The 144,179-nt window shown below is 38.6% G+C and overlaps 1 protein-coding gene and 2 long non-coding RNA genes across 10 annotated transcripts; 2 read left to right on the top strand and 1 right to left on the bottom strand.

Moving 5' to 3' along the window:
* Positions 1-45,524: 45,524 nt before the first annotated feature.
* Positions 45,525-127,888, bottom strand: Ank (Ankyrin). Of its 5 annotated transcripts, none has more exons than XM_043213319.1 (11): positions 127,330-127,483; positions 109,209-109,316; positions 108,034-109,147; positions 80,012-80,115; positions 78,998-79,942; positions 71,014-71,332; positions 62,200-62,293; positions 61,904-62,128; positions 60,133-61,835; positions 46,345-46,412; positions 45,525-45,786 (listed from the first exon to the last, which is right to left on the bottom strand). In XM_043213319.1, exons 1-10 carry the CDS (start codon positions 127,465-127,467, stop codon positions 46,405-46,407), a joined length of 4,758 nt encoding a protein of 1,585 aa, XP_043069254.1. In that variant the 5' UTR covers positions 127,468-127,483; the 3' UTR covers positions 45,525-45,786; positions 46,345-46,404. The 5 variants fall into 5 exon arrangements, with proteins under 5 accessions (XP_043069254.1, XP_043069257.1, XP_070138546.1 ...); XM_070282445.1 differs by lacking the exons at positions 45,525-45,786; positions 46,345-46,412 and adding exons at positions 46,714-46,866; positions 127,760-127,888; XM_070282446.1 differs by lacking the exons at positions 45,525-45,786; positions 46,345-46,412 and adding exons at positions 46,714-46,866; positions 127,705-127,777.
* On the top strand, positions 71,709-72,413 carry LOC122322060 (uncharacterized). Of its 3 annotated transcripts, none has more exons than XR_006246410.2 (3): positions 71,709-71,786; positions 72,030-72,093; positions 72,247-72,413. It is a non-coding gene; the product is annotated as an uncharacterized lncRNA (long non-coding RNA). The 3 variants fall into 3 exon arrangements; XR_006246411.2 differs by lacking the exon at positions 71,709-71,786 and adding an exon at positions 71,797-71,931; XR_006246412.2 differs by lacking the exon at positions 71,709-71,786 and adding an exon at positions 71,797-71,970.
* LOC108133761 (uncharacterized) lies at positions 126,897-128,502 on the top strand. 2 transcript variants are annotated; one of them, XR_001773779.3, is made up of 3 exons: positions 126,897-126,925; positions 127,714-127,903; positions 127,974-128,502. It is a non-coding gene; the product is annotated as an uncharacterized lncRNA (long non-coding RNA). The 2 variants fall into 2 exon arrangements; XR_011443531.1 differs by lacking the exon at positions 126,897-126,925 and adding an exon at positions 127,087-127,145.
* Positions 128,503-144,179: the final 15,677 nt, after the last annotated feature.

Below are 144,179 nucleotides of genomic sequence, written 5' to 3'. Positions count from 1 at the left end.
TATAAAGCTAATCTGGGAAAAGCAAAATTTTTTTCCACAATTGACCTGGTTTCAGGTTTTAATTAAATATTAATGAGAGAATCCGACATTCAAAAAACGTCTTTTTCTATAAATAACGGTAAATACGTATTTTTATACCCTTGCAGAGGGTATTATAATTTTGTCCAAAAGCGTGCAACGCAGTGAAGAAGACAACTCCGATGCTATAAAGTATATATATTCTTGATCAGGATCACCTCCTGAGTTGATATGAGCATGTCCGTCTGTCTGTCTGTTTCTACGCGAACTGGTCTACCAGTTTTAAAGCTATCGTCTTGAAACTTTGCACACACCCTTCTTTCTTTTGCACGCAGTATATTAGTCGGAACGGCTCGGCTCGCCATATAACTGATTGATCCGAAATAGTTTTGGTTTTTAGAGTTAGAGAGTTTTAATTTGAAACGAGAGCTATTTTTGGCAAAACATTACGACATGCCAAATTTCATAAGGATCGGTCGACTATATCTTATAGCTGCCATAAGACTGAACGATCGAAAACGACCCAACTTTCGTGTTTTTGAAGATAGAAAGCTGGAACTTGGTACAGATTATATTTTTTGTCAATTAATCCGACCTACCAAATTTCATAACGATCGGCCGACTATATCTTACAGCTGCCATATAACTGAACGATTGGAAATGGATTCTGATAGAAATACCAACTTTGGTATTTTTGAAGAAAGAAGTTTGGGACTTGTTTTAAATTTTGTATTACTATAAATTAAGTAAATTATATATTCTCATAAGGATCGGCCAACTATATCCGATGTTTGCGATATATATCCGGTTTTAACTGCAAGGGTATATCAACTTCGGCTCCACCCGAAGTTAGCTTTGCTTTCTTGTTTTTATTTCTATTTTGTGAGTTCCGGTAGCGGCTGTGGAAGCTGGAAGTTCTAATTTCCCTTCAATGTATGGGTGTTCCAAATCCCAAGAGAGCTCTCCTAGGTAGGGAAAATTTGAAACCTAATTCCCCGCGTGGTGGGATAAAATTAGAGAAGGGAAAGCGCCTGAAAGCAAAGCAAAAGCTCCAGAACGGATTCCGAATGTTTAAATATTAGCTTAAAAAATAAAAAAAAAGTATTGAGAAAAAATGAATATTGAGAAGAGCTGTATGGCAGGAGGCATGAGGAAGGGATAATGGGAAAGTAGAGAGGGGATCGGGTGTTGGACTTACGGGCGGACGCGAGAAAAGGCCAGCGTTCCGCTAAGGATGGGAGGGAAGGCCACGAAACTCCAAGTCAACAGGAGTATTAAAAATCTGTGATTCGATAGGGTAAGCATAAATGTTACGCGTGTTAGTATTAGGAGTCTTGAATTTTAATGTTGTGGGAGTTTCAGTGTTGAGTAATGTCCGATAGACCTTTTGTGTTTTTAGGATTAATTTATTGTTAACGGTCGGAAGGGTCAGGGAAGGGTCAGGGAAGCCCCGGCCCTGGATGAGCTAGCCGGAGCCAGACCCATGCCTATTGGTAATAACAATATGGCGCCCAGTTGTAAATCAACGCTATAGCCTCCACAAGAGGAACATCTACTTTTATAGTCCACAGAAATAAATAGGTGACCGCTCGAGAGGCACCCAAATAGCATATCTCTGGACTACAAAGATAGATGAAGGAAAGAAAATTTAAGAATTCAACTTTATTCATGGCAGTAAGGATCGTGGTATATTATTGATTCCAAATGCGTCGTCAGAATTGGCAAGAAAACCAAAAACTGATTTCCACACTAGGAACCAAAAATTTAACTGTGATAATTACTGTGATAAATAGATAGGATTTAGCTTAAGGACAGATGTTAATATATAGGAATGGGGGAAAATCCGACGGTTGTGTTTAGATCAATAAAAAAATATAAACACATAGCGCTGGAAGGGGGAAAAAAACAAGTCACGATCCAAAAATAAACGAGATCGTTTGCGAGGTTTAAGGAATAGAAATAATAGATATAGTAATAAGGAATTGGAATAAATTAGTTTTTATAAAGAGTTCCGGATCCCGAAATGGAAGTCCCAAACGGCTAAATCCAAACAGCCCTTGCGTTGCTTCAAGAAGGACCAAAATGGAGCCCCAAAAAAAAAAAAAAAATAGAATAAAAATTAATATAATTCTAAACTGAAAGGCATCTTGACAATCAACCATCAATAAAATTGATGATTAGAATAGTCGACAATGCCAAGTATAACGCTTACACTAATACCAGGGAATCACAGATCTGACGAAAAAAACACTCAGTCCGAAACCAAGAAGTCCTTCCTTATAGCCCCCAGTTAGAAGATTGAATATAAGAAATCGTGATTGAGAATTTGTTTTGATAAGAGTATATGAGTCTCCAATTTATGTGAGTGGTCAGATATTTTTTTATTTGTTTATCGATTTATTTATTTATTTTTTTTATATATTTATTTATTTATTTTTTTTTAAGATATGTTTTTATTTTTGTTATTGATATATTTATTTATTGATATTGTTGATAGTGTTCCCTAAGGTTTATCCTTTATTTATTTATTCAGTTGAGTATAGATTTATTAGGCGATTTAAGACAGTTCTCCTGGTAGATAACAAAACTCCGAAATCCGAAAGAGAACCTCCGAATCACACTTCCATGGGCGGTCCAAGTCTTTCAATGCTCGAAGAAAGGGAAATAGATTTGGACATGGAAGGGGGCACACAGGGCGGTACAGATACTAGAGAGACCGGTCGGCTCAGCGCACAACAAAGGGGAGCGATTCCGAGAAACCTCAGCCTGGACCAAGCATCCACTCCATATGGGACCTATTCCCATGTTCAATTAGACCCCATACAGGAGCAATACAGCATGGAAAACGCAGAGGCCTACGCATCGTTTAATCGTCAGGAGATTCAAGCCCTCATACACACATCTCAAAAGCAGCTAAGGGTGGATCTCAGCCAGTTGGTAGATCGAAGGATCGACGCGTGCATGAGGACAGGATTCGAGCAGATTATCCGGAAGATAGAGCAAAGCAGGGAGAAGATCCCGTCCTCTAGCTCCTCCGAGTCCTCAATGACGACGCAGGTGGAGAATAATCAGCCGGCAGGGTCAGCAGACGGTTCTTCAAGTACAGGAATGTGTCAGGAGGACAAACGAAAGGCGGAAAAGCCGGCAATTTTACTAGCACCACCGAGCTCCGATGCGGGAAACAACAGGAGACAGGGTAACCGGGTAATGGCGGAAAGAAATCAAAGGGCGGAAGGGAATAGAAATTGGGAGTTCCCGGCACCGCAGACCGAATGGAGACCCCGCAGTTCTAGCCGTAATAGGAGTTTCCTTGGGTCGCAAAGAGACGGGCCTAGGAATGAAAATGCAAGAGGGGCGTATCGTTTTCCACCGGGACAGAAATCGCAGCATAGGAGCCGACAATATGTACCCGTATATAAGTGGAATTATCAGTTTTCCGGGCGTCCAGGAACGATGAGAGCGGAGGATTTCGTATTCCGAGTAGAACACCTACAAAAGCAGTATGCGATGCCATGGATTGAGTTGCTACGGGACTTCCACCGATTGCTGACCGAGGAGGCATCTGAATGGTACTGGCTACTAATAATGACAAAGCCGCCATACGACTGGAGAGAACTAAAAGAAGCCATCCAACGCAGATATTGCGACAACAGAAGCGATTATGATAGAATACAAGATATTGCGGAAAGAAAACAACGGCAGGGAGAGTCGCTGGAGGAGTATTTCATGGCCCTCAATAGACTGGTGGCATCCATAAAATCAGGAGTGGAGAATGATTGGATTATCAAGACGGCAAAACGAAATCTGCTGGAGCCGATGAGGCAGTGGGTCTATCCGATTAGGGTGTAAACACTGGAACACCTACACGACGAATGTGAGGAGGTAGAACGGGTCCTAATTCCGGAGAGAGGAACAAGGTATAGGCAACGCATGGCCACTGGATACAAGCCCCGGGATGATCCACGTGTAGGAAGACTGGACTGACATTTCTATTGGACAAACGAATCAGCCAAAGGAGGCGGAATGTAAAGGTCGGAGGAAACGGTGGCAGCAATGACCAACGGCGCACCCCGGAAAGTGATCAAGTGGTGGAACTGTCAGCAAGAGGGTCACGTTTACATGGACTGCGAAGCAGAGCAGCGACGGATCTTCTGCTACAAGTGCGGGTTGGCCAACACCGTAACGCCAAAATGTCCGAACTGCAGGCAGGGAAACGCCAACAGGAACGTTGGGGTAGCGGGCAACCAACGTTCAGCGAAAAAGCCCGAGGTCCAGAGGAGGCAGTGAGCCGGGTTAATATAGCTAAAAGAGAGTCCGTACCCGACAACCAAGATGGAGCCGGAAGTATAAAGCAAGCGAAACAAAAGGTGATTCAGAGCTTGGAGGAGAGGGTGCGACGGTACAAAGAGGCGAGAGAGAGAATCTTCCGGCAGAACCAGCTGGGATGACGATGGTCACGAGAAGGGTCAAAAAGATCCGAGAGCGCTTTAGAAGAAGGGACGCCAGGGAGTAAGCAGCTCGGTGATGTCAATGACGCGAGGGGCAACCAGGATTGACCCCCGACCCTACGCTATGGTCAAGGTGGCAGGGATGGAGATGAAAGGTCTGTTGGATTCTGGAGCTTTGGTCAGTTTGGTCGGAAGAGGCTGCAGAGAATGGGTGGAGCGTCTAGAAATTCCATGGAAGCAGTGGCACGCAAAGGGCCGGACAGCGAACGGAGCACCGCAGCAAATCTTGGGCAAGGTGGTGGTGGAGGCGGAGCAAAGAAATAAAAAAAGGGAAATCTTGTTCTACCTATGTCCATCGTTGGAGCAAGAGTTATACCTGGGAGTGAATTTCTGGCAGGAGTTCGAGATCGCCACAGAATTGCTTTAAGTAGATGAAGTGGAAATGGCCCAGAAGGAGACGAGCAGGACAACGGCGGAGCAAGGTAAACACGAACATCATAAATTAAGTGAAGCGGAGAGTAAACACCTGGAGGGAGTCCAAAAATCCGTCCTGAATTTTGAGGAAAGTGGATTAGGAAGGACCGCGATTATGAAACATACCATCGAGCTGACTGAAGGGGCCACTCCTATCAAGGATCGGCACTATCCCGTGTCTCCAGCAGTACAGACGCTGATCTATCAGGAAGTCGATGAGATGCTACGACTCGGAGTGATAGAAGAGAGTGACAGCGCGTGGAGCAACACCATTACATTAGTCCGGAAGCCAGGAAAGAATCGCCTCTGCCTCGACGCTCGGAAGTTGAATAAGATTACGATCAAGGACGCATATCCGCAGCAAAACTTTGAGGGAATCTTAAGTCGTATAGAGACAACAAGTTACATCTCCAGTATGGACTTGAAGCACGAGTTCTGGCAGATAGAGTTGGACGACGCCAGCAAAAGGTATACGGCTTTCACGGTACCGGGTCGTCCGTTGTACCATTTCGTGGTAATGCCATTCGGGTTAACGAATGCAGCCAGAGGTTGTGTCGACTCATGGACAAAGTGATCCGCAGGAACTCAGGGAAAGCGTCTTTATGTACCGGGACGACTTGTTGGTGGTATCCGAAAACTTTCAGGACCACATGAGGTCGCTGGAGGAGGTTTCCAGAAGTTTGAAGGCGGCAGGACTGACAATAGGCCTGAAGAAGTCATACTTTTGCTTCAAGGAGCTGCGCTATCTGGGCTATGTGATTGGCGGAGGAGTGGTGAGGACCGATCCAGAGAAAGTTAAAGCAATCAACAAGGTCACGGTGCCAAAGAGTGCCAAGGAAGTTCGGGAATTCTTCGGGATGGAAGGATGGTACCGAAGATTCATACGGAACTTCGCAGAACTGGCGGCGCCGCTGACGGATACTCTGAGAAAGGGCAAATTCGTAATGACGGAGGAGGCAGATAAGTCGGTGAAGATGCTGTAGGAGGCACTGACTACGGCGCCAGTCTTAAGACATCCTGATTTTAAAAGTATGTTTTATGTGCAGTGCGATGCTTCGGACACAGGGGTAGGAGCAGTGCTGTTCCAGAAAGCGAAAGATGAGGGCGAGCGTCCTATAGCCTTCTTTTCCCAGAAGCTAAACCCACCGCAGCGCAACTACAGCGTAACGGATAAGGAGTGTTTGGCAGCCGTGTTAGCAGTGGAACGTTTTCGGCCGTACATCGAACTGATGCCACGTAAGCTGCCATGTAAGCTCACGGATCATTCGAGCCTGCAATGAATCATGTCCGTAAAGAACCTGGCCGGAAGATTGGCTAGGTGGTCTTTTTAAGCTACAACCGTACCAGATGGCAATCGAGCACTGCAAAGAGACCGAAAAGGTGGTGCCAGACACGCTATCCAGGATGTTGGAAGCCGTCGAGGAGCCCGAAGAAGACTGGATGCTCGGATTCCATACAACCGAATTTGAATCACCAGAATACGTGGAGTTGGGGCAGGTGCTCGAGTCGGAAAAAGAGAGGTTCCCGGATATTAAGGACGGCTACGTGTTCAAGCGAACGGAGTGCAGAACCGCAGCGGAGTTGGAGGAGAACACTTGGAAGTTGTGGGTACCTGCCTCTCTGAGTGTAGCCATGATAGACCAGGCGCATTCCCCACATAATAAGGCCTACGAAGGAATGGGTAAAACTCTGCATCGTTTGAGGCAGCGTTTTTACTGGCCGGGAATTGTAGCTCAAGTCCGGGCTTTTGTAGGGGACTGTCGAACGTGTAAGGAGACGAAGCCTACGAATAGCGGCCCGCGGCCAGGCATAGGAGCAGAGACGGTAACCTATAGGTCATTTCAGAAACTTTATATAGACTTCCTAGGGAAGTATCCGAGGTCGCGTAAAGGGCACGCCTATATATTTGTGGTGGTAGACCACTTCTCAAAGTACGTCTTCCTGAAGGCGATGAAGGAAGCAACGACGGCAGAGGTGGTGAAAATCTTGGTGGGTAAGATATTTCACACTTTTGGATATTTCACACACAGGCGGCTCTAAGGACGTCGGTGCATACGACGGGAGTAACACCACATTTTGCCCTGTTTGGACAGCACATGTTCACGGATGGAACGGACTATCAGGTAGAAAGAAGGCTAAAAGCTCTAGAGGACAACGAGCTCCTAATAATAGCACCCAAATAATAAATTGGGTTATATTATCATATTCTCATAAGGATCGGCCAACTATATCCGATGTTTGTGCTATATATCCGGTTTTAACTGCAAGGGTATATCAACTTCGGCTCCGCCCGAAGTTAGGTTTTCTTTCTTATTATTTATATTGTTTGTACCTAATTATAAGTCCTGTTTAATTTTTATTTATTTTCTATCAAATTTGTGAGTTTCGGTAGTGGCTGTGGAAGCTGGAAGATCCAATTTCCCTCTAATATATGGTTTTCCCAAATCCCAAGAGAGCTCTCCTATGTAGGGAAAATTTGAAACCTTATTCCCCGCGTGGTGTGATAAAATTAGAGAAGGGAAAGCGCCTGAAAGCAAAGCAAAAGCTCCAGAACGGATTCCGAATGTTTAAATATTAGCTTAAAAAATAAAAAAAAAAGTATTGAGAAAAAATGAACATTGAGAAGAGCTGTATGGCAGGAGGCATGAGGAAGGGATAATGGGAAAGTAGAGAGGGGATCGGGTGTTGGACTTACGGGCGGACGCGAGAAAAGGCCAGCGTTCCGCTAAGGATGGGAGGGAAGGCCACGAAACTCCAAGTCAACAGGAGTATTAAAAATCTGTGATTCGATAGGGTAAGCATAAATGTTACGCGTGTTAGTATTAGGAGTCTTGAATTTTAATGTTGTGGGAGTTTCAGTGTTGAGTAATGTCCGATAGACCTTTGTGTTTTTAGGATTAATTTATTGTTAACGGTCGGAAGGGTCAGGGAAGGGTCAGGGAAGCCCCGGCCCTGGATGAGCTAGCCGGAGCCAGACCCATGCCTATTGGTAATAACAATATGGCGCCCAGTTGTAAATCAACGCTATAGCCTCCACAAGAGGAACATCTACTTTTATAGTCCACAGAAATAAATAGGTGACCGCTCGAGAGGCACCCAAATAGCATATCTCTGGACTACAAAGATAGATGGAGGAAAGAAAATTTAAGAATTCAACTTTATTCATGGCAGTAAGGATCGTGGTATATTATTGATTCCAAATGCGTCGTCAGAATTGGCAAGAAAACCAAAAACTGATTTCCACACTAGGAACCAAAAATTTAACTGTGATAATTACTGTGATAAATAGATAGGATTTAGCTTAAGGACAGATGTTAATATATAGGAATGGGGGGAAATCCGACGGTTGTGTTTAGATCAATAAAAAAATATAAACACATAGCGCTGGAAGGGGGAAAAAAAAAAGTCACGATCCAAAAATAAACGAGATCGTTTGCGAGGTTTAAGGAATAGAAATAATAGATATAGTAATAAGGAATTGGAATAAATTAGTTTTCATAAAGAGTTCCGGATCCCGAAATGGAAGTCCCAAACGGCTAAATCCAAACAGCCCTTGCGTTGCTTCAAGAAGGACCAAAATGGAGCCCAAAAAAAAAAACAAAATAGAATAAAAATTAATATAATTCTAAACTGAAAGGCATCTTGACAATCAACCATCAATAAAATTGATGATTAGAATAGTCGACAATGCCAAGTATAACGCTTACCCTAATACCAGGGAATCACAGATCTGACGAAAAAAACACTCAGTCCGAAACCAAGAAGTCCTTCCTTATAGCCCCCAGTTAGAAGATTGAATATAAGAAATCGTGATTGAGAATTTGTTTTGATAAGAGTATATGAGTCTCCAATTTATGTGAGTGGTCAGATATTTTTTTATTTGTTTATCGATTTATTTATTTATTTTTTTTATATATTTATTTATTTATTTTTTTTAAGATATGTTTTTATTTTTGTTATTGATATTGTCGGGTCAAGCAGCAAGCAACTAATTTAAACACAACAATTAATAAGTAACTGATGTTTTGCTGGTCGCAAGCCGACTCTCTTTCGGCCGCTCGGCTTTGCTACTTCGGCGCTTATGGTTAGCGAGCATCCGCTCAGCCTATTCTGCAAGGTTGGCGCCACTCTCGTTCGTCTTCTTACTGCGCTCGCATCCTAAATTGGATTTCAAATATTGTACATAAATCCTAATTTCATATGCGGCCTGAATAAAGTTTATAACGTTGAAATTAATTAAATTCTGATTTTTTATTTACGGCATCGAAAACTCTCGATGACCAAACATTGGTGACCCCGATGTGATCGTTAATATATTTATATACACATAAACAAATTACTTAAACAAAAACGAAACAATTTTGTAAACAGTGTTATGTGAAATTATCATTATCAAATTATCATACGTGTCTAATAAGTTTATTTACAATAATAAACAAATTATAATATATTATTATATTATACATACATACAGGCATAAACATAAACGTTAGTTCACAAGCACACATACATATTTACGATCCACAACGCAAGTGCATTCGCCCGCGCATAGACTTCATACAAACATACGATCCACAACGCAAGTGCATTCGCCCGCGCATAGACTTCATACAAACATACGATCCACAACGCAAGTGCATTCGCCCGCGCATAGACTTCTGGCTTCATATATATATACATTCCACAATTCCGCTACGGTTCTGAGCGCACAGTGGGACAGATCGAGTTCGCCGCGAGCAAATAAAATTTATTTCGGTTGTTCGGAACTCAATATAATAAATCATGAACTCCAGCGGCGCCGTCACAGGAGCACCCACTCCAACCCGGAGTGCAATTTTAAAGTGCAAGGCCCTGGGTGTTCTCCAGGACTTACAGAGGATCCAAGGAGCTCTTCAGCCTATTTCCAAGGTGGACGATGCCATGCTACACGTGCGACATGGTCAGATAGCCACCATGTTCAGCGACTTCAAGGCCATCCACGGGGAGCTTGAGGATTTGGACATTTTGCAGATCAGCAGTGACCTTCGATGGACTGTTTCGGAGCTCGTAGCGACGATGCAGGCGGAAATTGAGCACGAGACGACCCTTCGCTCATCTCGAATTGCTGCCCACTCCACCCTTGCCAACGGAATGTCCACCATGCAGGCTGACCCAGGGTTAGGTCAAAGTTTTCAAGTGCTGCCTCCTTTGCCGCTCCCTACGTTCAGCGGTGGATACTCGGAATGGGCTGAATTTTACTCGATCTTCTCTACCATAGTCGGCAGCAATCCTCGTATTAGTAAGGTGGAAAAGTTGCAAAGGTTGCGATCTTGCCTTCGGGAGTCCGCTTTCGAAGCAGTTCGTTCCTTGGAAGTCTCCGACGAGAACTATGATGTTGCGCTGAATTTATTGGAGAAACGATTTAATAACCGTCGCTTAATATTTCAGGCACACGTGAACGAGATTCTGGGCCTCAGTCTGTTGGAAAGTGGCTCAATAGCAGCACTTCGAAGTCTTTCGGACAAATTTAATGCCCATATGCGAGCCTTAAAGAATTTGGGTACTTCAGTTCAGATCGCCAGCTGCATCATCGTCCAAGTTCTGCTTCAAAGGTTGGACCCAGCTACCCAGGCCAAGTCGGAGGAGAGTCAAAACTCCTCAGGTTCAGACGCCATCCCTACTTGGGAGTCGATGGCCGAATTTTTGGAGCAGCGGTGTAGGACGCTGGAGGCTATGGACGTGGCCATGGCTGCATACGCCCCGGACGCTCATGTGGGAAGGCGTCGAGGTGCAAATAATGGTAGATCATCCTTTATTGTTACTAATTCGCTTCCCTCTACCTGTGCTCTATGCGGTGGATGGTCCCATATAATGTCTGCATGCCCCCGATTTCTATCAATGCCCCCTGAGATTCGCCTTGGTGAGGCCAGGCGACTCGGTCTTTGTCGGAAGTGTCTGCAAACGGGCCATCACATGCGTGAGTGCCTCGCTGCTAGTTGTCGCAGTTGTGGAAGGAGGCATCACAGCCTGCTGCATTTCCTGGAGCCGCCGGCATCTAGCGGCCAGCCTTTGGTTGGTCCTCCCACGTCAGCCATAGCCGAGGTCGCCGATCCTGCAGCCTCTTCGCCGTCCACTGCTAATGCACTAGTTGCTCAAGGTCACAGCGGCGATATATCGTTGCTTGCTACAGCGAACATTTTTGTTCGTAGTCGCGCTGGATCCCTTGTTCCATGCCGAGCTTTGTTGGATTCTGGATCTCAGGTGCACGTGATCACTTCCCGGCTGGCAAGTCAGCTGCAGCTCCGGAGGTACAAGTCATTCATGGCGGTGTCTGGTATTGGAGATACCGGCTTTGCGACAGATGGATTCTCTGTTGATGTTCCCCTACGTTCCCACTGTTCAGAGTACTCGGCCCTGGTTAACGCCGTCATCGCCGCCAATATCATGGACCTGCAGCCTAGCTTCAGTTTGGATGTCTCCAGCTGGAATATTCCTGGCAATCTTTCTTTGGCTGATCCTGAATTTTTCCGCCCACAGCGCATCGACCTTCTTATCGGAGCCAGTCTGTTTTATGAGCTGTTGTGTGTTGGGCAAATTAAGCTCTCAGCCGGCCTGCCATTGCTGCAGAAAACTCAACTTGGATGGGTCGTGTGTGGAGGCGGTTCACATGTCCAGAGAAGATCACTCGTTTCCACTGCCCACAAGGATGTTCCGGAGAGCGCGACAATGCTGGATGATCAGCTGGATTCTTTGCTCCGCCGGTTTTGGGAAATCGAAGACTGCTGCGAGCCTATTGTGAAGTGGACGAAGGAAGAGCTAGATTGCGATGCGCATTTCGTGCAACATGTTGCTCGGCTGGATTCCGGCGCTTACGCGGTGCGGCTTCCGTTAAAATGCGGCTCTAAGCTGCTGGGAGAGTCGTACCCCCAAGCCGTTCGACGATTTCTTTCCCTCGAAAGGAAGCTCTGTCGCCGTCCTCAATTAAAGGAGCAATATGCTGCCTTCATAAAGGAGTATCTGGAGTTGGGTCACATGTCTCCAGTCCCTTCTGATGCGAGCGTCACTGGCCAATACTTTCTTCCACACCATTGTGTTTTAAAGGAGGACAGTTCAACAACCAAGCTCAGGGTTGTCTTTGATGGATCTGCTGTCACAACTTCTGGATATTCATTGAATGACGTGTTGATGTCTGGCCCAGTTATTCAGCCAAAGTTACTGCATATTCTGTTAAGGTTCCGATGCCATCGGGTGGCCATTACTGGAGATATTTGTAAAATGTATCGTTGCGTCAGGGTTTTTCCTGAGGACAGCTATCTTCAGTGTATTCTTTGGCGGGATTCCACCCAGGATGAGTTACAGGTTTTTAAGCTGGACACGGTCACCTACGGAACGAAGCCTGCCTCATTTTTAGCAGTTCGGACAATGCATCAGTTGGCAGATGATGAGCAAATAATGTTTCCAAAGGGGGCCGAAATTCTGCGTCGCGGCTTTTATGTGGATGATGTGCTTTCCGGAGGCGACTCTATAGATGAAGCTATTATCATAATGCAGCAAACATCCGCGATCCTTGCCAAAGGCCATTTTCGGTTAAGGAAGTGGTGCTCCAATGTTGCTGACGTTCTGGATAAGGTGCCTGAAGAAGATCGGGAGTCTTTCCTAAAGTTTGATGATGGTAGCAACTTCACAAAGACACTGGGTCTTGCTTAGGATCCTGCAACTGACCGCTTGCTATTTTCTTTTGAAGGGATTCAGTCAATCTCAAAGCCCACTAGGCGCATTGTGCTTTCTTCAGTCGCTCGGCTTTATGACCCCTTAGGCCTTTTTGGTCCTGTTATTTCAAAGGCAAAGATCTTTCTTCAGAAGCTGTGCCGTGAGAAGTTGTCCTGGGATGAAAGTCTTCCTCAAGCTCTTCACTGCGACTGGAATATGATTTGTAGCAGCTTTGGTAGTACGCAGCGCGCCGAATTCCCTAGATGGGTGCTGACATCGAAATCCGAGGTGGAGGTCCATGGATTCTGTGATGCCAGCATTGAGGCGTATGGGGCATGCGTTTATGTCGTGTCCAAGGGCGCAGGATCTGCAAGCTATTTACTCTGTTCGAAGTCCCGAGTTGCGCCGTTAAAGACTGTTACGGTGCCTAAGCTGGAGTTATCGGGAGCCGAGTTGTTGGCTCGACTTTTGTCGGAAGTAGAGCAGCTGAAGGTCTACGTTGGAAAGTATTTTTGCTGGTGCGATTCTGCTGTGGCTCTGTCTTGGATTCGAGAAGAACCCTCTCGGTTTAATGTTTTCGTCGCCAATCGAGTTTCGACCATTCAGAAGCTAACTAGAGAAATGGAGTGGCGGTATGTTCCCACTTCTTTGAACCCAGCAGATATCCTGTCGCGTGGTGCTCTTCCCAATGAATTGGTTGAGAATAAGCTATGGTCTCATGGTCCTCCGTTTCTCGTTGGATCCCAAGAGACGTGACCAACCGCGGTCCCATCTGAGAGATCAACCCTGGAGTTACGTGCAAGGGTCCTGCTCATTCAGTCTCCGTACGTGGATATAACAGCGGTTTCTAAGTACGCTAATTCGTTTCCAGCACTGCAGAGGGTATTCGCTTACGTATACAAGTTTTCTCAACGAATTCACCACAACGGTGTTACGGCTAGCGATATAAAATCTGGAACACAGCTGTTATTGCGGCTAGTGCAACGTGTGCATTTTTGGGAGGAAATAAAGGCTCTTCAAAATGGAAAAGACATAGCGGTATCCAGTGCCCTTGCCTCATCCTCTCCCTTCTTGGACAAATTTGGACTGTTGCGCGTAGACGGTCGGCTAAAAAATTCGTCGTTGGATTTTGATAAACAGCATCCAATTATACTTCCAAGAAGCCATCTAGTTACGCGGGCTATAATTGTTGACTTCCATGAGCGAAATTTACATACGGGACCTCGCGCACTGTTGGCAATTATTCGGTCCCAATATTGGCCAATTGGGGGGAGAAAAACCGTGACGAAGGCATTACACAAATGCATCCGATGCTTCCGGACTAAGCCTCGGCTGTTGCAGCACATTATGGCTGATCTCCCGGAGGAAAGAGTTAGCGGCTCCCAGGTCTTCGGAGTCACTGGTGTGGATTTTTGTGGACCGTTCTATTATAAGCCGGAAGTGCGTAATAAGGCTCCAGTAAAATGTTACATTAGCATGTTCATTTGTTTTGCTACCAAAGCCGTCCATCTGGAGCTTGTAAGGGATCTGTCCACAATGTCTTTTTTGCAGGCTTTGAAGCGTTTTATATGCACCCGCCGAAGTCCTCAACATATTTGGTCTGACAACGCAACCAACTTTGTTGGAGCCAAAAACGAGCTAAAGGAGCTGCGCCGATTATTTCTAAGCGAAGAGCATCAACGGTCACTGCTGGAGTTTTGCTCTATGGAGTCCATCGAATGGCATTTTATTCCTCCTCGATCTCCGCATTTCGGTGGTCTGTGGGAAGCGGCTGTTAAAACCGCCAAGCACCATTTTTACCGAGCTGTCGGATCTGCAGTTCTGGGATTCGAGGAGCTGCGAACGCTGCTGTGCCATATTGGGTCTGTTATAAATTCACGACCCTTATTGTCTCTTTCAGAAAATCCTGCAGACCTTGATGTTCTGACCCCGGCTCATTTTTTAACTGGTGGTCCGTCAGTCAGCTTTATCGAGCCTGATGTCACAAAGCTGAACTTCAACCGGTTGGACAGCTGGCAGCGCTTGTCTTTCCTGCAGCAGTCTTTCTGGTCCCGATGGAAGGAGGAGTACCTAAGTCTTCTCCAGCAGCGCTCCAAATGGCGCGCCTCCGGTCCTGCCTTGGCCCCAAACGATGTGGTGCTAGTAAAGGACGAGAATCTACCTCCGATGAAATGGCCGCTTGCGAGAATAATGGAGTTAATCCCTGGTCGGGATGGTATCTTTCGAGTGGCGGTGATAAAAACCTCATCTGGAATTACCAAGCGAGCAGTGACTAAGCTGTGCCTTTTGCCCCTTAAGGATGAAGTTGGAGTAGAAGCCCCAACTGGGGGGAGAATGTCGGGTCAAGCAGCAAGCAACTAATTTAAACACAACAATTAATAAGTAACTGATGTTTTGCTGGTCGCAAGCCGACTCTCTTTCGGCCGCTCGGCTTTGCTACTTCGGCGCTTATGGTTAGCGAGCATCCGCTCAGCCTATTCTGCAAGGTTGGCGCCACTCTCGTTCGTCTTCTTACTGCGCTCGCATCCTAAATTGGATTTCAAATATTGTACATAAATCCTAATTTCATATGCAGCCTGAATAAAGTTTATAACGTTGAAATTAATTAAATTCTGATTTTTTATTTACGGCATCGAAAACTCTCGATGACCAAACAGATATATTTATTTATTGATATTGTTGATAGTGTTCCCTAAGGTTTATCCTTTATTTATTTATTCAGTTGAGTATAGATTTATTAGGCGATTTAAGACAGTTCTCCTGGTAGATAACAAAACTCCGAAATCCGAAAGAGAACCTCCGAATCACACTTCCATGGGCGGTCCAAGTCTTTCAATGCTCGAAGAAAGGGAAATAGATTTGGACATGGAAGGGAGCACACAGGGCGGTACAGATACTAGAGAGACCGGTCGGCTCAGCGCACAACAAAGGGGAGCGATTCCGAGAAACCTCAGCCTGGACCAAGCATCCACTCCATATGGGACCTATTCCCATGTTCAATTAGACCCCATACAGGAGCAATACAGCATGGAAAACGCAGAGGCCTACGCATCGTTTCATCGACAGGAGATTCAAGCCCTCATACACACATCTCAAAAGCAGCTAAGGGTGGATCTCAGCCAGTTGGTAGATCGAAGGATCGACGCGTGCATGAGGACAGGATTCGAGCAGATTATCCGGAAGATAGAGCAAAGCAGGGAGAAGATCCCGTCCTCTAGCTCCTCCGAGTCCTCAATGACGACGCAGGTGGAGAATAATCAGCCGGCAGGGTCAGCAGACGGTTCTTCAAGTACAGGAATGTGTCAGGAGGACAAACGAAAGGCGGAAAAGCCGGCAATTTTACTAGCACCACCGAGCTCCGATGCGGGAAACAACAGGAGACAGGGTAACCGGGTAATGGCGGAAAGAAATCAAAGGGCGGAAGGGAATAGAAATTGGGAGTTCCCGGCACCGCAGACCGAATGGAGACCCCGCAGTTCTAGCCGTAATAGGAGTTTCCTTGGGTCGCAAAGAGACGGGCCTAGGAATGAAAATGCAAGAGGGGCGTATCGTTTTCCACCGGGACAGAAATCGCAGCATAGGAGCCGACAATATGTACCCGTATATAAGTGGAATTATCAGTTTTCCGGGCGTCCAGGAACGATGAGAGCGGAGGATTTCGTATTCCGAGTAGAACACCTACAAAAGCAGTATGCGATGCCATGGATTGAGTTGCTACGGGACTTCCACCGATTGCTGACCGAGGAGGCATCTGAATGGTACTGGCTACTAATAATGACAAAGCCGCCATACGACTGGAGAGAACTAAAAGAAGCCATCCAACGCAGATATTGCGACAACAGAAGCGATTATGATAGAATACAAGATATCGCGGAAAGAAAACAACGGCAGGGAGAGTCGCTGGAGGAGTATTTCATGGCCCTCAATAGACTGGTGGCATCCATAAAATCAGGAGTGGAGAATGATTGGATTATCAAGACGGCAAAACGAAATCTGCTGGAGCCGATGAGGCAGTGGGTCTATCCGATTAGGGTGTAAACACTGGAACACCTACACGACGAATGTGAGGAGGTAGAACGGGTCCTAATTCCGGAGAGAGGAACAAGGTATAGGCAACGCATGGCCACTGGATACAAGCCCCGGGATGATCCACGTGTAGGAAGACTGGACTGACATTTCTATTGGACAAACGAATCAGCCAAAGGAGGCGGAATGTAAAGGTCGGAGGGAACGGTGGCAGCAATGACCAACGGCGCACCCCGGAAAGTGATCAAGTGGTGACACTGTCAGCAAGAGGGTCACGTTTACATGGACTGCGAAGCAGAGCAGCGACGGATCTTCTGCTACAAGTGCGGGTTGGCCAACACCGTAACGCCAAAATGTCCGAACTGCAGGCAGGGAAACGCCAACAGGAACGTTGGGGTAGCGGGCAACCAACGTTCAGCGAAAAAGCCCGAGGTCCAGAGGAGGCAGTGAGCCGGGTTAATATAGCTAAAAGAGAGTCCGTACCCGACAACCAAGATGGAGGCGGAAGTATAAAGCAAGCGAAACAAAAGGTGATTCAGAGCTTGGAGGAGAGGGTGCGACGGTACAAAGAGGCGAGAGAGAGAATCTTCCGGCAGAACCAGCTGGGATGACGATGGTCACGAGAAGGGTCAAAAAGATCCGAGAGCGCTTTAGAAGAAGGGACGCCAGGGAGTAAGCAGCTCGGTGATGTCAATGACGCGAGGGGCAACCAGGATTGACCCCCGACCCTACGCTATGGTCAAGGTGGCAGGGATGGAGATGAAAGGTCTGTTGGATTCTGGAGCTTTGGTCAGTTTGGTCGGAAGAGGCTGCAGAGAATGGGTGGAGCGTCTAGAAATTCCATGGAAGCAGTGGCACGCAAAAGGCCGGACAGCGAACGGAGCACCGCAGCAAATCTTGGGCAAGGTGGTGGTGGAGGCGGAGCAAAGAAATAAAAAAAGGGAAATCTTGTTCTACCTATGTCCATCGTTGGAGCAAGAGTTATACCTGGGAGTGAATTTCTGGCAGGAGTTCGAGATCGCCACAGAATTGCTTGAAGTAGATGAAGTGGAAATGGCCCAGAAGGAGACGAGCAGGACAACGGCGGAGCAAGGTAAACACGAACATCATAAATTAAGTGAAGCGGAGAGTAAACACCTGGAGAGAGTCCAAAAATCCGTCCTGAATTTTGAGGAAAGTGGATTAGGAAGGACCGCGATTATGAAACATACCATCGAGCTGACTGAAGGGGTCACTCCTATCAAGGATCGGCACTATCCCGTGTCTCCAGCAGTACAGACGCTGATCTATCAGGAAGTCGATGAGATGCTACGACTCGGAGTGATAGAAGAGAGTGACAGCGCGTGGAGCAACACCATTACATTAGTCCGGAAGCCAGGAAAGAATCGCCTCTGCCTCGACGCTCGGAAGTTGAATAAGATTACGATCAAGGACGCATATCCGCAGCAAAACTTTGAGGGAATCTTAAGTCGTATAGAGACAACAAGTTACATCTCCAGTATGGACTTGAAGCACGAGTTCTGGCAGATAGAGTTGGACGACGCCAGCAAAAGGTATACGGCTTTCACGGTACCGGGTCGTCCGTTGTACCATTTCGTGGTAATGCCATTCGGGTTAACGAATGCAGCCAGAGGTTGTGTCGACTCATGGACAAAGTGATCCGCAGGAACTCAGGGAAAGCGTCTTTGTGTACCGGGACGACTTGTTGGTGGTATCCGAAAACTTTCAGGACCACATGAGGTCGCTGGAGGAGGTTTCCAGAAGTCTGAAGGCGGCAGGACTGACAATAGGCCTGAAGAAGTCATACTTTTGCTTCAAGAAGCTACGCTATCTGGGCTATGTGATTGGCGGAGGAGTGGTGAGGACCGATCCAGAGAAAGTTAAAGCAATCAACAAGGTCACGGTGCCAAAGAGTGCCAAGGAAGTTCGGGAATTCTTCGGGATGGAAGGATGGTACCGAAGATTCATACGGAACTTCGCAGAACTGGCGGCGCCGCTGACGGATACTCTGAGAAAGGGCAAATTCGTAATGACGGAGGAGGCAGATAAGTCGGTGAAGATGCTGTAGGAGGCACTGACTACGGCGCCAGTCTTAAGACATCCTGATTTTAAAAGTATGTTTTATGTGCAGTGCGATGCTTCGGACACAGGGGTAGGAGCAGTGCTGTTCCAGAAAGCGAAAGATGAGGGCGAGCGTCCTATAGCCTTCTTTTCCCAGAAGCTAAACCCACCGCAGCGCAACTACAGCGTAACGGATAAGGAGTGTTTGGCAGCCGTGTTAGCAGTGGAACGTTTTCGGCCGTACATCGAACTGATGCCACGTAAGCTGCCATGTAAGCTCACGGATCATTCGAGCCTGCAATGGATCATGTCCGTAAAGAACCTGGCCGGAAGATTGGCTAGGTGGTCTTTTTAAGCTACAACCGTACCAGATGGCAATCGAGCACTGCAAAGAGACCGAAAACGTGGTGCCAGACACGCTATCCAGGATGTTGGAAGCCGTCGAGGAGCCTGAAGAAGACTGGATGCTCGGATTCCATACAACCGAATTTGAATCACCAGAATACGTGGAGTTGAGGCAGGTGCTCGAGTCGGAAAAAGAGAGGTTCCCGGATATTAAGGTTGTGGACGGCTACGTGTTCAAGCGAACGGAGTGCAGAACCGCAGCGGAGTTGGAGGAGAACACTTGGAAGTTGTGGGTACCTGCCTCTCTGAGTGTAGCCATGATAGACCAGGCGCATTCCCCACCTAATAAGGCCTACGGAGGAATGGGTAAAACTCTGCATCGTTTGAGGCAGCGTTTTTACTGGCCGGGAATGGTAGCTCAAGTCCGGGCTTTTGTAAGGGACTGTCGAACGTGTAAGGACACGAAGCCTACGAATAGCGTCCCGCGGCCAGGCATAGGAGCAGAGACGGTAACCTATAGGTCATTTCAGAAACTTTATATAGACTTCCTAGGGAAGTATCCGAGGTCGCGTAAAGGGCACGCCTACATATTTGTGGTGGTAGACCACTTCTCAAAGTACGTCTTCCTGAAGGCGATGAAGGAAGCAACGACGGCAGAGGTGGTGAAAATCTTGGTGGGTAAGATATTTCACACTTTTGGAGTTCCCGAGACCATCCATACGGACAATGGGAAACAATTTGTGGCAAAACGGTTAAAGGAGATGGCGGAAGAATCCCACATCCGCCATGTCAGAACAGCGGTGTATTCCCCTCAGTGGAACGCAGCGGAGAGAGTGAACCAGTCGGTGTGGAACGCAAAGGTGCATACGGCGACGGGAGTAACACTACATTTTGCCCTGTTTGGACAGCACATGTTCACGGATGGCACGGACTATCAGGTAGAAAGAAGGCTAAAAGCTCTAGAGGACAACGAGCACCTTTGTGTGCCCTCATTGGAAAGAATGGCATTGATCAGGAATGCTGTAAGAACGAACTTGCATGGGGCACATGAAACCAGTGCAAGAGTGTACAAAAATAGCTCTCACCTAAAATTTAATTTTCCTTATTTTAAAAACATTAAAGTTATACCATTTCCGATCAATCAGTTATATGGCAGCTATAGGATATAGTCGAAAGATCCGATCAAAGAAAGAAGGGTGTGTGCAAAGATTGAAGACGATAGCATTGAAACTGAGAGACTAGTTCGCGTAGAAACAGACAGACGGACTATACCAAACCTACCAAATTTCATAAGGATCGGCCGACTATATCCTATAGCTGCCATGCAACTGAATGATCGGAAATGGGTTTTTGGAAGAATTACCAATTAGGTGAAGCACCAGTTTCAACTAGTGAAGGTGTAAATCTACATATTGGTATATTTTACGCTTATAAAAAAATTTTTTAACATGTATTGACGTTTATTAAAAATTCTTAACAGTCAAAGAAATAGAAAATAAGTTAAATATTGAAAACAAAGTACTAGAAATTTTACAACATTATCCATTAGCAAAAAGCGTTATGACAGACAACGAACCAAGTTTCACATCTGCGCAATTTCGTTCATTTATAAGTAGAAGTGGACTCACAATACACTTTGCAGATCCAACACATAGCACTTCCAATGGTCAAATTGAAAGGGCACATTCAACACCCACAGAGATTGCTAGAAATATCAAAGATGAATACAATCTAACAGATTACTCTGAAATAATCATAAGAGCAGCTCAAAAATATAATCAAAGCATTCATTCAGTTACCAGCCATTGGACATACTATACAACAAAATAAACCATGAGAAAATACCAAACACTCTCCAACAAGCTCAAACAGTTATGCTAACAACACATAACAAAGACAAAAAACAAAAAAACTATAATGTAGGAGAAATAATTTATGAAAAAAAAATATGGGGAAACAGATAACTTACAGACAACAATGCATTCCGCAATACTTCTGTTTCTGATCATAGTTACAACAACATCCGAAATAATTAATTATTCGAATCATGATTTCTTTCTTTATAAAGACAATAAGGACGTTTTGATCTATGACTCTTATGCTGAGCTATTTCATGTTACCAACATTACTTTCTATAAAGAAATTATGAACACAGAGCTTAACCACATAAAGAATACTAATAATGATAAATTTTACTGGGAAATTTCATATAATTTAAGAACTCTAGATTTAATTCTATCACAATTATTGCCAACAAGATCTAAGAGAGGTATTAATGAATTAGGAACGGTTTTATAATGGTTAGCTGGTACCCCGGGCCATGATGATGTAGTAACAATTGAAAATAAAATGAATAAATTAATTGATAACAACAGCAAGCAACAAATAATAAATTCCAAATTGTTTGATTAAATAAAAATACTGTCCACAAATTTAGAATCGGTTTTTACAAGCCAAGAGTTATTTCTAAGAAAACATTTAATAACTTAAATTAAATTGATGAAATTACTTTGGCTAAAATGGACATTTATAACACAAATATATTAAATATAGATGATATTTAAGAAATATATAAGCACGAATTAAAACCTGTAGTAATCACGGATTTATTGGACACTTCTGAATTTAAAATTGCTTTGCACAAAGACTTATTTGTAATCTATTTAAAATATCCCATTATAAACAAGAAAGGAAACCTAACTTCGTTCGGAGCCGAAGTTTATAAAGCCTTGCAGTTAAAACCGGATAAATATCGCAAACATCGGATATAGTTGGCCGATCCTTATGAGAATATGATAATATAACCCAATTTATGGTAATACAAAATTTAAAACAAGTCCCAAACTTCTTTCTTCAAAAATACCGAAGTTGGTATTTCTATCAGAAACCATTTCCAATCGTTCAGTTATATGGCAGCTATAAGATATAATCGGCCGATCGTTATGAAATTTGGTAGGTCGGATTAATTGACAAAAAATATAATCTGTACCAAGTTCCAGCTTTCTATCTTCAAAAACACGAAAGTTGGGTAATTTCCGATCGTTCAGTTATATGGCAGCTATAGGATATAGTCGACCGATCCTTATGAAATTTGGCATGTCGTATTATTTTGCCAAAAATAGCTCTCACCTAAAATTTGAATTCCCTAATTTTAAAAATATTAAAGTTATACCATTTCCGATCAATCAGTTATATGGCAGCTATAGGATATAGTCGGCCGATCCGGGCCGTTCCGACTTATATACTGCGTGCAAAGGAAAGAAGGGTGTGTGCAAAGTTTCAAGACGATAGCTTTGAAACATAGCGTAGAAACAGACAGACGGACAGACAGACGGACTGACAGACGGACAAACGGACATGCTCATATCAACTCAGGAGGTGTTCCTGATCAAGATTATATGTACTTTAGAGGGTCGGAGATGTCTTCTTCACTGCGTTGCACACTTTTGACTAAAATACCCTATCATTTTGACCCTCTGCAAGGGTATAATGATACCATTTCTTGGAAATGTAGCCCATGCTGAATGCGAATGAGCCGACTCACCGTCACCAGTCCGAATCTGATCGATCTTCCGATCTTATCACTCTTCACCAATGACTCAACTACTGCATCAGCAAATTGTCCCTTTCTCTTAGAATCTCATAGAGCAATTGTTTATTCTCTCCAAGTACCCTTTTGGGCTATTTTTCTTAAGTCGAGGTTTGCTGGTTATCTGGCAATTACAAATTGGCGGTCTTATTCCGGGAGCGAGCCTTTCACCTAAAATCGGTCTAGCCTTAAGCGTTTAAACAAAGTTTGTAAAACAAATAAGAAATAATAAAAAAAATTTTTAAAATAAAAATTAAAAAATAAAAAATTATATTTTTAAAAAGTGAACTTAGGGATAAATTTAATTTGAACAAACAAATATTGACCACAAAGAAAAATTTTAAAACCCAACAACAAAAAACACGCGTATATTCCTCAACCCGGGTCCAAGGCCCCTGCAACTAACCATGCACGAACCACATACATAGGACGATACACCCCAAAAACATACCAACATAAAGATCCGAAATTTATAGTAGTAAAAAGAAAGGACATTGAATCATTTAGGTAAGTTTCCCCCTTCATAATCCAAAAATCCATAGACTATGCCATAGACTAAAAAATACGAGACGGAACCCTCTTAATAAAAACAAAAACTCACCTTCAAGCCACAAAAATGCTCAACCTAAACAAAATCGCAGACATGGAAATACTGGTTACGGAACATAAAACACTAAACTCTTCGAAAGGAGTGATCTACAGTAACAACCCAGATATATTGATGAAGAGACCATCCTTCAAGAGCTTAAACCCCAAAAAGTCATACAAGTAAAAAAAATAATGAAGAAACAAACTACAAGCAACAACACCAACATCAATATCACAGACTCACTAACAGAAACTGGCCTAATAATTCTAACATTTGAATCCCATAAACTTCCCGAAATACTTCGAATTGGATACGAAACTTTTCCCGTGTGTGACTACATATCACTCCCGCTACGCTGCAAAAAGTGCCTTCGATTTGGACACCCAACTCCCATATGCAAAAGCACATACAAATGCTCAAATTGCTCGGAAGAAAAACACACCACTGCACAGTGGTTGATTCCATAGGCCAAAAACAAAAAAAACTAAAGTCCGTAATTGGTCACTTTTTGTCTTTAAAATATTTCTTAACAGATCAATAAAAAGAACTGTATTTTCATTTTTGTCCTTTTTCTTTCCTTCGTTGTAAGAATAGTGAATGAAGAGAGACAATGAAAACAGGTGATCATTGCAGTGAACTTAGCTTGAAAATTAGATGTTACAAAAGAATTTAATTTAAATATTAAATGGAGTCCAATCACCATCAAATAAAATAAAATGCCAAATAATGGCATGTACTATAAAACTAAGTAATTTTTATGTCATTATGTGTTGTGTTTTTGTTTTAAAGTTCATCAGTGACCTGTCGACTGGCGAATTTTTGTGTATACATAAAATTAAAATAAAGAAAAAGTTGTGATACTAGTCTTTCCCAATGATACTTTTGTTAATACTAATTAATGTATTCTTGGACTATGTTTTAAATTTGAGCTGCAACTTTTGGCAACTTTCCGACTTATTCCTTGTTTTGTGTTCGAGCAAATTTTGTGTTGTGTTGTTTTCGTGCATATTTTGTGTTTTGTTCTGTTCCTCATATTAGTCCGTCAAAACCGGATATATATCGCAAACATCAGATTAAATTGCCCGATCCTTATGAGAATATCATAATATAACCAATTTATTACAATAAAAAATCTAAAACAAAGTACCAAGCTTCCATCTTCAAAAATACCCAAGTTGGTATTTCTACCAAAACCATTTCCGACCATTCAGTTATATGACAGCTCTAAGATATAGTCGGCCGATCCTTATGAAATTTGGTAGGTTGGATCAATTGACCAAAAATAGAATCTGTACGAAGTTCCAACTATCTATCTTAAAAAGCACAAAAGTTGGGTCATTTCCAATCAAACTTTTATATGGCAGCTATAGAATACAGTCGGCTGATCCTTATGAAATTCGGTAGCATTCGTATAGCATTCGTACAAAAACGGAACTCTCTTACTGTAAAAACACCAAAGTTATAGCATTTTCGATTAATCAGTTATATGGCAGCTATATGATATAGTTGCCCGATCTGGCTGATTTTAACATATTATTTTAGAACAAAAATATAAATATTTTGTGCCAAGTTTCCAGTCCCTACCTCAACTAGAAGTATTTTTGGCCGCTCTCTTCATACAAGCCGGACCACTGTGCACTGAAGGCTTACACTGCCAAAAAGATAAAAAATGCCTCAATTGCGAGAACAATCCGGAAATCGACTCCCAACACAGCCCGCTCGACCGTAAATGTCCAACATTCCTTAAGCAACAGGAGCTTACAGCTATAAAAACTACCGAGAAGGTCGACCACAAAACAGCTTTGAGGATATACTTCGAGCGACATGGATATCAAACTAAAGCCACGTATGTAACAACACTGACAAGCACCACAACATAGGACCAAACAAAACCCCAATCTTCAAATGCCACCACACCAATAGAAAAAACTACACACAAAAAATTACACACAAAACACCATAACCAAATCAACATCCCACGGAACCTTAACTAAAGCACCAAAATCACCCAAAGAACACCTCCAAAATCACACTCAACAGAAAGAGCAAGACGACATCGAGACCATGGATACCGACATTACAGACACCACACCAAAATCACCTTACGCATCACAAATTACATTAAAAATATTCTCCAAAGATAAGTCAAACAATCTCTCTACTAACTTTAAACAGTCCAAATCAAAAACTAAACCCTCAACCAAAACACACCAATAACAGCGACAGCGAATCCATCTAAAATCCACCAAGCACCAACCTATCCCGATCTTCACCGCAAAAATGTCCCTTAATATAATCCAATGGAATATAAAAGGTTACTCTAATAATTAAAACCAACTTCTAATATTGATAAAGAACCACTCCCTACACATCATAGCTCTCCAAGAATCACACATACAATACACCTATAACATACCCACCCCCATAAACTACATTCAACTAACTAACATAGCCACGAACAGATTTGGCGGCGTAGCACTACTAGTACATAAATCGATCGAACATTCAATAATCAATACCACAAACGATCTCGAAACACTAGAAATACTTGTAAAATCCCAGCAAAACCTACACATACAGACAGTATACATCTATCCGACCAAAACTATCACAAAACAAATACTAGAAAATACATTGCATAGACATCAAGTACCCTCATTAATAGTGGGGGACCTTAATGGTTGGCACCCAGCCGGGGGCTCCCCTACTTTTAACCCAAGAGGTAGGTTAGGTTAGAGGCGGCGATGTAGGGCCGGTGACTGACCCCCATCCACTTGAGCCGCTGGGGCTCCTTGTGATACAGCACAGGCAAGGGTCCTACAAGAGGACCTCTCCCTTCCTATTTACTTATGTGCCCAAGGGTATTCTATCCTTCCTGCGGTCCCATCCAGATTTACGTATGAAAGCTACGAGTCTGTGTGGAGCGACCTCCGCGAGGTCTGTTAGGTCCGTGAGTATTGCTGCGCACAAGAATTTAAGTCGGCTGCGCCCCAGCGCAGGGCATTGACACAGGAGGTGTGCGACTGTCTCTTCCTCTTCTACGTCCCCACAGCTCCTGCAGTAGTCATAATGTGGCACCGCTAGTCTAGCCGCGTGTGCTCCTATTAACCAATGTCCCGTAATGGCCTTGACCGCCAGTCTACAGTCCTGCCTATTAAGGGCGATAAGCATCATTGACCTCTTATCGGATGGGCCATATCATGCGGGAGTTCCTGCAGTTTTGGAGATTTCTCCATTTCCTCAGTGATGCGCGGTCAAAGTGATCCCTGCATTTTAGCCTACACGTTAGCCTACGGTTCCTTCTCCGGTAGGAGAGGATTGGTAGTACCTGCTCTTGCCAGTTCGTCGGCGGCGCAATTACCCTCGTGGTCCCTATGCCCGGGCATCCATATGAGGTGGATGTCATGCTGCTCTGCCATCTCGTTAAGAGATCTGCGACAGTCATTTACTGTCCTGGAGTTGGATGAAAATCCGTCAAGGGCTTTGAGTGCCGCTTGACTGTCTGAAAAGGTACAGATTGTGTCTTGATTGCCAGTAAGTGCTGGGGATCTGAGTGCTTCTTCGATAGCAACTACTTCTGAAAAGGATGGGTCTTATGACCGCTGTGTAAAGCCATCTTACTTTTTATGGGGACATTCCCCATTTAAGTCCAATGGCTTTTTTGCAAGTATAGGGCGCCTTGTTAGCTCTATCCATGGTATTTGACTTCCAGTCCAGTTTCCTGTCTAGCGTAATCCCTAGGTACTTGACGCTACCGCTAAGGGATAGTGTTTCTCCTGATAGTTTTGGAAGCATTAAGTTTGGTATTCCTGGTGAAGAGGACGAGCTCGGTTTTGAACGGGCTTACACCTAGTCCATTTCTAACTGCCCATGTTGAGAGGACCCTAAGTTTGTCCGTCATGCGGTCACATAGAGTCTGGGGAAATTTTCCAGAGAAGGCAATTGCGACATCATCCGCGAAAGCGATAACTTTGCAACCACCACCTTCTAGGGATCGCAGTAGGCTATTAACCGCCACGTTCCACAGTAGGGGTGAGAGTACGCCTCCTTGCGGAGTGCCTCTTCTGACGTATCTATGAATAGATTCTTTTCCTTGTGACGCGTTAACCGTCCTGTTTCTCAGGATCTGCTTTATAAGGCGTACGGATTGATTTTCTATTCCTAGTCCAGCGCATTGATTATCGAGCTTGGTAGGATGTTGTTGAAAGCAACTTCTATGTCTAGAAAACCAATGAGTGCGTATTCCTTGTCACTACGTGCGTTTTCGACGAAAGTAGTGATCTCGTGGAGTGCCGTTTCCGTGGATCGGCCCTTCCTATACGCATGCTGTGATCCCGAAATATCATCTGGGTTTATAGTAAGATTAATATGGAGGCTAATTAGTCTCTCCATTGTATTGAGAAGGAAGGACGACGGGCTTATTGGTCTGAAGCCATTAGGGGTGCAGTGCGATGGTTTTCCCTCCTTAGGTATAAATACGACTTTCGTCCGCAACCACATTGCGGGTACGATGCCTATCTTGAAAATTGCTGAAAAAGCTTTCTTGACCCAAGACCTCAGATTGGGACCGGCTTTAATTAGTTGAGCCGGGACAATGCCATCTGGGCCTGGGGATTTGAAAGGCTTGAAGCTATTTATCGGCCAGCTGAGATACCTGTCACTCAATAGGTATTCAAGTTGGTAAGGGAGGGAGGGGCTATCCCCCTGTCTCTGCATTTCCAGGGTTGTATCTACTCGAGAGCATCCCGGGAAATGTGCCTCTGTGAGAGCCTCTAGGGTTTCTTTGCTGGACGATGTCCTTCTGAGGTTTTAATATATCCTACATTTGGTGGAGTAGTTGCGAGGACCTTCCGGAGTCGGGAGGCCTCTGATGTTTGCTGAATGTTCGTGCAGAACTTGGCCCAGGCATTTATTTTTGCCTTGCGAAGTTCTTTGTTATATCGCCTAAGGTCCGTTTTATACGACTCCCAGGCTGTCTCCGAGTTTGCTTTGCTGGCAAAATTAAAGGCCTTGCGGGCCTTGGTTTTAAAGGGCGCAAGTGTTTGCGACCACCATGGTGGTTTCTTTGACTTGCTTTTGCCCGATCTGCTTTTGGGACAAGCTTTATTGAACGCGCACGCTGCCGTAAGCGTGTCCACCATGGCATCCAGGGCTTCCATACTGTCAACGTCCCCTATTTGAGGTTTCCCCAAGGAACTTTCTAGTTTTTTCCTGTATAACTCCCAGTTCGCTTTCCTCGGGTTGCGTACCGTTGGTCCTGTTACCCACCAGAAGATTGGAGCCTAGGATAAAATCGAAGTTTGACTCACCCCTCTCGTTCGTGTCAGTGCTTCCCCACTGATGATGATGGGCGTTAGCATCGCAACCTATGATCAGGTCGATCTTATGCTTCCTGCTGTCTTCCACCAGCTATTTGAGTAGCGGGTGCGGGGGGAGGGCCTCCTGGTCGTAACCTATATACCTTAGAAGGCCATTTGGGCTCTCTATGGCTGCGGCTACGTGGTCTTCATTACTGAAATTGGGTAGCAAAAAAAGGTTAAGGTTCTTTTTTGCGAGGATGCAGGCTCGCCTTTTACCTGTTGTATCGTCTTTGCAGAGCCTAAACTCCGACGCCCCCAACCCAAGAATCCTGTCTCCAAGAATCCAGGGTTCCTGGATGAGGGCCACATCAGCGAGGTGGAGTAGGAGGGCAGCTGACGCCGCTTTACTGTGATGGAGGTTTATTTGCAAGATCGTCAGGGACATCCTTACAAATCTCGAAGCTCAGCAGAGAGTCCTCCTCCATTCCGACTCCACTAAGTGCCCTTGCCAAGTCGCTTTCCTCCGAGGTGTACCCTTCCAGGATGTCCTCCAAGTCTGGCTCTTGCGTGTCTGCCTCCAGCCCGATACCACCTGGCTTGGCCTTCGCATCGGATTTGTAGATACGGACCGAAACGAGTTCGAATCCGTACGTCAGCCGGTGCTCCGTCCTCTCCAGGGTTGCACATTCTATGCATTGTTAGAATGGTTTTAGGGTCGGCTGGCTTTTCAGTGCGCCACACTCGCGCCCTCGGTTTGCTAGGGATCTCGTCCCAGTCGACCGCCACCAGCTTATCTCCATGGTAGACCTCTCCAAGCGATGAAACCATCCGCTTGTAGGTCTCTCAATCACGCTTCTTGGCAGGCAATTACTTTGTCGCTACCCTGATACCTGGGGGGCTTCTCCCTCTGTGGATCTCTGCCTTTTCGCTCTTTGCGCGGCCTCCTTCGCAGGGTCTGACCCAGTACGTTTATTCGGATCCAGCCTCACTCCCGCCTTTTCCGGATTAAAGTCGGGCAGGATTTCTCTTGCCCACTTAATGATCTCGGCCTGGTCTGGGTTGGCTTCGGCCGATGGGTCCGCCCTCATAAAAATGAAGGCTGCTCTTCTCCTGTCTTTGTAAGAGCCCTTGCGCTGCGTCGAGTGAGACGCTCTCGGACCAGGGTTAGCCTTAGGGGCCCCGCCGGTTGGTTTAGAGGTTGACCCTGGAGTCTTCCTCTCCACGCCGTTCGGTGGTCCCACAGCTAGCCCCGCTTTGGAAGGAGAAACATTCTCCTTCGCTTTGGAGGAGAAGGAGAAACGCGCCGCACCGGCGCGTCCCGCCTCCAGATGTTGCCCCTCTGTGGGGGGGTTCTCCATCTCAGCATCCATCCATCCATCCATCCAGCATCAAAGCCATCTCCTTGGCTTTTGAGGGCTTTGGAGCTTGACGGGTCATTGACCCCATTTCCGGACTTTTTTAGGGAGTTCCGTTCTCCACATAGGTTTTTGGTTTGATTGGTAGAATTCATATTTTGGTCCCACGCATCCTTCGATATATGCTGTGCCACCTTGGATTGGGGTGATTTATGGAAGGGAGTGATCTTCGCCCGCCCGACTACCATTAGCCAGCATCGTCGGCAGAGACATGACCTTACCGGGACCTGTTACCAGCCGCCCTCACGTGGAGAGTATAGTGGCACTACCAGCGGTGTACACAGTTACGGCACGCAATTGCTTGCGCGTAGTTCCCCCTGTTATACGCCTTGGCTGACGGCCAACCCAAGAGGTAAACTTATACAAAAATTTATCGACACATCCCAACTATCCTCTTAAATGACAAATCACCAACACATTTTTTAACATTTTGCTCGGGATCACTAGCCCCACTCACCAAGTGAAAAATTCTCAATGACCTTCATGGGAGCGACCACTTCCCAACAAACATCTCCCTTTTTCCATTAAACAAGGTAAATAAATTCAACAATCCCTTTTTCAAACTAAAAAACGCCAATTGGGACCAGTACTTTGCCCTCACACACAAATATGATACAGAATCATTTGCATAGTGCAAACAGCTCTATGCCGCAAACCTCACAATTCTAAACCATACAAGGTTCCCTGGTGAAATAAATACTTAGCTCACCTACAAAAAGAAAAACAATTAGCTTGGAACACTCTTAATCGCAACACAAACCTTCAAAACATAACAGATTACAGACGTAATAATGCCAAATATAGATTTGAAATAAAAATAAGGAAAAATGAAGCATCCAATTCTTTTACATCCGCCATAGATCCTTCAACACCCTCATCCAAAATATGGCACAATATAAGACGCTTTTGCGGACTTAACCCAGTCAAACAAATCCATGCAATACAAAACCCCGTTGTGTAGGGGGGCGCTGGTGCTGCAAAAGATTCCAGAAATAGGGGTTGAAAATAATAAGTCGGGGGCGTTTATTGGCTGCGTTTTAAAAAAAAACAAAAACACTATAATGTAGGAGAAATAATTTATAAAAAAAAAATAAGTGGAAAGAAATTAAATAAAACCAAGATATAAAAAACAGGTAGTTAAGGAAAACCAGGGTAATAAAGAAATAGCAAAGATTAAAAAGTACATAGATGGGACAAAACGGTCAACTTTTTTCGTCGAGCTCGTTGGTGAGGGGGGAACGCACATGCACACGATTCTATTTTTAGATCCGTCAACAAAAATGTGAACCTATGTTTATATGTCTGACTGCTCGCACGACGGAGTAAAAATGTTTTGGCTTCCAAATTTCAATTTCAATTTCTCGTTTCTGTTTTCGATGCGCCGATGTGGTAGTTGGTAGAACAAATAGTATTTTTAATCGGCACAGATCGAGACAGGATGGTAGCGTAATGCATAGAGTAGTTACTTTATGTGAAATTTTTCTGTGTTCAAATCCTCTTAAGGACTTTGAACTTTTTCGTTCTTCCATAACTATTTTTTTTTTATTTTTCTTTAATTATAATATTTTTCTTTAATTTTACAATTGTAAAACTGTTTTAATCTTCATTATGTCCCGCTAATAAAATGCTAATAAAATTTCAAGGAAGTCCTTCCGGCATTTTGTCATCCGACACGTCCGTCTTTTATTTTTAAGAGTAAACAAAAAAAATTTATAAAAAAACAAGAAAGGAAAGCTAACTTCGGGCGGAGCCGAATTTGATATACCCTTGCAGTTAAAACCGGAATATAGAATAGAATCTGTACCAAGTTCCAGCTTTCTATCTTCAAAAACACGAAAGTTGGGTCATTTCCGATCGTTCAGTTATATGGCAGCTATAAGATATAGTCGGTCGATCCTTATGAAATTTGGCATGTCGTAATGTTTTGCCAAAAATAGCACTCATGTCAAATTTGAACTGTCTAACTTTAAAAACACCAAAGTTATACCATTTCCGATCAATCAGTTATATGGCAGCTATAGGATATAGTCGGCCGATCTCGGTCGTTCCGACTTATATACTGCGTGCAAAGGAAAGAAGGGTGTGTGCAAAGTTTCAAGACGATAGCTTTAAAACTGAGAGACTAGTTCACGTAGAAACAGACAGACAGACGGACAGACGGACAGACAGACGGACAGACGGACATGCTCATATCAACTCAGGAGGTGATCCTGATCAAGAATATATATACTTTATAGGGTCGGAGATGTCTCCTTCACTGCGTTGCACACTTTTGGACAAAATTATAATACCCTCTGCAAGGGTATAATAAAAGTAAAGATAAAAAGAATCATTAAACTAAAATTTTATCAAAATCGAAACAACCGCCCGCTAATGAAATCGAACCCAGGACCCCATGAATAAGGACCGCGCACTGTCCATCTAGGCTACCCTCGAAATTGATATTATGATACTTAAAATTGGGTTTAAGGGAGGCGCTAGAAACTATACCAAAAAAAGAGCTGACGAGTAAGGATAGTAGAAGATATTTCTGATCTCTTTACTCTCACATTGGTTCGGTTACAACGTTTCAAACTTTCATCGTTCCAAAGATGTTACGATCTAAAAATAGAATTCTCTCTCTCCCTATTTCATCTGCCAGCCGTTTGTCGTGGAACCCGCTCTCAAATGTTTTCATTATTTCAGCGGGTTCCACGACGGAAAAAATGAAAACATTTGAGAGCGGGTTCCACGACGCGGCCTGCCAAAATGCCGTAGAACCCGCACTTATAGACATTTTTACAGCGGGTTCCACTACGAACTGAGGCGATGTTAAGGTGATTTTACAATTTTGTATTTTTTTTTATTGGATTATAAATTTAGGAAAACACATTAAAAGAATAAAAATATAATATAAATAGATTTAAAATAAAAAAGTAAGGATGTCCCGAGCCTGGTTTGAACTCGTTTTTTTCGTTTGCACACCAGCCAAGCACTCTACCACTCGGCTATTCCTCATTCGTTGTCGCGCGAAAAATTTCTCAAACTTATCTTGTCGCGAAATGGAACCCGCTCGTTCCAGCGGGTTCCACTGCTGGTACCCGTCATAGAAAATTTTTCATTGTATGAGATGTCCCATCTGTGTACTTTATATTCTTTGGTAATAGTAAACAATAGGAATAGAATAGTTCACAAAGATAATATAAAGTCATACAATTTTTTCCCTAACTAACAGATAACAATGCATTCCGCAATACTTCTATTTCTGATCATAGTTACAACAACATTCATTAATTATTCGAATCATGATTTCTTTCTTTATAAAGACAATAAGGACGTTGTTACCCATTACTCATATGCTCACCTATTTCATGTTACCAACATTTGTTTCTATACAGAAATAATGAACACAGAGTTTAACTACATAAAGAATACTAATAATTATACATTTTACTGGGAAATTTCATATAATTTAAGAACACTAGATTTAATTCTATCACAATTAATGCTAAGACAGGTATTAATGAATTGGGAACGGGTTTAAAATGGTTAGCTGGTACCCCGGACCATGATGATGTAGTAACAACTGAAAATAAAAGTGTGAAAAGTCAAAATCAATAATTAATAATATACCATACACAAACTTATATAATAAACAAGAAAGGAAAGCTAACTTCGGGCGGAGCCGAATTTGATATACCCTTGCAGTTAAAACCGGAATATAGAATAGAATCTGTACCAAGTTCCAGCTTTCTATCTTCAAAAACACGAAAGTTGTGTCATTTCCGATCGTTCAGTTATATGGCAGCTATAGGATATAGTCGGCCGATCCTTGGCACGTCGTATTATTTTGCCAAAAATAGCTCTCATGTCAAATTTGAACTCTCTAACTCTAAAAACACCAAAGTTATACCACAAAGTTGATATTTCTACCAAATACCATTTCCGATCAATCAGTTATATGGCAGCTATAGGATATAGTCGGCTGATCCGGGCCGTTCCGACTTATATACTGCGTGCAAAGGAAAGAAGGGTGTGTGCAAAGTTTCAAGACGATAGCTTTAAAACTGAGAGACTAGTTCGCGTAGAAACAGACAGACGGACAGACGGACAGACGGACAGACGGACATGCTCATATCAACTCAGGAGGTGATCCTGATCAAGAATATATATACTTTATAGGGTCGGAGATGTCTCCTTCACTGCGTTGCACACTTTTGACCAAAATTATAATACCCTCTGCAAGGGTATAAATATAAGAATACATTACCAATACCAATTATTAGAATTCCAATTATTATTATAATTTTGATATATCCCAATAAATAATATGCAATAATTCGGAACTATTATTTGATAACATAAATACCCTGTATCCTTTTATTCAAATTAACCAAACCAGAATACCACTAACATTAATTGTAATCACATTAATTTTAATATATCAAATTTGGCTACTGATTTCTAAATTAAGAAAAAATTGTAAAACTATTAATCCACGGCTTAAAAATATTTTAAAAAAAAATAATTTGTCCGATCAAGAAATCCCGCATGAAGAAATTATCGTAGCAGCTCAATTAAACTCCATGACTGCACCATCATTTGAATCGGGGCGCTTCAATTTAGAAAGCGGTGTGTTATCCAACTCATAAATTGCCTCACCAAATAGGCAATGTAAGCATTATTTGCAAAACGCAGTAGCCCCTGCAGAATGCTTCATGCCATTTCTTATCTTGTCTCCTAATTTCCCCTCACTCGTTTCTGATGATCCCCAAAAGATTATCCAGACTAAACATCAAGCTCTTCTTGTAAACATTCCGATACATTTTTCATGGTCCAAGCCAGACATAAACATTAGAGCCGACTCGCCGTCACCAGTCCGAATTTGATCGATCTTCCGATCTTATCACTCTTCACCAATGACTCAATTATTGCATCAGCCAATTGTCCCTTTCTCTTCGAATCTCTTAGGGCAATTGTTTATTCTCTCGAAGAACCCTTTTGGGTTATTTCTCTTAGGCCGAGGTTTGTTGGTTATCTGGCACTTAAAAATTGGCAGTCTTATTCCGGGAGCAAGCGTTTCACCTACAATCGGTCTAGCCGATAATAAAAATTAAAAAATAAAAAATTATTTTTTTAAAAAGTGAACTTCGGGATGTTAATTAATATGCATGTGTGCATGCATTGGTATGGGAGTTTACTCTCCCGTACGCAGAGCTTGGGCACCCCTGACTTATAAAAATATAAATGAAAAATATTATTTTAATTTTTCACGTCACTAATAAGATGACGAAACGTCACTGCCGCCGTCTTATGGTTTAAGACTTATAAAAATATATGTTTAACATTTTTAAGATCCATATATTTTTTTGGTATATAGGGACATGAAATCTCATGCATTGGATCATGCGCGTCACTAATAATACGACGAGGCATTTTGCTACCAACACGAAAGTAATTCAACTCCCGCCGTCGTAAGGTTTAAGACTTACAGTAGCGGACAATGAAATCCGGACAGGCAGAAAATACTACTTTTTTTGTACCGTTGAAGAGGGTATTATAATTTTGGTCAAAAATGTGCAACGCAGTGAAGGAGACATCTCCGACCCTATAAAGTATATATATATTTTGGATCAGAATCACCTCCTGAGTTGATGTTCGTCTGTCCGTCTGTCTCTTTCTACGCAAACTAGTCTCTCAGTTTTAAAGCTATCGTCTTGAAACTTTGCACACCTCCTTCTTTCCTATGCACGCAGTATATAAGTCGGAACGGTCCGGATCGGCCGACTATATCTTATAGCTGCCATATAACTGATTGGAAATGGTAAAACTTTGGGGTTTTTGAAGATAGAAAGCTGACTTAGTACAGATTCTATTTTTAGTCAGATAATGCCAAAATTTCATAACGATCGGTCGACAATATCTTATAGCTGCCATACAACTGAACGATCGGAAATGGTTTTTGGAAGAAATACAAACTTTGGTATTTTTAAATATAGAAGTTTGGGACTTGTTTTAAATTTTGTATTATTATAAATTAGGTCATATTATCATATTCTCATAAGGATCGGCCAACTTATCCGATGTTTGCGATATATATCCGGTTTTAACTGCAAGGGTATATCAACTTCGGCTACGCCCGAAGTTAGCTTTCCTTTCTTGTTTTTAATGTAAGTGTTGCTCACACTAAATTATTTATATAACTCAACAGCTGAATTAATTGAGTAAAAATGAGTATAAATGCAGAAATGTGGTTAACCTTCTATATCTTCTTCTTCTCGTATATATAAAAGAAAGTCGTGTTTCGTTGCACCACTTATATTATAAATCAAGAACGGCCGAACAGATTTGAGTGAAAATTGGTAGGGAGGTAGCTTAGAGCCAGGAGACGGACATATGATCATTTTTATCCCGTTCGAAGGCGGGAATTATACTATTTCGAATTGGCTGCACTTACAGTAATAAATAACAGTAAGTAGGCTGTGAGCGTAACCTTTCGTACATTATGTGTGTGTAATATGTCCCTGATGTAGGGCCCTACCGACCACTTATCTACGGTCAGCAATGTCAAGAAAACGCAATTGGGCCAATTCAAGTTGTCAAACGGTCAATTCTAGAGCAGCACGAGAAAGAAGAACACGAAGAGCAGGAGAACAAATCGAATAAGATAATAAAAATGCGCGTGTGAGCATGGCACAGTTACGTGAACCACAATCGCAAGAGGCACGAGATGACCGTAAACAACAAAGAAAACTGCAACAAAGAGAAGCGCATAGATTCATAGTTAGAAGTAGAATTGACCAACGACGCCAACAAGTTCATCATATCAGGGCCATTTCTTCGACTAGCATTTCAGTACGAGTCTAAATCTTCTTCTTATTCCAAGGTGATTATTGGTACTTTGGAAAAAGAAAGTATTTTCATGCAAGTTAAACTTGTTGTTTATCGGTAAAAAAAAAATTAATTTTTATTTTAAATTATAAAACTTGGTGTTAAACATTTATTTGTTAAACTAATTTAATACAAGACACTTTCACTACCATTAATTATTTTCCGTCGACCGCTCGCGGTCTCGGTCAAAATAGCACTGCCCTTTTAATTCTTAATCCAAAGTCCAAAGAACCTCGGCCATGAGCTTTTCTTTTTGAACTATAAAACTCTAATTTATGTTTAGATTAAAAGCTTAAGATGAAACTGTCGCATCTCATTGTGAAATTCAATTAAGCTGATCGATGCAATTTGGTGGGAACTTGAAACGCAAAAGGCGCGATTGATTGGGCTTCGAACGGAAGCTGATGTTTACTTTTAATTTCGATTTGTTTATGAAAAACCGAGATCGGACCTTAGAGCCAAAGACAAAGCCAACGGCAAATGCAGAGTTTGAAAATATTGTTTATAAAAGCCATAAGCGGCCTGGATTTACGGGTTAGAAAACTGAGCCAAAGACAAAGCCAAAGGCAAATGCGGATTTTGAAAATATTGTTTATAAAAGCCATAAGTGGCCTGGATTTACGGGTGGGATAACTCTCCCCCTTCTAAAATGGATCGTCCCGATTCAATATAAAATTCTTTTAATTGATCTCCTAATTCTGTTAACAAATTTGCTTGGTTAATATATTTTTCTGGTTCAGGCCGTTGTTTTTTGAGTGCAAATAATATAGCACATTTGTATTTTATAATAAGTGAAAAAATCAAATATATAATGATTTAAGTTAATAATATAAAGGTATGTGATATTTTAGTATTCGTAATTTTAACAAAAGGGTTTAAAATGTTTATTTATCTAAAGAATAATCAGAGTTATTTGAAAATATGTAATCGGATATTTCATAATTTTTGAAGTGGTTCGTAGTAATGTATTCAAGAATTTTATTTTCTAAATTGGTATATGAGATATTATTATATTTTTTGTACCTTTAAATGTTATTAAAAATGAACCGTTTAAATGGGAGTTGTTAACGATATTGTTCCCATTTATTAGAATGGCACCATCTTGTATGATGTATATTTTTTATTTTTTTCTCTTTTAATCTATTAATCGGGTAAAACAAGTTTTTTGTTTTGCAATAATTATTAAAAAGTTCGTTCTTAAAATTAGACATTTCGTAAAACATATTTTCGCACATATTTTGCGACTTGATTGCCTAATACTAGTTTCCCATCGATTTGGAAATCGCTCAAGCGTGATATATTTCACATCTGTTTTTAATTATTGGGTATTTTATATAAATTATTAAAAGTTCTTTATGCAATGCGATTTTAAAAACAGAGATGTCCATTAAGTCAGCGATAATTACTGGTTTTTGTTCATGTTTTAATATTTCCAAGATGTCATCATTGCTTAAAATTCTGGTATTAAAACGTCAATTTTTGCTAGTGTGATTGTGTCAATTAAATTTTGCAGATCAAATGTTAATAATCGTAAGCGATGTTTTCGAAGTGGTAGATCTTTATCAATAAATACGTTTATAAAATCATCGGAGAGATTATATTTCTTTGAATAATTGGGCATTGATAATAGACTGCTTATTATTGTTTTCAATTAATTCATTAATTTTATTCTGAACTGTAATAAAATCATCATGGTCCGGAGTTCCAGCTAATCATTTCCACACGGTGCCTAACTCATTTATCCCTCTTTTTGATCTAGTTGATATTAATTGTGATAAAATTAGTTCAATTACTTTTATGTCATATTTAATTTCCCATTGTGACCTTTTATTAGTATCCCTTTTAATATTATCTGATTCCAAATTTATTATTTCTTTATAAAAGCTTAAGTTAGTTACATGGAATAAATCTGCGTATGAATCGTACGTCAATACGTCTTTATTGTCCTTAAATAGAAGATATTCGTGACTTGTATAGTCAACTATTTCTGATTTTGTTAATAAAATAAGGTGTAGTATGAGCACCTGATAAAACATTTTCTGGGAAAGGAAAGAAAAAAAGGATAATAAATAAATACTTAGAATTTTATATTATCTTTGTGAATAATTCTATTTCTATTGTTGATTATTATTTTGTTGGGTAAATTTTCCTTAACTATTTGTTTTTTATATCTGGTTTTAAGTGTATTTCTTTCCCCGTGTTTCTTTTCATAGACTACCTGTCCTACATGATATTCTTTTTCTTTTCTGTTTTCATTATGTGTTTCCAACATTTTCTCTTGAGTATATTTCAAAAGTTCAGGAATGTTATCGTGCTCTATTTTATTATATAATACGTCAAAAGGTTTTTGGTGCGTTGTAGAATGAATGCTCTGTTTATATTCTTGATCGGCTCTTATTATTATTTCGGAAAAGTCAGTTAAATTAAATTCTTCTTTAATGCATCGAGCTAATTCTGTTAATGTAGAATGTGCCCTTTCAACCTGTCCGTTTGACGTGCTGTGCCTCGAGTCTGCGTAATGTAAAGTTAAATTGCACCTTTGTGCGAAAGATTTAAATTGGGCCGAGGTAAAGCTCGGTTCATTATCGGTCATTATTACTTTTGCTTGTGGAAAATGTTGAAGAAGTTCCATTACTTTATTTTCGATATTTAATTTATTTTGGATTTCTTTTACTACTAGAAATTTTGAGTAAGCGTCAATACAAGTTATGAAAGTAAGACCTTGCGCGTAATATATATCAATGTGTAAATTTTCTCCTTCTTTACTTGATATTGGGGCTTCCCCAATTGGAATTTTTATTGGGTGCCTGTTATATTTGTTTTCGTTACAAATCACGCAATTTTTAATATATTCTTTTAATTTTTTAAAACAGTTTGGCCAATAATATAATTTACTGATCTGTTTGTAATTCTCTTCTAGCCCCCTATGAGCACGGCTGTGTGTTTCTTCTATTATTATAGCTTTATCTTCCTCGTTTTCCACGTCTTGTAGAAAGATTCTTGTAAAAAGGAATGTGTTTGTGAAGTTATTTTTTATTGGTAATTGAATTTGAAATAAGTCCTCTAAGGTACAATGAATTCCTACCGTAATGTTAGGTGGAAGATACTCTCTTAATATAGTTATTAAATTTTCTGGTGTGTCAAATTCAATTAAATGTCGTGCCCTGTCAAAGATTTTCAGTGACTTATGTATTGTATACCTCCCCGTTGTTAATAACAGTTGTTGTTCAAATTGATTTAACGGTTTACGGGTCTCTTGTATTACATTTTCAAAACTACTTTCAGCTGAATGCTGTGTGTTCTGATCTGAGTCTGACTGGTCTGTTTGTTCTATGTCGCTGTTAGTAATATTATTTATCTGAATTCGAGATAATGCGTCTGCAACTACATTTGTTGTACCGGGCTTAAATGTTATTTTCGGTGTAAAACTTTGTATGAAAGAATACCATCCTTTCATATCTACATTGGGATTTTTATCCGAAATTGTGTAAGATAAAGTTTGATGGTCGGTTTGAATTTCAATTCCAATAACTCCGTATAAGTAATTTCTTAGATTTTTATGAGCCCATACTATCGCTAAAAGTTCCTTCTTATTAGTAGCATAAGCTTGTTCTTTTTTAGACAAGGTTTTTGAAACAAAAGTAATTGGTTTTCCTTTTTGAGATAAAACTGCACCAATTGCGACGTCTGAAGCGTCGGTGGTCAAGGTAAATTTTTTAGTATAGTCCGGTTGAACTAGTTCTGCTTGAGCAATGAGATTTTTTTTCAGCTCGTTAAAAGCTTTAATTGCTGGTTCATCCAGCTGAATTAACATTTTTGTTGACATTCTTTTTGAGATTTTGCCATTATGACCTCCAAGATATTTTGTTAGAGGTTTGGCTATGTAGGCGTAGTTTGAAACAAATTTTCTATAATAGCCCGTAAAACCTAGGAAACTTCTTAGTTCCCGAATATTTTCTGGAAGCGGATATTTTCTAATGGTTTCAATTTTCTCTGGGTCTGTCTTGATGACGTTATTGGATACCATGTATCCTAGAAAACGGGTTTCGCGTTTGAAAAACTTAGATTTTTCTAAAGAGATTTTCATGTTTCCCCTAATAATATATTTATAATTTAGATCTGTAGATTTTAGTTTAGATCTGTATAGTGTTGTTCAATTGAGTTTGAGAATATTATGTCGTCCATATAGACATGACATGTTTTCCCTAGTTGTTCTCTTAGAATATCGTCCATTGCTCTCTGAAAGATTCTTGGTGCATTTGTTAATCCGAATGGCATTCTTAAAAATTCGTATTTTCCATTATTTATTGAAAAGGCTGTTTTTTCGACATCAGATTCTTTCATTAGTATCTGATGAAATCCTGACTCTAAATCTATTGTTGTAAAATATCTTGCCTTTACCAAATTTGATAGAATTACTGATGGCTCTTGCATTGGGTACCTGTCAGGAATGGTACTTTCATTTAATTTTTTTATAATCAATGATGAGTCTTAATTTACGGCTTCCGTCTTCATTCTTTACTTTCTTTGGGACTACCAGAAGTGGTGAATTTTAAGGACTTCTGCTAGGCCTTAATATTTTTTCTAATAACATTCTTCTGCTTTCGCTATTTACAAAGTCGGTGACAGATAGAGCTAACGGATATTGTTTCCCGTATATTGGCCTATCCCGAATAAGATTTATTTCACCCTTTATGTCTTTTCTAAAAGAAATTTGCATATTTATCTTTGAATGCTCCTTTTCAATATAGTGAACTATCTTTTCCCTCAATCCGCCTAATTGGTCGGTACATATATTATTTATTTGATTTTTGACGGTATTTACTTCGTCGGCACTCTCAGCATTTTTAATTCCCAAGATATTTTTATTTATATTAATGGATATTTCTACGTCGGCGTTCTCAGGATTTTTAGTTCCCAAGATATTTGTATTTTTGTTGACGGATATTTCTACGTCGGCATTCTCGGGATTTTTAGTTCCCAAGATATTTGTATTTTTGTTGACGGATATTTCTACGTCGGCGTTCTTGGGATTTTTGGTTCCCAAGATATTTGTATTTTTGTTGACGGATATTTCTACGTCGGCGTTCTCGGGATTTTTAATTCCCAAGCTTTTCTCACTATTTTCAACAAATAATGAATCTGTGTTTTCGCTACCATTATCATCAAAATACTTTTTTATAATAAATTCTTTTAATGGAAGAATATTATTTTCTTTAATTAAACGTATTTAATTTTTCTCCTCATTATCATAATATTTTAACTTCTCCTGTTTCCCATTGTATTCCAAGATTCCCTTATCTATATTTATTATAGCTCCAATTTTTCTTAATAAATTGAATCCCATTAGAATATCAGATTCTAAACCTTCGATTTCATAAAATAATTGTTTTGTTTCAAATATATTTATAATATGGTAATACCTAATTTTTTTTATTTTGATAATAATTATTATATCTACCTTGGTTATCGTTTGCCTGCCAATTATTATATCTTCCCTGGTTACTATTTGACTGCCAATTTTGGCTCGGCTGCCGATTGTTATTAGATTTATTCTGGAGTTGAATCGGTGGATCAACATCCATTGGCTCGATAGCTTGTTGCTTATGATTATTATTTTGCCAAAAATTTCCCTTTTGTGGCCGATTGTAATTTTGGTTTTGATTAAAATTATTTCCCATTTTAGTGGTATTATTATTTTGTCGTATTTGATCAAATCGTAAGTTGTTTCCCCTGTGAAATTTGGTAAGGATTTTACCACTTCAAGTGTTGTATCGCATTTTATAGCTGGTTCAATTGTTTGTACTTTATAATCTTCCACAGTTTTTGCATCTGGGGCTAGCCTTCCTTCTAAACATTCTACTTTCCTGCTAACTTCATTCAATTGAGCGTTTATTAATCTGTTTATCACTTCTATTGTTAAACTGCGATCTGTGGCTACACTGCCTGCAGAAAAATTTGGTGCTGAACCTCCGGTTGCCATTGTTAAATTTAATTCACAAATCTATGTATTTATCAAATCTTCCAGATTTATTCTTTATATTATTTGTTAAATCGCGAATCTTACTTTTTGCAAAATATAAATCTTATATTATTTTTCTCAAATTCACAGATCTTAAATTATAGTCTTTAATTTTTTTATTATTTTAAATTAATTCCTCACGATATTGTCCCGTTGGGGTCTTCCTTCTGTGTGGTTGGTGGTTGATCGTCCTTAATCGTCATTAATTAATTTCCATTTACTTTGTTGTTAACGATCACTGTCACTTGGTAGTGTCGTTTGGTGGATGTTTAAATTTTTCCACTAAAAATGTTGAGTTTTTGACCGCGCGAGTTCTGTTTATGTTTAACTTATTTTTCATTAAACAATTTTTTTTGGTGCTTTATGTGACGCGGCCCCTTGAGTTGGGCGCCAGTTAAATTGTTTGTAGTTCGGTGAATTAAAAAAATGTAAATTTTATTTTTTTAATTACACAACTTGGTGTTAAACCTTTATTTATTAAACGTAACAATTACAAGACACTTTTGATTTCTCTTAAATATTTTTTGTCAACCGTTCGCGGTCTCGGTCAAAATAGGACTGACTTCTTAATTCTAAATCTGATCCAAAGAACCTCGGCCATCAGTTGTGTTTAGATTAAAGGCTTAAGATGAAACTGTCGCATCTTATTGTGAAATTCGATTAAGCTGATCGATGCAATTTGGTGCGTACTTGAAACGCAAAAGGCGTAAATGATTGGGTTTCGGAGGGAAGCTGATGTTTACTTTTGATTTTGATTTGTTTATGGGGAACCGAGATCGGACCTCAGAGCCAAAGACCAAGCCGAAGGCAAATGCAGAGTTTGAAAATATTGTTTATAAAATTCATAAGTGGAAAGCCATAAGTGGCCTGGATTTATGGGTTGGATAATTGAGCCAAAGATCCAGCCAAAGGCAAATGCAGAGATTGAAAATATTGTTTATAAAAGCCATAAGTGGCCTGTATTTAGGGGTTGGATAACTTATACGGCAAAAGTGACCCTGAAAAAGTTAAGATGGTGTTAGTATTTTTACGATATTAGGGACATAGGCATATTTTGGCAAAACATTTTTACACATTTGTTACCTTTGGAGACCGACAAACACATTGGTAAATAATCGAATTGTAGAATGTTGTGGGATCACCACTTAAACTTCAGCTAAACATGAAAAAGACGTTCAAAATATAGGCAAAAAACATGTATTAGTTCACAATAATATAATAATAACAATAATTATATCTCATTTTATAGAAAATACCTTCAACTTCAAAATCCATTACAAATAATTTGAATTTGAAAACGTAAGTAATGATCTTATCATTTCAAAGTTCGGTTTAGTTGTGAAATATTCGTGATGCGCGCAGCTGCGCTTTACAAATAAGCAGCTGTTCACATCATCAAATTTATTTTTAGAAAATCCCGTTAGATTTCTAGAAAAATCTGGTTTGCCATGAAGAAGCTTGGACATTTTAGAGGCGATTTGTTTACTTTTCGTACATTTTTGCCGTTATAAATTTTTTTATTTTCGGCCTATGGGAGCAACCCCTGTGCACCCCAGTCCGAAATGAAGAGCACCGCCTCGAACAAACTTCAATGTACAATGAACTCTAACAGACTTTGTTTTTCAATAATTTGGAAGAACCTTTATGCTTTATATATTATTTTTTCTTATATTGAGCTAAAATTATTTCTTTTGTTAACACTACCCATAACAGCACCGCTGTAAGTATATGTACCTATGTATGAATATTTTACATTTTTCTTCACTGCACTTCAAATTCACTAAATCATGCAGTAGTTATGGGTGCGACTGCGACTGGATTTGATGGTGGAATTAAATGTTGGTACGAATTGAATGTACATATAAGACCAATGCTTTTTAATTCTAAATCTGAATCTGAATTCTAATCTGAATTTTTTCTTTGGAAAGGTTTGACAAAGAAGCCAAAATTGCATAGCTTAACAATGGGGCGAATGCTTGTATCTGGGGCTGATCCACCTAGCCAGCATATGGCCGGACGCTTGTGGCCGTTAATCATTTTGGGTTTCATCGACGTGTAGCGGCGATGTGCCATGACAAAGGGTAACTCGTGACCCGAAAAAGAAGCATTTTTTAAATTCCAAAGTATCCAAGACCAAAACATTTTATTGATTCTATTAATGCAGGTAATACACAAAAAGAAAATTTCGGTTTTTGCTGAAATTTTTCCAAAATCTAATTTAAAAAAATAGTAATAAAATTTGAATAATAATATATTTTTGTAAATAAATTCCATTATACATTACCTGGGGAATATATGGGGAAGAAAATGGTTACAAGCTCCAAAAATATTTATCGAATTGAGTTCAAATTTTAAGAGATGTACATACCATATGTATAAATGTAGATTAGAATAACATAAAAACTAAAACCAAATATTTGGATTCTTTAGAAATCCTAACTGCGTATAACCCCTTAAAGGTTAAGGAAATATTTAAACGGACGTTCTTGTTTTAGTTACAGTGAAGGCGTATACGTAACATATGAGCATATACTTACATGTTAAAGTAAAATTTTCCTTTAACTTATATGTATAGGTTGACTTATAAGTTGGCTTATATGTATAAGTTGGCATATACTTACATATATGTATGTATATACTAAGTATGTGTCCCTTTATTTAATTTACACCTAAAGTAATTTTTTTTTACGACGGTAATATTTATTTCATTTTTAAAGTTTTGAAAATATTTGACATGAGTATGTATCATACCATTGGTCAAAAAAAATGTTACAAGGGATTGTGTTAAAAACTTTATTAAATTGAAATTTCAGCCGAATTCCTTGCCGTCAACGTTTTCTTGATGTTTAGCTTTACGTTTTTTTGCATATTCTTTTGAATAGCAAATATCATCTTTCATGGGCTGAAACGTTGCGTGTGGTTAATATTGTTATTTTGTCTCTGTAATTAAATAAAAATTAAATAAAACAAGAAAGAAAAGCTAACTTGGGACGGAGCTGAAGTTGATATACCCTTGCAGTTAAAAGCGAATATATATCGAAAAAATCGGATCCTTACGAGAATATTATAATATAAGCAATTTATTACAATAAAGCTACAAAAAAGAAAAGCAGCTATCGGGTATAGTCGTCCGATTTTGCCAAAAATATCATTCATACAAAATTCTCTAACTCTAAAAACACCGAGTTTATACCATTTCCGATCAATCAGTTATATGGCAGCTATAGGATATAGTTGGCTGATCCCGGCCGTTCCGACTTATATACAGCATGCAAAAGAAAGAAGGGTGGGTGCAAAGTTCCAAGTCGATAGCTTTGAAACTGCGAGACTAGTTCGCGTAGAAACAGACGGACAGAATACATATCCTGATCAAGAATATATATATACTTTATAGGGTCGGAGATGTCTCCTTCATTGCGTTGCACACTTTTGGTCAAAATTACCATAACACCCTCTGCAAGGGTATAATAATATGGGACAAAAATAACATTTGCTTACCATTTGGGGACACTTATTCCCTGTAGTCCATTTCTTGAGGGCCCTCGTTTAGGTGACATCTTAACTTTCTAGATAAAATCAGTAGAATGCAAAAAAGAAAATAAGAAGATTTATTAATTTGAAAGATTTATTGTATATATAATCCTCATTATATACAAATTAAGGATTCAGTAGATTTTTCATACTCAGTACTCGTAGCGTACAAGCACTAACCGTATAGCATATAGACAACCCCCATTTCATACAACGAAAATGGACGCAAAAATGTCTTGCGACAGGCCCCAGAGCGAGATCTTACTCTCTTACGCTCATCCTTCGTTCATCTTGCGCTCATATTCTCATTAAATGCTTTCTATTCTTCAGTCTCTGAAAGGAGCGCTATGAAGAAGGTTGGACTGCGCTTGGACTGATATTTGTATGTATGCGTGTCACAGATTCACATACACGGGTGCATGTGTGCGTGCGATTTCGTTTCGAAGCCAGCGCACACAATTTTTGAATTTTCTAACTGCTCCGGCAACCCTAAAAAAATTCGGGTATTCGTTATTTGGTGAAATGACGAAAGAAATAATATTAAATTTTTAATATTTCACCATACATTTTAAATTTATTTAGGAATAAGATTAGGTGTTAGTCGTAAAATTTTTTGTATATATACATTTTTACGAATTGTTAAAAATCAATATACTGAGAAAGGAACAGGGTATATTTCAGTCGACAGTACCTAAAACACCGATTGGTTTTAAGTTTTTGATGTTTTGCATGTGAATTGTGCTTGCATGACCGATGGTTGGTTTTTAGGGGACCGGACAGCAATAAAAATATTAAAAAAATTTGGCTATGCATTTTTTTTTCATTTAAGGGGTTATATACAGTTGTGATATATGAAAAAATCGATTTTTTTTTTATTGCATATTCTTTAAGTATATTTTATTGGGAATGCTCTCACAAAAATTCATAACGATCGGAGCATTAGAACTGAAGCTGTAGCTATTTAAAGCGCACTATCTGCATATAAAACTTGAACAACCTTGAAACTTTAAACGCGATTATCTCAGAATCTTTTTTTTGGGAAATTACCTTTGCGGTGGACACGATTACTAAAAAACTACTAATCCGATCAACACCAAATTTTGACCACTTATTTATTATGATATTAGCTAGTCCGTGAACGAGGGATTTTCAATTTTTTTGAAAACTCCTTTTTTAAAGCACAAAAAACGAAAATCTTATACGTTGAAAAAGTACATTTTTTGTTAAAAACGTCGCCATTTTTTTTTTATCAAAATTTTTAAAAATCCCTCGTTCACGGACTAGACAATACAATGTACTAACTAAACTTTTTTGAATTTTGGATTTCGGATGAACCGTTTTCGAGAAATCTTGTCCACCGCAAGACACCATCGAAAAAAGACGATCCGGGGATTCGGCTATAACAGTTTTGTTATGTAATATTTTTTTATGAAAAAATTTAATTAAGTACCCAGAAACATGACAACGTCGGTAAAACATTTTTCATAAATATTTTCTATGGTGTCAAAAAAAAATCGATAAAAATCCATATTTTTGCGCGGTACAACTGTATATAACCCCTTAAAAAATGTATGGTTTCAAAATTTAAAAAAAAATTCCATTTATATATTTTACTATTTAATTGATTAAATTTTATTTAATTGATGTTTACAATAAATTGTAGCATTTTTTAAAATTTTTTAAATTTTTATTTTTAAAATTACATTAAAGTTGACTAAATAAGAAAACAACTTCACTTTAACAAAAATTAAATTTAAAAAAGTTCATAAAAACAGACTGAAAAAAGTTAAAGTAAAGATTTGTGTCTGCTCACTCCCCTAAAATCATTCATCGGTAGGGTATGCAAGCACAATTCACATTCAGAACAACAAAAACTTAAAAGCAATCGGCGTTTTATGTAATGTCGCAAGGAAGAAGTGGAACAACAATAATAGGCGCATGGAGGGACAAGCACCCAGCTGCGCTTATCTTCAAGTTCTTTCCACTCCAAAATTCCTTCATCTATGTATTCCGAATATAATATGCAAAAAATATGAAGCCTGCACCGTTCACCTCTTACAGTTGCTTCCGGAGAAATATTGAATTTAGTTTATTTACGTACTACGCCTTTAAATATTAAATACCTCCAGTATGAAATTCGCCATGCTCCGATAGAGTACAAGGCTGTGTGCTAAAATACCGTGCCAGGACTCTGTGCAAACGTCTTGGAAGATGGAAGAAAACAAAGAGTCTCATTTAAAAATGTACATTCCCGCTTTGTCCGAGCTATATCGGTGTTTACTCTTTTTATATTTTTTTTTTTTTGCCCCATACTTTACCAAACTCTCTAGTAATCAAGAATGCAGATTATGTTAAACTGCCCAAAGCAAACTTCAGTCCGATCTCGAAAATTTTCAAAAATTGTGTTACGCGAATGATTTAATACTTTATGAATCAAAATGCAAACTTATGTTTATACCCTTGCAGAGGGTATTATAATTTTGGTCAAAAGTGTGCAACGCAGTGAAGGAGACATCTCCGACCCTATAAAGTATATATATTCTTGATCAGGATCACCTCCTGAGTTGATATGAGCATGTCCGTCTGTCCGTCTGTCCGTCTGTCTGTCTGTCTGTCCGTCTGTCTGTTTCTACGCAAACTAGTCTCTCAGTTTTAAAGCTATCGTCTTGAAACTTTGCACACACCCTTCTTTTCTTTGCACGCAGTATATAAGTCGGAACGGTCCGGATCGGCCGACTATATCCTATAGCTGCCATATAACTGATTGATCGGAAATGGTATAACTTTGGTGTTTTTGAAGTTAGAGAGTTCAAATTTTAGGTGAGAGCTATTTTTGGTAAAATAATACGACATGCCAAATTTCGTAAGGATCGGCCGACTATATCCTATAGCTGCCATATAACTGAACGATCGGAAATGACCCATCTTTGACCCAACTCGTGTTTTTGAAGATAGAAAGCTGGAACTTGGTACAGATTATATATTTGGTCAGTTGATCCGACCTACCAAATTTCATTAGGATCGGCCGACTATATCCTATAGCTGCCATATAACTGAACGATCGGAAATGGTACTTGGTAGAAATATCAACTTTCGTATTTTTGAAGATAGAAGTTTGGGACTTTTTTTAGATTTTGTATTGTAATAAATTGGATTATATTTTCCTATTCCCATAAGGATCGGCCAACTATATCCGATGTTTGCGATATATATCCGGTTTTAACTGCAAGGGTATATAAACTTCGGCTCCGCCCGAAGTTAGCTTTCCTTTCTTGTTTTTATTGTTCTTGCCCTCTCCAGGCTACGTATTTTCTCTATGAGATAGCCTTAGAAAAATGCACTTGGGTTAATGATTTTGTTGTCCTATTAGACTCACAACTCAAATTTTCCAACCATATTTCCACAATGGTTAATAAGGCTAAAGGTGTCCTTTGTTTCATTAAAAGGTGGTCTAAAGAAGTTAACGACAACTACATTACAAAAGCTTATTCATTTCTTTGGTCCGGACGATACAGAAGCACGGTTCATGTGTCTGGAGTCCCTAATATGGAGTACATGAAGCATAGATAGAATCCATAGAAAAAAATTTCTTAACATTTTTATTTAGAGGTCATAACTAGGGTGTAAATCTTCATCTCCCTCTTACAGTAGCAGACTCTTACTAATAAACTTATCAACCTTGACTAATCGTAGGACAATGATGGTTCTAGGTATACCCTTGCAGAATTTTATAAACACAAAGCGTAAACATGTATCTTTTCCACCTCTGCTTGCGTTTGAAAATTCATCTGCGATCTCTGATCGGGCCATCTGCGATCTCTGATCAGCCTTACGCATACAATATTCAATCAGCAAATCTTATTTTCTGTCCGTTTTTCTCCGAGAATAGCTTATTCTCTAATCTACTAAGGTTCAAACCCATTTATTCGCCAGGCCCCGATGGAGTACCAGGCTGAGTGCTAAAATACTGTGTCAGGGCCCTGTACAAACCTCTTCTAAGACTTTTCAACTTATCTTTGGAAACCTCGATTTTTCCCCTTAAGTCGAAGGAATCTTTCATAATTCCCTTACATAAAAAAGGGAAAAATTCCGATGCTGCCAATTACAGCGGCATCTTTAAATTGTCGGCAATTCCGAAGTTATTTGAAAAATTAAATACTCCCCATCTGCAACACCTTTGCTCTTCGATCATCTCTCCTTGTAAGAATGGCTTTATTAAGCGTCGCTCCACCACCACGAACTTATTGGAGTAGACATCCTTTGTCATAGATGGCTTTCGTAAGGGATATCAAACCGATGTGATTTACACAGACTTTAGCAAAGCATTTGATTCAGTGAATCACCCACTCTTGTTGAGTAAACTGAATATGCTGGGTTTTCCTATTGACCTCTTAAGGTGGATCTCCAGCTACTTAGGTGGAAGGACACAAAGAGTCTTATTTAAAAGCACACATTCCCATCTAGTCCGTGCTACATCTGGCGTCCCTCAAGGAAGTCATCTTGGCCCGTTGTTATTTACTCTTTTCGTAAATGTTCTTATGTATGCAGATGATGTAAAGATTTGTCCTAAGTACAAATCCATCTCTGCCCAATGCAGTCTTCAGTCTGACCTTGATAACTTTCGAAAATGGTGTTCAGCTAACGATTTAATACTTAATGGATCAAGTACAAGCTTATGTCTTTTTATCGTTCTTGCCCTCTGCAGTCTACGTATACTCTTGATGGGATTGCCTTAAAGAAATTAGCTTAGGGGAATGATCTTGGCATCCTATTAGACATTAAACTTAAATTTGCCGACCATATTTTCTTAATGGTTAATAAGGTTAAGGAGTCCATAGTTTTATTAAAAGGTGGTCAAAAGAATTTAATGACCCGCATATAACCAAAACATTATTCATTTATTTGGTCCGTCCGATACTGGAGTACGGTTCATGTGTGTGGAGTCCCCAATATGGAGTACATCAGGACCGCATAGAATCCGTACAAAAGAATTTCTTATCTTTTTCTCTAAGAGGTCCAAATTGGGATGCATATCGTCACCTTCCATCTTATAATAGCAGACTCTTACTTATAAACTTACTTAGCTTAACAAATCGAAGGACAATGCTCGGTGTAGTTTTTCTGCACAACGCAATTAATGGGGATTTAGATAGCCAGCATTTACTAACACGCTTAAATTTGAACATTCCTAATAGAAGGACTGGAAACTTTAGGCCTCTGTTCCTTAGCCATTGTAGTTCGACATATGCACTGCATGACCCTTTAAGGGTCTTATGTTCGAACTACAATGGTCTCTACTCTATAACATCTCTCTCCTGCCTTCAAATTTAATGTATAGAATTTTTAATTTTCTTACTAACTCCTCCTAACTTAATAAATCACAACTAGCTTAATATATACTAATTATTCGTTTCTCGAGCGCCCCTCGGTCGTTTGGGCCTCTAAGCTTTATGATGAATACAGAAATGCTAGCTGATGGTCTAATTGATGTACAAGCCATTTCAAAAATTCTGAAATACCCCGAAAAAAAAAATATAACAATCTTGGTATGTAATAGTTTTCTAACCAGAAGACATAAACAAAACAATGATATTGAAACATGCCGCCTGTGATTTGTGATTATTTTTACTACATTCGTCAGTAAAAAAAACATTTTTTTAATAGTTTTCTAACCAGCAGTTGTAAAAAAAGACACTTATACTGGAACATGCCGTCTATTATTATTTTGGTATGATATATGTGTAGTTTTCTAACTCTTTCGTCAACTAATCACTGAGAAGTAATATGTACCATTTTTAGTTTTTATTTGTAGTTTTCTCACTCTTGCCTCAACCAATCACTGAAAAGTATTTTGTGGTTATTTTTACATTTATCAGAAAAAAAAAAATATTTTGAATTGTTTTTTAAGCAGCAGTTACGAGTAACGGGTATACCATAAAAATACATTTTACTAATTATTTGAAAAAAAAAAAATTATATAGCGATATTAGAAAATAAAATCACACATATACACCGTCCGCCATTTATTGTATTTAAAGGACAACATAAAGTAAACCAAATTTTAATATTAGGTTGTTTGGTAATGATACCGGTTTTCACATTCAAATTTCGCGCTTCGCTTGCGAAGTCAAATATAATTGTATCTGGCTATATGTCGTTTGAAAGTTATTGGTAATCACTTTTAAAATGACATATAGTTTGTTTACATGAGCTTCCACGTTAAAAACTTCAATCAATTGAAATGGAGTTCACAAACGCAGAAATTCAGGCAATTTTGAAATTTTATTTCGCACAGGGAAAAACTGCGGAATCTCGCAGACAGATTATTGCTGTCTTAGGAGATAACAAACTTTCGATTCAAACCGCCGAACAATGGTTTACTGCCAATTTTGATACCGAAACACCCAGAATTCCGGACGACCAGTGACCAGTGATCGAGATCGTCATGTGACTATTAGAACCATCGCAGAGGAGCTGCAACTAAGCACGGAAGCCGTCCATAGGCATTTAAACTCGAAAAATTTAACAAAAAAGCTCGATGTATGGGTGCCTCATGAGTTATCCCAAAAAAACCTTTTCCACCGTGTATCAATCGAATCTTTGTTGCACCGTAATAAACTCGACTCATTTCTGGATCGGTTAGTCACTGGTGATGAAAAATGGACCACATATGACAACAGAAAGCGTAAAAGATCCTGGTTGAAGCACGGTGAGTCGTCTCAAACGGTGGCAAAGCCAGGACTGACGGCTCAGAAGGTGTTGCTGAGTGTATGGTGGGATATCAGAGGAATTATCCATCATGAAGTGTTGCCCTATGGCCAAACCATCAATTCGGACCTCTACTATGAACAACTGGAGCGATTGAAGATTGCAATTGACAAGAAGCGGCCGGCCATGGTGAATCGTAAAGGCGTTGTGTTCCATCATACCAACGCCAGGCCCCATACATCTTTGGTGACGCGCCAGAAGCTCCGGGGGTTTGGATGGGAGGTTCTTTTGCAACCACCGCATAGTCCGGATCTAAAGCCAAGTGACTACCACCTATTTCTGTCCATGGCGAACGAGCTTGTTAGTCAGAAGTTGGCCACAAGAGAGTCCTGTGAAAATTGGCTCTCCGAGTTTTTTGCCAGTAGGGACAAGAACTTCTTTAGGAGACGCGTATACAAGTTACCTTAAAAATGGCAGAAAATCGAAGGTCGAAGGTAACAGTACATATAGCACTTAAATCGGACAATGCTAACTATGTTAAAATCGTCGTCAAAAATCAATAAAGAAACCGGTATGTCATTACATAACAACCTAATATTAAGAACATTTTATAATGAAAATCTTAATCCAAAGACCAAAGTACAAGTAATAAAGGTTACACTTTTTGTAGAACTTTGCAGAATGTTCACGCAGTAAACAATTAATAGAATTGAAAAATACATTTTTAAAGATGAAAGAGATAAAGGGTGTGGTTTCGGAGCATGACCACATAATCTACAAGGAAAAATATCTACGGGCGCATGCATTACTTTCAGCAATAGGAAGTAAAATAGGGACCATTATCCATCTATTGTGAACAACTTTCGCATACAGCCCACCTCCCGTCCAACAGACTGAGGGACGTAAGAAAACGACATTCAGCATAATTGTACGGGGAGGGTTCGATTCGATGTAATCTGTGTTCTTCATATTGAGGGTTTCAAATACACGATCCATACTCAAGTATTGGACGGACCAAAGATACGTTATGTTTTTTTTTAAATACATTTTTTTAATATATTTATTTATATATATTTTTATAAAGTTTTTTTTTTAAATGGGGTTGGTTATTGAATTCTTTGGACCATCTTTAAAAAAAAACCAAGAACACCATTTATTAACCATGTTGTGGTTATATAGTCGCAAATTATAGTTTCAAATCTAATAGGATACCTAGATCATTAACATGGCACCCATAGAGAAATTACAATGGTGAAGATTAAACTGATAAAAAGACATAAGTTTGCATTTCGATCCATTAAGCTTTAAGGGGGGACATCTGAGTAACAGGCCAAAAAAAAACGGTTTTTCTCGAATTTTTTTTGGCCAAATCAAAACAGCTAATCGAAAATTTGTAAATGGGGTTTTATTATATTATATTTAAACTACACAATAAAATTTTTTTTTAATAAATCGAAAACAAAATGGCGGCCCTGCAGCCCTTATTGGTAGGCCCTATTTTTTTAAAGGGGTCCATGGCCGAACACCTAACGTCCTTAATTTTTGATCTAGAACAAAAAATCAAGTTTGGTTAGTTTCTTTATCTCAACGGCTATCGACACACGTAGGATTTTTTCGATATATTAATTTTTTCCAAAATGGCAAGTGATTGAACAAAATTTTCAATTTTCACTAATAAAAAACGTCACAAAATTGTTGATAAAAAAAAAAGTAAGCAAAATAAAAAAAAAAATCCTACGTGTGTCGATAGACATAGGTATTCTGAGTATACTGTCAAAATTCGATAGATCGATAGATTAAGAGTTGTTCGAGTTAGGTGTTCGACCAACTCAAAAAAAGTGGTTTCGAGAAAAACGCGTTTAAAGTTTTAAGTACTGTGGGATATACCTGTGAGGCATCGGCGCAGAATGAAAAATTTCGACACTTAGACACTTTTGCCGGACTCTATCTTTTGATATGTCATTTTTAAGACCCTAAAGAATTTTTTAAGCGAAAAAAAAAAATTTCGATTTTTTCAAAATTCTACTCAGATGTCCCCCCTTAAGTGATCAGTTGGAAAACCCAAAAACTTGTTTACTTAAAAGCAGCAAGTGGTTAACAGAGTCAAATGGTTTATTAAAGTCAGTGTTAATATCATCTGTTTGTAAGCCGAGTGGCTCCGGAATCCATTCGTTACAAATGAAATTTGCTCCAACCAGTTGGTGGTTGGAGGAATGTCGCTTTATGAAAACATATAGAAAATAATCATTGTTTTATGATCGAAAAAAAAACTGAAAATAATCATTATTGTCTTATAAAAAAATAAAAATCATTAATAATCATTATTTTTGATGTTTTCGCTCAAAAATATCACTCAATTCATGATTTCGCGCTATGCGGGTTCCTATGAGGGGAAGATTTTTTAGTTCTTATTGAAATTTGAAGAGCATACCATTTTTTAATTTTGGATTAAAGAAAAAGTCCAAAAACATTTTATTGAACTGGTTAAAGTTATTTAAGCTTTTTATTTTAACTTATTAGGAGCTTTGAGTATCATTTTTTGAAAAAGTCTTGGCCATCTATAATTATAAATTATAATGATTTTCAGATTTTTTTGTATCAAAGAGTAATGAATTTTTCTGATTTTTATTCGTCAATTATTCCTGATGTTGTACCCTGAACCCTGAAGGGATGTACCCTGAATGCTATATGTTTACGTTTATTGTTTAAAAAGTTATAAAACTGCTTTGGATCCTGGGCAAACTAAATCCGGCAGAGACGAATAATACTTTTATAACATTCCGCTTTGTGCATGTTGAAATTAAATCGAACTTAAGTACTTAGTACCTTAAGTAACTAATTGTACAGCCAGTTTCTTTTATGTTTATTTAAAAGTCTAATTTTAATGTTCACTAAACTGAATACATGCCTTATTTATCAAGACGGATTTGGTAAAACGGACTTAAGGCGTACAGGCGATATGTTTGTAAGGCGATATTTATTTTCGCAAGCCAGTAGATCGGTCAAAAATAAGCCAGAAACGAAATTCAAAAATAAAATTATTGTGATCGAGACAGTGAGGGAGGGTTAGAAAATGCAAATCAACATTCAACTGCAAACAATGTATTGGGAAGACTCTTCTTTTTTTGTTGCACCTGCAAGGTACGCCCCACGCCATTGAAACCATCACTCAAATTGTATGAGTATTAGGATCGCACACGGATCGAAAAACGGAGATTTCTAGTCATGTCGACAAATTTAAGGCTCCGCAAAAAATTGTATGTGCACAAGGCACTGAAAATTCAACACAATCACATGTGTTGTAGGGGGTCGTTGTTGCCGCAAAAGACTCCAGGAGTAAGGATTAAATGAGAAGTCGGGGGCGTCTTTGGTAAAATCAAAACAACTCGTTCAGCTTTATTTGGCTGCTTACATGGTACTAAACTTAACTTAGAAAGCATAAACGCTAAACGTAAATATAAACCAAAGCGAACGATCGACGACGGTTCCAGCAGTGAAACCCGCTGGAACAAGCGGGTTTCATTGCTGGAACCGTCCGTTAATTCAAGCGGGTTTCATTGCTGGAACCGTTTCATAAATTTTTATTCTTTTAATATGTTTTCCTACATTTATAATCCAATAAAAATAATATACAAAATTGTAAAATAACCTTAACATCGTCTCAGTTCGTAGTGGAACCCGCTGTAAAAATGTCTATAAGTGCGGGTTCTACGGCATTTTGGCAGGCCGCAAAATAATGAATAATGAAAGCATTTGAGAGCGGGTTCCATGACAAACGGCTAGCAGATGAGAGACGGAAAGAGAGAATTCTATTTTTAGATCGTAACATCTTTGGAACGATGAAAGTTTGAAACGTTGTAATCGAACCAATGTAAGAGTAAAGAGATCAGAAATATCTTTTACTATCCTTACTCGTCAGCTCTGTTTTTGTTATGGATTCTAGCGCCAAATTTAAGTATCATAAAATCAACTTCGAGTGTAGCCTATATGAATATGGGCTATTAATATATTATTCATGGGGTCCTGGGTTCGATTTCATTAGCGGGCGGTTGTTTTGATTTTGATAAAGTTTTAGTTTTATGATTATTTTTATATTTACTTTTATTTTGTTATTAATTTTTTTTTTTTACTTTTAATTTTTACGTTATTATTATTATTTTTAATTGCATTCTATTACAATTGTTGTAAAAATAAGTGACGGACGTGTCGGATGACAAAATGCCGGAAGGACTCCCTTGAAATTTTATTAGCGGAATAATGAAGAATAAGACAATTAACCAATTAACCAATGCCAACTGTTTCAGTAAAAGTAGAAGCAATTTTAGGTCAGCAGCAGAAACATCTCATATACGTGTGTGACTTCCAGCATAGGCAGGGGCAATTACAATAACAATTTTTCGTGTTTTCCCAATTCTCCTCAATCGTGCTAATCCGAATGCATTTGGTTGTTGGAGTGCCGAAAACTTTTCATTGCAGGAAATTCATTCTTATTTTTGTTTCTGCCAAAATGGTCGACCTAAAGCGATACATTTCTTCTTCGTAGAAAATTTTTTTTTAAGTAAGAAGCTCTGCATTATTTGTCTTAGTATAATAATAATCTGTTGTAAAATGGAGGGTCTTTTTTTAATTGCTATGTATTTTTAATTGGTAATTTTAATTGCCATGTATTGTAAAATGTATTTTTTATTATATTGATTTTTTTTAAGCCAATTGTGAATGTTACTATAATTTTATTTTTTAGTGCATCCACTTGGATGGGAAAACAAAATTCTCGCACTAATGTATTGGTGAATTTATGAATTGGTATTGGACTTTGCTCTGCTGTATGCTGAGCTTGGAACTCCTGCTTTAAAACTTTTTCTTCACTGTACTCGGCTGACAAGTCATCAAGCTTAAAATAGAATCCATGAAAAGATGTGTTCTAACTTAAAAAACAACAAATCAATGACATTTCCGATAAGATTCAGGGTGCACCTTCTCGAGCTTCGGTATATAATAATAATATATATATAAATATAATATAGTTAATAATTTTTGAAAAAAAAAAATAATGAAAAGTCTTTTATGGTTATTTAGATTGATACTTTACAACTTATTTGAACGTCCTTTTTCAAGCATTTCCCAGCATTTTGAAAGAGTCTAGAAAACTTCTGGTTTCAAAAAGATTGAAGCCCATGTCACACAGCAAACGGATCAATGAAGTTTTTCCAGCTAAAGCTTCCTGGATGCGTTGCTTCAAAATAAGGCCGCGTTCGGCGGATTTGACTTCCCCAGACTTCTTTCTGTGGGGTTTTCTGAAAGCCATGTTTACACGAGCTAGCACAAGACCATCACAGAGCTCAAAAAGAGTAATCGCACCGAAATGTCATGAAGAAAGAAACTCATGAAAGTCAGTAAAATTCTCGAAAAAGAAAACTTTTTGTCATCAATATGAAATCAATTTTTGTCATATTGTATTCAAACAAGAAAGTAAAACTAACTTCGGGTGGAACCGAAGTTGATACACCCTTGGAGTTAAAAGCGGATACATATCGCAACATCGGATAAAGGTTGCCGGTCCTTATGAGAATATCATCATAAAACCAATTAATTACAATAAAATATATTAAAAAAACAAGAAAGAAAAGCTAACTTCGGGCGGAACCGAAGTTGATATACCCTTGCAGCTAAAACCGGATATTTATTGCAAACATCGGATATAGTTGGCCGATCTTTATGATTACGTCATAATAAAACCCATTAATTACAATAAAAAATCTAAAAAAAAAAAAAGTCCCAAGCTTCTATCTTCAAAAATACGAAAGTTGATATTTCTACCAAGTACCATTACCGATCGTTCAGATATATATATAGGATATAGTCAGCCGATCCTAATGAAATATGGTAGGTTGGATCAACTGACCAAAAATAGAATCTGTACTAAGTTTCAGCTTTCTAACTTCAAAAACACTAAAGTTGGGTCATTTCCGATCGTTCAGTTATATGGCAGCTATAGGATATAGTCGGCCGATCCTTATGAAATTTGGCATGTCGTAATGTGTTGCCAAATATAGCTCCCGTGTCAAATTTGAATTAACTCTAAAAACATCAAAACTCTCTAACTCTAAAAACACCAAAGTTATACCATTTCCGATCAATCAGTTATATGGCAGCTATAGGATATAGTCGGCCGATCCCGGTCGTTCCGACTTATATACTGCGTGAAAAGGAAAGAAGGGTGTGTGCAAAGTTTCAAGTCGATAGCTTTAAAACTGAGAGACTAGTTCGCGTAGAAACAGACAGACAGACGGACAGACGGACATGCTCATATCAACTCAGGAGGTGATCCTGATCAAGAATATATATACTTTATTGGGTCGGAGATGTCTCCCTCACTGCGTTGCACACTTTTGGACAAAATTATAATACCCTCTGCAAGAGTATAAAAATGACTCAAATGAGTTGTATCTAATTCTGTGCACGCGTGCATTGGGTCGGAAATTCTGCCACAGAGCTGCAAGCACACTAAAAGTGTTAGCACTGTGAGCACTTAATTACTGTTGCTAGAGAAGCTTTCTTTAATATAAAATTCACTATTTTACTGCCCATTCAAACTTTTGAATTAACGAAAAATGATGTGAAAAACTTTGTTTTTTTTGCTTAGTGAATGCTCTGCTCTCTTTGCTTTTTTCTGCCTACGCACTCAAAATTTAAACATGTCTGCGTTTTGCCCGCCACTGATCTAATTAAACATAACATATTTTCCATGAATTGTTTTTTTCCAAAGTTTTTAGATATTTTCATACCGAAGCTCGAGATGGATTCCGTCAGTTCACATATATAGATAATCCATGCAGAAAAAACAAGGGTGTGTGCAAAAGTCGATAGCCTGGTTGGTAGATCAAAATACCCTACCTAAATCAGATTTTATAAATTACTTTTTTTTGTGACTATAATTAATTTGTATAATATACATAAACCATAATATAATACAAATAAATATACAAGCAGTGATTCCCACAGCTTGTTGACGTTGTTACAAAATTTGTGAAATATAAACATACGTACCATTGTCGTTCTGATCTTCATTAGATTCAAAGTTTAAGCACTCTTTAGAACCTAATGTAGCAACATCTTTATGAAGGATTGTAGAAAAAAAATCCAAATCGTAATTGCACTTCTTCAATATATCAGCACGGCCAATTTTTTTTAAAATTTCAGTTAATTTGTTCAAATTGAAACAATCTGCTTGTTGTAACCATTCCTTGAGTATGGCCATAATGATCAGGGTATTGCCGTCACTACAACAATCAGCTTTGACCATGTCGATATCGGTTTCGGGTACACCCAACTCATTTGCTAGCTGCGGCCAGTCACTACCTAAATTTGTACAAAAGTTAAACAATTTTATATCAGCGGCCTTGAGCACGTTTTCATTTTCAAAATGATTCGACAATTTTTTAAATCCTGAATTATCATATTTTGTGACAAAGGTTTTTGTATTAACGGTATGCGGTGCGCTTTTGCTTAATTCCGTACAGTTTTTAACTCCTCTTTTTACTTTTAAACCACTGTCTATGCTCAAAAATGTATCTTTTTGCATTATGCTTTCCATACTTTCCATATCAATTGAGATATTTAAGACACAAAGAGGATTGAGTGGCGATTCTCCAAGAGGTACCTTTGGTTCGCCCATGAAACTTATGCGACCATGTGGCTGCTCTGAATCTTTTATGTGTACAACAAACGAAAGTCGATTTTCACAAAATGCTTGAAATCTCATATTTAGTTGTTCGTCTGACTTCAATACGGGAACTAGGTTGCCAGAAAATTCCAAATAAATGGTTTGATCCTGCAGTATTTCGATATCTCTGCTCTTTGCCATTTCGCGAAAATATTCTTGTTGTTCTAATGTTTTGTCTTCTTTATCATCTGTCATGCAAAAAATAGAAATCTTGGCTTCCGTATCTGAAATTCGTTTACCAAATACTAAAAATTTTACAAAAAAAGGTACTCTTGCCAAATGAGTATATAGATCGGTGGCCATTCGTCCCGCGTCCACAATATTCCGACAATCCATTAACCAAAAACGGGCGGACACAGTAGTTGTAAAAGTAATACTATCTTGAGAAATTGAAAGGGGTGTTGATCCAGTAACATCTTCCCATGCCGCACGTGTTTGACCGCCGGTGATAGAGCATAAAAGCCTAAGAGTAGATGGATTGGCTTTCCCATTGCCATAATATTCATTAACCATACCCTTCATAGAAGCTTTAGGGGCAGGGATGCTTAGTGTTATTGCCTTATGAAACTTTCGTCTTCGGGGCTCTACGGTGACAACCGGTGATACAGCAACTCCTTGGCCAAGCAGCTTAGAGCATCCAACCAGATCTACTGACTGTGCCTGAAGACCGACTCGAATTTTTTTAGTCAAGGCATGCGGTGGAAATAAAGCTTGAACTTGCGGTATTGCTCTAGAAGAAATATTTCCACCATCGGGTCCAATAGCGTGGACGTCTTGACGGATACGAGAAACAACGGCAAAAAAATGTGGAACATTTTGTGTAACTATGCGGACAATGCGATTTGAAGTAAATTCATTTATTTGAGTAATGGGCTTATTCGTTCCATTATTAGAAGTATTAATATCTTCGCCGCTCTCAAATAAGTTATGCTCCCTCCAACACTCTCCATTGTCTGAACGAAGAATAATAATTTCACGCTCATTGTCCCTTAAATTACCAAAATGAGGAACTTCTAATGTTATTGGACTAAAAAAAAAAATATAATTTTATTAAACTTTATATTTAAACCATTATTATATCAATCGCTTAGGTACCTTAAAAAAACTCTTTCGACGGGTGATAATTCCAAAATTCGACTAACCAATGCCTCACCCTCCATTAAAGGCGGGGGATTTACAACTCTTTGAGGTTTCACGTAACGACATGTTATTCGCGTCGGTTCAGCACAAGCCTTCGGAGGTACTATTACCCGCACACCGCTATGACGATAACCGCGCATTGATCCACCACGTGCATCTACCAAAAATGACACCAGAAATCTGAAAAAAAACGAAAATATTTTTTTTCCCAACGTATGTCTATTTATTAGTACTTTCATTTTAAGCCATACCCTAAATGTATCGGAGGCCGTAAAATTAAACCATTATCTATTTTTAGTCCCATGAGCGATGTATGTATTGGCTGGGAGTCCTTATCTTGGGTTTCTTTAAATATATATAAACAGAATGTATTTGGATCAATATATTGCATGAAGTTACATATATAAGGTTGTCAAAAAAGTCTTGCGGTATTGTTATTGAATTTCGAATTGTTCATAAGATTGGTTTTAATATTGCGATTTTAGTAAAATATGCGCCGTTCTGTTCGATGACGAGGTCTCAACGAGATGCCAACTTCATAATGCTCCTATTATAGAAGTTCGCTTCCCTATTGGCAAAAAAAACTCGGAGAGCCAATTTCTTGTGGACTCTCAATAACCGACTACCAAGCTAGTTTGCCACGGACTTATTAATCTAATTGTTGTCTTTTTTTAATTAATCAAATTTTGTTTTAAGTGCTTTTGAGTTCTAGGTTTTTGACGCTTTTGCATTATTTTTTTCTTTTTGTATACGAGGGTAGGCTGATAAAAAGTCGGCCTTACAAAGAAAACATTTTTTAAAAACTCGTAAATATTTTATTCGATTAGTGATTTCTATTAGTTGATTACTGTGAAAGTTTCATGCGGTTTTATCAACACTGGTAATTTTGGCGAGACTTTCAGCGCATTAGCTTACGGCTCTACGCCGTATCTACAAGTCAAGGGGAACTGCTCCAAACAACACTTGCAATGTTTCCGTAGAGACAGTGCGACATACGAGCTTATTCTCCAACAATATAACACGCTACACACTGCAAACTTTTACTCTGAGGGCAACAGTCGAGGTCATCTCAATCCATATATGTGTTCACAAAACTCGGAGCAATTTCCCAACCGCACCGACCAACCGGGTTTTCAGACTAGCAAGGTGTGGTGTGAAGCATAACCGTTCCCCAACGGTCACGCCCAGGTACTTCAACTGTTTCACATACCTTATGCTAAAGCCGTCGATCCTGACAGTCGGAGGCCTAATGCCCCCGGGACCTCGACTGCCTTTCAGCAACATTGTCACAGTCTTGTCCAGTGCCTGACCAACACCCACACTGCTGCCCCACTGGTCAACAATGCGCAAGCACTCTGTGGCGCTTGCCTCAATCCTCGAACGCGACCTCTATCAAGATGAGCAAGTCGTCCGCATACGCACAACCCTTGCATACCTGCCCGAGCTGCCGCAGTAGGGGATCCATCATATAAATGTACCATAAATGGAGCCCTGTGGACAACCACGAGCCACATCGATACTTACAATATCATTCACCCCCATCACACATGCACTACGTCCCGAGAAATAACTCTTCCAAAGAGCTACGTCCCGACACCCACACTCATTCAACCTCTCAATCACCATAGCCCAACTCAGGTAATCAAAAACCCCTTAAAGTCCACAAACACGCCGAGAACGTAATTGCAGTTGCTGGATCTCACAGAGTTGTTATACCTTTGCAGAGGGTATTATAATTTTGGTCAAAAGTGTGCAACGCAGTGAAGGAGACATCTCCGACCCTATAAAGTATATATATTCTTGATCAGGATCACCTCATGAGTCGATATGAGCATGACCGTCTGTCTGTCTGCTTCTACGCGAACCCGTATCTCAGTTTTAAAGCTATCGTCTTGAAACTTTGCACACACCCTTCTTTCCCTTGCACGCAGTATATTAGTCGGAACGGCTCGGATCGGTCGACTATATCTTATAGCTGCCATAAGACTGAACGATCGAAAACGACCCAACTTTCGACCCAACTTTTTGAAGATAAAAAGCTGAAACTTGGTACAGATTCTATTTTTGGTCAGTTGATCCACCCTATCAAATTTCATTAGGATCGGCCGACTATATCCTATAGCTGCCACATAACTGAACGATCGGAAATGGTATTTGGTGGAAATATCAACTATATCAATATCAAATATCAACATTTTTATAGATGTTTCATTGTAATTAATTTGTTTTATCATGATGTAATCATAAGGATCTGCTAACTATATGCGATGCCCGAAGTTAGCTTTGCTTTCTTGTTTTAAAATAAAATACTCAATTTTAGTGCCCATTCCAACATTTGAATTGACGAAAAATGAAATAAAAAAATACGTTTTTTTCGCTCAGTGAATTCTCTGCTCTCATTGTTTTTCTCTGCTACGCACACACTCAAATTTTAAACATGTGTTAGTTTTGCCCACCACTGCACTAGAGAAACAGTGATGACACTCCTACATCGGGTTCAAGGGAATATTGAATTCATGTGAACGTATGTAACATGGAATCATCTCCGACCCCACAAAGTATACAAATTCTTAATCAGCAACAACAGACGAGTCGATATAGCCATGTCCGTCTGTTCATCTGTCCGTATAAACGCGTGGATCTCAGAGACTATAAGAAATAGAACTTTGACACTTTGGAAAATATAAGCGTGACCTTTTTAACTCTCACTTTAAATTCTAAAAGTAAAGAACTTTAAGAAAGAATTCTTAAAGAACTCTTTTTAAATTGTGTATTCTAATAATTTTGTATACCCTTGCAGAGGGTATTATTATTTTTGTGCAACGCATTGAAGGAAAAATCTCCGACCAGATAAAGTATGTATATTCTTGATCAGGATCATCTCCTGAGTTGATATAAGCATGTCCGTCTGTCTGTTTCTACGCAAACTACACTCTTAGTTTTAAAGCTATCGACTTGAAACTTTACACACACCCTCTACGAACGGCCGGGATCGAAAAACTATATCCTATAGCTTCCATATAACTTAACAATCGAAAATGACCCAAGTTGTTCGTGTTTTTGAAGACAGAAAAATGTAGCTTTTTACAGTTGACTCGTAGTATTTTTGACAGTTGATGAGACCTACCAAATTTCATAACGATCGGTCGACTATATCTTATCGCTGCTTTATAACTGAACGATCGGAAATGATATTTGGTAAAAATACCAACTTTTGGCATTTGAAGATTTTAGATAAGATTTTGTTTTGTAATGAATTGATTTTATTATGATATTGCCTTAGGTTCGGTAAACCATATCCGATGTTTTGCGATATATATCCGGCTTTAACTGCAAGGGTATATGAACTTCGGCTCCGCCCGAAGTTAGCTTCCGTTCGTTGCTTATAATAGTTTCATTTATACGAAATCAGTCTTCGATAAGCTCTTGTCGTGTGAGGTTGTCTTTAACGAGCTCGGAAATCGTTTACTATCTACCATACGCATAGAAATTCGCCGCGAACTTCTTATCAGCCATTAAAGTTACCTCATTCATTATTAAGCGCCGCAAACTGTTGACTGGCGATGCCTTAGCATCTGCCGAAACCAAAATGACAAAACAAAGAAAAAAAAATATCCAAGGGGAAAACCCCAATCCAAATCAACATACGAATTATTATCGCCCTCTTCAAACCATAGAAGACGATAACATTGATGCTATTGAAACTGATACAATAGATCAAGTGAATATCAAACCACCTCCCATTACCGTAATTAAACAAAACCCAAATCAAGTTCATGACATCATGTCCAAGCTAAAAATTGAAAAATATTACATAAAAAATATCTCTATTGGTTATAAAATATTCCTGGAAACAATGGATCACTTCGAGCTGGCCACAGCAAAGCTTAAGGAACTTAATTGGAAGTTCTATACATACGACACTAAAACAACTAAACCATATAAAGCTGTTCTATCTGGAATGGATAGACTCCCAGCAAAAACCGTTATGTCCATGCTTATTGAACTAGGCTTGAAATGCACAAACGTACAAATTGTTGAAAAAAAGACCAAATATGACTATGATCTGCTACTGTACATTGTTTATTTTATAAAAAAAAAGCATCACAGTAAAAGAACTACGAAACAATTACATGTACATCAATCACATGAAAGTACGATGGGACTATGAAGTCAAAATTGACAACAAAATAACACAATGTTACAACTGTCAATTATTTGGCCACGGTTTAAATAATTGTTCAGTTAATACTTCTTGTGCCCACTGTGCCGGACCTCACCCTACGGTTTCTTGTGAGAACCCAAGTAAAAATAAATGTGCCAACTGTAAGGGCAATCATCCATCCACTGATAAGACCTGCCCATGCCGTTTGTCTTATCTCAATTTGATCTCCAAGCGTTCGGCGAAGCGCATAAGAAAAACCAATATTGAACCAGAAAATCCAATACGGAGTAATCGCGATTCTCTCTTAAATCCAGAACAGCGCTCTTCAACAAATAATAATATAGGATTCTCTCAACACACCTTCGGCAGTTATAGAGATGCGCTCAAAGGCAAGGCAACTTTACCAAATGCAACTGAAACTGGCCTCTTTACGCCAGAAGAAGTAAACTCTTTATTAATAGACTTAATAAATAATCTCAGCACATGCTCCAATAAAGGAGAACAATTCCAAGTTATATCAAATTTAGCCATTAAATTCAAATGTGTATTCAAACAAGTAACTCTCCTGATACTTTAAATATTATGGCGTGGAACGCCCGCTCTATAAAGCATAAGCGTGTAGAATTTATTAAGTTTTTACAAGATAATAATATTCATGTAGCTACAATAAGTGAAACATGGCTTACTCAAACCGACAGATTTAACATACCAAACTATACTGTGTATAGACGAGACAGAAAAGAAAATAGAGGTGGGGGTTGCCATGGTCGTTAGCAATAAAATAGAACACGAGCAAATTACCAATTTAAAAACGCACCTAATTGAAAATGTGGGAATTAAAATCAAAACAGCCCCTAACAATAACAATCTAAAACTTTATGCCATATACTTTCCTGGTTTCACAGCAAAATGTCTGACTGCTTCATGTAATGTAGCTGGAGACCGAAATCACTTAAAGACACAATATAGATCAGACTTACTAAAAATTTCCAAATTGCAGGGGAATTTTATCGCTTGTGGTGATTATAACTCATGTCATAGAACATGGAACTGCGACAGAGCAAATTGCTGGGGTAACATTTTAAATGAAATATCAGATTTAGGCAAATTTAACGTGCTTTTCCCTTCCATTCAACTTATATTCCTAGATGTCATAAGGCTAAGGCATCCACAATAGATCTTTGCATTACCAAAACTCCAAATCAAGTTTCAAATCCAACAGTCTTACAGAACCTATCCTCTGATCATTTGCCTATAATCTTAAAATATTCAATAAATTTCTTACAAAATGAGAAACACCAACCGATAATTAGTAAAGCAAACTGGACTAAGTTTAAGGAATTTATCAATGACAGATTGCTAGATATAGGAATAAGTAAATATAAATCTTGTTGTTCGATCTCAGACATTGACTTCCTGGTCAACTCGTTCACAAATATTGTCAACGATGGTTTTCGTGAAGCAGTTCCCCATAAAAGACAAACATTTACAAATTACAAGATACCTCATCATATACGCGAGTTATTTAAAATTAGAAACACAATTCAAAGACAATGGATTAGGTCAAGACAGCCGATACTTAAAGCTAGATGTGATCATCTTAACTATGTTATTCAACAAAAGTTATTTGCTCATAATAACACAGAGTGGAACAGTAAACTGCAACAGATAGGAAAATGTAGTAAGCCCTTTTGGAAGATAACAAAAGCTTTAAAAAAGAGAAAACAATTTATACCCTGTCTCTGCCTTGGCGACTCAAGCTATGAGACTGGAACTGAAAAAGCAAACGTACTCGCAGACATTTTTGAACAGAAACATAAATTAACAACTTCCTTCTCAAATCCAGAAACTGTTAACCTAGTTCAATATTCCATTCAGTCAATTGCAAATTATGATATTAATACCTCTCAAGTATTAAAAACTACAAACTCTGAAATTTCCAGCATAATCAAAGCACTAGTAACACGTAAATCACCTGGAGATGATGGTATTTCAAATATCTGCTTAAAAAACCTCCCTGTTTATGCCATTAGCTTTCTAGTACAAATCTTTAATCATTGTTTTTCCGTTGGATATTTTCCAAATGCATGGAAAACAGCCAAAATAATACCGATTGTTAAACCAGGCAAACTAGCCAGCAGACCTGATAGTTACAGACCGATTAGCTTATTATGTAGCATATCCAAAATATTTGAAAAAATAACCAAAGCTCGAATAGTTAGTTATTTAGATACACACGAAATACTGCCTTCCATACAATACGGATTCAGGACCAAACTAAACTGCACAGTTCCTTCCGTAAAACTCACAAATTACATAAAAGAAAATATGCAAAATAAAAAATCTGTTGGACTGGTTACCTTAGATATTGAAGCGGCTTTTGACACAGTTTGGCACGATGGCTTGGTGCACAAGTTAAAGAATATGGAATTGCCCCCATACCTTATAAAAATTGTACATAGTTTTATAACACAAAGAAGTTTTTATATATGGGCAATTCCATAGACACGCACGCGACAATCGTACGCGTTTAAAGTGCAATAAAAAAGAAGTATTGGTTTTTTTCACCCAATGTTTTCAGTGTTTAAGAACCTTAATACTGAACTATTTTTGGTAAAAAATTTGAGGGCTGGCGATGAAAGGTTCCTGAGATATGAGCAAACATTGTGTGGAACGCACGCGACAAAAAACGGAAGTGGCTTTTTTTTAAGTCCACTCAAGCTCAGAATTCAGCGAATTGGCTTGATATTTTTTTATGCGGTCTTTTACAAAATTAGGGGACATATGTACCTTTCTTTCGATAAATGAGTCATTAAAAAAGATTAGGTAGTTTATTTTTAAGAAATTAAAGTTTGGAACGTTACGCGACAGAACGCACGCGACAAAAATTTCCCTAGTACTATATCACATTAAAAACAAGTCCTATGAAAAGAAATCAGTTTTATTATATTTAAAAAAAAAAAAGAATTAAGTATTTTTAATAGTTTCTGATTAAATCTCACAAAAATGTTAATATCAGGCGACTTTAAAAAGCAGTCTGTGCTGCTTTTGTTAATATTTTCGATCACATGTTAAGTGATGCAATTTATGAAGTCCATAAATACTTGGGACTTTCCTCCATGTTTTATTTAAGAGTGGTATATACTCGTCAACATCCTTTGTTGAAATATATAGTAGTTCAACACTATTTATATGCTGTTTTGCGCATTCATAAAATGCATAAGCGTCTTTTTGTACTAAATGTTCGGCTTTTACAACTTGCCAAACTTTCATTTTTAAAACAGCACCTACCTGAAACAGCACCTGGAGTAATCTATAAATTTTATGAATAATTTTATATACACAGCTCATCAATGTAGAAAAAAATTATAATTTTTTACTTACATTGGGAACGCACGCGACACACTTAATGTATTAAAAACCTTAACAAGTTCTCACCGTAAAAATATGGAAAAATATTTTTTAGTTTTTAGGCTATAAACTCTGTTTAGAAATAAATTTTCAACCACTTTCAATTATCGACACCGATGTAATGATAATAAATGCTCCAAATACGGAACGCACGCGACATTGAAATTAGCGAAATATAAATTAAAACGTAAGCTAAGATTATGCATTCCTTATCTTCCCGTGTATTTTTTTTTCTTCTCTTTTTCTCTGAGATAGATAAAAACGCATTGGCATAAGCATAGTTGATCTCTATTTAGAATAATGAATTAAAAAGGAAAGCCATCAAAAATGTTGCGAAATGAAAAAATGTACATGTTGAACTTTAGGCCCACGTATTTTGCCATTAGAATATATTTGAGTCTGAAACTGTTTAATATATAAAAATTTAACTATTTCTTAGTTTAAAAAAGTTTATACAATATGGATTTATTATCATTTAATTTTTCGTTCACGGTTGACCTTTCTGTGGAATTGCCCATATCCTTAAATGGAGAAAAGTCCACTCAACGCTCTATACTAGCTGGGGTACCTCAGGGATCGGTGTTAGGACCAGTGTTGTTTATTATATACACGCACGACATTCCCCATTTGACAAATTGTAAGTTATCATTATTTGCTGATGATGCAGCTATTTACACTTCCGGCGTATTATACAATGATATTAAATACATCATTCAAAATTATCTCTACAAACTAGAAGAATATTACCACAAATGGAAGATAAAAATTAATCCTAAAAAGACACAAGCCATTTTTTCACGAAACGAAGAAAATCTTGTTATTTACCAAATGATTGTCTAGAACTATGCAACACACCAATTGAGTGGGTTAACAATATTCGCTATTTAGGAATACATTTTGATAAAAAACTCACTTTTAGTACACATGTTGGGGTCACAATAGATAAAATAAACCAAACAATACGAATATTATACCCTATAATCAATAGAAAATCTAAATTATCAATTGAAAACAAGTTAATCATTTTTAAGGTAATATTCAGGCCAGCCTTGATGTATGGACACTCCATTTGGGGAAAATGTGCACAAACACATATTAAGAAAATACAAACGTGCCAAAATAAACTTCTAAAACTATTACTTAATCTACCATATTACACAAGCACTAAATACGTGCATGAAATGTCTGGAGTCCAAACGGTACAACAATATATTTCACAATAAACTCTCTTAGTCAGTAAAAGTAGTATAATTAGTAAATAAGTGTCAGATCAAGGTTTTTAATCCAATTTTTCCTTGAAATAATTTTATGTTATAAATAACCAAACGAATAAAATACTATAATATATTTCAGTTGAAAAGCATATGCTATAACTCTGTAAAAATAAAATTTGTAACATTAGCTTTAATGAAATTTATAAATTTTTAGGAAATAAAGCACACAGAATAAATAAATAAATAAATTAATTTATACGAAATAATATATTTACCTCTTTCTGATGACTGCTGAGTTGGCTCACTTTCATGAATTGTAGTATCAAAGCTTTGATGATCCTGGCTGTATATAGCTTTTATATGATCATTTGCCATGTAGTTGTAATTATTATCGTCCAAAAGGTCGTCTCCAGCTTCGTCTTCGGAATCGGAAAGTAAAGTTTCGTTCATGACCTCTGGTTGCATCACCTTGTATTTTGCTTCTACTACGCCAGCAGTTGTATTAAGCGAAGATGTGTGTGTTATTACCTTAAGTGTTTCCACTGCAGTTACAAACCCAAAATGATTTGCAATATTTAAAGCGCTTTTACCATCCTAAAGAACAATTGAAATAAAATGTGATAAGAAATTATTATAAGTAACTCATATGTAATTGATAAATTAGTAGTAATAATAAGTGTGCATCATAATGAAAAAGCTATTTCCGATCCGGACACGATTTTTTAATAATAATAATAATTAATTTTCAATAATTTTTCGTTTTACTAAATTCATAATCCAATCAAGGAAATTACAAAATTTTAAAATCACCTTAACATTGCCGTCTCTATAAGTGCGGGTTCTACGGCATATTGCCAGGCCGCGTCGTGGAACCCGCTGTAAATATGAAAATATTTGAGAGCGGGTTCCACAATAGAGGTGGAGAAACATCGATGCCAACATCGATGTCATCGATGTTTTCGAAACATCGGTAACATCGATGTTTTACCGGGCAACATCGATGTTTTTCCATCTCTAAAGCACTTCGAAGAAGATTGACGAATAACTTGTAAGTATATCAGAGGTCGGCACGGCCCTATCTCGGGGGCATAGGAAATTTCTCTGCCCGAGCTCTGCCACACACACACAGTATACATGTGTGAAACGTCATGCACACAGCCTACTTTCTGCTATTCGTTACTAACACTAATGCGGTAAAATCATATCAATGTATTGGGGTGCCGATCCCTGAAGTATATCATTTTATTACATTATTTCATTATAAATTACTAACAGAATATTTTAAATTTAGTGATATTTGTTGGTGGTGTTGGCGTGAGTGCGGAGGCGATTAGACATGGACAGATTTTTGAAAAGTAAGTATTAAAAAGCCAAGATTTTATCACGAATTTATGCACGTGCACATGTATACATACATACATACGTTCACATACACATTCGTGCACTCATTTTTACTTTTGCATTGAACTGTGGTTGTACTTTTGCATTAATATGGCATATTTTTATAGGAACAACAAACAAGCAGCCACGATCGGATGAGGAGCCAAAGAGGAGGAAGCGTGATGTTTCTATGGCTTGGGATCATTTGGATCAGGAAGGACAACTCATAAGTGACCGACGGACTCGGCTATCATCGACCGTTGTCGACAAACTTTTATTCCTTAACAAAAACAACAAGAAAGCAAAGCTAACTTCGGGCGGAGCCGAAGTTGATATACCCTTGCAGCTAAAACCGGATATATATCGCAAACATCGGATATAGTTGGCCGATCCTTATGGGAATATGAATATATAATCCAATTTATTACAATACAAAATCTAAAACAAGTCCCAAACTTCTATTTTTAACAATACCAAAGTTGGTATTTCTACCAAAAACCATTTCCGATCGTACAGTTATATGTCAGCTATAAGATAAGATATAGTCAACCGATCGTTATGAAATTTGGTAGATCGGATAAACTGACCAAAAATAGAATGTGTACCAAGTGCCAGCTTTCTATCATCAAAAACACGAAAGTTGGGTCATTTCCGATCGTTCAGTTATATGGCAGCTATAGGATATAGTCGACCGATCCTTATAAAATTTGGCATGTCGTATTAGGTTGCCAAAAAAAGCTCTCACCTAAAACTTGAACTCTCTAACTTTAAAAACACCAAAGTTATACCATTTCCGATCAATCAGTTATATGGCAGCTATAGGATATAGTCGGCCGATCCGGACCGTTCCGACTTATATACTGCGTGCAAAGAAAAGAAGGGTGTGTGCAAAGTTTCAAGACGATAGCTTTAAAACTGAGAGACTAGTTTGCGTAGAAACAGACAGACGGACAGACAGACAGACAGACGGACAGACGGACATGCTCATATCAACTCAGGAGGTGATCCTGATCAAGAATATATATACTTTATAGGGTCGGAGATGTCTCCTTCACTGCGTTGCACACTTTTGACCAAAATTATAATACCCTCTGCAAGGGTATAAAAATATAAATAATATGTAAATATGTATATATGTATGTATATAATAGTAAAGTAAGAATACTATAGAAGAAAACGTAGTATAAGGTTAGAATAAGGAAAGTGGGACGTATATAACAATTTGTTTTTATCTTTCTAAGTTTTGTTTTTATTTTATATTTTTATAATAAAAAGGATAATTTTGTTTATGTTGGAAATTATACACTTTTTAAACTTTAATACAACTTCAAATGAACCAAAAGCACTTAAATTTGTTTTTTATTTAAAACATCGATGTTTCATCGATGTTTTGCGCCAAAAACATCGAAAACATCGATGTCCGCGAACATCGATGTTTCTCCACCTCTATTCCACAACCAACGCTTGGCAGATAAGAAAGGGAAAGATAGAATTCTATTGATAGAACGTAACATTTTTGGAACGATGAAAGTTTGAACGTTCGCATTAACCCAATGTGAGACTATAGAAAATGAGAGATCGACCCCCACTGTTTTAAAGTTATCGAGTTGGGATTCTGTTTTTTGCAAAATAATACGACATACCAAATTACTTTTGTGTTTTTCAAGATAGAAGGTTAGAAGTTCATACAGATCCTATTCTTGCCAATTGATCTAGCCTACCCAGTTTCATCAGAATCGGTCGACTATAATCTATAGCTGCTATATAACTGAACAATCGGAAATGGTATTTGGTAAAAATACAAACTTTGGTTTTTTTTGAGAGAGAAACTTGGGACGTTTTTTTTAAATGTTGTATTAAAATAAATTTGATTTATTATGAAATTCTAATAAGTATCGTCCAAATTTTTGCGTTATTTTCGATTCATAACAGATTTTAGCTGCAAGGGTATATCAACTTCGGCTCCTCGAGAAGATAGCTTTCCTTGTAAGCAAAGAAGAAGCAATCACTAATTATGTTCATTGTCTATTATACATGTACATGGTAATGAGATATTGTTAAATCCTTGCAGAGTGTATTATAATTTTTTCCAAAAGTGTGCAACTCCTCTCCGACCCTATAAAGTATATATATTCTTGATCAATATCGCCTCCTGAGTTGATATGAGCATGTCCGTCTGTTTCTACGCGAACTAGTCTTTCAGTTTGAAAGCTATCGACTTGAAACTAATGATTCTACTTTTGGTCAGTTAACCCGACCTACTAAATTTTATAACGATCGGCCGACTATATCTTATAGCTGCCATATAACTGAACGATCGGAAATGGTTTTTGGTAGAAATACCAACTATTGAAGTATTTTTTTAAAATAGAAGCTTGAGACTTTATTTTAGATATTTTATTGTAATTAATTGGTTTTATTATGGTATTCTCATAAGGATCGAACAACTATATCGAACAACCGATGTTTGCGATATATTTCCGATTTTAGCTGCAAGGGTATATCAACTTCGTCTCCGCCCGAAGTTAGCTTTCCTTTCTTGTTTTAACATATTTTCAAAACAAAACTAGGGGCTTATCCCAGGTTTCGAAGATTAGGGTTAAGTTACAAATTTATAAGACCATAGTGCCGCCAGCTTGGTCTTTAAAAAAGTTCTAAAAATGGTACCATCTTTCGAAAAATCTCACATTGCACCTAAATTTCTAAAGCTGTCTCGTGCTTGTTTTCGCGAATTCTGCACACTTCTATATTCATGCTTATTCATTCATTATTCGTGCTCAACTCCCTGCTTTAACGAACCGTCTAGTCAAAAATTTCATATATTGTGTCTATATTGTGTCAAAATTTCAAGTCAATTAAAGCAAAATTGACGAAGTTGCTTGCAAACGTTTTACACTGGATTTTTTTTGTGTTTAAAACTTTAAAGCGTTTTTCCCACAACTCACGTTTTCAAAGTCGGTGCCCCTCATAACTTCAAAACTACTGCACCGATCCTTTTGAAATTTTAAACACCATTTCTGTACATATTTTACGAGGTAACGCTGTCGAGTTTTTTTTTTTGTTCATAATTTTGATTTTGCAATGACAAATTAACCGATTTTTTCCCAAAAAATTGAGTTTTTCACTTCAAAGTCTTCGAAAAAATTAAAAAATTGCAATTTTCAAAAAACCTTTACAGCGTTACCTGGGGCGAACTATTATCTAACGAATGAATTTTCATTTTTTGATTACAAACGATCCAGCACCGAGTTATGAGGGGCACCGCAATTCAACTTTTTTTGGCGACACGTCCGGACAATTGCTACCATTGCCATATTTTTTAAATACTTTTTTGTAAAAATTTTATTAAACATTCTTCTAATGTCATACTTTAATATAGCGTTGGTTGAATAAATAAATTTTAACTGTGTCGTCAGGAAAAAAATCACAAAAACATGGCTTTTTTCGCATGATTTGACCTTACCCTCCCCTTAATGGCTAAAGGAGTCCATTGTTTTATTAAAAGAATTTAATAACCCGCATATAACCAAAACATTATTCATTTCTTTGGTCCGTCCGATACTGAAGTACGGTTCATGTGTTTGGTCCCCAATAGTCCCCAATATAGACTACATCAGGACCGCATAGAATCCGTACAAAGGAATTATAAATTTCCTTAATAATTCCTCTAAGCTTAATAAATTACAACTAGCATAATATATATACTATATAGTATATAAATAGTATACTATACTATTTATTCGTTTCTCGAGCGCCCCTCGGTTATCTGGGAATACAGAAATGCTATCTGATACCATAATTGATGCACAAGCCATTTCAAAAATTCTGAAAGACCGCGAAGAAGATTTCGCGGATTTGAAGATTATTTTTTTTCAAAAGCTACAACATTTAACTATTAAAAAACGTCGGAAATTCTAAAATCCGCTTAAAAATACGCGTTAAGGAATTTTTAAGAGCAAAAAAGTTCAGAAAAACCTTTTTTTCTGAATAAATCAAGATTTTGAGGGTTAAACTTAATAACCTAATAAACAATTCCTACTAGGTCTCTTCAAAAGTTACAAATCACGGTCGCACTGTGTAATACATGAATTGTCCGAAAGGTAAGTTATAGTTTTAGTGTTTTTCGCGAATGTATAATTTAATCTCTTATACTTATGGATTTAGCCCGTTTTTATTATTTTCGTAGTATTTTTGATTTGTGTTCTTGTGATTTTTAGTTACTTAACATTGTAAAGTTTACAAAATTTTTTTAGCGCCAAAAGTTTGTTTCAGAAATATTAGGTAACTACCTGCTCAGCCCGGCTTCGCCCGGCTACTGTTTTGTTTTAGGGTCCGTAATAATATTTTAGTATTAGTAGTATTTTTTTTCTTAAGATTTTGATGCATTAATGCAATTTCTGTTCCGAAGGCAAAATTCGACGTTTATGTGTGCTTTATATGCCTTGCACATTAATGGCGAAAACGGAACAACCCAACGATCATCATTTTCAATGTCCTGTTGATTTACTTTGACTATTGTTGAATTTCCATTATCATCAATGGATTGCCGGAGATACTATTCAAATGGATATCCATCATTTCCAGTAATAGTTTCTGCTACTAACTGTTTTGGGTAGCGTTATGAACATTTTCCTTCAACCATACACGGATAAATGGGATTTAATATTCCACATGGACCATGTATCACATTTTTATACCCTTGCAGAGGGTATTATAATTTTGTCCAAAAGTGTGCAACGCAGTGAAGGAGACATCTCCGACCCAATAAAGTATATATATTCTTAATCAGGATCACCTTCTGAGTTGATATGAGCATGTCCGTCTGTTCGTCTGTCTGTCTGTTTCTACGCGAACCAGTCTCTCAGTTTTAAAGCTATCGACTTGAAACTTTGCACACACCCTTCTTTTCTTTGCACGCAGTATCTAAGTCAGAACGACCGTGATCAGCCGACTATATCCTATAGCTGCCATATAACTGATTGATCGGAAATGGTATAACTTTGGTGTTTTTAGAGTTAGAGAGTTCAAATTTAACACGAGAGCTATTTTTGCCAAATATTACGACATGCCAAATTTCATAGGGATCGGCCGACTATATCCTATTGCTGCCATATAACTGAACGATCGGAATTGACCCAACTTTTGTGTTTTTGAAGATAGAAAGCTGGAACTTGGTACAGATTATATTTTTAGTCAGTTAATCCGACCTACCAAATTTTATAACGACCGGCTGACTATATCTTATAGCTGCCATGTAACTGAACGATCGGAAATGGTTTTTGGTAGAAATACCAACTTTGGTATTTTTGAAGATAGAAGTTTGGGACTTTTTTTATATTTTATATTATAATAAATTGGATTATATTATCATATTCTCATAAGGATCGGCCATCCGATGTTTGCGATATATATCCGGTTTTAACTGCAAGGGTATATCAACTTCGGCTCCGCCCGAAGTTAGCTTTCTTTTCTTGTTTGTAATAACCTCATGTAACAGTGGGTCTTCATTATTATCGGGAATTTCTGCTGATATCACATTAACAATTTCATTTGGTCTTATCGTTTCAACCAACCAAATGAGAATATGTGCAAATGAACAAATGAGGGCAACCCGCGTTTTTGCCACTCAACAGAGTACATCCAACAGCGCGTCTCGCCGAACACGCAATGCTTAACAATGATATCCACGAGTGATTTTAATTTTATTTTGAACACCCTTGCAGTGATATCGTGGCGATCAATATTTGATTGTCTATTAAATAATTCTTGTTGACTTTCTGTCCACTTTGAATTGCCTTTAAACAAATCTGGTGTGCCATAATGTCGTACATAGGAAATCGCATCTTGCGCATATTGATGCCTATGTCGCGGAATTCCGACGTATGTTGCTGGGAGAATAGTTGTTCTGCCAACATTCTATGCATTTCCATCAGCATTAATGGCATCCCGAAGATGAATGTATTTCTCGGAACGGAGTTTTGCCTGGTTCAACCTAATAAATGTCAATCGTTCAGTTTCAATTGTCACATACATACAGTAGCGGACAATGAAATCCGGACCGCGTGTTATTATATCGAGGTGTCATTTTTTCATTATATCCGGAAGGTACTAGGTTTCATGATCTGAAAGCATTTTTTAAATTATTAAACTTCTTTTGTTAAAATTTTTTTTTTTAAATATGTTGAAATTGACTGAAAATGTCCAAGGGGCCATGTTGCCCTTACAACCGAACATCTTAAGCTTTCTAGGAATAAGCTCTAACTTTGGATTTATTAAGTCTTCTTTTGAGGATTTCCTACCTAATTTAGAGAAAACCAGAACTCTTGCCAGGACCAGGAAAGAAAAAGAAGACTAACTACCACGACGATCGAATCTTTTCATCGGTGTCAAAATATTTGTTTCCCAATACAGTAAAAAGAAATCCGAACTTATTTATTTATTATCCGAACTTAGTTGTTATATCTTACCTATACCTATAACCTATAATACCCTCTAATTTTGTCAAAAAGTGTGCAACGCAGTGAAGGACAATCTCCGACCGTATAAAGTACATATATATATTTTTGATCAGGATAAAATTAAAATTCTGATCAGATTTAAAATTTTTTTTATAGTAATTCATTGGTTTTATTATGATATTCTAATAAGGATCGACCAACAATATCCGATGTTAGTGATGTATATCAGGTTTTAACTGTAAGGGTATATCAACTTCGGCTCCGCCCGAAGTTAGCTTTCCCTTCTTTTTTTATTATTAAAATATTACACTTTTATAGAATATAAGATCGGAGATAAATCTTTCAGTGCTTTATAAGAATCTGAACAAAATAACAAATCCTATAAAATATGTATAATTGTAACATTTATTGTAGTACTTACGTGTGTTAAAGCATCCGGATTTGCTTTGTGGCGTAGTAGAAGATTTATTATCATTATATGTCCTTGCTGCGCTGCTTGATGAAGAGGAGTATAACCAATATTCGTACTGATTTCAATGTTAGCATCGTTTTCAATCAGTAATTTCACAAGGCTTAGATGTCCGTAATGTGCTGCAATATGCAATGGTGTATAGCCATTATTGGTGCGCTCGGAAATTTCAGCACCATGGTCCAAAAGAACCTGTGAAACAAGGGTATGACCCTCTTGGGCAGACAAATGTAACGGAGTCAATCCGTTTTTAGAATGGGTATTTTTCCCACCACTTTGAAGAAGTAATTTTACCATATCAATATATCCTTCTTGGGCTGCCAAATGCAATGGTGTATATCCATTTTTACTAATGGACCCTACATCAGCCTTATTATCCAATAGATGTCGAGCTATTTCCAAGTGGTTTCTTTTAGCCGCAATATGAAGAGCACAATGCCCATTTCGGGCACTGATGTTGGGATATGCTCCATCAGCCAACATCTGCTCTACAATATGCTGATGCCCGTAGTGAGTGGCTATAAGCAAAGGGGTAACATCGTTTTTTCCCAGAAAATCAATGGATGCTCCGTGTTTAACAAGTAGTGATACAAACTCTTTGTGGCCATATTTACTAGCTAAATGAAGAGGAGTAAATCCTTTATTGGTCACAGGATCAAGAAAAGCACCATATTCCAAAAGAATTTGTGCCACGTCTTTCCGGTTTTCTTTTGCTGCAATGTGTAGAGCAGTGTACTTCTCTTTTGTTTCTGCGTTAGCTATAGCTCCATGTTGCAACAATAATTTTATAATACTCATGTTACCCAATCTAGAAGCAACGTGTAATGGTGTTTGTCCTTCACGGGCTATAATATCAACGTTTGCTCCATTACGAAGTAAAATACGAATTATGTCTGTCTAAAATATAAAATTTTCTTTACTATATACATTTATTTTTATATAAAATATATATTACGTTCAAGTTACCTGGTTAGCTCTTGCTGCCAAATGTAAAGAAGATTCTCCGCGGATGGTTTGTTTATTCGGGTTAGCGTTGTGCTTCAGCAAAAATATTACAATATTTATGCACCCTAAAAAGAATAAATGTTTTATACAAATATTAGGCTTTTTAAACTCAATAAGGAATGGCAAGAAATTTTTTGTTAATGAAACAACAAGAAAGGAAAGCTTTATATACTTGAGAAGTTGATATATCCTACTTGGAGTTAAAAAAGGATACGTACCGTAAAAATTACTGTACCGTAAAATTCAACCAATTTATTACCACAAAAAATCTAAGTGGTATCGTGGATAAGATTTATTTCCCCCTTTATGTCTGTTCTAAAAGAAATTTGCATATTTATCTTTAACTGCTTTTCAATATTGTTAATGAAACAACAAGAAAGGAAAGCTTTATATACTTGAGAAGTTGATATATCCTACTTGGAGTTAAAAAAGGATACGTACCGTAAAAATTACTGTACCGTAAAATTCAACCAATTTATTACCACAAAAAATCTAAGTGGTATCGTGGATAAGATTTATTTCCCCCTTTATGTCTGTTCTAAAAGAAATTTGCATATTTATCTTTAACTGCTTTTCAATATAGTGAACTATCTTTTCCCTCAGTCCGCCTAATTGGTCGGTACCAATACCTATATTATTTATTTGATTTTTGATGGTATTTACTTCGTCGGCACTCTCAGGATTTTTAATTCCCTAGATATTTGTATTTTTATTGACGGATATTTCAACGTCGGCGTTCTCAGGATTTTTAATTCCCAAGATATTTATATGTTTGTTGACGAATATTTCTACGTCGGCGTTCTCAGGATTTTTAATTCTCAAGATATTTTTATTTTTATTGACGGATATTTCTACGTAGGCGTTCTCAGGATTTTTAATTTCCAAGATATTTTTATATTTATTGACGGATATTTCTACGTAGGCGTTCTCAGGATTTTTAATTCTCAAGATAACTCAAGATATTTTTATTTTTGTTGATTTCTACGTCGGCGTTCTTGGGATTTTTAATTCCCAAGCTTTTCTCACTATTTTCAACAAATAATGAATCTGTGTTTTCGCTACTATTATCATCAAAATATTTTTTTATAATAAATTCTTTTAACGGAAGAATATTATTTTCTTCAATTAAACATATTTCATTTTTTTCCTCATTATCATAATATTTTAACTTCTCCTGTTTCCCATTATATTCCAAGATTCCCTTATCTATATTTATTATAGCTCCAATTTTTGTTATTAAATTGAATCCAATTAGAATATCAGATTCTAATCCTTCAAATTTATAAAATAATGGTCTTGTTTCAAATATATTTATAATATGTTAATACCTAATAATTGAGTAGCCATGAACTGTTGTTATCTTTTTGTATTTAACAAGCAGTGGCTCCTGTAACTATTAAAATGTTTATCTGCTTCTTGGTTTTTGGTCTATCCTATTTAAGGATGTAGTCTCATGTTCCGGCCTAATTTTTAAAGGTTTTTTTAAAAACATTTTTTTGGAATAAAAAATAATGCGATTGTTTCTATTTTGAAATATGTTTTTATAGGCATCATAAACTATTTGAAAATATTTTGTTTAATTTATTCTTGTGTAGTTTAATACACTTTATAGCATGCCAAAGTATGCATATAAAAAAGAAGGTAGGTGCCTGGCGCAGGTGATTTCGACTGTTAGAGTCATTCGAAACAAAAAATTAGAATAGATTATTATTTTGTAAGCTTATGGCTCTGTCCCGTACTAGAATGAAATATTTTCATCAATAAAGAACAAAATGGCAAACTCACAAAACAAAACATTAAACAAAATTTATCCTAAATTAATGATAAAAAAAAACTAATTAAAAATAAATGATTCTAGTACGGGACAGAGGTGTTACTTTTTAGAACCACATATCCAAATTTCAGCTAGATCGGTACCATAGAATTTTGTGAATCACCTGCGCCGCACACAAAAATGTCGTTCCGAGAAAAACGCGTTTAAAGTTTAAACGCTACCGAGTAACTCATACTATTCGGTGTAGGCACGCTCTCGATTATGGGATGTATCTCTGTCATTATTTGATATTTATACCCTTGCAGAGGGTATTCTAATTTTGGTCAAAAGTGTGCAACGCAGTGAAGGAGACATCTCCGACCCTATAAAGTATATATATTCTTGATCAGGATCACCTCATGAGTCGATATGAGCATGTCCGTCTGTCTGTCTGCTTCTACGCGAACCCGTGTCTCAGTTTTAAAGCTATCGTCTTGAAACTTTGCACACACCCTTCTTTCCTTTGCACGCAGTATATAAGTCGGAACGGCCCGGATCGGCCGACTTTATCGTATAGCTGCCCTATAACTGATTGATCGGAAATGGTATAACTTTGGTGTTTTTAAAGTTAGAGAGTTCAAATTTGACACGAGAGCTATTTTTGGCAACACATAACATGCCAAATTTCATAAGGATCGGCCGACTATATCTTATAGCTGCCATATAACTGAACGATCGAAAATGACCCAACTTCCGTGTTTTTGAAGATAGAAAGCTGAAACTTGGTACAGATTATATTTTTAGTCAGTTAATCCAACCTACCAAATTTTATAACGACCGGCTGACTATATCTTATAGCTGCCATGTAACTGAACGATCGGAAATGGTTTTTGGTAGAAATACCAACTTTGGTATTTTTGAAGATAGAAGTTTGGGACTTTTTTTATATTTTATATTATAATAAATTGGATTATATTATCATATTCTCATAAGGATCGGCCATCCGATGTTTGCGATATATATCCGGTTTTAACTGCAAGGGTGTATCAACTTCGGCTCCACCCGAAGTTAGCTTTGCTTTCTTGTTTATAACAAATTTCAACTTCTGTTGAGGAAAACTTAATGAAGGTCGCCTCGGCCCGCAAAAAGCGAATATTTGTGGTAAACTATGGTTCGTCTAGTTTACGGGTGTCGGAACGGCCCGGATCGGCCGACTTTATCGTATAGCTGCCATATAAGTGATTGATCGGAAATGGTATAACTTTGGTGTTTTTAAAGTTAGAGAGTTCAAATTTGACACGAGAGCTATTTTTGGCAACACATAACATGCCAAATTTCATAAGGATCGGCCGACTATATCTTTTAGCTGCCATATAACTGAACGATCGAAAATGACCCAACTTTCGTGTTTTTGAAGATAGAAACTTCCCTCTCTTTCTTTCAAGCGAACGGTCGTGTTTTTTTGTGCGCACTGCGTTTTATTAAAAATATTGGTAAACCAATATTTTTGGTTTGGTAAAATTGGTAAACCAATACCGGATATATACTGCTCTCTCCAGAGCTTTTCCCCTTTCATCCCCAGAGGATCCATATCACCCCACACTGGAGGTCTCAATCGAAACCACTCCTGGTATCGATCAGATGTCTCCGAGCGTGGTAAATAAGATTCGCTGTTTCCGTAAAGCTGATTTTCAGAAACTTAATAGCCTTATTGATACATTTGACTGGTCTGATATTCTGGCGTGCACTGATCTTAATGTCACTTTAGAAAAATTTTATTTTACTTTAAATAAATTTTTTGACTCATGTGTGCCTTGGAAATATCCGTCCGCTTCAACAAATCCTCCTTGGTTTACAAGGTGCCTTACTAACTTAAAAAATAAAACAAATAAGCTTTTACTTAAATATAAAAAAACCTGCAGTAGTGTTGATTTCTCAAGATACCTACTAGCTCGGTCGAATTTTACCGTGCATAACGCTGAATGTTATAGGAATTATATTGACCGCTGCCGGATATATTGATAGCTGCCATGTAACTGAACGATCGGAAATGGTTTTTGGTAGAAATACCAACTTTGGTATTTTTGAAGATAGAAGTTTGGGACTTTTTTTATATTTTATATTATAATAAATTGGATTATATTATCATATTCTCATAAGGATCGGCCATCCGATGTTTGCGATATATATCCGGTTTTAACTGCAAGGGTGTATCAACTTCGGCTCCACCCGAAGTTAGCTTTGCTTTCTTGTTTATAACAAATTTCAACTTCTGTTGAGGAAAACTTAATGAAGGTCGCCTCGGCCCGCAAAAAGCGAATATTTGTGGTAAACTATGGTTCGTCTAGTTTACGGGTGTCGGAACGGCCCGGATCGGCCGACTTTATCGTATAGCTGCCATATAAGTGATTGATCGGAAATGGTATAACTTTGGTGTTTTTAAAGTTAGAGAGTTCAAATTTGACACGAGAGCTATTTTTGGCAACACATAACATGCCAAATTTCATAAGGATCGGCCGACTATATCTTTTAGCTGCCATATAACTGAACGATCGAAAATGACCCAACTTTCGTGTTTTTGAAGATAGAAACTTCCCTCTCTTTCTTTCAAGCGAACGGTCGTGTTTTTTTGTGCGCACTGCGTTTTATTAAAAATATTGGTAAACCGGTGTTTACATACTTGTGAATCTTAACCCTTTTAAAGCCTAAACCGTATCGCTTCGCGAGTGCTGTGGTATATTTGGAGTCGAATTAATAATTTTCCTAAATTCTATTCCAAGCATAGCTCAGCTCTGCTTCTTCGCCGCCTTATCTGTATTTCTGCATTTCTCTTTTGCACTCTTTCAAAGCTCCCGCTTCGGCTTCTTGTTTGGCACAGTGGTTCAAGGTATTGTGTTTTTTAACTTTTTAAATATTAATTTTTGTTTTATTAAATCATTAAGCATCCATTGCTGGTTATGTGAAAACGTCGTGCACGCCAAGTGTGCCGGTTTCACTGCATCAGTTTCGGATGCCATTTCCCGTAGGTCTGGGATACATTATTGTTGTGAGAATTGTCGTGCTGTGCAAGGCGAAATGAGGTCGTTCATGAGACAGACCAAAAATGGATTTAAAGAGCTGATCACTGGTTTTCGTAAAATCAATGAACAGGTCTGTGCGCTGGACACTCAGTTTAGTGGCCTTCAGCTGCTAAATGAGTCCCCTAAGCGTAAGAAATCCGCTGTTTCTGATCCGCCTCAGCCGACATTAATGCAGCCGCTTATATCTCTGGCCACCCCAAGGGCTAGAACTGAGAAAAATTCGTCCGAATTTCTCAGGGATAATGAGCAATTGTCCGATATGTCCGCCATGGCATCCCTTCAAGTGATGCCACAGGTCCTAGGGAACGAAACCCCCATTAGAGTCACCCAAAAGGGTATTCCACAGTCTGGACCACCGGCACCGACTGATGCTGCAGTTCTCGTACCTGCGACACCAAAACCCGTACAGGTGATTCCTTAATCGAAACATATATTTGTTTCTCGGCTTGCCCCTGATACTTCAGAGATTGATATCTCGGCTTATATCAAAGCCAAAACAAAAGCCGATATAAAGGTGGAGGACATAACTAAATTTAAATATAATTATACACGGCGCACGTCTTCTTTCAAGATTCGTGTGCCCGCGCTGATGTTCAAGACGATTTGTTCTCCCAGTTTTTGGCCAGAGAATCTTTTCGTCCAAGAACATCAGCCTAGTTCCGTGAAGAAAAAAGTTAAAAAACCAGTGGGAGTGAGACTTCCCAATATCGGAACCACCGACCAACCCTCCACCTCTTCTTTGGCTACTAACCCAAAAAACTAGTTTCCTCATTAACTCTTACCTATCAGAATACTAGGGGGCTACGTAGCAAACTCCCCAAGCTATATTCTGATAGTTCTTTCTTTTCATCCCATATAATAGCATTTACAGAAACTTGGTTAAATCCGGAGATCTTTAGCTCCGAAGTTTTTCCAAGTAAGTACACCACTTTTAGACGGGATCGATCTCAGCGAAGAGGAGGTGGAGTCCTCATTTCGGTAGACTCTACTCTTGCTTCTGAAGAGGTGAAATCCCATGAGTTTGGTGACATAGAATTTATTTGCGTTAAAATCAAACTTTAAAAGTCCGTTAAAGTTTTATACATCACATGTTCATATATACCTCCTATGTCTGAACCGCCTACATATTGGCAGCATTTGTCCGCCATTCGATACGTCTCTAATCTTATGACGGATCGTGACCAACTCGTAGCGGTGGGCGACTTTAATATCCCAGAATTAAAGTGGTCCAACGTCGATAACTCACCATCTTTGTCACTTATAACTTACCATGACTTCACCGCGGGCATGTTTGACATGTCCCTAGGTCAGATCAATCATGTTAGAAATTCGCTAGGTCGGCTTTTAGACTTGTGTTTTGTATCTGATCCTGATGGTACTGCTCTCTCCAGAGCTTTTCCCCTTTCATCCCCAGAGGATCCATATCACCCCACACTGGAGGTCTCAATCGAAACCACTCCTGGTATCGATCAGATGTCTCCGAGCGTGGTAAATAAGATTCGCTGTTTCCGTAAAGCTGATTTTCAGAAACTTAATAGCCTTATTGATACATTTGACTGGTCTGATATTCTGGCGTGCACTGATCTTAATGTCACTTTAGAAAAATTTTATTTTACTTTAAATAAATTTTTTGACTCATGTGTGCCTTGGAAATATCCGTCCGCTTCAACAAATCCTCCTTGGTTTACAAGGTGCCTTACTAACTTAAAAAATAAAACAAATAAGCTTTTACTTAAATATAAAAAAACCTGCAGTAGTGTTGATTTCTCAAGATACCTACTAGCTCGGTCGAATTTTACCGTGCATAACGCTGAATGTTATAGGAATTATATTGACCGCTGCCGGATTCAATTTACTCAGGATCCAAAGCAGTTTTATAATTTTGTAAACACTAAGCGTAAACACGTATCTTTTTCACCTCTGCTTACGTTTGAAAATTCCTCTGCGACTTCGGATCAGGCCATTGCCGATCTATTCGCAGAATTTTTTCAAACAACTTATTCTCCTCCTAAATTGACTGATCAGCCTTATGCATATAACATTCAAGCAGCAAATCTTATTTTCTGTCCGTCTTTTTCTAAGAACAACCTATTATCTGGTCTTTTAAGGGTAAAACCCATTTATTCGCCAGGCCCCGACGGAGTACCAGGCTGTGTGCTAAAATACTGCGCCAGGGCTCTGTGCAAACCTCTTCTAAGACTTTTCAACTTATCTGTGGAAACCTCGATTTTTCCCCTTAAGTGGAAGCAATCATTTATAATTCCCCTACATAAAAAGGGGAAAAAGTCCGAGGCTGCCAACTACAGAGGCATCTCTAAGTTGTCGGCAACTCCAAAGTTATTTGAAAATTTAATTACCCCTCACTCACTTGCAACACCTTTGCTCTTCGATTATCACTCCTTGTCAACATGGCTTTATTAAGCGTCTCTCCATCACCACAAATTTACTGGAGATGACATCCTTTGTCATAGATGGCTTTTGTAAGGGATATCAAACCGATGTAATTTACACAGACTTCAGCAAAGCATTTGATTCAGTTAATCACTCACTCTTGTTGAGTAAACTGAATATGCTGGGTTTTCCTAAAGACCTCTTAACGTGGATCTCCAGCTACCTAGATGGAAGGACACAAAGAGTTTTATTTAAAAACATTCAGTCCCGTCTGGTCCGTGCTACATCCGGCGTCCCTCAAGGAAGTCATCTTGGCCCGTTATTATTTACGCTTTTTATAAACGACTTGCCCCCTGCTTTAACGAACTCTCTAGTTCTTATGTATGCAGATGATGTAAAGCTTTGTCTTCAGTACAAATCCATCTCTGCCCAATGCAGTCTTCAGTCTGACCTTGATAACTTTCAAAAATGGTGTTTAGCTAATGATCTAATACTTAATGGATCTAAATGCAAACATATGTCTTTTTATCGTTCTTGCCCTCTGCAAGCTACTTATTCTATTAATGGGATTGCCTTAGAAAAATTAACCCAGGTTAATGATCTCGGCACCCTATTAGACATCAAACTTAAATTTGCCGACCATATTTCCTTAATGGTTAATAAGGTTAAGGAGTCCATAGTTTTATTAAAAGGTGGTCAAAAGAATTTAATGACCCGCATATAACCAAAACATTATTCATTTATTTGGTCCGTCCGATACTGGAGTACGGTTCATGTGTGTGGAGTCCCCAATATGGAGTACATCAGGACCGCATAGAATCCGTACAAAAGAATTTCTTATCTTTTTCTCTAAGAGGTCCAAATTGGGATGCATATCGTCAGCTTCCATCTTATAATAGCAGACTCTTACTTATAAACTTACTTAGCTTAACAAATCGAAGGACAATGCTCGGTGTAGTTTTTCTGCACAACGCAATTAATGGGGATTTAGATAGCCAGCATTTACTAACACGCGTAAATTTTAACATTCCTAATAGAAGGACTGGAAACTTTAGTCCTCTGTTCCTTAGCCGTTGTAGTTCGACATATGCACTGCATGACCCTTTTAGGGTATTATGTTCGAACTACAATGGTCTCTACTCTATTACATCTCTTTCCTGTCCCTCTAACTTAAAATATAGAATTTTAAATTTCCTTACTAACTCCTCTTAGCTTAATAATTAACAAATAACTTAATATTCGAACAAATCGTTTCTGGAGCGCCCCTCGGTCGTCTGGGCCTCTAAGCTTTATGATGAATACAGGAATGCTAGCTGATGCTCTTATTGATGCACAAGCCATTTCCAAATTCTGAAAGACCGGTAAAAAAAAAAAAAAAAAAAAAAAAAAAAAAAAAGCTGAAACTTGGTACAGATTATATTTTTAGTCAGTTAATCCAACCTACCAAATTTTATAACATATAGCTGCCACGTAACTGAACGATCGGAAATGGTTTTTGGTAGATATACCAACTTTGGTATTTTTGAAGATAGAAGTTTGGGACTTTTTTTATATTTTATATTATAATAAATTTGATTATATAATCATATTCTCATAAGGATCGGCCAACTATATCCGATGTTTGCGATATATATCCGGTTTTAACTGCAAGGGTGTATCAACTTCGGCTCCACCCGAAGTTAGCTTTGCTTTCTTGTTTATAACAAATTTCAACTTCTGTTGAGGAAAACTTAATGAAGGTCGCCTCGGCCCGCAAAAAGCGAATATTTGTGGTAAACTATGGTTCGTCTAGTGCACGGGTGCCCAGGCCCATTGCTCTCGTTGCTCCTTTGTTGTTGGAATTGCTCTTTCACATGGGAAATAAAATGTCATATACGTGTGTTGCTCCCAGCATAGGCAAAGCCCAAATACAAAAACAACTTTTCGTGTTTTCCATATTCTCCTCAATCGTGCTAATCCGAATGTATTTTTTTGTTGGATTGCCAAAAACTTTTCACTGCAAAAAATTCACTAATGTTTTTGTTTCGGCCCAAATAATGGTCGACTTGAAGCGATGAATTTCTTCTTCGCAGAACATTTTTTAAGTATAAAGTTATGTATTGATTGGCATAGTATAATAATAAGCTGTTGTAAAAATTATAGGGCCCTATTCATATTTGCTACAATAAAATGTATTTTTTTATTATTGTCGGGTAAAGCAGCTAACAACTAATTTAAACATAATAATTAATAATTAACTGATGTTTTGTTGGTCGCAAGCCGACTCTCTTTCGGCCGCTCGGCTTTAGTAATTCGGCATTTAAAGTTAGCGAGCATCCGCTCAGCCTATTTTGGAAGGTTGGCGCCACTCTCGTTCGTTTTCTTATTGCGCTCGCATCCTAAATTGGATTTCAAATATTTTACATAAATTCTTATTTTATATGCAGCCCAAATAAAGTTTATAACATTTATGGTAACTTAATTAAATTCTGATTTTTATTTACTGGCATTGAAAATTATCAATGGCCAAACATTGGTGCACCCCGGCGTGATCGTTAATATATTTAAATATATACACACATAAACAAAAACAAAACAATTTTGTAAACAGTGTTATGTGAACAAGTTTTATAATAATAAACAAATTATAATATATAATATATTATACATACATACAGACAGAAACATAAACGTTAGTTCGCAAGCACACATACATATTTACGATCCAATATACATTCCACAATTCCGCTCCAAGGAGGATTCAGAGAATCCAAGGAGCTCTTTAGCCTGTTTCCAAGGTGGATGATGCCATGCTACACGTGCGACAGGGTCAGATAGCCACCATGTTCAGCGACTTCAAGGCCATCCAAGGGGAGCTTGAGGATTTGGACATTTTGCAGATCAGCAGTGACCTTCGATGGACTGTTTCGGAGCTCGTAGCGACGATGCTGGCCGAAATTGAGCATGAGATGACCCTTCGCTCTTCTCGAATTGCTGCCCACTCCACCCTTGCCAACGGAATGTCCACCATGCAGGCTGAGCCAGGGTTAGGTCAAAGTTTTCAAGTGCTGCCTCCTCTGCCGCTCCCTACGTTCAGCGGTGGATACTCGGAATGGACTGAATTTTACTCGATCTTCTCTACCATCGTCGGCAGCCATCCTCGTATTAGTAAGGTGAAAAAGCTGCCAAGGTTGCGACCTTGCCTTCGAGATTCCGCTTCCGAAGCAGTTCGTTCCTTGGAAGTCTCCTACGAGAACTACGATGTTGCGCTGAACTTATTGTAGAAACGATTTAATAACCGTCGCTTAATATTTCAGGCACACGTGAACGAGATTCTGGGCCCCAGTCTGTTGGAAAGTGGCTCAATAGCAGCTCTTCGAGGTCTTTCGGACAAATTTAATGCCCATATACGAGCCTTAAAGAATTTGGGTTCATCAGTTCAGATCGCCAGCTGCATCATCGTCCAGGTTTTGCGTCAAAGGTTGGACCCAGCTACCCAGGCTAAGTGGGAGGAGAGTCAAAACTCCTCAGGTTCAGACGCCATCCCTACTTGGGAGTCGATGGCCGAATTTTTGGAGCAGCGGTGTAGGACGCTGGACGCTATGGACGTGGCCATGGCTGCATACGCCCCGGGCGCTCACGTGGGAAGGCGTCTAGTTGCAAATAATAGTAGATCATCCTTTATTGTTACTAATTCGCTTCCCTCTGCCTGTGCTCTATGCGGTGGATGGTCCCATATAATGTCTGCATGCCCCCGATTTCTATCAATGCCCCCTGAGATCCGCCTTGGTGAGGCCAGGCGACTCAGTCTTTGTCGAAAGTGTCTGCAAACGGGCCATCACATGCGTGAGTGCCTCGCTGCTAGTTGTCGCAGTTGTGGAAGGAGGCATCACAGCCTGTTGCATTTTCTGGAGCCTCAGGCATCTAGCGGCCAGCCTTTGGTTGGTCCTCCCACGTCAGCCATAGCCGAGGTCACTGAGCCTGTAGCCTCTTCGCCGTCCACTGCCAATGCACTAGTTGCTCAAGGTCGCAGCGGCGATATATGCTACAGCGAACATTCTTGTTCATAGTCGCGCTGGATCCCTTGTTCCATGCCGAGCTCTGTTGGATTCTGGATCGCAGGTGCACGTGATCACTTCCCGGCTGGCAAGTCAGCTGCAGCTCCGGAGGTACAAATCATTCATGGCGGTGTCTGGTATTGGCGATACCAGTTTTGCCACAGATGGATTCTCTGTTGATGCTCTCCTGCGTTCCCACTGTTCCGAATACTCGGCCATGGTTAACGCCGTCATTGCCGCCAATATCACGGACCTGCAGCCTAGCTTCAGTTTGGATGTCTCCAGCTGGAATATTCCTGGCAATCTTTCTTTGGCTGATCCTGAATTTTTCCGCCCACAGCGGATCGACCTTCTTATCGGAGCCAGTCTGTTTTACGAGCTGCTGTGTGTTGGGCAAATTAAGCTGTCAGCCGGCCTGCCATTGCTGCAGAAAACCCGACTTGGATGGGTCGTGTGTGGAGGAGGCTCACATGTCCAGAGAAGATCATTCGTTTTCACTGCCCACAAGGATGTTCCGGAGAGCGCGACAATGCTGGATGATCAGCTGGATTCTCTACTCCGCCGGTTTTGGGAAATCGAAGACGGCTCCGATCCTATTGTGAAGCGGACGAAGGAGGAGCTAGATTGCGATGCGCATTTCGTGCAACATTTTGCTCGGCTGGATTCCGGCGCTTACGCTGTGAAGCTTCCGTTAAAATGCGGTTCTAAGTTCTAATCTTACCCCCAAGCCGTTCGACGATTTCTTTCCCTCGAGAGGAAGCTCTGTCGCCGTCCTCAATTGAAGGAGCAATATACTGCCTTCATTAAGGAGTATTTGGAGTTGGGTCACATGTCTCCAGTCCCTGCTGATGCGAGCGTCACTGGTCAATACTTCCTTCCACACCATTGTGTTTTAAAAGAGGACAGTTCAACAACCATGCTCAGCGTTGTTTTTGATGGATCTGCTGGATATTCATTGAATAACGTGTTGATGTCTAGCCCAGTTATTCAGCCAAAGTTACTGCATATTCTGTAAAGGTTCCGATGCCATCGGGTGGCCATTACTGGAGATATTTGTAAAATGTATCGTTGCGTCAGGGTTTTTCCTGAGGACAGCTATCTTCAATGTATTCTTTGGCGGGATTCCACCCAGGATGAGTTACAGGTTTTTAAGCTGGATACTATGGAACGAAGCCTGCCTCATTTTTAGCAGTTCGGACAATGCATCAGTTGGCAGATGATGAGCAATTAATGTTTCCAAAGGGGGCCGAAATTCTGCGTCGCGACTTTTATGTGGATAATCTACTTTCCGGAGGTGACTCTATAGATGAAGCTATTAGCTTAATGCAGCAAACATCCGGGATCCTTGCCAAAGGCCAATTTCGGTTAAGGAAGTGGTGCTCCAATGTTGCTGACGTGCTGGATAAGGTGCCTGAAGAAGATCGGGAGTCTTTCCTAAGGTTTGATGATGGCAGCAACTTCACAAAGACACTGGGTCTTGCTTGGGATCCTGCAACTGTCCGCTTGCTATTTTCCTTTGAAGGGATTCAGTCAACCTCCAAGCCCACTAGGCGCATCGTGCTTTCTTCAGTCGCTCGGCTTTATGGCCTTGTTGGTCCTGTAATTTTTAAAGGCAAAGATCTTTCTCCAGAAACTGTGGCGGGAGAAGTTGTCCTGCGATGAAAGTCTTCCTCAAGCTCTTCGCAGTTAGTACGCAGCGCGCCGAATTTCCTAGATGGGCGCTAACATCGAAATCCGAGGTGGAGGTCCATGGATTCTGTGACGCCAGCATTGAGGCGTATGGGGCATGCGTTTATGTCGTGTCCAAGGGCGCAGGATCTGCAAGCTATTTACTCTGCTCGAAGTCCCGAGTTGCGCCTTTAAAGACTGTTACAGTGCCGAAGCTGGAGTTATCGGGAGCCGAGTTGTTGGCTCGACTTATGTCGGAAGTAGCCCAGTTGAAGGTCTACGTTGGAAAGTATTTTTGCTGGTGAGATTCTACTGTGGCTCTGTCTTGGATTCGAGAAGAACCCTCTCGGTTTAATGTTTTCGTCACAAATCAAGTTTCGACCATTCAGAGGCTAACTAGAACAATGGAGTGGCGGTATGTTCCCACTTCTTTGAACCCAGCAGACATCCTGTCGCGTGGTGCTCTTCCCAATGAATTGGTTGAGAATAAGCTATGGTTTCACGGTCCTCCGTTTCTCATTGGATCCCAAGAGGCGTGGCCAACCGCGGTCCCATCTGAGAGATCAACCCTGGAGTTACGTGCAAGGGTCCTTCTCATTCAGTCTCCGTACGTGGATATAACAGCGGTTTCTAAGTACGCTAATTCGTTTCCAGCACTGCAGAGGGTATTTGCTTACGTATACAAGTTCTCTCAACGAATTCACCACAGCGGTGTTACGGCTAGCGATATAAAATCTGGAACACAGCTGTTATTGCGACTAGTGCAGCGTGTGCATTTTTGGGAGGACATAAAGGCTCTTCAAAATGGAAAAGAGATAGCGGTATCCAGTGCCCTTGCCTCATCCTCTCCCTTCTTGGATAAATTTGGTTTGTTGCGCCTAGGCGGACGGCTAAGAAATTCGTCGTTGGATTTTACAGTCAGCATCCAATTATATTTCCAAGAAGCCATCCAGTTACGCTGGATATAGTTGTTGACTTCCATGAGCGAAATTTACATACGGGACCTCGCGCGCTGTTGGCAATTATTCGGTCCCAATATTGGCCAATTGGGGGGAGAAAAACCGTGACGAAGGCAATACACAAATGCATCCGATGCTTCCGGACTAAGCCTCGGTTGTTGGAGCATATTATGGCTGATCTCCCGGAGCAGAGAGTTAGCGGCTCCCAGGTCTTCGGAGTCACTGGTGTGGATTTTTGTGGGCCGTTCTATTATTTATTTATTTATTTATTTATTTATTTCGCCAATGGACAAATCCTTACATGGCTACATAACATAACAACTTACACCTAATAAATAAAACCACAAAATTAACAAAAACTTAATAAATGCCTTAATAACTTGTGTTTTAACACACCCTTATCAGAGCCCCACTCAGTTCGGAGGCTAGGCGGCAAAGAATTAAAATAAGAAAGAGCCCGCTCTATCGGCTCATTTAAAAAATAATTGGCCCTATGACATTTGACCCGAAAGGGGGCAAAGGTACGAAGATCCCTTTGAGGAACATTAAAATTAACGAGTCCCAACAAAAAAGGACAATCAATGTTATTAACGATTAAATTATTTAAAAAGGTTAACGCTGCCAGTTTACGCCGATCCTCCAACGTGCAAACGTTCAGAAGAAGGCAACGGCTCTGGTATGAAGGAACAGGATCCTGAAACCTTAGAGGCAGAAGTGCAAATTTTAAAAATTTTTTCTGGAGTCGCTCAATTCTATTGGAACGAACTTTACACTCCGGATTCCAAATGATTGAGGCATATTCCAGCCTCGACCGAATGAATGCAGCATAGACGCTGAGGCTCGAGTATGGACTTTTAAACTGGTTCACGTGCCTCTTAACAAAGCCCAGCATAGCATACGCTTTAGGTAAAATGTAGTTAAATTTAAAATTTAACTATTTGCTGTCGAATAAGACACCAAGGTCTAACACCTCTTCTTTAGCTGCCAAATTATAATTATTGATGGAATAACCCGTACAGATTTCAAGAGACCGCCTACTGTAACGGGTAAACAAACATTTAGATAAGTTTAATGGAAGAAGATTGCGGGAGCACCATGAGTAAACTCTGGATATATCCTCCTGTAACAAGTAACTGTCACTAATGCAGCTAATCTCTTTATAGATTTTAAGGTCATCCGCATACATTAAAAAGTGCGAATGACGAAAGCATGACGAGATGTCATTAATGAAAATTATAAATAGAAGAGGTCCAAGAGAGCTGCCTTGTGGAAGACCAGAGGAGGTGACAAATGGACTTGAGATAGCGTCTCCAACAGTAACGTGGCAAGGTCGGTCAGCCAGATAAGACTCGAACCAACTTAATAGGCAGGAATGAATACCTAATTTATATAATTTGGCCAGAAGGGCAGCATGACACACTTTGTCGAAGGCTTTGGAGAAGTCGGTGTAAATGGCATCAACCTGAAATCGGTTTTCAAAAGCTTCAAAGCAGTGCTTAGAAAAGACAGCTAAATTAGTGGTAGTGGACCTCCCAGGCAGAAAACCATGCTGGTTGGGGGATATGAAATTGCGAGCCAGAAAAGTCAATTTTTTAGTTACTATCCGCTCCAGTATCTTAGCGACGTTGCAAATTTTGGCTATAGGTCGATAGTTAGTAACATCACACCTACTGCCACCTTTGTGAATAGGCGTTATAGAAGTAATCTTCCACCGGTGGGGGAATCTACCAGAAGAGAGCGAAAAGGAGAACAGCAGTTGAAGGGGAGTAGAAAGAGAAGCGATACTCCTCTTAAGAAAGAATGGGGAGATACCGTCCACGTCAGGTGTGAGCGACTCGGTCAGTGGCTTCAACTAGGTCACCGTCCAAAACGTCCATGTTACTCACATTAAGAAAAGGCTCAATGCTAAGAAGAGTTTCATGATCACTCCAAGGAACCTTCGGCTCCAAGTTAGAGGCAAAGTATTTTGCAAAAAGATCAGAAACGCCCTGATCCGAGTCGGCTGCTAAATTACCATAACATATGGATGAAGGTATGTCCGATTTTGACTTTTTGCTATTAACAAACCGCCAAAAAGCTTTAGAATTGGATCGAAGGCTAGCTTCGACATCGGATATATACTGATTGTAGAGGAACTTATTAAGGAAATCAAATTCCCGCTTAAATTGCCGGTACAGCTCTCCTGCTCGAGTCTCACCTGTCAATATAAATCGTTTGTAGTGCTTATCCCTTCTATTCTTTAAGTTTTTTAAACCTTTTGTGTACCAGGGAAGCCTATAGGATCTTCGTACCCTCACAGGGGCATAAGTATCAATAATATTAAAAAGGGCAACCAAGAACTTAGTATACAGATTGATTGAGCCATCCGAAATTAGGGCCATTAGGGAAACCCAATCAAAGGCTGAAATAGAGGCGTTAATAAGTGACAAGTTAGTATCATTCAGATGATAATATGGAATGGGGGAAGCAGAAGGCAAAAAACTATAAAACTCAATATTAATTACCAACGGCTTGTGGTGCATATCACAAGGACTTAATGGTACATTGCATAATTCTACTTTACTATTAACCAAATTATTTAAAAATATAAGATCAAGAATTTTGGATAAATCATTAAAAATATTATTTACTTGGGAGAGGCCCAGACTAAAAATATCATCTAAAACTACAATTTCATGACTCTGGTGAACGTTGCTAGGTAGCATGCAAGGAGAATCCAGGTCCCAAGACCAGACAATGGAGCTCAGGTTGAAATCGCCAGCTACCATCAAAGCGGTAGGGTCCGACGTTCTAGCACAGACACTAGTGATGTTTTCCATATGCGCATGATATATACTGAATGCGCTGTTCGGAGGGATGTATGATGCAATGATGACGAACGGGCCATGGACGAACTGGATTGAGACCGCAAGCTGATCCAGTAAAGGGTCGGCCACCGGAAGGCGCAGTGGTGTAGCCTGAAGAGATCGACGGATAGCGATGATCACACCTCCACCTCGCTCACACTGGGTACTGAATGCATCTCGGTCCTTTCGAAATACATGGTACAAATTAGGCTCGAAGAACTCAGAGGAGCTGAATTTGTCATTGAGCCAGGTTTCCACAAGGATGATTACATCAAAATCGCAGGCAGAAGAATTGAGGAATACCATCCGGGTCTTGGTTCTCATTCCCGATATATTTTGGAATAGAACTTTTAGTCTTTTATTAGGGTCCAAGGACGACGAGTAGCTACAGTCCAAACTGGGAATTGGACGGCAAGGCGGTGATGGTGAAAGTGCACTCCTGGTACTGGTGCATATGGAGGCATATCCAATGCGCATAGCTTGCAAAATAGCCGACAAGGACACATAGAAATTTCCATTAGACTCATCAGTAGACCTGCGAGAGTCCAGTAGCAAGGCAGATTCCGTGCCAGGTGAAAACATTGAGCGTTCATAGTCAGGCACATCCAAACGCAGCAAAGATCCACCCACGGGTCTAAAACGTAAATAAACATCTTCCATCGGCGAAAAGAAAGCACCAGCGAGTAGCCCAACGAAAAGAGATAAGATAAGCGATGCGCTGCCAACGTCTCGATTACCATCGTCTTGTTGTTGCTGGGCATCCACAAGTGAAGATAAGAAATAAACAACTCGCCTTGAAAAAAGTTGTTGTTGTTGAAGAATATCGATCAGCAAACGAAGCCAATTATTGGAGGAATTGAAGACAGCGTCAACCGTTACCATGAACGCCCACGCCGATTGTTGTTGGTAGCGCAGCAGAGAGCAATCGGGGTGACGAACTGCAGCTTGAGAAGAAAACGATGTAACGGCGCCAGCGGCGCCGCTTACTGGGGGTTTTTTGAAGATTGCGAATGCGGTAAAGGTAGAATCGCCGGGAGGTCAATAACCTTAGCCGGCTCTCTATGAACAAACCGGCTAACTTTTACCGACATAGGCCAAAAATCGTCATTGAAGACTGTTGGGAAATTTTGCTCCGGAACTCCCAATTTAAAATTGACGAACTTGAGGGCGTTGATGTCAGCATCCTTTTTGATCAGCCTAGCACAGACTAAATCATTGGGCTCCACGTTCAGCTTATCTGCGACAAATTTGCACAATGCATCCGGTTGGGTAGACGTCGCGAATTTACCCACATGAAGGTATTTCAAGGTGGGAAGCACTTGAAGTTGAGCGCAACTGGGTGCTTGTCCCACAATGCGCCTATTAGGGTTGATCCGCTTCTTCTTCGGGACAGCCTCCTTAGATGCCGTTGTGGCCTGCCCCTGAGTAGCCTTTATGCTCCCAGTGCTGGTGGGCATAGCAGGGGGAGCGACAACATGAACCCCAGCCGAGGAGGCGCGTCCAGCGGGCACAGCCGCTCCATTTACCAGGGCAAGGTCAACTTTGGCATTAAGGCTTTCGAAGCGGGACTCCAGATCTAGAACTTTATGATTTAGCTCATCAATTTTGGAATGCGAATCATTTCCAATGACGCAGCTATCACATTGCCACATTAAGTTCGGAATGTTAATAAGTAGTTTTATAGCCTCCGAGAGCAAATCAACACAAGCGGTCTGATAGGCACGCCGGCAGATCGACGCGCACCGAACGGCCTCACACCCACGAAGTTGGGTAGCAGTAACTTCTGCACTGCACTCGGTGCAAACGAGAGGCGACATGAGCGAAAAAGTAGACGTCCGAACTCAAAGAAAGCTAGATGAAGACTGAAGACTGAAGATTATAAGCCGGAAGTGCGCAATAAGGCTCAAGTAAAATGTTACTTAAGCATTTTTATTTGTTTTGCTACCAAAGCCGTCCACCTGGAGCTTGTAAGGGATCTGTCCACAATGTCTTTTTTGCAGGCTTTGAAGCGTTTTATATGCACCCGCCGAAGGCCTCAACATATTTGGTCTGACAACGCAACCAACTTTGTTGGAGCCAAAAATGAGCTAAAGGAGCTGCGCCGATTATTTCTAAGCGAAGAGCATCAACGGGCACTGCTGGAGTTTTGCTCTATGGAGTCCATCGAATGGCATTTTATTCCATCTCGATCTCCGCATTTCGGTGGTCTGTGGGAAGCGGCTGTTAAACCGCCAAGCACCATTTTTACCGAGCTGTCGGATCTGCAGTTCTTGGATTCGAGGAGCTGAGAACGCTGCTGTGCCATATTGGGGCTGTTATAAATTCACGACCCTTAATGTCTCTTCCAGAAAATCCTGCAGACCTTGATGTTCTGACTCCGGCTTATTCTTTAACTGGTGGTCCATCAGTCAGCTTTATCGAGCCTGATGTCACAAAGCTGAACTTCAACCGGTTGGACAGCTGGCAGCGCGTGTCTTTCCTGCAGCAGTCTTTCTGGTCCCGATGGAAAGAGGAGTACCTAAGCCTTCTCCAGCAGCGCTCCAAATGGCGTGCCTCCGGTCCTGCCCTGGCTCCGAACGATGTGGTGCTAGTAAAGGACGAGAATCTACCTTCGGTGAAATGGCCACTTGCCAGAATAATTGAGTTAATCCCTGGACGAGATGGAATCTTTCGAGTGGCGGTGATAAAAACCTCATCTGGAGTTACCAAGCGAGCAGTGACTAAGCTGTGCCTTTTGCCCCTTAAGGATGAAGTTGGAGTAGAAGCCCCAACTGGGGGGAGAATGTCGGGTCAAGCAGCTAACAACTAATTTAAACATAATAATTTATAATTAACTGATGTTTTGTTGGTCGCAAGCCGACTCTCTTTCGGCCGCTCGGCTTTAGTAATTCGGCATTTTAAGTTAGCGAGCATCCGCTCAGCCTATTCTGGAAGGTTGGCGCCACTCTCGTTCGTTTTCTTATTGCGCTCGCATCCTAAATTGGATTTCAAATATTTTACATAAATTCTTATTTCATATGCAGCCCAAATAAAGTTTATAACGTTTAACTTAATTAAGGATGTAGTCTCATGTGTGAGGTTGAAAAAATCAATTTTTTTTTTTTTTTATATTTTGATAGTATTGTTTATTATGAATGTACTGTTAAAGATTCAAATAAAAATATCAAATAATGACAGAGATACAACCCATAATCGAGAGCGCGCCTACACCGGAAAGTATGAGTTTCTCGGTAGCGTCAAACTTTAAACGCGTTTTTCTCGAAACGACATTTTTGTGTGCGGCGCAGGTGATTCACAAAATTCTATGGTACCGATCTAGCTGAAATTTGGATATGTTGTTCTAAAAAGTAACACCTCTGTCCCGTACTAGAATCATTTATTTTTAATGATTAGTTTTTTTTTTATCATTAATTTAAGATAAATTTTTTTTAATTTTTTGTTTTGTGAGTTCGCCATTTTGTTGTTTATTGATGAAAATATTTCATTCTAGTACGGGACAGAGCCATTAGCTTACAAAACAATAATCTATTCTAATTTTTTGTTTCGGATGACTCTAGCAGTCGAAATCACCTGCGCCAGGGACCTATCTTTTTTTTTTATATGCATACTTTGGCATGCTATAAAGTGTATTAAACTACACAAGAATAAATTAAACAAAATATTTTCAAATAGTTTATGATGCTTATAAAAACATATTTGAAAATTGAAACGATCGCATTATTTTTTATTACAAAAAAATTTTTTTGAAATAACCTCTAAAAAGTAGGCCGGCACATGAGACTACATCCTTAAATTCTGATTTTTATTTACTGGCATTGAAAATTATCAATGACTAACCTATTATAATGATATTTATTTGAAACCACTTGTAAATATTACTATAATTTTATTTTTCAGTGCATCGTCATAAAAAAAATTGTGTAAATTATCCATGCCCTAACAGCTGCCCTAACGTGCCCGTTAAATTTAGCGATATTTTCAGCAATCATGTCCTCCTCTAAACAAACACTTTTTGCAGTATGACATGGGGAAGCAGACACCACAAAGAAGAGTTCTGCTTTTATTGATCACATTTTTGGCGATATAGTTGATACATACAAATGTTACGAGATGGAATTGACATCTATAGAATGTACCATAAAAAATTTTTGCAAAACTTTTTCTAACAGATGGAAAAATCTAGTAGATGTAAGGAGCGTTTCGAGAGGAAGAACTCGGGTTGTTTAACCGAACATTTGGTTCTTTTGGATGAGCATTATAGATATTATATTATAGATTCACGGGGCAGATATAGAAAATGTACCACTATCGATCGGAATGAAGTCAAAAAGAAGCCTTAGAAGCCCGAAACAAAGATTTAATGAACTTACGCTCAACTGCCACTAATTACAAGCTTTTCCAAAAGTTCAGCCAATAACTCGTGCATGGCAGTTTTCTTTGAGATTGAAGGCCAAAATCTTCGTCTGCAATACAATGCTCAGGAAGAAAATTCGGATTCTGAGTCAGAAAAAAAAATTAGATTCAGACTAGGACAATTAAAACTAAATCTAAAAAAAAAAATTAAATTAAAAAAAAATGTAATAAACAAGAAAGGAAAGCTAACTTCGGGCGGAGCCGAAGCTTATATACCCTTGCAGTTAAAACCGGATATGTATCGCAAACATCGGATATAGTTGGCCGATCCTTATGATTACATCATAATAAAACCAATTAATTTCAATAAAAAATCTAAAAGAAAGTCCCAAGTAGTGATGCTGAAAACATCGATGTATCGAACATCGATGTTTTTCTTAGCGATGTTTTCCGAGGTTTTTCGATGTTTTTATACCCTTGCAGAGGGTATTATAATTTTGTCCAAAAGTGTGAAACGCAGTGAAGGAGACATCTTCGACCCTATAAAGTATATATATTCTTGATCAGGATCACCTCCTGAGTTGATATGAGCATGTCCGTCTGTCCGTCTGTTCGTCTGTCTGTCTGTCCGTCTGTCTGTCTGTCCGTTTCTACGCGAACTAGTCTCTCAGTTTAAAAGCTATCGTCTTGAAACTTTCCTTTCACACATCCTTCTTTCCTTTGCACGCAGTATATATGTCGGAACGGCCGGATCGACCGACTATATCCGATAGCTGCCATATAACTGATTGATCGGAAATGGTATAACTTTGGTGTTTTTAGAGTTAGAGAGTTCAAATTTGACACGAGAGCTATCTTTGGCAAAACATTACGACATGCCAAATTTCAAAAAGATCGGCCGACTATATCTTTTAGCTGCCATATAACTGAACAATCGGAAATGACCAAACTTCCGTGTTTTTGAAGATAGAAAGCTGGAACTTAGTACAGATTCTATTTTTGGTCAGTTGATCCAACCTACGAAATTTCATTAGGATCGGCCGACTATATCCTATAGCTGCCATATAACTGAACGATCGGAAATGGTATTTGGTAGAAATACCAACTTTGGTATTTTTGAAGATAGAAGCTTGGGACTAGTGATGCAAGTTCGACGGAAAACCTCGATGTCGATGTCCGTCGATGTTTTCAAAAGAACCATCGACATTTTTACAGCGGATTCCACTACGAACTGAGACGAGGTGATTTTAAAATTTTTTAATTTTTTGGATTGGATTATAAATTTAGGAAAACACATTAAAAGAATAAAAATATAATATAAATGGATTTAAAATTAAAAAAAAAAATGGATTTCCCGAGCCGAGATGTACGATGGTTTGAACTCGTTTTACTTTTCACATCAGCCAAGCACTCTACCACATGGCTATCCCTCATTCGTTGTCGCGTGAAAAATTTCTCAAACTTAACTTGCCACTCGTTCCAGCGGGTTCCAGGACCGGAACCCGCCATAGAAAATTTTTCTTTGTATGACGTCAACGTCTTTAATTTAGATGCGTATTAAGAAAAATATATTTATTGGTGTGATTCAACAGCCGTCCAGGCATTGTCGCTAACCGTGGCCGAAATTCAGAGCCTGGCTAGCTCCATTGAATGGCGCCATGTTCCTTATGCTTTGAATCCGGCAGATTTCCTACAGCAAAATATAATTTTTTTTGGGTTGTATATAAAATATATTAAGTTAAATAAAGGCCGATGAGTTGCATACCCTTTTTATACCCTTGCAGAGGGTATTATATAGTTGATATAAGCATGTCCGTCTGTCTGTTTCTACGCGAACTAGTCTCTCAGTTTTAAAGCTATCGACTTGAAACTTTGCACACACCCTTCTTACCTTTGCACGCAGTATAGTTCAAATAGTTCAAATATTTTTGCCAAATCATTACGACAATAAACGCAAAACGCGTCACACTGCTTTGCAGATAGTGCCTGTGATGCCGTCCATGCCGGTAGAGCGTCTGCTCTTCAACCTGGCGACACAAGCATCAACCTTTACTTCCTCGAGGGCCGGTGGGACCTCGACCGCTCCGGTAATTGGTGCATCGGCCTCTAGAACTGGGAAAAAGTTACGGAGGAGCACACGCGCACAGTCATCCTAATCGGTGACCAACTCGCCATCAACACAGAAGCACCCAATCTCCGTGCACTTTGGGTGACCCATAGTGGGACACTTCAAGTTAAACAAGTTCGGAGAGATCAGAGACACACACTGCATCGTCGCTATGAGATCCGAAACAGACCATCGGAGGTTACTTCTGATGTGCGAAATGTCCCAATCCTCAAGCTCCCCATTGATGGCCTTGAAGTGTGGCGCATGTAGCGCATGGCATCATCCACCATTGAAACTAGCTAAAAAGCCCTTTATGATGTCTTTATGATTTATTATTGCCTTTATGTTTTATATTTTGTCTTATTTTTTATATATTATATTTTAAAAGAGACTAAAGTTTTAGAAACTTTAAAACTTTACGTTTTCTGAAAAAAAAAACGTTTTCTGAAATTATATTTTCGGTTGGAACATATTCAATATCAATAACTTTCTTCTTATATAAATCTCTTATGAAATGATACTTGATATCTATATGTTTACTTCTAGCATGAAAACTCGCATTCTTCGCTAAACATTGGGCGCTCTGGTTGTCACTGTAGATCATCAATGTTGGCGCCGTCTCGAAACCCATCTCAGATATCAGCTTCAGCACGTAAACTGCCTCCTTAGCTGCTGTTGAAAGCGCCACATACTTAGCCTTCGTGCTACTGAGTGCTATGATGCTCTGCTTCTTCGACTCCCACGAAAACGCTGCTCCAGCCAAAAAGAACGCCCAACCACTGAACGATTTGCGGTCAGAACAGTCACCTGCCCAGTCTGCATCCACAAAGCAGTGAACAGGCACACCAGTTCGATCAAAGTGCAGCTTCAAGCTCGAAGTTCCCCTTAGGTAACGAAGGACGCGTTTAGCGGCCACCTCATGTTCCTTATGGGGGTCACTGCACTTCTGAGCCAACTTTGACACACAATGAACAATGTCCGGCCTCGTAGTCATTGCTAGGTACAGCAGTGATCCAATAAGCGATTGATACTGCTTCTGGTTGGCTCGTGGACAGTCTTCCAAAACACATAGGTTCTGATAACCAACCTCCAAAGGCGTTGCATTCGGCTTACAGTCTTCCATGCCATAATCTCATAACAGCCCGTCGATATACTGCTTGTGGTAATTGCCACACTGCCCGTCTCTCCATCCCGCTCGATCTCCATGCCTAAAAAATGTTTCAGCTCTCCGCCATCTACTACTTCGAATTCCCGTGCGATTTGAAGTTTTATGTCGACAAGGTCTTCTTTTATGGAAAAGGCAATAATTAGATCATCGACAAATACAACAATTATGTTAAATTTTTCGCCGTTGTTCTTGGTGTATGGCTCACTGGGACATTGTACAAAACCAATACGCTGAAGAATACTGTCCAATTTCTGGTTCCTTTCACGCCCACTCTGCTTCAGACCGTATAAAGACTTGTGTAACTTCAACACCCTTTTTGGATACGCTGTGTCCACGAACCCTTCCGGTTGCCGCATGTAGACTACATCTTGTAGGTCGCTATTTAGATACGCAGCTGAGACGTCCATTTGATGCATAAACATTTTGTTCTCGACAGCCAGTGCGATCACCAATTGGATAGAAGAATACCGAGCCACTGGGGAAAATGTTTCTTTGTAGTTTATGCCGTACTCCTGTCCACAACCTTTTGCAACTAAGCGAGCCTTGAACCGTTCCACGTTGCCGTACTGGTCTCCTTTAACCGCAAACACCCATTTGCATCCAATAGTTCTCTCGCCAGGAGGAAGATTTACAAGACTCCATGTATTGGTGAACTGTAGTTGAGAATACTCCTTCTGCATCGCAAGCTTCCATTCTTCAGCCTGTATCGAGTTCAAAGCCTCCTTGACTCCACTCGGTACTTGGACGTCGGCAACTCCAATAGCGTTAAGCATATTGTACTCCTTACGTGGTCGTCCTGGCCTTCCAGTACAAATTATCTTAGGCCTACCTGGGCCTCGCTGAACTCGTTCGACACTATCAACCAACTCGTCTTCACCATCTTCGGCTCCCAACTGTCCGTCCCTTGCATGATCTCCGTCATTTTCATCGTGACCGCCATTTATCTCCTCACCAAAAACGCTTCCGTTTTCTGCCAATTCTACTGTCGATATATCCTCGGTTTTTGTTATATCGTGCTCAAGGAACAACACATCTCTGGCTTCCTTGATAGTTTGCGTATCAGGATTGAAGAGTCTATACGCTTTGGCAGTTTCTGAATACCCAACCAGGATATGCTCTATTCCTTTCTGAGAAAATTTTCTTTTCATTGTCTTGTCTAGCACAATTGCCTTTGTACCAAACACCTTAAGATGGGATACGCTGGGCTTTTTCCCAAACCATGCTTCGTATGGAGTCATGTCTGGCAATGTAGACGTTTCTGATCGGTTCCTCAAATACATCGCAGTCATTATCGCTTCCCCCCACAGGTACTCGTTCGCATTAGCGTGAACCATCATGCTTCTTGCCATTTCCACTAGCGTCCGATTGGCACGCTCAGCCACGCCGTTTTGCTGTGGAGTATGGGGAACGGTGAGCTGCCTCTTAATCCCATTGCTTACCAGGAAGTTTTCGAATGCTCCATTTATGTACTCTCTACCATTATCGCTCCGTATAGCTTTAATCTGCTGCCCAGTTTGCTTCTCAGCCAACAACATAAATTCTTTGAACTTCTCAAACACTTGGTCTTTTGTTTTAAGCATATACACCGATACATAACGCGTCTTGTCGTCTATGAATGTAGCAAAATAACGCGCTCCACCTTTGGAAACTGTACTCATAGGACCGCACACGTCCGTATGGATCAGCCCCAACACTTTGTTCGAACGATTTTCCGCCACTTTTGGAAATTGTTTCACGCATATCTTGCTTTTCGCACAAGTCTCGCAAACAAAGTCATTCGTGCTACCGGTTACTCCGCGTAGACCACAAGTTCTTTTCGAATCATGGATTTTAAACTTTCGAAATTTAAATGTCCGAATCTATTGTGCCACGTTATTACTTGATTTGTTTTTCTTTTTGCAGCAAAAGCCGTTTTGTTTTTATTTTCGAAAATAAACAAGTCATTCTGTTTGTTTGCTTTTAATACCGTTACGCCGTTCTTATTATTGACACTAGCACTATTTTTCGAAAAACTTATTTCGAATCCGTTATTGGTTGCTCTCGACACTGAAATAAAATTACACTGAAGGTTTTGTACGAACAATACATCAACCAATTCAATAATGTTTTCTTGCCAAAACAGTTTTACTGTTCCAATGCCTTCAGCCTCAATGTAATTTTCTCCAACCAGCATTATTTTTTCCTTATGCTCACGAATTGAAACAAATAACGATTTGTTTGCACATAAATGGGCTGTTAACCCACTGCCAATGCACCAAATATTCTTCGTTAGTCCACTTTGGCTCGCTGCGGCAGCGAAAACCGAGAACGACTTTTTGTTCTCCTCGCGTTTGCTCACACTATTGTTATCCTTTTCTGATCTTGCGTTTTTCTGTTTTGAGTAGCACTTTGCCGAAACATATCCGTAACGACCGCAGTTCCAACATTCCACATGTTTCCTGTCTTTCTTATGCTTGGGCTTTTCCTTTTCGGCATGCGACGAGTAGATTTTCTGTTCCGCTTTATTGTCCATTTTGTCTCACACTTTTCGTCGTTCTCCCTCTTCCAGCAACTTAATTTTTAGAGAAATTAAGGAAGGCAAAGAATCACGCGTCTCCATAGCAATTACGAAATTTTCGTACGAATCCGATAGGCTGGACAACAAAATTATTACAAGCATTTCTTCTGGGACTGGTTGATCGATCTCTTGTAATTTCTCGATGACGTCATTGAAATTACTCAAATGCACTGTGACACTGTCTGACTCTGACATCTTCATATACAGCAACTGTTTAAACAACTGTATTTTACGCGCTGGTCCACTAGGCATGTGAACACTAGCCAGCTTTTTCCAAGCTTCCATCGATGATTTGCAGTGTTTAACATAGTTAATCTAGGACGGCTTTATACACAACAAAATACTCGCGAGGGCTTTTTCATCCTTGTTATCAAAATTTGCCTGCTCTGCAACCGTTCCACTTTAGTTTTTAATTTCACGACCACACACAATTGATTAAAGTTCTGAGTGTACCAGCAGACTTTTCATTTGCACTGCCCACGAACTATAATTGTCACTATCAAGTTTTTCTATTGAGTATTGCGAACTCATCTTGTTTATCTTGTTCATTAAACACCACCGAATCTCTAATTATTTTATAATATTTTCGACTATTACGCAGTAGTTTTCTTGCTGGTCTGGGCTCATAACCTATTCGGTTTGACGATTTATTAGAGACTAAAAAATGCTGCACGCAGGCAGAACCAGAACTTAAAGAGGAATGATAATTCGTTACTCGTTACTTTAGTGTATAACATAAGAGGAATAAGATATACAGTGGTGCATATACAAATATTTTCAACACATATTTTATAATAATATGGCAGTAAAATCCCATATTCGATAATATAGATTTTGCTAGAGAGAGAGCAATAGAGTTCAATGAAATTGACGAGGCCAATTATCGATTACCGAAACAAAATGAATAGTTCATATTCTTATTGTTAAGATTGGATATCATTTAATAGATGCAAAGAATAAAATAAGTTTTTTGATTTATTCAATGGTAGGCTTTGTTAGATAATAGCTTTTTGAAAATTTTAATAAAACGATATGATTTTTTTCTTTATATATTATGAACTTACCCATAAAACTGGCCACGTGCAAGGGAGTTAAACCGGATTCCGTAGTAGCACTTATATTGGCTCCTTGTTTAATAAGTATCTCGACTACTTTAATGCGATTCTTCTTGCAGGCAATATGAAGGGGTGTAAATCCATTGAGAGCACGGGAGTTTGAATTAGCTCCATAATCAAGCAACAATTTTGATACTTTTACGTGACCGCAGTGGGCAGCCACATGAAGTGCTGTTAAATAATCAATAGTAACCTCGTCTACTGGAGCTTCTTTATCCAAAAGTAAACGAGCTGCTTCATCATGCTCTCCCTGAGCAGCCATATGAAGCGCAGTCAAGCCATTCCTTGTTTTTGTCAATATAGGAGCATTATTTTGCAACAATAACCGAATCACATGCATATGTCCAGATCGAGATGCACAGTGTAGTGGGGTTAGACCGTCCCGAGTTGCAGCATGTATGCAGGCACCACGTGAAAGCAACAAACTGCATATTTCAGATTTACCCCATTTACTCGCTACGTGCAATGGAGTAATGTTATGTTTTGCTACAAAATTAACATTAGCATTCCAATCTAATAACAATTTGGCTATGTCTACATTTCCATAATGTGCAGCAATATGTAGGGGTGTAAATCCTGATTTAGAAACAATATCTGCATTGTGATCATTTTTTAATAACAACGTAGCTGCATTTACATCATTTTTCTTTGCAGCAATATGAAGTGCTGGAAGACGGACCTTACCGCGTGCATCATTCTCTAAAAGAACAGTAACTACTTTCTCATGACCTTGCTGCATTGCTACAGCCAATGGAGTAAAACCATCTTCAGTAGCCAGTGAAGAATTAGCACCATGTGCTAATAGCATCCGACAACAAACTTCATGGTTTTCTTGTGCTGCCATATATAAAGGAGTGAACCCATTAGAAGATTGAACGTTTACATTTGCGTTATTTAAAATAAGCTGCTCAATTACTTCTAGTTGTCCTGCTAAAGAAGCTATATGCAATGCAGTGTTTCCTTTTTTGGTTGCATTATCCACATTGATACCTTTTGCTAACAACTCACAGCAAATATCAACATAACCATCTTTTGCAGCTAGATGAAGAGCATTCAATCCATTCTAAATAAAATAAATAAATTTTCAAGTTTCAAATTTATTGAAAGATAAGAAGTTTTCTTACCGCGTTGCAGCAATTGATGTCTGATATTTCTCCACTCTTTAAAAAACTAAGTAATTTATCAAGGTCTCCACCGCGGGCAGCACGTAAAAAAGAAATAGTCCCATCATTCTGTCAAAAAAAATTTTGTTTTTACAAATATGAAATTACCTTCGTTAGGCACCTTCGATCGGTGCTTAAAGGGTTATATACCTTTTTTATTTTCAAAAAATCGAACATTTTTTTATTGCTTTATCTTTAAGAACAACTCCTTGAGAACATTTTCCCAAATTTTCATAGAGATTGGAGCAGTAGAAAAAAAATTACAGCGCTCCTAACCGCGCGCCTTGTCGCCGCCTTGAACTCAACTTGAAACTTTAAACGCGAAAATCTCGAAATGGGTTTTCTTGAAAAATGACTTTGCGGTGACATGGATTGGCGGAAAACTACTGAACCGATTTACTTCAAATTTTTTTTTAAATGTTCATAATGAAATTCTTCTGTGCTTGAACGATCGACTTTTTTTCGCCGAAATGCATTTTTTAGTGAAATTTCTAGAGACCAAAAAGTTAATTTTTAGCATAAAACGTTCCCGTATGCATAAAAAAACAAAAAATTTTAAAACCGATCGTTCAAGCACAAGGAATTACACTTAACTAATGAAATTTTTTTACTCTTATGGTTTTAGTTGACCTGTTCGACCTGGGGATCTGTCACCGCAAGGCTCTAAAAAAAAAAAGCCCCTAAGAGAAACAGCCACCCCTTAAAAACTATTTAATATTTTTCCACGAAATTTTGCACAAACATTGTTAATAAAGTGTACTATCAAAAAATTAAAACATCCGTGTAATTAAATAATTGCTACATACCTAAAAAAAAATCCAAACTTTCCTCTTTTTCTTCGACAAAGAAGGTATATAACCCCTTAAGATATTTTATCACAGTTGTTAAAAATAAAAAACTTATGTTAAGCTCCCAATTTTATTGCAAATCGAAACAAAAAACTCAAATAAACATGAAATCTGCGAAACTCTCATACCATTGTAAAAAGCAGTGTAGTTATATAAAAGTTACATAAAATAAAAACAAGAAAAAAAAAGCTAACTTCGGGTAGAGCAGAAATTGATATACCCTTGTAGTTAAGATCCTTAAATCCTAATGAGAATATCGCTGTTATAATCTTAATTTTGAAAAAGTATGAACACCAAAAACCAACTTCAAAAACACCTGTGGGTGTAAATATGTGGGTGCTCGACACATATTCTATCATCGGCGTACTCGTGCAAAATCTTATATCTGTATCTTTTGTCTATTTTAGATCTACGCGTAATTACGAAAAGACTGACAGAGCGAAGGACGGACATGGCTATATCGACTCTGCTGTTGGTGCTGATGAGGGATATATAAATTCACATACATACATTTAAAAAAAAAATTGGTTTTTCGCACGGAGTCCAGTAACTGACCACCCCTATATACTTGAGCCGCTGGGGCTTCATGGGATATCGCAAGGGCGTAGGATCCTGCATGGGGATCCCCTCTTGTCCCTCTGATCCCCCTCTATTATTCTCGACGTTCCATTTGATTTTGAATCGTTCGCGACTGATTGTTTACATTATCTTACATCAAAAATAAATATATAACTAAAAACTTTTTTCTTGGAAGGGAGTTTCGGAACCTTATTTTGCAATGATGGAAAACATAACTTTGGTGACACCGCCTTGATTGTGAAACCGACTCAATTTTCTTGATTTATGTTTTTAAAAACCATTTAAAGCTTTGCAAAATATACAGTAAAATAACATTGCAGGATCAATATCAATGCTGTCGTCTGTGCGCAAAAAACTTTCATTTATTTTTTGGCGAATATTTCAGCCCCTGTTTTGACTTGCTGTTTACCGTGCATTCACCCCGTTATATATCACATGCACAGTGGAACATGCACTTTTATTTTTATTTTTTAAATATCAATTTTAAATATAAAGAATATGGTTTATAAATTGGTGCTTTTCGGGCAATAAACATATCATTCGAAAGAAGGGTTTGTGCAAAGTTTCAAATCGAGAGCTTTATAATTGAAAGACTAGTTTGCGTAGAAACAGACAGACGGACATGCTCATATCAGATATATACTTTATAGGGTCGGAGATCACTTTTGACCAAAATTATAATACCCTCTAATGACTTTACTAATTAACCATAATTTACGCGTAATTACCAAGGAAACAAACAAAACAATAAGTGATGAGAAATGAAATGCTTAGTTGATTCTTTTCAAAAAAGTTTATTTGAGTGCACTGTATACAAGCTGCGTGTTCTCGGATTCACTGCTAAAGAATAAGTGACTTATTTACTAAATGCGACGCAGCGCCATAATCCGTATACAGAAAAGCTAGGAAAAAGAACTAATCCATAAAAAAAGACGACGCGTGGATCCACGCTGCCGTGGTTATACATATAAAAGTATACCTCAACCTTCCAGCAACATGAACATCATTCACATTGAATATAGCAACTTCGGCAGAATAGATTTCGTTTCTCACCAATAAGGAGAATAAATAAACATTACGCTAACATTATTTAAGCATTAACTTTAAACCGATGTGCGGCTGCCTGACCCGACAGGAACCATGTCCGATCGTTCAGTTATGTGGCAGCTATAGGATATATCCTTATGAAATTTGGCTGTTCCGACTTATATACTACGTGCCAAGGAAAGAAGGTGTGTGCAAAGTTCCAAGTCGATAGATTTTTGAACCTGAGTGATTAGTTTGCGTAAAAATAGACAGACGGGCATGCTTATATCATCTTAGAAGGTGATCTTGATCAAGAATATATATACTTTATAGGGTCGGAGATGACTCCTTCAATGCGTTGCACACATTTGACCAAAATTATAATACTCTCTGCAAGGGTATACAAAAAAAATTCACCCAGCTCAACCTCAACCATTGCGAGGCAGCACAGTCACTGCTGTGGCGGTCAGAAACGAGCAGACACAGATAGTCCTTACCTCGGAACCGTACAAGAGTATCCCAGGCTATCAAATAGCTTCAAAAGTTCCGACGTCGACGGAGGTGGCCCCTCAGGTCATAAGTATATCCAGCGAATGCTTCTTTCGGCTTCGCAAAAATTAATGGTGTTCCTAAGGAGTTTGGACGGCCTTCAGAGTGGAGAAGCGGAGCTATGAACGAGGACTACCAGCCTCCTGGAGGACTTCGCGACTCTGAACGTGGTCTTGCCCAATTGAGGTCAAAAGGTGACACATAGCAAGGAAGGGCGTGATACGATGATCGAAATCACCTTTTGCTGCAGCACATTAATAAAAGTGCGATTGGGAGGTCAGTGATTTTTTTACTTTCAGCGAGCAACAAGCCATAGACTTCACCCTTGGAGGGGTAAGTATGAAACCGATTTCGTAGAGGACAATGAAGGGAAAGCCTTTCAGCTATTCAGACGTTCGACTAGGCCCCATCATCCTCCCCTGAAGGATCAGCAAACGAACTATCGAGATCAATAACAGCTTGCTGCGACTGTGCCATGCCTTAAAGGAAACCGAGCAGAAGAGGATGAACAGTATACTCGTTCCACTACAACATCCAGCGATTAAGGCTGCCTGCGTTCAAGAAGACGATATAAAAAGGCAAGGAGTACTGAGGACCTTAACATCAGAAAGGAAAAGTTCAAGGCAACAATGAGGGCCCTGAAACTGGCTATTAAAGCCAGCAAACGCGAGTGTTTTAAAAATATCTAGAACGGGGAAGGGGTGGACCCATGGGAAACCTCCTACATGGTCGTCATAAGGAAAATTAAAGGGCAGGAACGCCGTAGGCCCACATGCCCTACTCATCTAAAGAGCCTTGTTCTTGGCAAGACACTCCGCACGAAGAATCAAAAACATACGAGGTGATCGCGAGTGTTCCGCAAGGATCAGTTCCTATGGGTAATGTTGGACAAAAGGTTGTCCTTCGGATTGCAGAGGGAATACGTTACCAGAAAAGCAGCAGGAATCCAAGGAGCACTCTCACGGATGCTGCCAAGCGCTAGAGGCCCAAGCCGGAAGACGGGTCGTCACATAGGTCTTAATGTACTCAGCGCTGAAATGGACTACTTCAGTCCGAAGACACCATGGGCTTACGAGAAAGCTAGAGGAATCCTACAAACTTGCGGCGCTACGGTTTATTTCGGGCTTCATAAAAATATCGGAGGAATCTGCTCTCGTCCTAGCAGGAAGAAATCCCCATCGATATTTTGGCAAATGAAGCGGAAGAGATCTACGCAGGAGCGGTGGGATTCATCGTAACGTAGGAGGTATCGTGCCACATCTGGGGCACTACCCGCTCCAGAGCAGCTAATAAATGTTATGTGTAGCTCAGAGTAGCATACGAACTGGGTATGCCAGTTGACAGCTCACACACAGGGCGACTTAAAATGTTCTCTAAAAAAACGTGCAACGCACATACATACATGGCGTATGATTTATGTTTAAAGCATCGATTTTCACAAGAGCTACCTAGAAAATGGGAGTTTTCATTAATGGGTTAATTTTTAAACTTTAAAGTATTAATAAAAAATATTTTATAATATTTAATAATTTAGCTTTCATTTGCTGAGAGGCATAATATATCATACCGATGATTGAAAATGCTACGCGTAGGCACCGCATAGAATGAGAGCAAAGAAAAACAAATCCCAAAATACGGTGCTTTTATACGTGCCGATTATCAACTCCACTAAATTTTAAATTTTTAAGGTTCTTCCGTTTATGTACATACATATCCGTATGTGCATATGTATGAACATATTTACACAAATAAATAATGGTATTGATCAACTTCAAACTTCCGTGTTTTTGAAGATAGAATCAGTACGAAGTTACAAGTGACTTTCTATCTTTCGTCAGTTGATCCGACCTACCAAATTGCACAAAGATCGGCTGACTATATCTTATAGCTGCCATATAACTGAACGATCGGAAATGGTATTTGGTAAAAATAAAAAAATTTAAATTTATAATTATTTGTACAGCCCCACGACATTATAACACAATATAAAATCAAAAAAAGCTTATAGCGCATTAAATATACATATGTACATATGTATATATATACTTCCTAATACATATGTACATAGTATGTAGTTTTCGTACTTTCATTGCATTTCGAATTTAAAATTGCATTTAACATCTTTGGGAACTCAAATGTCTTCGGCTTCCCGATTTATTCCCGACTATTTACTAAAAAATGCTGCACGCAGACAGAACCAGAACTCGTTACTTGTTACTTTAGTGTATAACATAAGAGGAATAAGATATACAGTTGTGCAAGTTATCCAACACGTAAATACAGGCCACTTATGGCTTTTATAAACAATATTTTCAATCTTGCCTTTGGCTTTGTCTTTGGCTTTCCACATATGAATTTTATAAACAATATTTTCAAACTCTGCATTTGCTTTCGGCTATGTCTTTGGCTCTGAGGTCCGATCTCGGTTCCCCATAAACAAATCAAAATCAAAAGTAAACATCAGCTTCCCTCCGAAGCCCAATCAATTACGCCCTTTGCGTTTCAAGTACCCACCAAATTGCATCGATCAGCTTAATCAAATTTCACAATAAGATGCGACATTTTTATCTTAAGCCTCTAATCTAAACACAACTGATGGCAGAGGTTCTTTGGATCAAATTTAGAATTAAGAAGTCAGTCCCTTTTTGACCGAGACCGCGAACGCTTGACAAAAAATATTTAAGAGAAATCAAAAGTGTCATGTAATAATTACGTTTAATAAATAAAGGTTTAACACCAAGTTGTTTAATTAAAAAATAAAATTTACATTTTTTTAATTCACCAACAATTTTGGTCCAAAGTGAGCAACGAAGTGAAGAAGACATCTCCGACCCTATAAGCTATATATATTCTTGATCAAGATCACCTCCTGAGTTAATATAGGCATGTCCGTCTGTCTGTTTCTACGCAAAGTAGTCTCTCAGTTTTGAAGCTATCGACTTGAAACTTTGCACACACCCTTCTTTCTTTTGCACGCAGTATATTATTCGGAACGATCGGGATCGGCCTACTATATCGTTTAGCTGCCATATAACTGATTGATCGGAAATGGTATAACTTCGGTGTTTTTAGAGTTAGAGAGTTCAAATGAGAGCTCCGGTTTTAATTGCAAGGGTATATTAACTTCAGCTCCTCCCGAAGTTGGCTTTTCTTTCTTGTTTTGAATGTCACAGCATGTGAGTTCGAGTGAATTCTTTTCAATTTGAAATAATTTATTTCGTCTGATGCTATGAGTGAAGCTATGCAGATGTCTATCGCATATGCAACAAATAAAATGAAAACAGAAAAATGGCTATGAAATGATAAGAATAAGATAATTTAGTAAAAATTAATAATAAGAAAAACATATTTTAATTTTAAATTTTTGATACAGAAAATTCAAAAACATGGTTCCATGTACATATATTATTTTCATTAAATTTATTTTTTCAGAAATTTTGGTATCAAAACCAGGGACTTTAACGGTTATAATTAAAAAAGCCAAAAAAAAATTGATTTTTAATAATTAAAATTAATTTTAATCATAAGTATCAATTTTTATATAAAAATTACGCAAGAACTTTTATTTTCAATTTTTATTATATAAATTGAAAAATCAAAACATTCAAAACATTTTCCAATAACTTCTTTTAACTGGCGCTACAATAATTGGGAGTGGGCAAAATTTTGACAAAGTTCCAAATCGTTCCATTTTTATGGTGTCCGAGATCAGTGGTGTCACTTTTTTCTGAGCAAAAAAAGCTGGATCAATGAAAAAAAAAAGCTAAAAAAAGCGGAATACCAGAGAAAAAAAGTTAAGAAAAAAACTGATTTTTATAAGGCAATGTACTGCATGTTATTCACTAATAAGCCCTCAGTTCCACTTAACATAAAATATATGGGTAATTCTCTAACGGATATCATTACAAAGAAACCAAAAAAAAACAATAATGTACAAAAATTAAGATCTATATTATATTTAAGATGTCGTCAATATTATCATCATCATCAGTTGGATAAAATTTCTTGTCTACAATTGTAGATAGGCAGCTGGGGTGTATATTATAGTTAAAACAGCACATATTGTGTCGACGCAGCCCGTACCTTAAATTTTAAAATTTTAAATTAATTTATAATTTTAAGATACAAATTAAAATATGGACCTTATACTCAGTATAGCGTTTAACGTTTCAACGCTCATGCTATTTCGAATTTTCGTTTTTATTAAATGTACTTGGCTGAACACCCGCTCGACGTCGGCATTCGACCAAGGCAGAACTGCATTTGCAGAGCAACTGAAGCCAATTCCGGAAAACGGCAGTTTCCGCCAGAATCCCGATATCTAAGAACTTCAGCCCAGAACTTAACAGTATCATCGACATTTTCCCACTCTACCAGGGTTATGTCGTTGTACAGTCGTTCAATTTTATCTATATTAGGAGTACCAAAATACTCAAGGATTGGAGAGATTTGTTTCTTTTTGATTTTTAAAATATTTTCAACAGAGAATGCATCAAAAAGTCAGAATTTCCGCTGCCCGCTGTTTTCATATTTTTCCCGCAATCACGCTTCAAAAAAACCCAGATCTGACGGGAAAAAAGCGGAAATGACACCACTGTCCGAGATCCACGCGTTTAAATTGGTACAAGTTTGTATGGTTATGTAAATGTGTATATAAATGTCTATATCTTCTTTAAAAATCGGCCGATTGCACAGTGGTCGATTTGGCGTCGCTAGCGGTATTAACTTATGATTTTCAAATTTAAATAAACGTTAATTTAAGTTTACCTATCGATAAAATACACCTTGATTAGATGCTAATTGATGTTTTCTAAGCTCATCATTTAGCTGATAATCAGCTGTGAACTGTCAAAGTCAACATATGTTTCAGCAGGTGTTATATACAATTTTGGCGCCCTTTTGCTTATTGGTTGCATATTTGAATAAATAATGCAATTTACGTTTTTTCTAGTGAAAGTTTGGTTTTTAACAACTATTAAGGTATGTGCTACATAGAAAATCTGTGCTTGTCACGTGTCTTATATGTGTTACTTATAAATTGTAGTGGATATTAAGTGTATTAACAGTGCGCGGGACAGAGCGCACACCAGTCTTTCGTGAAATAGAACTTAACAGATTCACCTGGATTCACTCTGTTTCCAATGGTTGTTAAAGTGTGAATCATTATCTGTCCGAAATGTCAAAAATGAAGTGCGTATTCCTGCGTATCTACAAGATATTTCACTCCTTAGGAAGAATGTCAGTGTCGAAGCGCGCACTTTTCTTAGTATGGCACGGCGAAGCGATCCCCACTAAAAAGATCTTCGTAATGGAAAACTTTGCATTAGGAGAAGTTTGTAACAAATATGATTGTAACAAAAAGGAGCTTTTCGAAATTGGGAAAAAGCTGCGCAATTTTAATAGTAGGCTTGTCAAGAAGTGGAAGAAATGCGATAGAAATAAGGCAGCTTTTGAAAAAAGTAATAAAGGCTAGACACGCCTCAGGTGTTGATGGAAAAATCATCATTTAGAAATGTTGCCGCCGAATCGACCACTGGGGATTAGGCAGAATTAGTTTGGCAGAATACAGAAATAGTTTGGCATCAAAAAAAGAAAGACCATAACCATAGACAGACCACAGTTTTGTTCTCTTATAATGAGCGGTTAGGGTTGGCGTGTTCAAGTCTCAGCTCGATAGAAACAATATTCGATGTTAGGCCATTTATTTGACAATACGGCCCAGTGTGTAGCGTCCCTCTCTTCATTTGTGTCATTTTCTACTCTCTCACGACACTATAATTCATCATACTTTTGAGATCTTTTACCACTATTCCTTTTTTGGTGGCGACACATACATACATATAAAAATCAATTTAACAGTCCTTTTTCATTATATAAAATGAATAATCTATAAGTTGTATGGTTAATGACATTAAACATCCATATGCACATACACTCCGTTTCACTTAAATAGCACACACTATTTTTAATAATTATGATATATCCTATAGCTGTTGTTTTCTTTTTGTCGACTTATCTTCTCGAAAAAGTTCGACATCTGGAAATTTTCAAGTGTAAATCAGTGGGGGGCATGTTTAAAATTTGAGTTTATGCGTAGAAATACAAAACAATGGAAGCAGAAAATTCTGAACGAAAAAAAAAGGATTTTTTTATTTCATTTTTCCGTAATATTTCTAGCAACACTTGTTAAAAAACAAGAAAGCAAAGCTAACTTCGGGCGGAGCCGAAGCTGATATGCCCTTGCAGTTAAAACCGGATATATATCGCAAACATCGAATATAGTTAGCCGATCCTTATGAGAATATGATAGTATAACCCAATTTATTATAATACAAAATTTAAAACAAGTCCCAAACTTCTATTTTTAACAATACCAAAGTTGGTATTTCTTCCAAAAACCATTTCCGATCGTTCAGTTATATGACAGCTATAGGATATAGTCGGCCGATCCTAATGAAATTTCGTAGGTTGGATCAACTGACTAAAAATATAATCTGTACCAAGTTCCAGCTTTCTATCTTCAAAAACACGAAAGTTGGGTCATTTCCGATCGTTCAGTTATATGGCAGCTATAAGATATAGTCGGCCGATCCTTATGAAATTTGGTAGGTTGGATCAACTGACCAAAAATAGAATCTGTACTAAATTCCAGCTTTCTATCTTCTAAAACACGGAAGTTTGGTCATTTCCGATCGTTCAGTTATATGGCAGCTATAAGATATAGTCGGCCGATCCTAATGAAATTTGGTAGGTGAGATCAACTAACCAAAAATAGAATCTGTATTAAATTCCAGCTTTCTATCTTCAAAAACACGAAAGTTGGGTCATTTCCGATCGTTCAGTTATATGGCAGCTATAAGATATAGTCGGCCGATCCTTACGAAATTTATCATGTCGTATTATTTTGCCAAAAATAGCGCTCGTGTAAAATTTGAACTCTCTAACTCTAAAAACACCAAAGTTATACCATTTCCGATCAATCAGTTATATGGCAGCTATAGGATATAGTCGGCCGATTCCAGTCGTTTCGACTTATATACTGCGTGCACAGGAAAGAAGGGTGTGTGCAAAGTTTCAAGTTGATAGCTTTAAAACTGAGAGACTAGTTCGCGTAGAAACAGACAGACAGACGGACAGACGGACCGACGGACAGACGGACATGCTCATATCAACTCAGGAGGTGATCCTGATCAAGAATATATATACTTTATAGGGTCGGAGATGTCTCCTTCACTGCGTTGCACACTTTTGACCAAAATTATAATACCCTCTGCAAGGGTATAAAAACGGGTTTTCGGGACTTTTTTGCTCTTAAAAATTCCTTAGCGCGTAATTTTAAACCGATTTTAAAATTATTGACGTTTTTATACCCTTGCAGAGGGTATTATAATTTTGTCCAAAAGTGTGCAACGCAGTGAAGGAGACATCTCCGACCCTATAAAGTATATATATTCTTGATCAGGATCACCTCCTGAGTTGATATGAGCATGTCCGTCTGTCCGTCTGTCCGTCTGTCTGTTTCTACGCAAACTAGTCTCTCAGTTTTAAAGCTATCGTCTTGAAACTTTGCACACACCCTTCTTTCCTTTGCACGCAGTATATAAGTCGGAACGGCCGGGATCGGCCGACTATATCCTATAGCTGCCATATAACTGATTGATCGGAAATGGTATAACTTTGGTGTTTTTAGAGTTAGAGAGTTCAAATTTGACATGAGAGCTATTTTTGGCAAAATAATACGACATGCCAAATTTCATAAGGATCGGCCGACTATATCCTATAGCTGCCATATAACTCAACGATCGGAAATGACCCAACTTTCGTGTTTTTGAAGATAGAAAGCTGGAATTTAGTACAGACTCTATTTTTGGTTAGTTGATCCAACCTACCAAATTTCATTAGGATCGGCCGACTATATCCTATAGCTGCCATATAACTGAACGATCGGAAATGACCCAACTTTAGCTGCAAGGGTATATAAACTTCAGCTCCGCCCGAAGTTAGCTTTCCTTTCTTGTTTAATAGTTAAATGTCGTGTTTTTCGGACTTTGACGTTATTTTTTCGGTACAACTTCCAAGAAATGGTATTTAAGGAAAATAATTTTCATTACTTCCTAATAAAATTGGTCTTGTTTATTCAGAATTAACGAGACAATATTGATATGTGTCAATATTGAATTTTTAAGAGCAAAAAAGTCCCGAAAAAACGTTTTTTCTAAATAAATCAAGATTTTGAGGGTGTTAGAAAAATTTCAAACACGGATTTGCACTATATTCGACCTAATGAAAAATTCCTACTAGGTCTCTTCAAAAGTTCCTCCAATTTTTTTATTTTTTTCGCACTGTGTTATTTTATAACACTGAAGTTATTATTTATTGATAGTACATGTTTTTATCGAAACAAACGTTTGTTCTTGAAAAAATATGAATAATTTACGAAGTTATGGCAATTCTCTCGGAACCCTTTTTTTAAGAATGGCTTGTGGTGACCACGATGGACGTCCAGCAGGTCAACCGAAATAAAAAAAACCAACAATTTTGTATTAGTATAGTATTATTTCCAGTTCGTGAACGATTATTTTCAAGAATATTTGGTTTTTTCTGCATACAGTAACAATTTTTCCAAAAAATTGATTTTTCGAGTTCTAAAAATTTCATTAAAAAATTCAAAATTGGCGCATAAAAACTGAATCGTTCACGAACTAGGCACAATAATTACGAATAATTCGTGGTCAACCGTGGTCACAGCGAAGGCACTTTTGGAAAAACACGACATTGAGATAATCGCATTCAAAGTTGCTTGACGCTGTCCGCAGCCGTGACGAACCGCGCCTCAAAACGCTGTTTTCCTATCGAACTATTATTCGGATCTCTATGAAAATTTGGGAAAATATTCTCTAGGAAACATACTTTAGGATTCAGCAAAAAAAAATTTTTCGTTTTTTTGAAAAAAAAAAAAAAGATATGTAACCCCTTAAGATTGAACTCAAAGTGCGCGCGAGAACCGATGAGCAACGCGAGAAGATGGCAGAGTTAGAGCTTTGCGGAAAGCGAGCTACATTGTTATACACTGCCGTGCACTTAAATAGGGACAAGAATTTTTTTATGTTTCGTTTTATTTTTCTCCTAATCTATTACAGCTATCGGCATGTGCTTTGCTGAGTTTTGAAGAATAGAACAAAGGCTAACTTTGGAAATAATAGAGAGGTCCCAATTTATATTTTCCCGTTATATTTTTTTCTGGTTTTTCCTGGAACCATTCCTAGAAAGCTGTACATTTTTGCATGCACTTGAATAGGGACAGACGTGATTTCTCCATTCTGAGCCAAATTCCATGCGATAAAGTTTATTATTTGTCAACTGACAGACCTTTTAAATATAAATAAAACAGAATGGGCCGCGGCAAAGCTCTAACTGCTGTTGAAAAAGGTATAATAATGGCGTATAAGGAATGTAATTTTACATACAGAAAAATTGCTGAAAAAATACGAAAAAGAAAAATGTTATTTGCTTAAAACCCTGCAAATTATGGGAATAACATTAGAGGATGCACCAAAAAAGTCCTTTTATCTACTGCAGAGCGCCGAATTGTTCGAGAAGAGTCAAATTCACACTGTGCGGCTTCGAAAATTCATTAAAAACTAAATTTAAATGCAAGTGTGGATACAGTACGGAGAGTTATACGGCAAGCTAATCATCTGAAAAGATTGAAACTAAAAAAAACCCTCCGTTAAATAACCAAAGAAGGATTCTCGCCTCATCTATGCACGTTATCATATGACTTGGCAGAAGGAATGGCATACTGATGCGTTTTTAGATGAAAAGCGTTGTAACTTGGATGGACCTGATGGTTTTTCATATTATTTTCATGATATACGAAAAGAAAAACACTTTATGTCCCGTCACCATTGCCGTGAGAAAGGTGTAATGGTATGGGATGCTTTAACATACTATGAGACATGCAAGCTGCAGATTGTGTCTTCTAAAATGAACGCAACGCATTACAAAGGCTTACTCGAGGAAGCGTTTTCTGAGGCAAAAAACATCTTTGGATCATTATCGTGGACTTTCCAACAGGATAATGCCCCAATCCACACAGCACGAGTGGTAAAAGCTTGGATTCGGCAGCAAAACCTGGATCTTATGGAGTAGCCCCCATATTCTCCGGATCTCAATGTAATTGAAAATGTGTGGGGATGGATGACAAAAAAATTATATGAATCTGGGAGACAATACAAAGACATACAAGCATTAACAGATGCCATCAACACAGCCTGAAGTCAAATATCCTTAGATTACATAAAGGCAATATATGACTCTATTCCTAATAAAATTTATGAGGATATATTCAACAATGGTGGTCACACACATTATTAAAATAGTTTAATTTGACAAATTTTTAATAAATAAGACTTAATATTAATAAAATGTTGTATATTATTCCTTAAACACCAATTTTTAGTTCCTGTCCCTATTCAAGTGCATGCAAAAATGTACAGCTTTCTAGGAATGGTTAAAGCCAATACGAAAAAAAAAATTATAAAGGTAAATGGTTGCGACCTCTCTTTTATTTCCATAGTTAGCCTATGTTCTCTTCTTTAGAAATCAAAAAGGCATATGTCAATAGCCCTAGTAGATTCATAAAAAACATAAAACGAAACATAAAAAAATTCTTGTCCCTATTCAAGTGCACGGCAGTGTATTTTTTAGTTGTTAATGTGACCGTGATGGATTCGGACGAAGATTTTTATGCTTCAAGTGGAACACTTAACTTTGTATTGAAAAATAAAGTGGCAACCACCCTCTTAACTGCAGTAGGAAAGAAATAGAACGACGTCTATTTCGACGTTTGGCTAATACAATATTAAAATAAAACAAGAAAGCAAAGCTAACTTCGGGCGGAGCCGAAGTTGATATACCCTTGCAGTTAAAACCGGATACATATCGCAAACATCGGATATAGTTGGCCGATCCTTATGATTGCATCATAATAAAACTAATTAATTACAATAAAAAATCTAAAAAAAAGTTCCAAGCTTCTATCTTCAAAAATACGAAAGTTGATTTTTCTACCAAATACCATTTCCGATCGTTCAGTTACATGGCAGCTATAGGATAACTTAACTGCAGTAGGAAAGAAATAGAACGACGTCTATTTCGACGTTTGGCTAATACAATATTAAAATAAAACAAGAAAGCAAAGCTAACTTCGGGCGGAGCCGAAGTTGATATACCCTTGCAGTTAAAACCGGATATATATCGCAAACATCGGATATAGTTGGCCGATCCTTATGATTGCATCATAATAAAACTAATTAATTACAATAAAAAATCTAAAAAAAAGTTCCAAGCTTCTATCTTCAAAAATACGAAAGTTGATTTTTCTACCAAATACCATTTCCGATCGTTCAGTTACATGGCAGCTATAGGATATAGTCGGCCGATCCTTATGAAATCTGGCATGTCGTAATGTGTTGCCAAAAATAGCCCTTATGTCAAACTTGAACTCTCTAACTCTAAAAACACCAAAGTTATACCATTTCCGATCAATCAGTTATATGGCAGCTATAGGATATAGTCGGCCGATCCCGGCCGTTCCGACTTATATACTGCGTGCAAAGGAAAGAAGGGTGTGTGCAAAATTTCAAGTCGAAAGCTTTAAAACTGAGAGACTAGTTTGCGTAGAAACAGACAGACAGACGGACAGACGGACATGCTCATATCAACTTAGGAGGTGATCCTGATCAAGGATATATATACTTTATAGGGTCGGAGATGTCTCCTTCACTGCGTTGCACACTTTTGGACAAAATTATAATACCCTCTGCAAGGGTATAATAAACGGTAATTAAATTACATAATGCAACAAAACTCGCTCTGAGTGAGTTGAAGCGATAAAGCAGGTCTCTCTCGCTTTGTTCTCGCAACTCGCTTCGCTCTTACTCTGACATATTTCGAGCGCTTGCATAAGAAAAAGGTTGCAGTGGTTAATCGCTCGTTCTTGCCCAATATTATCGCATGGTGTCCTACGTGTGTCATTTTACACTCTGCAAAGGTATCGTAGATGTCTTCAAGGTATTCATGCATTCATCTTAATCCATAATGATTTTTATGCTGTGTATAGAGAACTTATTTCCTGATTGGAAAAAAAGCGCAGAGAACTGTACCCTGTCGCTCATTGCTTAATCATTTTAGGGTTGTATTCTGAGTTATTTTGACTTCTATATAATATACCATAAAAAAACCCACTTTGCGCCCCTTTTGAGCTTGCAAAACATTTGATACTATAAAATTTATAGTCGTGCCATTTGGAAGTTACTATATGCTCTAGATAATGTGTTTTACATTTAAAGGTAGGACATATCCTGGTATTTTTAAAGCTTTTGAAAGTGTTCTATCCTTATATATTTATGTACAATATTACGTTTTTTCACACTGCAGTGATTTACGGTACTCGTAGGATACAAGGATATATTGTAGTCGTGTGAATGTATTTAACATGTAGAAGGAATTTTCTCAGACCCTATTAAGTATATATATTCTTGATCAGCATCAACAACCGAATCGATACAGCCATGCCCGTATGTCCGTATTGGCGTGGAGATATGCCAGTTCAAGTTTGTTTCAAATTTTTGGCATCAAAAATGTTTTGATTTTTAATTTGTAATTTTGGAAAAATTTTGAAACAAACTTGAACAGCGTGGGCATTGTAGAGTCTCCACGCCAAATCCTATAGATTTTTCATATAGTTTCTGAGATCCGTGCGTTTATACGGACAGACGGAAGGACGGAGACGGGCATGGCTATATAGACTACAAAAGTAACTAAATTTTATTTGGCCCAAATGCAACAAAAAGCGGTATATATCGCAAAAATCGGATATAGCTGGCTTATGAGAATATCATATAAAAAAAAATTTATTACAACACAAAATCTAAAAACAAGTTCCATGCTTCTATCTTTAAAAAAAGTTGGTATTTTTACCAAATACGAAATACCATTGCCAATTGTTCAATTATATGGAAACTATAGGATATAGTCGGCCGATCCTCAAATTTTGGTGCGTCTACCCAGCTGGGACTTGAAAACTCCAATTTTTAACTTTAAATATGCGCATACACCAAAGTTTTGGAAAAAGCTTTTCCGCAATAATACATTTTGAAATCATTAACTCGAACATTTCTACAGGGTGGGCCCCGTAGCTGTCACATTTTTAACTATTAGTTATTTCGAGAACGTCACCACACATATCAGTCGCATATTCATAGTTGTTCAGTATATCAACTCCGGTTCACGAAATAGAACGCTTCTCGAACGAACAACGCTGGGAAATGGTAAAATTTTACTTCCAAAGTATTTGGACGAAAAATTTGAATCAGATTTGGGCGAAAAATCATCTTCTCGGACGAGGCGCATTTCCATTTTGGCGGCTATGTTAATAAGCAAAACTGCCGTATCTGGGGAACGGAAAACCCTCATGTGATCGCGGAGAAACCAATGCATCCAGAACGAGTGACTGTTTGGTGCGGATTATGGTGGTATCATTGGGACGTTTTTCTTCAAAGACATTGCGGGAAGAGCCGTTACGGTCAATGGCTAGCGCTACCGAGCCATGATAAGCGATTTTTTGTGGCCTATTATCGACCAAATGGACGTGGAAGACATTTGGTTTCAACAGGATGGTGCACCGTGCCACACAAGCAATGCCAAAATCGATCTTCTGCGCGAGAAGTTCGGCGAACGCATTATTAGCCGGCGCGCCGAAATCGGCGAAGTTATTGGCCAGATATAGCCCCACACGCTCGAGAATGTCGTCAAAAATTGGTCTTATCGCATCGGCTAATGCCACGCTAGAATGATGTTGTGTTCCATCATTAAACCGGAAGAATTAAGCTTTACAATAAAAAAATCAGAATTGAAAAATATTGACGCGGGTTCATTTTATCGCCAAAAGGTGATTTTTAATTGGCCCACCCAGTACATGACAATGCCCCAAAACACAATGCTAGTGTTGTTAAATCTTTTTTAAAAATACTCTTAACTGACCACAATATTATTTTGATTTGAAAAAATTGAAAAAGTATATCAGGAGTGCCCAGTGCCATTGCTCTCGGTGCTCCTTTGTTGTTGGAATTGCTCTTTCATATGGGAAACGAAATTTCATATTCGTGTGATCCTCCCAGCATAGCCAAAGCCCAAATACAAAAACAATTTTTCGTGTTTTCCCTATTCTCCTCAATCGTGCTAATCCGAACGCATTTTGTTGTTGGATAGCCGAAAACTTATCACTACAAGAAACTCATTCTTGCTTTTCATTCAGCCAAAATGGTCGACTTGAAGCGATGAATTTCTGCTTTGCAGAACATTTTTAAAGTAAAAAGTTAGGCATTTATTGTCATAGTATAATAATAAACTGTTGTGAAAAATATATGCCCTATTTATAATTGATATAATAAAATGTATTTTTTATTATAATGATATTTGTTTGAAACTCCTTGTGAATTTTACTATAATTTTATTTTTCAGTGCATCGAAATGAAAAAAATGGTGTAAATGGTGTATTGGTGATTTTTTGCACTGGTATTGGAGTTTGCTCTGCCGTATGCTGAGCTTGGGCACCCCTGGTCTACATGATTCACTGACCAACAAGATGTACAAGATGTATGTACATATGAGGTAATTTTGAATGTTCTTGTGAAGAATTCATTACAAAATACTTGTTTTCTAAGCTTTTCATATTATTTTTTAATTTAATTAAAGTTTTTTTACTTTGGTTATATATAAAATTGATTAAACTATAAATATAAATTTAAACACAGAGTTTTCGTTTCGGTAAACGAAAATTGCTACACTTAATTGCCTAAGTGTGCTATTCAATGAAACACAGTGTACATATGTATGTATGTAAACATGGATGTACATGTATATGTATATATTTATGTAGCTATTAGCTACATCCGTATTTTTTTTTATGCCAATTATATGTATGTAATGCATGTATGTAATAAACAAACATAAATAATGATTTAAGAATATGTGCATATTTTCATTAATTGCATTTTTTGTTTTTAAAATGATACCTGTTTTTCATTTATTGTATTTCCATTAATTTTTCCCCCTGGTACTGAAATATTTTGGGGGGTAATATTTCTTTGATGAGTAACACTTCTCTCTTTATTTTGTGTTGCCTTTTCATCTTTTAATTCACCAAGAGTCATTATGAAGGATAAAAAACTAGAAAACAATAAATCGTTTAAATTTAGTTATTCGTTTTTTAGTAAAATAACAATTTTGGAATTTTAAATTTAAGTATTATAGATTTACACAATAAATCTTATACACAAAAATGTTCTAAGCCTATGCGTATACCATACATCTATATATACATTCATATGTACATATATTTTATGATTTCATGACGTCATTAATAAACTTAAATATTTATTCGTTTTAACCTTTTTCAGTTTTTAGAAAGTATGTTTTTCTAGCTCACTCTCATATGTAACTTACTTTTCAAGGAGCGTTTCCTCTCTCTAGATATTTTCAAAACAGGAAATAAAGTACTTTTTTAATATCTATCGTTTCCCTCACATATCTAAACCCTGTTAACATATTTGCCAGTGATGCCCAATTTTCCCGCTTATACCTACATATGTATGTATACTTAAAATCCTAAACTAATTCCATATAAGCAGTAATTAAACCGACAAAAACTGTTTTCCAGCAATGAGAGAGAGCGAGTGCCAAATATATGTTGTATTTTTATGCAACCTATACTAGTTCAGATCGCTGATGGTGATAACTTTGAAAACTACACATCTATGCTTTTATTTTTGCAAACTATAGATAAAAGCGTGATAGCTTGCCAAAGTCGACTTTGTGAGTACGATGTGAGCTGTTTCAAAAGAAGAAGTTCGACTAGCAATTTGTTAGAGTAAGACAGAAAACATTTTGACGGCAACTAAACGGATACTGCGGAAATTAAAAACGAAATTTGTCTTAAATATATGTAAAAATGTGAAAATGTGTAAAATGTGTAAAAATGTGACCCGTCTATGTAAACAAAAAATTTACCTAATTAATTTTTTCAAAATTGTTCTATTTTAATTGTCTTATTAATTGCTTATGAGAAATATTTGAATTGTACCGCCTAAAGATATTATCGCTCTGTTAAGTACTCGTTCTTGTTACTCGCTGCGTCGCAGTTTCGAATGAAAGAAGAGAAGGAGCAGATATAACCTAGTAATAAATGAACTCCCATTGAATTTGGTTGATGAGTTTGTACTGGAACCTAACAAAGTTTAAATAAGTTCAATCAATATAACGTATCGCAACATTAGATAGCTGTGCTTTCTACTTGAGAATTCAATTTTAATTAAATCAGTGGGTGGCTAAGACTCACTTATATTGATATTTTAGCGTAAAATTGCATCAAGGCTCCGAAGCGACGTTTAAGTCGTCAGCAAAGTTCAAGTGTACATGATGTCAATGATGGCAACGATCGTAATTCATTACTCCGCGTCTTGAAAGTGTTAAGGGTGACATAGACCGCATGTGAAAGTTTATGCAACAACAAGTCGTATCCATTCGAGGGAGCGAATTAGAGTGCAGATTAGACATTTTAAACAATTACATAAATCGTGCATTTAACTTTCAAGAGGGAATTGAGTCCATTAATCCGGTATTGTCCTCGCGAGCTGAGCTGGAGGACAAGTGTGTAGCCACAAAATCTCTTTATATGTCAGCTAATGTACAAAATCAAAGACCACCATTACTTAACTCGACTCTTAATACAACAAGTTCCCACAATAAAAATTTACCTCGAATGAATTTACCCAATTTTCCGGATGCTACTCTGAGTATAAGAACTTAATTGGTTTATTCACTAGTCTCATAGATAGCTATCAAACTCTTAGCGACGTGGAAAAATTTAATCACCTGTTGTCATGTCTGAAGAAAGCGTTGGGGACCGTGAAAGCATACCAAATAACTGAGACCAAAGATTATAAAGTACATAGATGGGACATCAGGGATCAAAACGGTCAACTTTTTTCGTCGAGCTTGTTGGTTAGGGAGGAACGCACATGCATACGATTCTATTTTTAGAACTCTTTACATGTATCCGCCAACAAAAATGTGAACCTATGTATTTATGTGTGACTGCTCGCACGACGGAGTAAAAATGTTTTGGCTTCCAAATTTCAATTTCAATTTCTCGTTTCTGTTTTCGATGCGCCGATGTGGTAGTTGGTAGAACAAATAGTATTTTTGATCGCCGCAGATCGAGACAGGATGGTAGAGTAATGCATAGAGTAGTTACTCTATGTGTAATTTTTCTGTGTTAAAATCCTCGTAAGGACTTTCTTTCTTTTATCATAATTTTTTTTTTTATTTTTCTTTATGGTAATATTTTTTTATAATTTTACAATTGTAAAATTGTTTTATTCTTTATTATGTCCTGCTAATAAGATGCTAATAAAATTTCAAGGGAGACCTTCTAACATTTTGTCATCCGACACGTCAGTCGCTTATTTTTACAACAATTGTAATAGAATGCAATTAAAAATAATAATAATAACGTAAAAATTAAAAAAAAAAAAAAATTAATAAAAAAATAAAAGTAAATGTAAAGAGGATCATAAAACTAAAACTTTATCAAAATTGAAACAACTGCCCGCTAATGAAATCGAACGCAGGACCCCATGAATAAGGAGCGAGCACTATCCATCTAGGCTACCCTCGAAGTTGTTTTTATGATACTTAAAATTGGTGTTAAAGGAAGCGCTAGAATCCATACCAAAAATAGAGCTGACGAGTAAGGATAGTAAGAGATATTTCTGATCTCTTTACTCTCACATTGGTTTGATTACAACGTTTCAAACTTTCATCGTTCCAAAGATGTTACTATCTAAAAACAGAATTCTCTCTTTCCCTCTCTCATCTGCCAGCCGTTTGTTATGGAACCCGCCCTCAAATGTTTTCATTATTACAGCGGGTTTCACGACGGAAAAAATGAAAACATTTGGGAGCGGGTTCCACGACGCGGCCTGCCAAAATGCCGTAGAACCCGCACTTATAGACATTTTTACAGCGGGTTCCACTACGAACTGAGACGATGTTAAGGTGATTTTACAATTTTGTATTTTTTTTTATTGGATTATAAATTTAGGAAAACACATTATAAAAATTTAAAAATATAAAATAAATAGATTTAAAATTAAAAAAAAATGGATGTCCCGAGCCTGGTTTGAACTCGTTTTACTTTGCACACCAGCCAAGCACTCTACCAATCGGCTATTCCTCATTCGTTGTCGCGCGTTGTTGCCCTGCTTGTTCCTTGCCAATCACGCGGGCGAAGAGATAGAAGCAGGGATAGACAAGGAAAGAAGTGGGGCAAGGAAGGACTGGCGACTCGCTGTAAAAAAATGAAAAAAATGAAAATTGTCTGCTCTGCTTCGAGCTTTAAAAGCGAGAAGTTTAAAGCTATAGCTACAGCAATAGCAGAAAAAAATATTCTGTGCTCTTCGTAGCCGTAGCCAAAAATCTAAAGCGAGAGCAGAGCAGTGCAAAAAATATTTTTGTATGTGCTACTGCTCTATAGTAGTTTTGTTTTTGTTTTTTAAAACAAAAACTTTCCACTTTCTTTACCTCCTTTCTTCCTTACCCACTTTCTTTACCCTTGTAAGAATGATTTGTAAATAATAACAAATATTAATAAGTAATAATATTTAATATTTAGTTCATTCAGACACAACAAATAAATATTAATAGCTCCTAATTAAATCAAAATTAAAAGATGAAGCTATTCTAAATTTATTTAGTAAATATTTAGTCGTCGTCTTCAAATAAACTCAAGTTGTCCATCGCATTAACTAAGTGTTTTGAGTTTAGGCGAACAAGGAGTAAATTTTCTAATGTGTCGTGGCTTATACGATTTTTCGACTGTACATCACATTAATACAAATTTGCATTTATGAATAGCGTTAGAATTTTAGTTATATATATGTTCCTTAGATATCGAATGAGGTTATGAATAAGACACTTAATAAGACACTGAATAAGACAAAACACTTATGTGCAATGTACAGTGTGTTTTGAATAAAACTATAGAATCACTTTATTGTTTGAAACTGCGTATAATTTTTAACCATTTGCCACCGGCTACTATTTGCCAACAAGAAAAGAAAGCTAACTTCGGGCGGAGCCAAAGTTTATATACCCTTCCAGTTAAAAACGGATATATATCGCAAACATCGGATATAGTTGACCGATCCTTATAAAAATATCATAATAAAACCAATTCATTATAATAAAATATCTAAAAAAAAGTCTTTAGCTTCTATCTTCAAAAACACCAAAGCTTGAATTTCTACCAAATACCATTGCGGATCAATCAGTTATATGACAGCTATAAGATATAGTCGACCGATCGTTATGAAATTTGGTACGTCGGGTTATCTGACCAAAAATATAATCTGTACTGAGTTCCATCTTTCTATCTTCAAAAACACGAAAGTTGGGTCATTTCCGATCGTTCAGTTATATGGAAGCTATAGGATATAGTCGGCCGGTCCTTTTGAAATTTGGCATGTCGTAATATTTTTTCAAAAATAGCTCTCCTGTAAAGTTTGAACTCACTTACTCTAAAAACACCAAAGTTATACCATTTCCGATCAATCAGTTATATGGCAGCTATAGGATATAGTCGGCCGTTTCCAGTCGTTCCGACTTATATTTTTTTAAGGATGTGTGCAAAGTTTCATGTCGATAGCTTGAAAACTGAGAGACTAGTTCGCGTAGAAACCGACAGACAGACGGACAAACGGACAGCCGGATATGCTCATATCACCTCAGGAGGTGCTTCTGATCAAGAATATATATACTTCATAGCGTCGGAGATGTCTCCTTCACAGCGTTGCACACTTTTGATCAAAATTATAATACTCTCTGCAAGGTTCAAGATCATTGCAGTGTAGACATGTTGATTCGAAAATTTGGGGAAATAGAAAGTCTCCCGAGCATTGCACAGAATAAACTTTACACTCCGGAGCAAATTATGTGCGAAAAGGCATTCATCGAGAGTATTGTTCGGTTACCCTCCGATCGACTTCAAGTTTCATTGCCATTTAAGTCCAGCCCAACTTGTCTCGGCTCGTCGTTTGAAATCGCAAAAAGGCGGTTCTTAGCACTAGAAAGGAGGATGTCCAATAACCCAGAAATAAATTCCATGTACGTTGCCTTTATGAAGGAGTACATTTCCTTTGGCCACATGACGTTGGTCAATGATGAAATTCCGACTGAGCCTCATTTCTTCATTCCTTATCAATGTGTGCTCAGACCGCAAAGTTCAAGCACTAAACATAGAGTGGTTTTCGATGCATCGGGTAAGACAAGCTCGCAAGTGTCATTGGACGAATTTCTTGGACCATGATCGGACCAACTATACAGCCCTGTCTATACGCTACATTGCTAAGGTTTCGTCTTCGCAAATACGCTATTACAGCAGATATCGTCAAAATGTACAGACAAGTGGAAATAACTGAATCCCATCGTAATTTTCAACTAATAGTATGGAGACAGTATAAGGATGAAAAATTACAAGTCTATCGCTTGATTACCATTACATACGGCACGGCCTGCGCACCGTTCTTAGCTATCCGCTGCCTCAAGTACCTTAGTGATATATATTAAGTTTCTCACCCTCTAGGATCCTTAGTCTTATCGAATAGCTTCTACGTTGACGATCTTTTGTCAGGCGTAGAAGCTATTCAGGAAATCTTAGGCTCGGCCGGGCTTGTTCTTTCGAAGTGGGCAACCAACTGTGAGCAGCTAATAGATCTTCTAATAGATCAGTCTACAGATGTATCTGTCGGGGAGCACGAAAATACAAAGGCGTTAGGACTCGTTTGGAACCCAAATCATGACATCTTAAGGTTTTCTTCGCCAGAGATGTGTACAAGCCATGCACCAACAAAAAGATCTATGTTGTCCCTTACCGCTCGCCTATATGATCCTCTCGGGCTTATCTGTCCTGTTGTCACAAAGGCCAAAATTCTTATACAACAGATTTGGCTTAAGATAGAGTGGGATGATCCAATTCCTGACATCCTTCAGCAGTCACAATGGCAATCTATCACAATTGGTTTCGAAGAGTTGGATATATTGACAATTCCAAGTCATGTAGGTACGACAAAAAATACCGTATGTCAAATACATGGCTTTGCGGATGCCTCAATTGAGGCATACGGATGTTGCCTGTACATCAGCGTCGAACATCCACATGGTGTGGAAGTTAAATTGCTTACTGCAAAATCAAGAGTGGCCCCTCTGAAAACAAAGTCGGTACCACGACTAGAGCTTTGCGCGTCGGACTTGCTAGCCATCTTTTGGGACGAAGTTCGTCCACTGATAGACTTTCCAGTTTAACGAGTTGTAATGTGGTCCGATTCAGAAATCGTCTTGTATTGGCTGCAAACACATCCTTCAAAACTAAAAACCTTTGTTGTCAACCGCGTCAGTAAGATTCAAGAGATGACCTCATCGGCTAGTTGGCGCCATGTACCCACTGACAGCAATCCAGCGGACTTTCCATCTCGGGGTTGTAAAAATTCATTTTGGTTTGATGGTCCCTACTTCTTGACTCAAGATCAAAGGCTTTGGCCTCAAAATACAAAAATTCTGCAAGTCAACACAACTCGAGCCAAATCCGATAGAAAAAATTATCGAAAATTTATCTTCATTTCTTAAAGTAATGCGCATTGTTGTGTACTTCCTGCGATTCGTTAACGCAAAAAAATCTCGCTCGTGGTCTTCGCTAAATCCTACCTCGGTTGACCTCGGCTCGGCCTTTTTACTCGCTGTAAGCTCATCCAGCAAAATGCATATAAAAGTGAACTCATAAAATTACAAAAATCAGTTAAATTGACAGACTCACTTTAAAAATTAAGTCCATTCGTTGTGACCGAATCAATTGGAAAGCTTGAGGTGTCTTTGCTGCGAGTAGGAGGCCGGTTGTTCAATGCACAGTTAAGCTACAGCGCAAAGTTTCCGCTTCTCATGCCAAAGGGCAACCGATTCGTGAGATTATACATTCAACATCTGCATAGAACCAACTGTCATGCAGGACCCAGAGCATTGGATGGTCTTATTTAGCTTATGGTCAAAATTAGCTTCAAAAATAATGGGTTACTTACCAGCCGACCGTTTGATGGGAACAAGGCCGTTTGCAATTAGTGGAGTTGACCTATTTGGGCCGATTCGAGTATCGCTAGGAATTCGTGGCAAGCCTCCAATCAAGATGTATGTATCGATATTCATTTGCTTCCTGTCAAAAGCCGTTCATCTTGAACTTGTAAAAGATCTCACAGCTAATACATTCATTATGTGCTTATCTAGATTTGTCGGAAGACGTGGACCCATCGAGAAATTGTATTGCGATAATGACACGAATTTTTCGGGCTCGTCTCGCATCATACATGACCTAATGAGCAAATTGGAAACCCATAAGGACGCTATGACAGCTTTTGGAGCACCTCGTCGATTCGAATTTATCTTCATCCCTCCCAGAGCCCCACATTTTGGAGAGCTTTGGGAGGCGGCCGTTAAATCGGCTAAACACTTGTGTCTCCGAGCTGTGGGTAACGCGTTACTAAAAGAAGACGAGCTCCATTCCGTGATCGTAAAAGTTGACGCAGTGCTGAATTCGCGGCCGATTATCGCTGACGGCTCAAGCCCAAACGATGGTGAAGCTATAACCCCTGGGCACCTCCTCGTCGGGACCAGCTTGGCGACCTTGCCTTCAGCATCCGCTCAGGCAAATGTGCAACCGAATTTATCGTTTCTTCAGGGTTGGCATCTGGTGTCTGCGATAAAACAATGCTTTTGGCAGGATTGGTCACGAGACTACTTGTTGAGCTTGTTGACAACAACGCCGGAAAAGGAATAAGGAGTCGCCAAATTTAACTGCTGGGACCGTTGTCGCGATTCAGGAGGACAACCTGCCACCTCAGGCACGGCTTTTGGGCATCAGCTCTGAAACGATTACAGGTGCTGATGGAAAGGTCCGAGTGGCCATCGTCAAAACTAAAAATGGAATCTACAAACGTGCTGTCCATCGACTAGCACCATTACCAAAAATTGAAGCCCTTCGGCCATTCAACGCGGCCGATGTTTAGTCGTAACTTGTTTATAAAAATAATATGTTATACGTAGGGAAATAGGGAATAGGGCTACTTAGCTATGAGACGGGGCATAGCAAGCTACGAGCAAATAAAATAACCCCCAACGAGCCCGAGCAGCAAGATATCTACGTGTGTTCCTTACGCCCATGCCTTTGAGAAATATTTGAATTGTACCGCCTAAAGATATGATATCGAATGATAGAAGAGAAGGAGCAGATAGAAACTAGTAATAAATGAACTTCCATTGAATTCGGTTGATGCGTTTCTACTGGGACCACAGTTGCTGGCCGGAAACAGGCATTTTCGCAGTTTGCCATTTGGAGCAGACAGTTTAATTATGCGTATTTCGGGTATGAAATATATTTTCCACATACGCTGATTCGTGTCATTTGTGCTGATAGTGTCGAAATAAGAGCTCAATTTTTAAAAACTTGTTTAACCCTTTACATGGCAATAACTCCGATTTTCTTGATTTTTTTTTGTTCGGTAGATAAGTGAAAATAAAAAATACACTTCTTTTTATTTTTTTTTTAAGGTTGTTTTTTCTTAATTTTTTTTTACAAAAAGCAAAAAAACCGATTTTTTAAACTTAGCGAAATTAATAATTTAATTGTATTATAATGCAACAAACACAAAAACTCAATAATATACAACTAAATATAATATTTACCTGTTTTTAAACATTAATTGAATCAACTATACAATTTTTTTTGATTTTTTAAATTTGGGTCAGAAACTGCACAACCAATTCAGATTACCACATTCACCAAATTGGTTGGAAAAGTAATCACCTGTTGAGTATTGGACAGAATTCTGAGTGATCAACACTTTTTATATAAAAAACGAAAGTTTCTGAACTGCATAAAAAAGTTTTTATACAGTTTTGTAACGCAGTTTGATAAATAATTGAATTTAAACGGTATGATGCAGATCTGCATCACCACCATGTAAAGGGTTAAACTATTCGAAGTATGGCATAAAAACCAGTGCTTGTGAAAATGGGTCTCACTCGTATTTCTCAAATACGATCTCAAGACAAGCAAGCGTTCAGTTAAGCATTTACATACATACATGTGTGTGAAGTAGTTTGATGAATCACAAATTAAGTACGTGATGTATAGCCAAAAATATTATTTCAAAATGATTGGGCCACTTGTGCTGAATTGTAAATCTGCTAGATCGTTGAAGACTTGTAGTGCAGACGCGTCGATGCTCTGCCTTTTCAATGATGCTCTGCCTTTCCAAGCACGTGAGATTCGAGCACGAGATTGTCCTGCAGACATACCAAAAAATTGTGGATATCCATACAGACGATGTTCTGTAGAATGGCATTTGCTGCACTTGTTTCCCTCTAGCGCAACCAACGAATGTGTGACCTTCATTGTTTTGTCACTAATAGAGGCTGTCGTTTTACCTCCAGTTGTTTCGCGTTTGCTTAGGTCCAGCTCGCAACGCGCAACGCGCATCCAAGAATTTAAAGAATTCCTCTAGTGTGTGTAAGTCTGACCCCACACTGCGTTCGCTCCACCTGCGTCGAGTATCTGCGTCCAGTTTTTCCAAGGCTAGGTAGATAATCCAACATCTCGTCCTGTTTCCTCAATGGCATCCAAACCACGCACGATTTTGTTTGCGCCGTCTGATACCTTCCGCAAGGTTGCAGCATCAGACCTTGTTGTTGTTGGAAGCTTCACAAGCTGCTCCATACATGAATTCACGATGTGCCGTGGACGATTATATCTTTCATTGAGTCGCTCCCACGCTGTGTTGTAAGCTGCATCCGTAATAGTTAGATGTCGCACCAAGTTTGAAGCTTCGTCGATCAAAAGAAATTTCAGATGATGAAATTTGTGCGTATTTGTCAAATTACCTTGTTGTGAATTGTGCTCTCGTAAATGTCTTTGAAAGCTGGCCACTCCAAATAGTTGCCAGCAAACCGGTTTTTTTTTTTAATTTTAGGCAGTTCGCTTTTAGCTGATGCCTCTACAATTTGTGCGGTACCTGAATTCACCGCACTGACTTCACCTCACCTCACCTCTTGGCAATTGCGCAGTGGCTCGATATGCCGCCAACTGCTCGAACAATTGTTGTTGTTGTTGTAGCAAAGTAATTATGACGTCGTTGTTGATTTGCAGCCCGTTGCTGCCGTTCTCGCTACTCACAGTGGATGGGCTAAGTCTTGTACCTGCCATCGCCGAAAGTAATGAATGCGCCCGTAGATACTTTCCCTGTTGTAGAACAACTATTTCGTCACCAAATCGAATGAATTTCTTCCATGTTGTGTTGAGATGCTCCAGCCGGGAAGACTCCTCCGCCTATGTGGCGTCTGATTGGTGCGCGTCCTCAGCCCAAGCCAAGATCCGTGTGATATTTGCCTTGAGTCTGGCGCGTCTCTTCACCGTTGCTTTTAATTGCTCCATTGAAGAACAATTACCGTGAGAACCAATGCACAGAAAACAACAAAAACATCCGGTTCAAAGGACCAAACAATGATCCTAAATGCGTAGAGCCTTTTTGTAGTGGACTGTATATTTTATTGTTCTTGATTGTTTCGCTGCCTAATTGATACTAAAGAAAATTGGCAATGTTACCATAGGTGCTGCTTATTTCTACAAGTAGTGTGTACACATATTTTGGATCTTAGGTCTAAAATATAAAGATGGCAAAACTTAATTACTAAGCGATAGTTTCCAAACAGCATTAATGTCAAGAAGCTAGAATAAATTATTTCTTTGTGTGTCGCGGTGTTTTTATACCCTTGCAGAGGGTATTATAATTTTGTCCAAAAGTGTGTGCAACCCAGTGAAGGAAACATCTCCGACCCTATAAAGTATATATATTCTTGATCAGGATCACCTCCTGAGTTGATATGAGCATGACCCAAAATGACCCAACTTTCATGTTTTTGAAGATAGGTTAGTTGATCCAACCTACCAAATTTCATTAGGATGGGCCGACTATATCTTATAGCTGCCATATAACTGAACGATCGGAAATGACCCAACTTTTGTGATTTTTAAGATAGAAAGCTGGAACTTGGTACAGATCATATTTTGATCCATCCTACCAAATTTCATAAGGATCGGCCAACTATATCCGATGTTTGCGATATATATCCGGTTTTAGCTGCAAGGGTATATAAACTTCGGCTCCGCCCGAAGTTAGCTTTCCTTTCTTGTTTTTTTTTTGCCACCAGCCTTGGCATTTGCTCAGGAAATAGAGGCACAGCACGAGAGCCATGCATTTGCCATTTTGATTTTAATACACCATTCGAGAAGATGAACGTAGAACCAATATCGTCGAAAATCACGAATGTTTCGACTAACTTACAGCGCTCTCAGGCTTCTTCCGCGCTGCAGGCACTTTATGCACAGCAACACAAGATACACAAGATACCGATGAACTCTCAAGGATTGCCTGACTTTAGGCGTCAAAGTGTTAACCATCTGTTTGAAGAAGACAAGTGTGGTTATCAAATTGCTTTTATCAGATCTCGTTCGTCTAAAGAACAGTAACGGAGGAGCCATGGAAGTTTGTAATAGACACGGGGATTTCTAAAAGCAACATAAAGACATAGATTGGGTGGGCGACTTCAATTCCCGTTGATTCTCAGTTTACTGTCAAATCGCTTCATGGGTTTAAAAAATATTACACAAGGGTCAGTTTTATTTTTTTGGCGTAGAGAGCCCTTTTGTCTTATTACCCGGACTTAAAACTTTTGACGGCATAATTGACCTTGACCTGTTAGCGCAAGTAGGTGCGACCATTGATCTTAGGATCCGCACTTTCAAAAATGGAGTTAGGTTAACTTTACGAAGATTGAGGTTATTATCGTGCCCCCAATAGTGCAAGAAAGTTTTCAGCAGATGATGTCTAAAAACTCGGGGGTGTTTGTTGACCTAAATAAAAAGTTACATTTCAACACAAATGTTGTAGTGACTATTCGGACAGAGAATAATAAGACAGTATATTCATACCTGTACCCGTTTCCGATTAGAGCTGCCTATTTTGTCAATCAGAAGGTCAAATACCTAATAAAAAATGGCATTATTTTTAAGCGTCTTGGACTCCCTACAATTATCCTATATGGGTTGTAGGAAAAAAAAGGCACCGACGCTTCGGGATCACCTAATAAACTTTCAGTAGTCGATTTTAGAAAACTAAATTTGAAAATTATTGCCGGTAGATACCCAATGCCTAGTATAAATATGATACTGTCGAATCTGGAAAAAGGCCAAATTTTGTATTACCCTCGATAAAACTTTTTTTTCGGTCAACGGAAGCAAATACGAATTTTGCGGCCTACCTTTCCGACTAAAGAATGATCTACTGAATGATCTAATAGACGATGATCTACGGGAGAAAATACGTCTATGTGGATGACGTTATTGTCTTTCGAGTTCTAGTTCCTTGGTTTTGTTGTTGCAAAGGACCAATCAAGGAGTCAAGCAATCAAGGAGTATAAACAGCCAAGGAATTTGTTTGAACTGAAATCGTTCTTGGGCATTTCAAGTTACTATCGATGCTTCATCCAAGATTTCGAATCAATAGTGAGACCTTTGACAGAGTTACTTAAGGGTGAAGGAGGCCGGGTCAGCAAATACCGTTCAAAAGGCATTTCGGTGAGCTTTGATATGCCCCAGTCAAGCGCATTTGACAAATTTAGAAATATCCCTGCTTTAGAGGATGTTATCCTTCATTTCCCAGATCTTACGCGTCCATTTGACAACTGATGGTTTATCCTTTAGCATAGGTGCAGTCTTGTCTCATGGAAATAGTCCTATAACGATGATATCCAGAACGCTGTAAGATTGAGAATAAAATTATTCCACGAATGAAAAGGAGTTACTAGCAATAGTATGGGCCTTGGATAGTCTTCGTCACTGTTCCTCACCACTATGGGAAATGACATAAACATATTTACGAACCATCAGCCCCTTATATTTACGGTCTCTGATAAGAATCCTCATTTAAAACTGAAGGGTTAAAGGGCCCGCATTGAAGAAAGTGGTGCAAAGGCTATGTATAAGCCAGGGTATTGATTCTATGCAAAGCTCAGCGGGGTCAGATCGAGCCACCATCAAATACCACGTCAAATCAGCGACTATTTATAGTGTTTGGTACTAAACTTGCCATCAAATGGATTCTTCTGATTGAGAGACATTAGTGGACTTCGTAAAAGACGTAGTAACGCCCAACGTCGTAAATGCCATACGTTGTAAGCTTCCACTCTTGGCCCGTATTTAAGATAGTCTGGTTCGACTCTTCCTGGCCACTAAATTTAGGTATTGGAAGTCTTGTGTGGCGGATTTTATCAAATCGGACAAGCAAAAAGATATACTTGTTTGGAGCATAACAGGGCTTCCAGATCTGCTCAAGAGATTATAAAACAAGTGCTGCTTAACTATTATTTTCTAAAAATGGGTAAAATAGCGGCCAAAATCGTTTTAAACTACAGGATTTGTCACAAGACGATCTATAATAGGCACCCATTAAAACAAGAATTAGGAATTCCCCCAATACGCGAGTGTGAGAGATGTTTCACATGGAAATTGTCTCAACAGGGGACTTTTACTTTCTAACTGCTACAGCAGTTAGTTATCGACAGCATGCTGTCGATAAATTCAGCAAGTTTGCGGTGTTCCAGCCAATAGATCCTCGTGGTATATTAGATGCGAAAATCCCAATCCTTCATCTGGTGAATCTTCTGTTAATGTTAGATTGTTAGATTGATTTATTGCGATAATGAGGCATTGTTTAATTCCGAAACTATAAAATCCATGCTGAAAAATCGATCCATGCTGAAAGATTACACACTACTCTCATAGAAATTTCCAGGTGTTTAAAATTGGAAAGAAAAATGGGCTATGTCACGCAATTATTCCTTCAGGCAACCATAGAGAACAATTTCAATTTGTCATTAATAGGAGTCCTGTTGAGATCATTCATGCTAGTGCTGACTTTGCCCCGGATAGAATTATGAACCTTAAAAAGGCACAGCAGAAGAAGTTAAATCGGAAGAATCCAAGTCAACAGAATATGGTATTTGACGTAGGTGAGAGAGTCTTAGCAAAACGCAAAAGAGATTGGGAGATAAGCTGCCTCAGTATGTCGAAACAGGGTCGATGCTGATACTGGGATAACGGGCCTTGCATAGGTATAACAGGGCTTCCAGATCTGCTCAAGAGATTATAAAACAAGTGCTGCTTAACTATTATTTTCTAAAAATGGGTAAAATAGCGGCCAAAATCGTTTTAAACTACAGGATTTGTCACAAGACGAACTATAATAGGCACCCATTAAAACAAGAATTAGGAATTCCCCCAATACGCGAGTGTGAGAGATGTTTCACATGGAAATTGTCTCAACAGGGGACTTTTACTTTCTAACTGCTACAGCAGTTAGTTATCTGCTGTAAAAATAATAGCAGAAAAATAGATGGTAATGCCATAGTATTACCATCGATTTCGAAGTGCAGGCTCAGAAAAACGCTCACACAACCATATTCAATAATAGCATAAAGGAAACAATAACTTAAAGAATTTAATCTGGTCATTTAGACAGTATCTTTTCCGCAAAATCGTTAATTGTTAGATTTAAATTAAAAACAAGAAAGGAAAGTTAACTTCGAGCCGAAGTTGATCTACCCTTGCCGAACTTGATTAACCCTTGGAGCTAAAAACTGATCTATATCGCAAACATCAGATATAGTTGGCCGATCCTTATAAAAATATCATAATAAAACCAATTCATTACAATAAAATATCTTACAAAAAAGCCCCAAGCTTCTATCTTCAATTTTTGAAGCCAAAGTTGGTATTTCTACCGAAAACCATTTCCAATAATTCAGTTGTATGTCAGCTATTAGATATAGTCTAATATCTCTATTCCGTTCCTTATGGGAATATCATAATAAAACTATATTATAATTATAATATGGGAATATTATAATAAACAAGAAAGGAAAGCTAACTTCGGGCGGAGCCGAAGTTTATATACCTTTGCAGTTAAAACCGGATATATATTGCAAACATCGGATATAGTTGGCCGATCCTTATGGGAATATGAATATATAATCCAATTTATTACAATACAAAATCTAAAAAAAGTCTCAAGCATCTATCTTCAAAAGTACCAAAGATGGTATTTCTACCAAAAACCATTTCCGATCGTTCAGTTATATGGCTGCTATAAGATATAGTCGGCCGATCCTAATGAAATTTGGTAGATCGGATCAACTGACCAAATATATAATCTGTAATAATATATAATTATAATCTATATAAGATTATATAATTATATTAATAATAGATTATATAATAATCTTATAATTTAAAAAACAATCGGCTGACTAAATCTTATATCCGCCATATAACTGAACGATTGGAAACGATATTTGGTAGAAATACCAATTTTAGTATTTTTCAAGATGGAACTTTTTTTAAATTTTTATACCCTTGCAGAGGGTATTATAATTTTGTATTATAATATATATTCTTGATCAGGATCACCTCCTGAGTTGATATGAGCATGTCCGTCTGTCCGTCTGTCCGTCTGTCTGTCTGTATCTACGCGAACTAGTCTCTCAGTTTTAAAGCTATCGTCTTGAAACTTTGCACACACTTTTCTTTCCTTTGCACGCAGTATATAAGTCGGAACGGCCGGGATCGGCCGACTATATCCTATAGCTGCCATATAACTGATTGATCGGAAATGGTATAACTTTGGTGTTTTTAGAGTTAGTGTTCAAATTTGACATGAGTTCAATTTTAGAGTTCAAATTTGACATGAGACATATTTTTGGCAAAATATTACGACATGCCAAATTTCATAAGGATCGGCCGACTATATCCTATAGCTGCCATATAATTGAACGATCGGAAATGACCCAACTTTCGTGTTTTTGAAGATAGAAAGCTGGAACTTGGTACACATTTTGGTTAATCCGATCTACCAAATTTCAAAAAGATCGGTTGACTATATCTTATAGCTGACATATAACTGTACGATCGGAAATGGTTCTTGGTAGAAATATCAACTTTCGTATTTTTGAAGATAGAAGCTTGGGGCTTTTTTTTAGATTTTTTATTGTAATTAATTGGTTTTATTATGATGTAATCATAAGGATCGGCCAACTATATCCGATGTTTGCGATATATATCCGGTTTTAGCTGCAAGGGTATATCAACTTCGGCTCCGCCCGAAGTTAGCTTTGCTTTCTTGTTTTTTTTTATATTCTTGTTTATTTGTTTCTTAAAACTATCTTACATGCCTTCTGTACATTTTTGTTCCCTGATCGGGCTGTAGGAACTTGGACCTAAGTTGACGGGCAGCAGTCCTCGCTTTCATGACCAAAGTGCTTTAGGTAACTTCGGAAGCACCCATGCCCACTAAAACCCTGCGTGAGGTAAAAGTCTACCTGTCCAAGCTTCCTTCCGGTCCGGAATGAAACGAAACGTCCAGCGTCCCATCGCCGTTGCCAGTTTGACAAACTTGTGGCTCTCACTTCCCTTTTCCTGACCGACGCCGAAGAGGTGCTGTCCTGAGCCATGATGGCCAGCTCCTTCCTCTTTCGGACCAGCTCTTGGATGGGTATCAGACCTGCGATCACGAGAGCCGCGTCGTCCGACACCGTCCTGAAGACGCAGGATGTCCGTCATATTCTTGGCAGTTCGCACATTGTACCGGGCCATTGCGTTTGTGCGGCTCCTCAACTGTAATTCTGCGGTGCAGCAGAAACTGAAGATTGTATA

Source organism: Drosophila bipectinata, chromosome 4 (assembly GCF_030179905.1).
Source record: "Drosophila bipectinata strain 14024-0381.07 chromosome 4, DbipHiC1v2, whole genome shotgun sequence".
NCBI classification, from domain to species: domain Eukaryota; kingdom Metazoa; phylum Arthropoda; class Insecta; order Diptera; family Drosophilidae; genus Drosophila; species Drosophila bipectinata.
This window is presented reverse-complemented; position numbering and strand designations above follow the sequence as displayed.

Coding starts and splice junctions, on each gene's coding strand:
- Ank (XM_070282445.1), bottom strand. CDS start 127,467: ATGACTCTTGGTGAATTAAAAGATGAAAAGGCAACACAAAATAAAGAG. Junction 109,148..109,208: donor ACATCAATTGCTGCAACGCG/GTAAGAAAACTT, acceptor TATTTTATTTAG/AATGGATTGAATGCTCTTCA. Junction 61,836..61,903: donor GTCGAAAGAGTTTTTTTAAG/GTACCTAAGCGA, acceptor TTTTTTTTTTAG/TCCAATAACATTAGAAGTTC.